Raw genomic sequence first — 121,896 nt, 5'->3', positions numbered from 1 at the left:
GATACTATTGCTTTCACCTACGCCGGCTACAACACAATAGATAAAAAAGTTTTTTTCTAAATTCAACTCTTTATTGTATTTTCACAAGTCCATACAGTGTACGTTTGGACTAGGTTCGGCTAGAACACAATGTCTCCATCCTTATGGTACCTTTTAACAAAAGCAACCAACCACAGTTAGATATGCGAAAACCGCCCAATAAACCTGGCTCGAACCTGGTTTTTCTGGCATATTTAACCTTATCTAACTCGTCGCTATAGAACTCCATACTCCCAGCAGTCGAACTGTTCGAGAATTAAAAGTAATTTTCGTCGTCCATAACGATGAGGACACCCGGCGCAGCTTTCGATACTTCCCCGGGATTTCCTGCAGCTGCTTCTCCTTGTACTTTGGTCTGGATGCTCGCTTGAGTCGTTTCACGCCGTCCGCTTCTTGGATTCTGACCACCGTGTTCTGCGACATGTCGATCTTTTTCGCCAGCTTCCTGGTGCAGGCGGCAGCTTTCGATTTAGTCCGCTTGGAGGTGCTTATTTCGCTCGATCGAACCGGTTTTTTGTTGTTGGCCATAGGCTTTCCAGCATAGAATCGAGTGATCATGTTATAAATCGTGGATTTTTTTTGTGGCCCTTCGTCAAAAAGTGCCTCGCCACCTCCGATTTCGGATGCTGTCCAAGCACGAACAACGCCCACAAAGAGAACTAAAACCACACACAGCTATTTGTCTCTTACTCTGTCTAGCGCGTGTGGTAGAAAACGCGACATGAATTTAGCCCCTCTACTTGTGACTCACCGGTTATAGTGCTCCTAATCATTGATATAATTGACAATTGACTCGTCCGATATTCAAGGCTGTGATATAGTCAAGAAAACGTGTTCAGAGCATCTAACTGATATAATATCACTTTTGTTTTGGTGCGATCAAGTTTTTATAACAAGTTTATCATGTGCAAATGTTTCAACGATGTATGTGCTTATCTCAAAAATATACATATTTTATACACAGTGGTCGCAGAAGTAATTATGTTTGTTATTAGTAGTTTATAGTACAGTTTATTTTTTGGAGCTGCGAGAATGTGTATATTATTACGGTATGCTTATTTCATCTAAGTTTGCTTCATAAAATGTCAGCTCTCTAGTTGAATGTATCTACCCAATCAATAAAATTCACTGTTGTACAGAGTGTACATTTCTGGATAAATCTATCATATATAAGACTTTTGGTTTTCAGTGTTAAACTTCACTTATTTCCTCATAATTTTTGTCTGACGAAGTTTGTCGCAAAAAATTGAATCAAATGAACGCAAAAATAAATAATGGAAAAAAGTGATATGTCACTAAAACGCATTTCTTGTTTCATCCGTTTATTTTTTTATAGCAATTCCAAAATTTTAAATTCCTGACAAAAATAAATCCGCTCTATCGACAGATTGTAATACTCAAAACTACGAATCAGTTTCATGACAAAAATTAGAAAAGATATTTTTGAAAAATAAGAAAAAAATGATGTGTAAGGGAACTTAACGGTACACTTCGCTTGTTTCGAACCGACACAACGCGTTCGAAAAGTGCTTACCCATGATTAATGATTGTGGTTAGGACTGTGGAATAAAGTACTTGCATTTTAGATACATTCAAAAATGTTGAAGGTTGATTTAAAAAAAAATTAAAATGACTGACTGTATTCTTTCTCTATCGAGCCATCATATGTCTCTGATCGGTTTTGTTTAATATCATTTTTGCACCTTCAGATTTGGAAAGTTTCTACCACCCTCAGTCAGCTCCACACTGTGCACCTCGAATAAAGCCATAGGGTGATACACAGAGATGAAGCCTCAAACCATCGGCACCATATTTTCGCATGTGTCCCAATTTATTCCTTCAATTGTTCGACATAACTACTGTTTCAATTATGCTACTTTTCTAACAATAAACATTTGAAACATACATTTTGCATCAGCTTTGCTTATGCAAATGAAAAAGCAATTTCACCTTATCGTGATAAATTCTTTGTCAAATAGGTCTATAAATAAATACTATTTTTCTTCTACTTGGGTTCAAATATACCGTTTGCTTTTACCTTTTCACTGCATAATGAATAAATACCTAGATCTAAGCAGAGTTTCAGTAGCACTGTGTATCTTTTCAATTGAGTGATATTATTCTCTTGTTACGACGTATAGTTTGTAGCATTAAAACTTAAATTTGTGTTGTGTATGTGTTGGTTGGTTGGATAGGGAAATGTCGCCCGTTTAGAGGGCCATCGCGTTGTCCAGCAGGTTCTTCAGCTCCTTCGTGTGTTGTGCCTTGGAACCGGTGGCGGTCGATGCTGCACAATGGCGGCCAACGTAGCTGTTTGTTGCGTAAGAGTAGTCGAAAATAGATAAAAAGACGTAAGATGAAGACAGGCATTTGTGTGAGTTTATTTGTGTGATATATATATATATATATATATATATATATATATATATATATATATATATATATATATATATATATATATATATATATATATATATATATATATATATATATATATATATATATATATATATATATATATATATATATATATATATATATATATATATATATATATATATATATATATATATATATATATATATATATATATATATATATATATATATATATATATATATATATATATATATATATATATATATATATATATATATATATATATATATATATATATATATATATATATTCGTTCAAAACATTCTAAAGTTTCAACGAAATATGGTAAACATGCAAATGAAAAGTGTAGCTATCTACACTTTTTAATGGTCACATGATGAACAATCGTACATGGTACATGGTGGCATGAGCGAAAACAAGTGAAATTTATGGTATAATTATGCGAAGCACAGCAATTGTTAGTTAACAAACGGGCGAATAGGAATTGACAACAAAAATGCACACAAACTATTTGTATATTATAAGTATAATACTGATTCAGCTGTTGTCTAACCAGGCAAAACAACGAAATAACAAAAAATCTGAACTGGAATGAGATGAGTAATTGATGGGGAGCGGTAAAATAAACTAGCGAGTTATGAAGCCAAACATATTTTGAAATGAAATAATCAACGTTGATGCGTGTAGCGTCGGTAGTCCAGTGGGTACCACCAAACAAGTCCTAGTTTTTTGTTGATCTATTATAACTTGATATATCTAAAATTCGAATGCAACATGTCAAGGAGGCTGTTCAAGAGGATTGACCCTGGAGGAGTCTCCAGTCCAGATCGATCTAAAATGTTTCTACCTTACGCTGACATCTAGATCATATGATAAAAAAACCTTCGGTCAGGCGTAAGCTATACGTACTTTGGATTGAAGTTCCTAACCCTTACTCGAAAAAGCGTGATTGTTGCTTGAATATCAGCATTATCAACACTCACATTGCGCTGATATTGCACCAAGAATCGGAAGGTTCAGCGCGCATCTGTGAACCAACTAAAATGATATAAGATCTAAGTCCACGGGAAAGCTTTATATGTTGTCTGACAATGGACGATATTTGAAGCAGATCCTCCGTAAGTACTGTGAGTATCAAATTCCTAAACACTCCGTATTCGTAAACTTCAACGTAGCGGAGAATTATGCCCGAGAGTACTGCTTGCTCGATAGCTTACCAGACTTGTCCAAGGAATGATGTGCGATGTGCGAACCGCAGGCAGGTATCGGAATGTTTGATATTCTTAGAGAACTTCAATCAAGCTTCGAATATTCCTGTTTGATATTTAACAAGACGACCGACCGTGAGGGATTACTTCAAACCAATCCGAATGGTTGTGCAGCAATGCATCGTATTTGACGACGAGACCAACGGCGTAATAATAAGGGTATACAACGTCTCCAGCAAACTACGAAAATGGCGCCCCAAAAATACCACTTTATTCGATTTTTTCACTAGTTTTGAGATTGATATATTTTGAGAAAACTACTCACTTTTACCAATGTTCACACTGAGGAGTTTATTCGAATTTGGGAGGATAGAAATATCATTACCAGCTTCGCTTATTCTCTAGCCAAATCTTTGCTTTGTGTGCTTTAGCTGAAGCAAAATTATCCACAATTGCATCTAAATCAAGGTTTGCTAGCGATTCTTTCTCGATCGAAAGAATTGCCAAGACATTGAGTCGGTCTTGTTTCATCTTAGAACGCAGATAATTTTTAATCAATTCAAGCTTTCTGGGGAGGGGAGAAAGGTCTTCGTGGTCACACTGGTTGCACGTTTGCTACTGTGTAACTTATAATTTATAGAAACCAAAAACATGCTAAAACTGCGTTGGCACGATACCACTGGAAGGTAACTGGAAGCGTCAGAAAAATTCGTACCGCCGTCTCGATGTAGAATAAACTGTTTCGAGAGAATATATGAGAATAATGTCTCAAGGCGTCAGGTCAGGGAATAGGTCCTTTATCTGCGTTTGAACACTTCCGCCTCTGATACAAGTTCCTCTGTATCAACGTCTGAAGAAAACTTCCCTCCAAATTTTGACGCAGCATGCATCAGTTGTTCCATGCTTAAAGATCTAAGTCCGTCTCCCGTAATAAACGAAAAATCTGATGCTATATCCGCTATAGCTTCTTCACGCTGTTTCAACTGCAATTTTTTTTTCGTTCTTCGTGGTCGAGTAGCTTTAAAATTGTCAGGGATACCAAGTTTAATACACTTTTCTTTGGCGTACTGAATGTTATGATTAGATACATCCTTCTTCATCTCCTCGAATGATGCACGCGAGGCTTTAAGGAGTTTACTAGCTACGTCTAAGATCATGCCTTTTAATCGTAACGATTCATTCACTTTGTCCACTCCTGGGCCATGCGGACTCAATTAAACCTTTTTTGCAAGTGCACTTTGATTGAAAAAAAAAGTTTTCTTGCTACTTTTTTCCCCTCACACCATCTGCCGAATGTTTCTTCGATCAAAGGAACAAACGTTTTCGTGACTCTGGCTTTTTTTATTCACTTTTTTGGCCCAACCAGAATCGTCTGTTCGTAGAGCATCAACCAAAGCATTCTCAACGTCCACCGAAAAGCAATGGGATATTTTTGCTGGTGTCCTGGTGGAATGACTTCCGGTGATAACCAAAGAATTGACTCCACTTAAAGCCAAGTGTAAGGTATCCAATTGAATGTATTTATATCATTCATTCATTTTTCTATGAACGCAGTCAATGCTGGGCTGGCAATCAAGTTCGAAAACATCCTCAAATCAAATAATGAAATTCATAAAGAAACGGAGAAATGGCAGGTAAAACTACTGAAAGCCGGAAAGCTTGATTTGGACTCGGAAGCATTGAAGCAAATCGCTCATGATTTGGAGGATGCATACAACAATGAGTTTAGCAAGTTCAATTCAGTTCCGCGCATTACTGAGGCCGACAAAAAGGAAACACTAAATCATTGAATCAAAAGCTAGGGGAAACACTGTTCTTACTAACAGAACACAATTTGGTTGATAGAAGTTATATATAGTATCTCTGGGCAAATATATAGCAGGTGAATCATTAAAAAAACAGCAAAACGAGCTAGTGGTGAAACACTGTCTGTTTCGTTTTCTGGAAACGCTCCTGTAGAGTTTCACAAATATAAATATCTGTCGATTGCACACCAGGAAGCAGTTCAGGAAGAGCTGAAGTATTGTTTTCCCGGTGCGTGCTGAAACCTCAGACGGCAAACATAACAGGAATGAACGTCAAATAACAATGGTTGGATCAATCTCAGTTGTTGAAAACTTCGAATGAATCTTATTATCAGAATGTATCACAATTTTTGTTGCAATGATCTTAGCGTATAAATAAAACCCGCCTTTGCCGGTCGAGAACATCGTGTACATTTACATCAATTGCTTCAAAGGTTAACGTCTTCTTTATGCCAGATTCGTTCTGGTGTCTTATGTGTAGGCTTCAAAAATTATACTAAACTACTACGATTTGATACGTTTTTTGGTTTTTTTGGTCGTCGTTGACACAGTAGGGAAGGTGGAGGTAAAACGAACGTGTTAAGAAGAACTTTAGTTATATCTTTGGAAACCCATGTTTGCCAAAACTTTGATTCAGCTTCTTGCAATTCAATATACTGTTTTACTACCTAATTGGTCAAATATTTTACAAAAAAGTGTTTTTCAATGTTTTTTACTGAAATTAAAACAGTACAACTTTTTTTTCGATGCGGGTAATATGGACAGGTCGCGAGAGGAATAATTTTATTCAACCAAGGTTTGAACTCATCCGATGAAAAAATCGAATTAATCCACCTAGAAGTAATATCGTGCTTTTCAGCAGTATAGACGTGCAGACCCTCAATTATTTTGCTTTTGGTTCCCGTCAGCTTCTAAACAGTCCAAATTTGGCGATTCGATTTCCATTTATAGACGCAGGGCATTCCTTAGGAATAGATTAAACAGACTTTTCACAGTCCATCTCACTCCCACTGGCAACTGTCCGTTTTACCCCACCAGTAAAATTATTTCAACAATTTAAATTTTCCACTTAAAAATGAATTAACTTTTCCGTACATATCTAATATCGCTTCTCTGTTAACTCACAAACCGAAGTATAACCTTCAGCGAATTGAATTTTGATTTAAAACCACTCAAAATGCTTAATATCGAAGCAGCTAAAATTACATCCACACGCGGAATCATGTATGATTTTCGGTTTTTGTTTCCCTTTTCCACTTTTGATCAGAATTCATTGCCATAGGGTGGCTTAAATATTATAGAATAACATGTAGAAGATGTTCTTATAACAGTTCTTATACATTTTGAATCTGAAATTCAAAATGTAACTATGTATATAAATCAACCACTTGTCCACCTTACGCCAGCATCAATTGATGAAGAAATTAGGCTCATTAATTTTTGTGAATTCTATTATTTTTGCATTTAAAAACAATACTTTCTCTATGTAGTGGATTATTGTAAGAAAAGTAACAGTTTTTCCCCTTCTGATTATTGGATCTCTTTTGACATTTCTATTGGATACTTTTTGACAATCAATTTGATTCTATCCGCATGACCCAGGTCCATACTATTTAGAGTTCATTCCCAATGTTCCGGAAGACAAAGAAATTTAAAATCTATTTGATTCAGTAGCACTGTTGTATTTGGTCGAATCTGTTAAATCAGTGAGATCAAAAAAGCAGACAAATGCCTTGCCGTTTTGACGATCATCTTTTATCGAATGCCCTTTCAATGACACTCCCGAAGACACAATAACTACATTCCAACGTGTAGTTGAACTGTTGAAATATTTGAACATTTCTTGTACAGTACCAAAGAAAGTTATCATTGTAGGTGAAAAGCTGCTGAAATTCTACTTTGTGTTGATGTGATGCCGAGTGTTTCAATTTTGCGAAAATCAAAGAGAGGTTATTGGTTTCATGTACGGACAGAAGCAACTACTTATGATGAATGTTTTTTTTATTCAATTGAAAGATGAAATATAATACGGGGAAGAAATTGCTATTGAAAATTCTAGTATGTTGGTGCCCCAAAGGGTCAGTGGCTCCTGCAAATGCCGGGTTTGCCACCCGCACACTACGCTGCTGGACGAGACATACATTAACCCTTTGCAGTCGCTAGTCTGCTCTCAACCACCACAGCGAGGAACTATACTAATCTGAACGGAACCAAAATTGTGCATGTGAGGGTTTTTGGGTACGAGACATGTTTCTATGATGGTATGACACCCCTCCCTTCTCCGGAATGGATAGGGGGTCCCATAAAAATAATACACATTTCAACCAAACATATTCTAACCAGTGCCGAAGATATTCACGTTTACAACATTCAAATACGGCGAATTTCAACCTACCTTGTATTGACAACCTACTGCTCAAGCGATTATCATTAAATATGAAACAATACCATCAATGAAAACGAGTGGAATGAACATCAACGGGAACATTCTATGAAGTTCATTTTACATTGCCTCTTCATTTTCGCCATGATATTTAAATCATCAGAATTGAATATCAATGCGTGTTAGTGTGAATCAAAATATAAAAATTCATGATTTTTGATGAAAAATATCGTTTTAAGCATATGTTCGAATTTCAACTATGACAGAGTAATAGAACTTTTTTTTGTTTCGGACTCTGTTGCCTCAAACTAGCTCTACATTGCAAAGTACACTACGGAAGACGATTATGTTGCCTTTATTTGAAAGATGAGAAAATTTAGTACAGGATATAGTAGTGAAACACCTAAATTAATGGATATTAATGACCTTTTGGATGTGAAAAACTTAAAAGTTTTTTATTTTTAATGTGTTATTATTGATGTCATCCTAATTCTTTTTATTGATTGTACATTTTTTTATTGATTGTTTCTATCAATTGAATTGAAGCTCTCTAACCGCTCTACAATTTGTTCTTTGACACCCAACTACTATCTTTCTTAATTTGGCTGCAATATCGATATAAAAAATTTCTGGTGAGAATTCGAGCAAAATCTCCAAAAATCGCGATTTTCACCCCACTGCACAATGGTTCAGGAGATGCATTCAAGTGGAAATTAGCATTTAGAGCTCGACAGTTATTCTCTAGACAAAAACTGTCTTAGACAAAGTTGTTACTCATGATAGAGCGCTCGTTTTTATGTTGTCAAAAATAGGGTGACCAAAATTGTCGATGAAATAAAAAATCTATCTTTATAGATAGAGGTAAACATAGTTCGACAACGTTGTAGTCCCAATTATTTGAGTCATCTTTGTAGAACAAAGTTTTTCTCTATCTCTTGAAATAACCGATATAGCGCCTTTTTCTAAGTTACGTTAGGGTCACCATGAAAAAACTGTTTTTTTGCTCTAACTTTTATATTTCAAATTTTTCATGCAAACTGTCTTCGAAAGACTTTTAGAGCTTACTAATACAAACATTTTTCGATACTTTTCGATACTTTCGATACTTGTCAGAACTTGTCAATATCTCCACTTCACTCAAAGTTATTGATATTTCTTCCCAAAAAACATGCTCTTTTCATTTGTTTGTCATTCTTTCTGGGGCAAACGTTTATAAAGTTTATTAGCGGCATTTGAAAGATCATATTTCACTCTACATGATATGTGATTTTCAAAACTATGTTATTTTTTGTGTTTGAGTAAATTAAAATTGAAAATCATGAGTTTTTGGGTAAAGAACCATCAATAACTTTGAGTAGGATTAAGATATAGACAAGTTCTATGAAAAAAACGGTTTTATTACTCTAACTTTTATATTTAAGATTCTACATCAAAATGGTCTTCGCACGACTTTTAGAGCTTATCAATACCAACATTTTGCCATGCAGAACATGTCAATATCTTAATCCTGCTCAAAGTTATCGATGGGTTTTCATCCAAAAACTCGTGATTTCAATTTTAATTTACTCAAACACAAAAAATAACATAGTTTTGAAAATCACATATTATATAGAGTGAAATCTGTTCATTCAAGTTCCGTCAACAAACATTTTTTATGTTTGCCCCAGAAAAATTGACAAACAAATGAAAAGAGCGTGTTTTTTGGGAAGAAATATAAATAACTTTGAGTAAAGTTGAGATATTGACAAGTTCTGCATTGAAAAATGTTTGTACTAATAAGCTCTAAAAGTCTTTCGAAGACAGTTTGTATGTAGAATTTGAAATATGAAAATTAGAGCAAGAAAACAGTTTTTTTTCATGATTATTTAGACAGACAAATAGAGACAAACTTTGTTCTACAAAGATGTCTCAAATATTTGGGGCTACAACATTGTCGAACTATGTTTACCTCTATCTATAAAGATAGATTTTTTATTTCATCGACAATTTTGGTCACCCTATTTTTGACAACATAAAAACGAGCGCTCTATCATGAGTAACAACTTTGTCTAAGACAGTTTTTGTCTAGAGAATAACTGTCAAGCTCGAAATGATAATTTCCACTTAAATGCATCTCCTGGACCATTGTGCACTGTACATGAATAAGCTTCTTAAATTACACCTTAACGTTGAAAGGTTACATTTCTTCTTGAAATAAGCCATATTTGTCGAGTCCGACCTGTATGTGATTCGATTGTATACAATTTTAGACTCGATTATATACAGTTTGAAAAAAAAGGTTTTTTTATATTTCAAATATATTAACATATTACCATTCAACGTTAAGGTCAAATTTAAGTGGCTTTTAAATGTATACTGGGGTCAAAATCGTAATTTTTGAAGATTTTTCTTGAATTTTCACCAGGAATTGTTTATATCGATATTGCAGCGAAATTAAGATAGATAGAAGTGGGTGTCAAAGAACAAATTGTAGAGTGGTTAGAAAGCTTTAATTTTATTGATAGAGACAATCAAGTTCAATATGAATTTTTAGGATAAAATTAATAATTCAACATTAAAAAATACTGACTTTTAAGTTTTTCACTTCTAAAATGTTATTTAAATCCACTGGTTTAGAGGTTTCACAACTATATCCTGTACTAAATTTTCTCATCTTTTTAATGGAAGCAACAAAATCGTTTTCTGTAGCGTACATTTTAAAAAAGCGCCAGTTTGAGGCAACATAGTCCGAAACAAACAAAAAGTTCTATAACTCTGTCATTGTTGAAATTCAAACATATGTGTAGAAGGATTTTTTTCATCATATATGATCCACTATCATCTCCCGAATGAATCCTGATTTTTTTCATATGAAAAAGATATTCTATGACTTTATGGGGATGAATCAAAAACAAAATTTATCTCTTATATTCAAAAAACGAAAAATATATGCATAAAAACGATTAAAAATAAAAAAATCGACTCGATTATACACAGTGAAAATAGATCCGAAACTGTATATGATCGAGGCCGCCCTATACTAGGAATTTTATAGTAAAAGATAAATTTAAATGGTAGATTAGAAGATCAATCAATGAGCAGTTCTGCGATTGGACCCACGAACGTGCGCTTAGTAAGAAAACGTGGATGTGATAACGAAAAATAAATTTTGGGCGGGACGAAGTTTGCCGGGTCAGCTAGTATGCTATAATTGTTATGTGATATCTTCCGAAACTGTCTCCAAAATGCAATCCTGGGTTCCACATGTATCACAAAAATAATCAATTTGCCAATTGGTAATACATGTAGTTTTTCATATCAGCCTTTCATCAAGCATGGTTGACAATTTTTGTTTATACTGAATACCGAGTATATTTCATAACATCATCGTTTCTATTCGTGAACAAATTCACTAGACATCAAAGTTCGTTTATAAAAAGTGTGAACTGATATATTGTTGCGTAAAGTATAAGATTAGATGCCTCCTTGCTGTTGTGGCTGAGAGCAGACAAACGATCGCAAAGGGTTAAACATACCTTTTTTCAGTACAGACAACACCCTCTTTCCGTGCGAAATATTTCACTCATGGCTGAAATATTCCAAAAGTTAGAGAAATCCTCCATGTCTAGGGTCCAACACACACCGACCCCGTCCAAAATATGCCAGGTGCATGTACAAATTATTATGAAATTCTTGTTGTAGAAGGAGGGTGAACCACCGACTTGCGGCTTATCCAACATCCATAAATTGGCGAAATCAAGAAGATCTAATCTCATAATAGAATTATATATTATAGTAAATAAATAAAATGACAGGAACTTAATGTTCCTGTCATTTTATTTGGGAACGCGAGGGAACATTAACGGGCGGATATTCGACCCATGTTGAAGATAAGTATCTCACTTTGCAACCTTACAACATACTGAGCACGAATAGAGCTGAGTGAGATAAATCTAATTATTATCGGAAAATCTTCCAGAGGTATTTTTTAAAGACGTTGAAGGCGTCGTCTGTACGTATCTAGCGAAAAAGTTATCTAAAGTTGTAAAAATGTTCAACTACTTCTCAAATATACATATTTTTCTGCTCGTAATTATGGAAATCAAATAATATTATCGCCAATCGATGAGAATATATAAAGAACCAAATAATGAAATAATGAGAATCATCTGTATAAGTTTCCGACTTCAATGTTAGAGCTCGTCAAATTTATATGTTATTGGCTAAATATGCAAAAAATATTGTTAAGCAATCACTACATCCAAAGTTAGTCACAAATATCAGATGTGGGTTGGTGACACGCTTATGTACTGGGTTATATAATATAATTTGTTTATCTTGTGTCTTAAATGTGAACAGGAATATGAAACAAATATTTACATCGAATGGTCGAATCAACAATTAGATGAAATTGGCAGCATAACGTACTCTCAGTATATAATCTTTAAAGTTTTATTTCGTTTATATATAGTGTGAACGGAAGAAATTGTGTTCGTGTATTTCGTGTGCGCAGGAGTCAGCGTTTTATTGTGGATAGAGGAAAAAATCATAAAAAATCTCACAATTTTCAGTAAATTCTATTTTTGAAGAAACAAAAACAAAACATCTGGTGTATCGGCCAATTCAATCAAATCCAATCAGAACAAAACAAGGATCAAGAATGAAACAAAAGCGATTAGGTAGTAGAGCAACGGAACAATTACGGAACTCATGAAAGCATAGACGAATAAGAAAATGCGTTTTTCGAACGACCCGGTTTCCACGAAAACCATTGGAATATTCAACGCATAGAAGAGAAAAAAAATTAAGTAAGTATGGAAAAGTAACAACGAAAGTGAACTCTCTAATTTTAGTATTTGATTTATACATATAGCTGGCTCTGTCAGCTAACCGAGTTTTGCCGACACAGCGACACGACAGCGCCTGCCAGTGAAGGCAATGGCAGATCGTTCTCTCACCTAAGCGGTCTCGCTGAAATCTTCACTTTGTGGCCTTTCGGGATACCTTCGGATGGCGCATTGAAGCTACCCTGCTGGATTTCGAATCCCTGGCTGGATTTCTGCTGCACAAGCTTTTCTTGCACACTGTCAATACGTTTATCATTACGATCATGATGATTATTATTACTTGCGATAACTGTGTTGTTAGTAATGTTGGAGGAAGGGACTAAAGAAGTGTTTGGTGAGCCAGAAATTTCGCTTTGGGAAGTAGGAAGGGAGGAAACTTGAGTCGTCTTCTGCGAACCGAAAAGACGCCCGAGCCAAGAAGAGAATGTAGAGGGAAATTCTTTTGATTTTGACGATGATGACGCTGCTGTTGGGGATGTTGCTGATGTGCTTCGGGTTCCAGTAGCAGCTGTGGTGGCGGTACTTTGTAATTTTGCAACATTAGCCTGAGCGCGTGCTACTCGATCGTCATCATCATCACTGCAAAAGGAGGGAGAAAGGATGTGCCTAGGTTTGTCCTCTATTAATATATCTCAGGTAATATTTTTCTATTTGACGCATTAGTTTCTGGGGGCAAAGGGAATTGTTTTTTTTTTGTTCTGTATGGTACTGAGTTGAAATTTGTTTGATGTGGCTGGTAGTTACTACAGCGGGTTCCACAATCGGAATGACAATGAGAATGGAAAATCAGGGATAACGGAAATCATAACCACTTCAGAACAAATATCAAACAAACATTGGAAAATATACAAAGAGAAAAGCGGCGGAACGATTTTGGTGATCATTTGGAAATGCTCGGATAACAAGATGAGAAAAACTTATTTTATTTATAATGAAAATATGTTTTTGTAATGAGTCTCCAAAACCGATCAGCGCAGGGTAGAAAAGGGAACAAGTTCAGAGCGCGCGCGGCAGAGCAGAAAAGCAAACTACTGTGATAAAAAAATAACTCAATACAACAACGATCACCAAAAATAATTCAAAAAAAAAGCTGCTCAAAGTGTCAAAATATGTATAAAAATATACGAATGATGCATATTATAAGTGGCTGCGAATTATTCCGATAAGTGCGGACTGAGATTGAATAATTGACTGTAAACACTAATAGAAGATGTGGCAGAAGAGAAAAACGTAGTGAAAGAAGGTGCGAGAAGTAGTAGTATTTTGTGGTGCTAGAGAGATGTCAGATTGAGGGACGTGATTTTTTTTTCTCTAAGACATAGAAACAAGTATCGGTCCCTGTTCTAGAGGATGCCAATTTTTGTGATGAATACTATACAAAATATAGCGAAATTTTGTCGAACATGGTACCGGTCCGAAGGATAGGAATAATAGGGGTTGTAGGGAATGGTATTGAATGATTAAGAGTGAGTGCAACTAAGCGCTGAAGCTTACCTTAGCTCGCGGGTTGAGTTAACCGCGGTGTCGAAGCGAGGTTCAATATATGTCCAGTAGCCCTGGTTCTTGTGCTCTTCCTGAGCCCAGACTAGCTCGGCGTTCGGATATTTGGCACATTCAGCCTTAATCAGATCGTAGGGGAATGGAGAAATCTAAAAAAGGCAATCGTGAACAGTTGGAAGCTATGAAATAAGATTTTTCCCGCGAAGAGCGAACAATACCTGTTCCAATCGACTGATGGCAATCTCCGAGTCAAGTTTACGTTCACGACGAGCCTTAAGAATGTCGTAGTACACGCGTCCAGAGCAGAATATTAATTTCTTTACCTTGGATGGATTTTCCGAGGCAGCGGAAGCGTCCGGAATAATTCTGTGAATAAATATTTAATCAGATTTAATATGGTGAGTTATACTTTCAGCCATTCCATGCCAAACCGATGTAGTGGTTCTCAGATTTTCGTGAAAAGTGGTAGTTTTGTACTTTATCACAAAATATTATACAGGTTTTTTTTTATTAAGGTGCTTATTTTCAGTTGAGGGTAGTTCAAAAAATCAATTGTTTCTCTCTTTTTTCCAGTGATGACTTTTTTCAATAATTTATAACTTTTGAATTACTATATCGATTTAGATGATCGACATATCAAACTAAAAAACCTATTCAAACAAGTCTTCTTTGAAAAGATAATACATCTGCAAAAAATTGAATTTCGTTTTTGAGATTGTGAATTGTATGGATTGTTCATTGCTCACTGTCTGGAGCGATACTAAAACACTGAAATTGCTGAATCACCAAGTAGTTTTTCCGTATCTCTTAACAAAATTACATTTCCAACGCTCTCGAAAACAATGTGCCACATTTTGATGCCTTTTTTTTTTATCTCGGAGACAATATTGAATGAATGTTCGAGAAAAATGGTATCGGGATGACTTATTGTGAACGACGACCAGAAGGCGGGAGCAAAGCTTTCGAAATGGCTTTTTTGAAGGCCGAGTGTTTAGAATCGTTTTCTAGGCTTAAGAGTAGCAGCGAATGAACTAAAAAGTCCGCGGAAGCCTCTATATCATCACTCTTTTTTTAAGTCTCTTTATCATCACTTTTCCAGGAAAAAAAATATAAAAACCAATCCGCTTTTGAATCCTTATTATCCTTATTATATTATTTTAGAATGCATCAAAATCTTTAGTACAAAGTTTTTGTGCCCTGAGTTTGCGTGGTTTTGTAGAAGATGGGGGATTCATATTTTTTTTATCTGTATTATAGTGATTTTCAACTCATTTGGCTGATTCGTCACTTTTACTTCCTTTTTTGGAAGAATGTCGGGAGTGAGAATTGAACTCGTGACTTTCAGCGTGAGAGGCATGGATGTTACCACTACGCCAGATCGGTATGGTAGTAAAATAAAAACTGAGGTTAGCCAGGACGAGCAAGTTTTTCTAGTGCTTTGACGGCCATTCCATGGCATGTATCAACCGCTGATCAATTTCGACTTCGATTGACTATGAAGCATATTGTTCCAAAAAAAAAGACTAAATGAGGAGAGATGATTAATTTGTATAGCTGTATTTTGCTGCAAATAGTATTTGTTTTTGCAAACCGGCTTTAGTTTGATATGTCGATCATATGAACCGGTTCAGTAGTTCAAAAATAAAAAAAAATAAATAAAAAAAAAGTTCCCAAATAAAAAAAAGTCATTTTTGGGAAAAAGGGTAAAATTTGATCTTCCAAACCATCGGCTAACTTTTAAAAATCATAAAATAATAGCAAAAAAACACTTTTCTGATTTTTTGTATAGTTATGTGAAAACACATCAGCCTCCAAGAAAAAAAAAGAGTGATTAAGTCAAAAACCAACTAAGCAATAAAAAAACAAATACAATTAATAATTGCGAAAATAAAATTCTTTTTTTTTCTCGAAAATATGTATAATTTTTTTCTCAAAAATGGCTTTAATGTTTGAATAAAAAGTTGTTTTTGGAAAAAAGGGGAAAACCGATTTCTTGGACCAAAATGGAACTAGGCACCCTAATGACAAAATTTAAAAAAAATACGATCTAATATTTTGTGATAAGAAACAAAACTACCACTCTTCACGATTCCACGATGGCATGCAATAGCTGCTTCAAGATACTCTTGGGAATTACCTCTGGAACTCGGTTCCATCCGTCATCTCACTGAAGGGGCTCTTGGCTTCTGGATGACGCAGTAGCGATTTGGGCGTTAACAGGACCAATGGTTTGCGGAACGGCAAAGCAATCTGCCGACGCATGATGTGGAAATAGTTTGCTGGTGTCGAACAGTTGGCAACAATCCAGTTGATGTCGTGCAGTTGGCGAATTGCGAATTCTTCCGATTCCGGGGGGAAATAGTCCGGATCGTCTGAGCACATTTGCAGGAAACGTTCTACACGTGCGGATGAGTGCTCTGGTCCCATGCCTTCCATACCGTGAGGCAACAACATGACAAGGGCACTTTGGCGAACCCATTTGGCTTGGCCAGACGAGATAAACTGATCAATGATGCACTGAGCAGTGTTGTTGAAGTCACCAAATTGGGCCTCCCAGATGACGAGGGCATTCGGATTAGTCATTGAGTAGCCAAGCTCGAATCCAAGAACACCGAACTCAGACAGTGAACTATTGCACACTGTGTATGGTGCCTGGTCGGGGTACAAATGACATAGCGGCCGGTATGTGGCCTTGTCGACGGTCTGATGATGCAGTACATGATGACGATGAGAGAAGGTACCACGCTCAACGTCTTGACCTGACAGTCGAACATGAATACCTTCCTTCAAAAGGGATCCGAAAGCCATGGCTTCAGCCAATGCCCAATCAACCGTCTTGTTATCAACCATTTCCTTTCGGGCAGCCAGGACACGCATCAGACCTTTGTGTATGGCGAATTCAGCGGCATTGGGGGGCGGTGAAGAGAACCGATTACCAATGTGAACCAGGGTTTCCTCGATAACACCGGTAGGAGCAACTTTCAGCGGATCTTTGCCCTCGAAGAATCCAGACCATGGTGAATCAATCCAATCCTTGTACTTAATGTGGGTCTCATTTTTAGCCTGTTCGAAAGCTTCCTCGCAAATCTTGTCATATTTATCCCTGACGCTCTTAACTTCCTCAGCGGTAACCACGCCTTCAGAAATGAGTTGATTTGCGTAGATATCCAAAACAGGCTTAGTACCGCGAACTTTCTTGTACATAAGTGGTTGTGTAAACATGGGCTCATCAATTTCATTGTGTCCATTGCGGCGATAACTAACGATGTCGATAACGACGTCTTTGTGGAAGGTAGCACGCCACTCAGCAGCTACTTTACACACATGCATAACGGCCTCTGGATCATCCGAGTTGACGTGGAAGATAGGAGCGTTCACGACGCGCGCAACATCAGTACAGTATGGCGAAGAACGCGAATGTCGAGGATCGGTAGTGAAGCCAATCTGGTTGTTCACTACTATATGGATCGTACCATGGGTGGTGTAATCCGGCAAATCGGACAAATGCATTGTCTCGTATACGACTCCTTGCCCACAGAAAGCAGCATCACCATGCAACAGAATGGACATAACCTTCTTACCCTCACCGTCACCACGATAGAATTGTTCCGCCCGGGTTTTGCCCTGTACAACAGGATCAACAGCCTCCAAATGTGATGGATTAGCGACAACGGCCAGTCTGATATTCTTGTTTGTAACACGATTCAAACGCTCGATGTACGTACCTAAATGATACTTCACATCACCGGAACCCTAAAAACAAACATTTCGTCACAGTTCAGTCACCGCAATCACCATAATACTCACATCATCAGCGGCTTCCAGTCCTGCGAATTGGGTGAAAATCTGATTCAACGGCTTGCGGCACACATTAGCCAACACGTTCAGCCGTCCACGATGCGGCATCCCCATGATGATCGATTCCACCCCGAGTCTGGTTGAAACGTCAATCACCTCCTTCATCGCGGGAATCATAATCTCGCAGCCCTCCAGACCGAAACGTTTCTCCGAGGAGAATTTCTTCGCGAGGAACGCCTCGAATCCGGTGGCCCGGGTCACACGCGCCAGAATCAGTCGTTTCTCTTCGTTCGAGTAGTTCATGATGTTGGGTGTTTCGAACCGTTCGCGAATCCAGTTGCACTGTTCCAGTGAGTTGATGAACATGAACTCGACTCCGATTTTGTTGCAGTAAGCTTTCTCCAATCGGCTGAGGATATCCCGCAGGGGAAGAAACTTATCCTTGCCGCCGATGAAGGTGGTGCTCGGAAGTTTGAACACGCGATCCATGTCCGATTCCTCTGCAGATAGTGTGAGTAAGTTGCAATAGAGGATTGGCCGGAAAGTGTAGGTATTATAATTAGTATTGTTGTGGTATACATTGTTTTTTTGTATTAAAGAGATTTCAATTGAAATTCGGAGTGCAAAACGTTCTTTGTAAACGTATCTTCATTCGATTGGGTGTACTTCTCGCAGAACTAGCATTGCATAAACAGTACCATTCGTATGTGCATGTGATTTCAAGCGTTAGACAAATGCCTATTTTTTTAACATCTTCTGTATAGGGATGTTTTGGGACGCAGCAAACGGTCGATCTATCTTACTCGCAGCAAGAGTTTTGAAAAAGTACGACAAAATTAGTAGAATAAACATAGGCGAACAGATTAGAAGAGAAAAAAGCGGTAACGAATAAGGAAAGCAAATATTTACACAAGTAAAGTAAGGATCAGTAGGAAGAAGCTGTTAATATATTATGCACATAGATAAGACCTATATGCGTATATACAGAGGAGAACTAGAGTAGAAGCTGGTGTTTAGGCAAACTTAATAATAGATAATAACAAACAAAAATTAATTAATCAAAAGCATTCTTACTCTGGGTGAACATCAACTCAGTGTTGGTATGGTCTCACCTATACTGTTGAACTCTTGAGAATCCGCTAGTCTCGAAAATAATACATTAAAGAAACAATTTGTCGAGGGAGCTTGGGAAACCTAGAGCAGAATCGAGAGCTTACTTAAGGTGAAGGTGGAAGGAAGCCACAAATGGCTGCCACAATTGCGCTCATTTCTTTCATCTCCCTCCCTTACCCCTCGCCCGAAAATCAATACTTTTGCGGAACAGTGTGAAGAAAATGATCGTTTTCGCACACATCCCATCAAGTAATATCAACCAAACTCTAATCGATTACTCACAAAATATTAAATTTTCATCTGCTGTCGCACTGTATAGTGAAAAACGTCGGAAAACTCGAGCTAGTGTTCTGAAAGTTAAATTTTCCTTTGACAATTTTCCACAATGGTTTTGATTGTATTTGTGAAAGCATCGTTATTTTTTCGACACTGATGCCAGACAACATCATCGAAACAGCTAGAAAAACCATTCAATGAAATGTTATCCCTGAGTCATAGCGTTTCATGTCATGAAATTCAATAAAATAAAACTGTGTTGATATCAATACAATTATTATTTTTACGTTGAATGGGTCTATAATGTAAGTTTTAACAACTTCAACATTGATTAATAAAATTGTATTGCAGAGCTCGGAACACTGCCACGGTTATCTATGCTTTCAAAAATAGTAAACGGAAAAGTATTACATTCAATCAAAATTAATCGGCCAACGAAGAGAAGGGTTAAGGCTCTCTAACGTGAATATGTAAAAAACAATACGATCAACGAAGGAAAATATTAAGGAATTATCAACATCAGGTTACTGTGCGGAAGAACTTGTTAATACCAAAAGAGCCCCAATTCGCATGTGTTATAAATTTGTTCATGTTACGCTCGCGAATAATCAGCATTTTACACTTATGCGATCATTCAAACAACATGAGACATTTATGCAAACAGTAGTTCTGAACAATATGAACAAACTTTTTTCCATCACACCAAAGTGTTAAAATAGCTAAATTCTGCTGTTATGATTTTTGTGCCACATCCCTACGCATTCAACGCACTGTGCGTTGTCTTGTGTGTGACTCCTTTGTTTGATACTGAGTACCGTTATCTATTACTCATAGGAGAACCGTATTGATTCGTAAACAGGTTCACAGACATCAAGTTTCGTTTAAGAAAAGCTTAAACTGATACTAAGTTGAGTAACATATAAGATTGGCACGGTTTCTTGCTGTGGTGGCTGAGAGCAGACAAACGACCACAAAGAGTTAAGTGACTGTGGATAGAGGAATCAGCATAGTAACGCAGCGTTGCGATAATCTCCGACTGACCGACACTGTGAATACGTAATACTTGCTCTTGCCTAAGGAGTTGCGACCACAGTTTGATCAGCCGCTCACTATAGAAAAACAGTGACCCTTTCTGTTCCAAACTCTTTTATATTCGTGAGTGGGATGAGAAGTATTCGGCCCGACCAAGAGATTTTAAAAGTACTATATATGACTGATCTATATAGAATTTCTCAGATACAGGAAAACCTTTTTTGTGCGATTTTTTATGCGTTTTTTTTTTCGTGCGGTCCCTATCCTCCGCACAAAAAAGGATTGTCTGTAAATTGCTAAACAGTATACATTTTAGAGTCTGAAACTGGACTCAGAATGCTACGTTGTGCGTCATGTCGCGTTGGTAGTTTTTGTGACCATGTTTGTTTCCATATAGATGCTTACAATGACGCGTCGCGGCTCTGCAAATTCTCCATGAAATGTCCCAAGAGTCCCAAACTTACCCCAACCACACCCAGATTCAGAACATAGGTTAGAAATCTCAAGAAGATCCAGTGTTACACGCCAACCGATGCTGTCAATTTGCAGGCGAAAGAGAGCTTTTACAGTCTGTTGAAGAGTGTGATGAAGATTCTGAAAGGTGACATCCAAATTCAACTAGGCGACTTCAACGCAAAGATTGGTTCCAACAACGAGGACCTTGAGTGCGTCGAAAGCGTGGAGCTGTTTCTAGAGTTTTGTGGCAGTAACGGCATGGATCGCTCTGTCCCTATCGATCAGTGCTTAAGGCCACTTGGGTTTCCCGAAATGGCGGAACAGAAAACCAAATTGACCACATCTGTATCATCCGAAATTGAAGAAGGAGCCCTCTCGATGCCTGCAGTGCCTACATATGATCACCATTTCGTTAACGGTGAGGTACGTTTGTACATCGTGCGTGTTCAACGAAACCCTAAGGATCATCGACGAACGGTGAGAAGCGAAAGCCGAAGGAATTGAGAAGACGCGAACCAGATCGGTTAAAGCAGCTGTTCGTCAATGATACACCAAACTGGAGAAGGCGTTCAAGCAATCTTGTAAACGGTACAAGAGAGCCTGGCAAATTTTCTAGCTAAGGGAGAAGGAGCTGTCGCTAATGGAAATATCCGCCTGTTGTACGACTTTTCTTACTGCCTTAGTGGTGTCAGGACGAATGACAGAATGCCGCTAAAAAACCAAGCAGATCAACTATTCACAGAATGCATAGATTGTGCTCCCGTGGCCGAGTGGTTAGCGTCATAACTAACATGCCGGGTGTTCGGGTTCGATTCCCGTTCTGGTCGGGGGAATTTTTCGTCAAAGAAATTTCCTCCGACTTGCACTGTGATCACGCGTATTCTAGAGCTTGCCACTCAGAATGCATTTAAGGCGTGTTATTTGGCATAGAAATCTCAACTAAGTACTAATAAAAATGACGCAAGTAATACTACGTTGAGACGGCGAAGTTCCTCTAGGAACGTTAGTGCCATTGAAGAAGAAGAATAGATCATCTCAAGCGTTGGGTTGAACACTTCGATCAGCTTTTACGAGTCTCGAATATGACCAATAGTGTATCGCACCATCCGCCTCAACTCTGAGACCTCGTCATTATCGGAAATCAGCCGGCTATCAAAAGCATGAATTCCAGCTGAGATGCTCAAAGCTGATCCAACTCTATCCGTACAGATGGTGCATCAACTCTTCAGTGATATCTGAGAAATTGCGACTTTTCCGGCCGACTCTGCCTTCAATTTGACATCTCAGTGGATGTTCCCAAGAATCATACTATAGCAAGTCAATGAGTAGCAGAACTCTCTTCTATTGATATTGGATGATTTTGAAGAATCGTTTCATTAAAATGTCTGGGTCGCACTCAAGTGTAGAGGCGGAGAGAAGCTCGTTCAACTCATCGAAGCCCAGTACGAGGCGTTCTCGTGTAAAGTTCTGCACAACGATGTCTTATCAGACCCTAAACATATTACTGTTGGAGTGAGACAAGGATGCATATTATCACCGTTAATCTTTTTTATCGTGATGAATGATATCATAACTGGAGCTGTTGACACTAGACCGAACCGAGGATTAATAGGGAATTTATTATCCATAGAGAAACTGAACGATCTCGACCTGACCGACGTCGTTGTCTTGCTCGTCCAGCGAGGAGCTGATATGCAAAGCAAACTTGACATCCGAAAGCTCCAAGACAGTAGATCCCAAAGTCAACGCCGCATAAACCAATTCGATGTAGGTAATATGAACAATCTCTCCAATTCATGGAAACGGGACAACAAATAAGGACCGAGTCAGTAAAACATCAACGGCGATAACGATCGGTTGTTTTTTTGCTCTTACTGCATGCAACCGGCGATCGCGCTCCCCACCGCGCCTTTCCTTATTCGTAGGACCATACAAGACTGCGGGGGAAATCGCGGCACCTCCCCAGATTGTAGCAGTTTTGCGTGCGTGCTGAATGCTGGCCATTAAAGGCAAGTGGAGCGTCTTTTGACGCTTACTCGCCAGACGGATGGAACACGGGTTCTGGTGTCCCATCAACAGTACTAAGTGCGTGGTAAGTTGTGGACAAATTGTCACCCTGTCGGAGCAAGAGGTCGTCGAGTGTCTCCAGCACCAAAAGGTCATCAGCGCTAGAAAGATCAAGCGGAAAACGAGTCTAAATACTTTTGAAAACACTCCGACACCGTGGATGGTACATACACTCCGGAATTCGTAAATTTCGGATACCTGCGCGTGCGAAACGAGGCCCCATTACCCGTCGCCCAGTGCAGTGCTTCAAGTGCTGGGCCTTCTGGAATACAAGAAGAAAATGTTCGAAGATTGCCATGTGTGGTACTTGCTCCGGAAACATCGAACCTCCATCGGAAGAAAGTAGATGTTAACTGCCGGAATACTGCAAAGAGAACGCAATACAGAAGATCAAGTTGAACCGCGAAGTAGACTATCACATCGCACGCTCCATCTTCGATGCAGAAAATGGCCAACCGATAACCTATGCAAACGCTGTTAGGGAGAAGGACCACGTCATATAATGCTAGGTTATGCAATGCTAAAGAAAATCATCGTCGCCAGATCCCAGTTGACTCTAAACAGCAGTGTTGAAACATCCGGCACAGCGCAACCCTTCAGACCAATTCTTGCATCTTCAAAAACCGCACAGATCTCCACTCCGCAACTGTTCGAGATCTGGAACCCATTGCAGCAGAAAAGTAGAATTCAACTTCTCAAGACTCCAGCCTGGACATCTCTTCCGATGCCGACAGCGATGCTGTCGAACAGAACCCCTTCCTACGCCCTTGCCATGCTATCGATCAAACGGAAAATAGATCCACCACCCACCGAACAACCTGAGGACACCCGACATAAACTGACATACAGCCTGCCCTACCGTCAACCATCCCCCGGATATGCAACCCCGGTGCACGAACTGCGAGAACAACGAAATGATGTGCATGCAGTGGACCCGATTTCTGCGACAGAACAACGAAGAGTAGACCCATAAGCTGCTGGTGACTAAGCTTGGTTAGCTGCAAGGAAGCACTTGATTGGAATCCACAAGGACAACGAAGGGGAGTAGATCCAGAACCAGCAGTTTGGTCGCGGATATACAGAGTGTTGACGAGGCCCTATCGTGGTGACCAGTCGATAGCGGGAAATCATCAGCAGTGAAGATCTTTTCGTACAGACCAGACTAGGATTGGGCGATCTTGCATCGCTATTTAGAAGATCGATCTTTTCCTCTTCAAATTCCGATTTTATGGATTGATTCTTTGTACTCCAAGAAATCGCGTAAATCGATCTTTTCCTTTCGATCTTTCCGATCATTTCCGATCATAGCAGAAAAAAAGCAGTGAACATTGGTTATAATTTCATCAAAAACTAACTGACCATTTTCATAAACATTTGCTCCCTTTCAAGGTTGTCAAAATAGTGTTCGTAGATTTAGCAGAAGCGGTTTTGAAAGTTTGTTCATTACAAAACAAGGGGTCACAGGTTATCTTTACACCATTACTTTTACTAGGCTGACGCCAGGCCCAGTTGGAGCGTTTGACGTTTTGACTAAATGCCAGGCGTATGACACGGTTGGATTTTATGGAACTATTGTTCGCGGAGTTCGGGATGAAGTTGTTAAAATTCTAACAATAATTTTCAATTAATTTATTAAAATAAATAATTCCATGACGGTACAAGGTGAATACCCTGCAAAATATATTTTTTCTGGGCTTTTGAGTTTTTTTGTGATCTCCAAAAAAAAAATGCTTCAAAATACAATGCTTCTTAGGTTTGAATAGAAATGTGAAAAGTGCATCCCATGTTTGAAGAAGCGACATCACAAGCAAATAAATTGGAAAAAAGCATTCGATTTTTCAAAGATCGATCAGTTTTACATGTTTTACAATTTACAAATTTGACGAATGGAACGTAAAAATGGAATCTCTGCCCTCTTATACCTTCATTAAAAATGTATCGCTCCCGATAGAGATTATGTAGTTATAATAGTTTTTCTTTGTCTGGCCGAAAGCTTCCACCCCACCTTGATATGCATGAAAATCAGTCACTCTTATCTATTATATTGTTGGGTTTAGTTTGATAGATAGAGGTAACATGTGACTTAATTTGCCTCTCGATTCCCAAAACGCATTCTATATTAGGACTGGTATAGTATTTAGAAAGTGTATGAAATCAAGCAGTGTATTTATACTAGAAATCTAGTCTACGAAAATAGTTGATTCTCTACATGCACGCTTGAAAAAGTAAAAATTAATCTACTCGTGAGTAGGTATGATTTATTTTGTTTTCAATATGTGAAAGAAGTTATTCCATAGAGAAAAAATTACGAACCAATAAGAGGAGATCAGAAATTTTCTTCCAAATGATGAGGATTGATGGGTTTGTATTTTACTACATTCTACACCTATAAACACATGTATTCGATCGATATACTCACCAAAACGGTATGACGAGTACAGTAATTCCGTTGGAATTTTATCGTCTAAGTCCACGTTACTGATTCCGATCGGATCTAGTTTAGCAATGTTATGTCCTCGGATCTGTGACGATTAATTTGCAAGGGTTGAAGGTGTTGGGTTGATTCGTATTTTGGTTCAATTTAGGAATTGATCACAACACCAGGGCATGAACAAGATTTATGGCACATTTGATTACGACGTAAAAAATCATGAGTAGTATGTGACATGTTAATCAATCCATATGGTTCCCAGTTCGTCACAAACGTAGAATAAAAGTGAAGAAGAAATATAACGATTATATAGTTTTGAATAGTTAGTTGAATCTCTATATATCGATGAGGAAATAAATCCGGATGTTAGAAATATACAAATATACCACACGAAGAGTATAACAGACAAGCTACACAACTATCTACATAACAAACACAAAAGATTACAAAAAGCAATATGAAGAGAAAATGTTGGGACGAAAACATTGTGTTAACGGAGCCTTCAAATGTTCGCTGTATACGTTGGACCTGCGCTGGACACCCATCACATCACACCGGTAAAAAGCTTCCTCACAGCAAAAAGCACACCCTGTCTTCGTAGACTATGATCATTGGCATTCATAATTGGGATCGTGCGGACTTAAACTCTATTTCTTCCGAATCTCAATTTGATTTTATTAGTTGGCTTAGGAGTGGAAAATAAATTACCGAAATTCATATAAGTTCGAGTGACTTTTTCGTTCGCCCGCAGATTATTGTCCGTATCTCTCTGGATTTCGGCATTGATAATTCCCAGCGGATCGATATCCGCTACCAGATGGCCACGAGACTGTTGGATGAAGGTGTAGTGTTCAATAGATGTTGTGGGTTGAGAGAGATTTCAACAGACGACGCAGTTTTTATTATGAGAATCGTTCTACTGCCGCTTATGGGTTTGTGGATTTAGCGAGCGAAATCATCGATCGTATGATTCGCTACTAGGGCGGCTCGATTCACATTAGAATTAAATGCTAAAGCTGCAGATTACAGCTGACGATTCTAACGATAATGAGCGAAACCTCGGACGTAACACATTTTTCATGCAGTACATTTTACCAAACACGAAACAAAATTCGACTATATTATTTTTGTATCAACCTATGAAATTCATTATGAATGATCTGATGTTTCGGTGCATATACACATTCGAACATATGATATTCGAATTTGTATATGAACGACGTAATGATTGCTAGAGTGAGCACTAGAGTGTTTTGTCATTGGTTTCTAATTTTCTAACTACCATGAACATTTCAAAATGGAACAAAATTGACTGATTCCTGACAAATGAATCTGAGACACGGTTCAAATAAAACTATCCTATAAAACTTGTATGAAAGCTTTTGGGGATTCGCAAATTTCGAACAATTACCTGGTAACTTCTAATAATGGCTTGCACAGCCAAATGATCATCGATCAGCTTGTCGTCGATGCGACCGCCGACAGCGGCACTGGCGCCGGAAACAGCAGGCAGAGATCCACCAAGGTACTGAGATACAGGAATGTGGTTTCTTGGGGCGGGAGCCAAAGACGGAGGGGCATCGTACGAATTGTTACGAAAATAGGCATCCCAGGACTAGAAAAAGGTATCAAAATGGTTTATTGCAACTGGAGCTGTAGTTTCCTTCGGGTTTATACTCACGGCGTGAACGGAAGCAGGATCCCTCAGCCAGGCGTTGTACATATCATCGATATAATTGGACGACGATCCATTGAGGAAAGGTTCCGCTGCTGCAGAGTTGTAAAGTTTTACAGAGGAAGCAGCTACCAGTTCGTTGGTAAGCTGGATAGAATTGCAACATGATGAAATAAATGAACTTACTGTTTGAAAACAAAACTTGAAGTATTTATCTCACCTTCGATGACGGGTTCCGGATTAGCCATGAGCCGAAATTCTGCTGCCCAATCGGGTGATTGATGATCTGAAGAGCCGTCCTTGCACGATGCATTTCGATTTCTTTTTGCTGAAAGTCTTTCCTGAAATCCTAGCCCGAAAAATACAGTGGGCTTATTGTGGAGATTTACAGAATAACAATTTTGAATTTGATTCCTGTTCGCTTTCTCTCGGTACTGGATCTGAAATCGAAACAGTTACGAGAAAGCACGTTAATATAAATAAATATGACGTCCAAATAATACGTTTGCTTGCTATGATGCGTTTCGGCACAGCTTTGTTCTGATTCACAATACATAAGGGAAATCAGGGTAAAACCGACATCCCCTGATTTTTACATTTTTTTGGAGTTTGCCGATGTCTCCTTAACACACTTATCATGTCTTATGTTTTGAGTCATCCTAGTTCATTTTTCAGTTTATTTTGAGAGACGGTAAGTGGTTTTATTGCTTATCGATGCTCAAAAACTTTGTTTTGATATTTTGAGTTCATTCGGGGTAAAGCCGACATTTTCAGTCAGGGTAAAACAGACACTGGGATCGTGTTTCTCTGACTTATTCGGCGTCCGGCCTTCGAATTAAAATAACATGAAATATCCTATCAATTGGAAAAAGATAATTGCTGGTCAACCTGGGATTACATCAGCAGCGAGAGCTATGAGGTTCAATGAGCTAACAGTGAACATTTTTGTTTGCAGTCGAAATACATGAATTTGTTTGTTTTTTATCATTCAAAATCTTTGCGATCCAATTATCTATCAGTTCCCCTCCCCATTTCCGCATAGTATATATATTAGAGTGCCAATGAATGTTTGGAAAAAAATCGATAATAAAATTTCGAAAAGTTACCCTATACAAAATATTCACCACCTCGAAAAAACACCGTATGCCAAATTTCAGCTTAATCGAACTTAAGGGAGAGTGGCGCAAAGCGGTCAAAGTTTGAGTTTTTTGAAAAACCGAAAAATCACTTTTAATTAAGGTTTTCAAAAAAAAAATGATGCCAAATGTCTTATAACTGCACGAAACGTCGATATTAACTGTTATCTCGAAGAAAAAAATTGGTTTGGCACTTGGTCGATTCTCCATCTGAAAAGTCGATTTTTGACAAAATTTTTATTTTAAGATAACTGTAAATCTCGACGTGTGATGCAATTTTAAGATTTTTTTTGGCGCCAAATTTTTTTTGAAACCCAGATTTCCGGTGATTTCTGGGTTTTAAAAAAACTAATTTCAACGTCTGCGATACTAGTAAATGGAGTCCGATTGAACTAATATTTTGCATTGGATATATTATCGTGCAAATCAACATTTCGCAGCAAATTCCGAATGATAAATCGAGAAAACTATTGTTATTGGCACCCAAAACCATACGTTTTGCTTCGTATTCTGAAAGAAAAAACTAGGTCCCAGAGTGTCGATTTTTGACATTTTTTTTAAATCACAGTAGATCTCGACGTTTCATGCAATTTTAAGACATTTTGGCATCATTTTTTTTTTCTGAAAACCTAGATTTCCTTTTCCCCCCTTGGGTGATTTTTAGATTTTCAAATAACTCAAACTTTGACCCCTATCGTCATTCTTCCTTAAGTCCGATTGATTTGATATTTTGCATATGGTGTTTTTTCGAGGTGGTGAACACTTTTTATGGTGTAGCATTTTGAAATTCGAGATGACCATCTTCATTGGCACCCTAATATAGGTATTCTCTATTCCTCGACTATTCCATATGATGTACGGATAGCCTCTTAACTCTTTAACAGGCCGTGAGAACTAGGCATGTAATACACGCAAACTACAATACAACGACATGTTTATATGCTAAAATGCATAAAACTTTTTTTTTCAATACGCAGAACAATTAAAAACATTAAAACAAATTGGTGGCAATATAGTTGCCACTGCCCGGCTAGCGTAAAATGATGGTGGCAATATAGCTGCTACCTGCCCATCTAGCGGTAAACACTTGATGGTGAAAATGATTTTTTTAAATGTCAGTTTTAACAAAAAAAAAACAACTAATAAAACTTGTGATAAGACTCAGCAGGTCCTAGACAGATCATATGTATTGAAAGCTTCAACAAATTGACTGTTTTTCAATGACTTTTCTGAAAACTAGTTATCACATAAGGCTAGAAGTGATAATTTATTTTAAAAGAAGAGAAAAAAATAAAATGGTAGGTGGCAATATAGTTGTCACTATTAGTAAAAGGGTTAAATTCAAATTTGTGCGATTAATTGAAAAATGTATGACGGCGCCAGTGGTTGTATGGTTAGCGTAACAGCCTCACAATCCGATCGGCCTGGGTTCAATCCCAGCTGGCGTCGTTGGGATTTTCTGAGGCGAAAAATCTCTGGTTACGTCTTCCTTCGGAGCGGAAGTAAAAGAAGTTGGCCCGGCTCATGAGTTGTTGAGTCTGATAGGTAGGAACAGGTGGAGTCGCCTCCCTGATGTCGGTGATTGGCACTAAAGTGGCGGAAATAGGCCGACGAAAAATAAGCGAAGATAAAAAAAAAAAAAAAATTGAAAAATGTAAAGTACGGGTTTACTATGTACCGTCTAGACTAGAACAACTCAACGTTGCGGGAAATATGCCACACAACACTGTAGACGTAAACAAAAACGAATGTATATATAACAATTCGATTCGTTATCAAGTTCTATGAATAATTGCTTTTTATTAGTAAACAAAAATCAATCATGCCCCTTATCGTAATCCATGTCTACATCTATAAATAGTTTCGCCATCTGCTGAATACCGTAATTTCCAAAACGTGCGGCGTTCGTTGGAGTGAAATGAAACCTGGATCGCAATCAATATCTGACCTTTCTCAATGTATATGTTATGTATCTGTTATTCAGCATAACTTTATAATAAATGCTGTTTCAAAAAATAACACACAACATAATGAATTCGTAGCACAGTTTCTCAATCTCGTTTGTTGAATATACAATGTTATGTACAATGTGAAATTCTACGAAAATGCTCGAAATAGTTGCAAAAACATTTCATTAACATAGATATTCAAAAAACTATTTCCGCTGCGTTTCAATAAAGTCTCGGACTCACGAATTGCTCACATTACAAAACCACCGATTACCAGGGAGATGAGGACGCAATAAAGATAACAAAGACGAATCAAGCATTAACGAGACACTGTTTATCTTCTCCTACCCATTATGACCACAATTTTGTTTTGCATATATTTTCGATGTTTTGTTCACACACTGGATCAAACCAGATATTAATGAATCATGCCTGTTAGTGTGGCGTGTGTAGCTTTAAACTGGATATATCAAGCAATAAAAAAAAGCCACTCGCGTCTCGATTGTAAGCAACACCGAAAAGCCAATAAACGGAGATCAAAACACATAGAAAAAAAGTTGTTTCTCATCATTGTGAAGCTGGATATTTTGGATATTGTGAAGGATGATATTTTATGAATTAGGACAAGGTGGAAAAGTCAACAAAACTATAATAGTTTAAACATAATTATGCAATAGAAATATGAAACAAATGAACAATGCATATGATAAAAATCATGTACATAATTTAGCATTGCGATTTAACATTTTGACGGCCATGGTGTTTTGGCCAAAAAGTTCGTAATAACCTGGAGGGTCCAATGGTTGATTCCAATACTAGATGGTGACAGGAACCAATCTAGCATAAAATTCCATCCCCATCTGCCACATAAGGGTAAAAACTACCCGTGTGTAGTACTGCACACGCGGCCCCAATTCTAGGTAAACGAGTAAAATATGGATAAAAATCATTATAAAACAATAATTTTTTTCGAAATTACATTTTTTATAACATTATTCAAACTCGTAAAATGTCTTCAATTTAAACGATCCAGACATAAAAACTTTTCGGCGCATTTCGGGCAGTGATAAATTGTAATTGGTAGAATAATACAAGCAGTGATGCCAAACTATGATATCGATGTGTCCCATTATGTATTAAGGCCAATATAAAACGAAAAACACATAAGTTTTAACGTAAAACATATGATGTGGTGCACACGTTTGAAACTTTGGAAGATTTCGCGTGTGCAGTGCTGTACTCATGGCCCCAGCGGGATGATTTTTGAGTGCAGTACGGCACTCATGGCCTTCTAAGTGTTAAAGATGGAGAACTTGAAATGTATTAAAATGTGAACAAAATTAAGGAATTAAAAAAAATTAAGTCGACAACACTACAGATCGAAGTCACACAACTCAATACACTAAACCCTATTTGACTAGCAGTTAAAACTGCATTGTAGAACATAGTTTCCCAGTTTTTTTTTACTTCCGCTATCCTTTTTTTTATTTGACAAGACGTATAGAAGTACAGATTGAACAATTAATTACGTTCGTTGTGACTAATTTCACATCTAAAATTATATGGTGCGGAATGCTCATTTTCCGATGTTCCCACTGAATGCTCTAGCGACTATGAACACCATGCGCTCAAACCGTGCAGAAAAACCTTGACATTAATATCATCATGTGCGAAGCAAACTCATTCAAACCGCATCGTCACGTGATACATTTTTTGAACGGGAATGTATGCAAGTGAAATCAGAAATGGCTGGAGCAAGGTCGTAGTATTTTTTAAATTTATACTAAAAGTAATTATTTAGCAACATGGGAATTTTAATGAATAAAAGCTATAACCTCAAATGATGCGTAAATTCGGTAACTGCTCCAATCATAACAAACAGGCCGGCGGTATCAAATTCCACTTCGCACTGGTACGCTAATGATACGAGCAATTTTCGGTCACGTTCTCGACCACTCTTTTTTCTCAGAAAAAATATCTTCACATGACCGACTGTTCCGTTTCCACCGTCGCAATTATCCGATTATCACATTGCTTTATTGATTCGCGTAGACGATCTCACCAGTTGATATCGGTTATCGTCTTCTGCGTTGTACGAATTCTATACAATGGTGGGTGTTTTTTTCAACCAGCATCACTCGTTTGAACTTTGAAGAGCTACTAATACGTGAGCGCGTGCCGTGAATTTGTTTCACTTGTAATAAAATGATGAATGGCCTCGTTTGTTCGGATCCAAGCAATGAGATGGTGTGAGAGTCTACATTACTTATACTTCGGGGGCGGTCATAATAACATGGCTGAGCGATCTTGTATGGTGAAGCACGTGAGATGTCGACGTAAGTCGTCATCAGTAGGTAGGCTCCATCAACAATCATTTGTTCTCATTCAGCTCTCTTTTTCCTACAATCAATAAGCATAAGTCATTACCTATGAACATTATAAAGGGTGTGTCACATCAAATTGCATCACGGAAAAAACGCTGTAAAAATTTAATTTTTAGGAATTATATCTTCAGCTTTCGCTTATAATCAGATAAGAGTGTATAGATCTCGTTGGCCATGCTTCACCGTCAATTTTTCGTAAATTTGGAAAAATGTCGTCGAACGAAAAAGAGCGTCGTGAATTAATCCTGCGCACTCATTTCGAGAATCCGGAGTTGTCACATCGGGACATCGGTAAGATGCTGGGAATTGTCCAATCCACGGTCAGCAGAGTACTAAAACGATACTTCGAGAACCTAACCATCGACCGGAAGGTGAAGAACGGCAAAAATGGATGCTCCGTCAGTGAAAAAGATCACAAGCGAGTAGTTAAGCAGTTTAGACGTGATCCGAGAAGTTCGGTCCGGGATGTCGCCAATAAGCTGAATTTGTCAAGTTCATTCGTCCAGCGGACCAAGCAGCGGGAGGTCCTGCGTACATACAAGGTTCAGAAGGCTCCTAACCGCGACGAAAGGCAAAACATGGTGGGGAAGACGCGAGCCCGGAAGCTGTATACCGAAATGCTGACGAAGCCGCATTGCCTGGTAATGGACGACGAAACCTAATTCAAAGCGGACTTTCGTCAGCTGCCGGGCCTGTTGTTCTTCTCCGCAGAGGACAAATTCAGCGATCCGGAGGAGATTCGCAAGCAGAAACTATCCAAGTTTGCCAAAAAGTACATGGTGTGGCAAGCGATCTGCTCTTGCGGAAAGCGGAGCGCCCCCTTCGTGATGACCGGCACGGTAAACGGGCAGGTTTACCTTAAGGAGTGCCTACAGAAGCGCTTACTACCACTATTGAAGCAGCACGAGAACCCGACCATCTTCTGGCCGGATCTCGCTTCGTGCCACTATTCAAAGGACGTGTTGGAGTGGTACGAAGCCAACGGGGTCACCTTCGTGCCAAAGGAAAGGAACCCGCCCAACGCGCCGTAGCTTCGCCCAATAGAGGAATATTGGGCGATTATGAAGCAGGCCCTCCGGAAGAACCCAAAAGTTGTCAAATCGGAGGCGGACTTCAAGAGAAAATGGATTTCTGTTCAAAAAAACTACAACCTGACGTTGTACAGAACCTTATGGACGGGGTAAAGAGGAAGGTGCGAGCATACGGGCTTGGGCTCGAAGTATGAATAAAAAGAAAATGCCAAAAGTTGTTTAATAGTTTTTATTTTAACAAAAAAAAAATGTCTAAAATTTTGAAAAGGATCGGTCTACTGGGCGAATTTCTACAGCGTTTTTTTCCGTGATGCAATTTGATGTGACACACCCTTTACTTCAATTGCGTTATCGACTAATATTACACCAGCTCTATTATGTTTGTGATGATGCATATTTTAGAGGATATTACTTTGAGGTCCATTATGAAAAATGGTACACTAGTAGAGAATAATGTACAGATCCTAATCAGCATGCTGAAAGTTCGAAGGTTTCTTAATGTTTTCTGATATGTACTAATAAATATTCGTGATTGAGATTAACAAGAAAAATTAAAGCTCAGTAGTTTATTACTTTTGAACAGACGAATTGCAATTATCGTACTGACCAATTCAATTTCGTGCAGTAGAATCAATTGATTGATTAGCATTAGCATTGACCAAAGTGCACAATATCGTAGGTAGTACAAATTCAAAACTGTTAAGTTAAAAGCCAGCCTCCATCTGTCGTGCAGTGGAATCAATTGATTGATAATTGAAGTTGATCTGTACAATACAAATTGAAAAAAATCGATTTGCGATACCAATTATTCACACAAAACTATAGCTGTAAACAAACATAAATGTATACTAGGATTGGGCGATCTTTTTTTTTATTTTATTTATTCATCGTCTTCGAGAGTATCGTACAGACTGGTTATACTTATGATATATTCTTAATCCTAGCTTTAAAATAATCTTTGGTCATGTTGAAATCAAAAATTTGGCAGACATTGTTGAAGGCTCGAAGGCAGGAACTGAATGGATTATTGTAGCCATAGCATGTTCTATGTCCGGGAACAGCAATTAATGCGGAGAAACGCAGCTGACGTTGAGGAACGTTTATTGGAATATGCAGAAGAAGATCGGCACACTCGATGTTTTCACTGAGAATGTCGAATACAATCAGTCGTTGCATCTTCAGTCGCCTTGCCGTGAGCAATTCCAAGTCGATTAGACGACAACGTTCCGAATAATGGGGAAGATGGACGGGATCATTCCACGGGAGATGTCGCAATGCAAATCGAATGAAACATTTCTGTACACGCTCGATACGTACAATCTCGGAAACGTGGTATGGGGCCCAGACCGGTGCAGCGTACTCTAAGTTGCTCCTCACTAAACTACAGTACAAAGCTTTTAGTGCATATACGTCGGTGAACTGTGACGCATTCCGACGTATAAATCCCAGGATAGAGAATGCTTTGGAGGTGATAGCTGAGATGTGATCGTGGAAACGTAGCTTTGAGTCCATGATAACACCCAAGTCACGGATAGAATGTACACGATCCAAGAAAAGAGTGTCGATCTTGTATCGGTAGTCTATCGGCTCGTAGCAACGACTAAAGGTGATCACCTTGCACTTACTTGTGTTCACACGCATGCCGTTGTCTTTGCACCACTGCGCTAGAGAATCGATATCGGCCTGCAAGCTGCAGCAGTCCGCAGCTGATTTGATGACTCGGAAAATTTTAAGGTCGTCGGCAAACAATAGTTTTCCAGAAGATATTCGTAGGCACAAGTCATTAATGAAGATTACAAATATCAATGGCCCTAGTACACTTCCTTGGGGGACTCCGGACGCTATATCGAATGTTGTGGATCGTGCTGAGTTCACCTCAACAAAAGCTTTCCTACCGGTCAGGTAAGACATCAACCAATCGGATATCCAATCAGGAAAACCCATGTGCTTCATTTTTCTCACTGTAAGAATATGCGGAACAGTATCGAAAGCCTTCGAGAAATCAATATAAACAGAGTCCACTTAATTTCTGTGTTCAACTTCACGAAAGAGCACGTTGGTGTAGCATAATAAATTGGACGTTGTGGAACGATGGGGTACAAATCCATGCTGGAACTCAGATATCATCGATTTCGCTGCAGACAGTAGCACTGTGTGGATCAGTGATTCGAGTAGCTTCCCTAGGCAACAAAGGATGGATATTCCACGGTAATTTTCAACGCGCCGCAAGCTGCCTGATTTGTAGATAGGAATCATCTTCGCAGTTTTCCATAGGCTAGGGAATGTTCTTTCCTCGAGCGACTTGTTAAAGAGTATTGTCAGAGGAAAGGCCAATGATGGAGCGCAGTTCTTCAACAGGATAGGTGCTAAGTCGTCCACTCCAGTTCCTTTCGTCGCGTCTAGTTTTTGCAAGGATCTTAAAACTTCCTCGTGGGTAAAATTGAAGAATGGTAGGTGGATATGATGCGACGGTAGGTTGCGAAAACATCCAGATCCTGGTTGAGGCAGCTCAGTCTTGAACACGCTTTGGAAGAATCGTCGAAAAAGATCAGCAACTTCATCAGGTAGGTTTGCTGTTGTGTTACCGTATTCGACAACTTGTGGTACTCGATTACTCGCTCTTTGCTCTCTAACGAATTTCCAGAACGCCGTAGGGTTCCGTTTCATATCAGATTGAAGTCTCTGCTGGTAGGCCCTGTAGCTGTTCTCTACAAGATCCTTATAGCATGTTTCCACGATGCGAAGAGATTCACGGTTTTCGTTTGATTTATCGATGAAGAATCGTTTGCGTGCTTTACGCAGTTTGTTTCGCAGCCTTCGCAACTCTGCAGTCCACCAAGGCTTCCTGGTGTTCCTATTAATAGAACGGTGGCGTCGGGGTACTTTCGAATGTATGATCTCAAACAGGGTATCATAAAACATATGGGTGGCGGAATCAACTGTACGATCTTGAAGAAGTACCTCCCATTCGACCAATGAAAATACGCTATTTAAAGAGTTGAAATCACATCGTCTAAAATCCAGGTCAAAGGAATCAGTTGTGGCTGAAATATGCACACAGCTCTGCATGTCTATTTGTAGTTCGAATGGTGGGTGGTGCGGATCAACGGGTAGAAGTGGTGATATCGGCGGCTGGCCTTCAAAATTATCGGGAGCGTTTGTAAAAACCAAATCAAGTAGTCTGCCATTGATGTTTGGAATAGAGTTGATTTGTACGAGGCCATAGGATGAGATGGATTCAATTAGCACGAGTTCTGGATCGCTAGAAGCATTCACAGGCAAGTATCCGTTGACATCCTCATCAAAACCCCATTGCAGATGCGGAAGATTATAATCGCCGAGCAATAAAACGATATCGTTAGCCGAAGATCGGTCCGCCAAGGACTGAACAGCGAAAGTGTGGTTGGAATACAACGCCGTCTCAGAGTTTGGTCGAAAGTAAATGCCGAGGAGGTACAAATATCGGTTGGATAGTTTCACACAAACTACCATTTGCTCAAGCGTACTACAATGAGGTATCGAAACCTCGGTACAGTGCAGTGTGGCTTTCACTGCGACAAGCACTCCGCCACCTCTTGTGAGGCTACTGGTTGCTTCACTACGGTCACAACGAAAAAGTGAATAATCGGATGATAATTCAGCGTCGCATATATCGGACCGGAGCCATGTTTCAGTAAGAATGACAACATCATAATGACTGCTCGACAATCCTAGCTGTAAGCGTGAAGTTTTAGTGCGAAGGCCTCTGACATTTTGGTAGTAAATGGAGAGAAAGTGTTGCTTTGGCGAGAGACTATCACAATCACCACAGTCAGTAACCGGAAGCACAGGATGATGAGCTACAGGATCGTTCCGCTGTGTCGATGCGTTTGTCGGACGCTGGTGGCCCGAAGATGGCGATGAGCTAGAAGTGTTTCGCATTTCAGGCAGCGCATTGTTCGGAATGAAGGTGTACTTGCCTGCATTTATGGGTTGGATGCCAGCTGCCCCGCACTCGAGCACAGGACCGGGACGACTGGGTGTCGCTGACATCAATGGCTCGACTGTGACGAGGGAGTCAGAGGCATCCATAGAGCTTGCAGGTGTGCGTCCCGGTTGACTGGTTTGTGATGCATACGTGGGTAGTAGACTAGGAATAACATATGTTACCGAGATGGAATTGCTCGAATCACAGCTGTACTTGCCTGAGTGAGAGGCTTGGAGAACCCCCAATCTTGGATCGATATTTAGAAGATCGATCTTTTCCATTCCGATTTTCGATTTTTTGAATCGATTCTCTTAATTCGAAAGAGTCACGAAAATCGATCCTACGTTTTTGTCGATCTTAGACAAACTGTTTGAAGATTTGTTTTTCAATGTACATCGATTTTATTCTCACCAAGGACCACCTAACAAATTACAGCATTAACGATACACGGTTTATCTTTGACTACCAAAAACTACGGAATGACCGCACTTTTATTTTGCATATTTTTTTGATGTTTTGTTCACACACCAGATCACATGAACCAGATTTTAACGAATTATTCCTGGTAGCGTGGCGCGCCTAGCTTCAAACTGGATATATTAAGCATCGCATCATTAAGCTTGCTGACAAAGTCAGTCTGATTCTTCTATGATTTACTTCCGTACAAGTGCTGACAGGATCACAACCAGCAGTAGCTTCTGAGGGGCGCGACATATTGCAACCAGTGGCACATATGATTACTGAACTGGATGGTGAGAACAGTTCCAGTCGAAAGGTTGTTTTATAGAACTGGTGCTAAAACCAAGATTTGCATTTCAATAAAATAATAAATTGAAAAAAGGGTTTCGATTTTCCAAAAATCGATTCTGGTTAGCTTTTTAGACAGTGAATTGCTCCCTATGCTGTTTTGAAACAACGTAAGATTCCTCGCAGATATTAGTGAGAATGATCAAATAAAAATCCTTCAGCTCTTCATATAGCATGGTGAATTCAGGTCTTTCAGCCTGGAACAAACGATTCAATATGTTGATCTGGACGATACGTCGCACCGTCCGACGCGAATCCTTCCCGACGATCCTTGTAAGGAATTTCGTCCATATGAATCTGATCAATCATTGTATTGTAAATGATTTTAAGATCAGCAGAACCGCGCGATACTGCAGCGTAAAAGTCGTCATGTTGCTTTGTTCAAATGCATGAAATTTCACAAATGGAAAAAACATGTACCAATCAGCACTTTTTTAAGAAAATCTGTACTCTGTACCGTACAGAATCTGTACCAAAAATAAGGGAAAAATCTGTACCATTCCAGATAAATCTGTACGTGTGGCAACACTGGTCCAAACGTTCTTCTTTTCGATGATAGTTTTTTTAGCATATCGCACAAACCCAAAGTATGACAAAACTCGACGAATTTTTGTGTTGTTATTATGCAGACTCGATCAATGGATCCATTAGTGGTTTGATAAGGTTTGTCAGTTCGGAGAAAAGGAAAGGTGACATTAGGCTCGCCACAAGCTTTGCGCAATGGCGATATCGTAACCAATGAGGTACATCCGAGGTGCGATTATTGCTAGTTGAAAAATTAGGCTCGCCACTCGTCAGCTCGACAAAAATGGTTGAACTGCTGCGGCTGATATTAAGAAAAAGGTTACTAACCCCCAATCCTCAGCAATTTATCCTCAAAAGCCTCTGCAACTACTTTAAAGGTACTGGCTGTGAAAACAGCCGCAAAGTATAAGGATATCTGTCCTGATTTTGAGATACTTTTAGGACGTCCTGATTTATTCTCCACATTCTAGCGTTTGTCCTGATTTTCATGAGAAATTCAATTTTGCTACAGAATTATGATTTCTTTCTGTGTATTTTGTTTTTTATTGAAGACTAAAATTTTGTGAGCGTATAAAGAGTAGTATTTGCTTCTTCCACGAGATCTTTCAGTTTTCGTTTTACCCACCACGGTGTTGTTTCTCGATATTCCAAGTTGATTTTGTCTTAACCAAAATGTCATTTCACCGAAGAATTGCGCAGGAAGTCCCTTTTTCACAGATCGACCTAAGGATTATGAGGCCAACGCTGCATATGTGATTCATACGTGTCGGTAGAACTCTGATTAGGGAAAGCAAATCCAAACATTGAAACATTGCCAGAATATTCGATTGACATCCACTTCCAAATCCATGCTGAACTATGTGGTACAGAGATCAAATTCAGCCGGTAAGAAAATTTAGGCTGTAGAGGGAACTCTTGCGTTTCAGTTCCATGGCTTGTACACTATTGCACTTTATGTTCGATGATTCTAAAACCGCCAAAAATGTCCTTTACTAGTAAAAAGACAGTAGCCATCATCTCCGGACTACCTTCACCGCATGGATCGTCCAAGAAATATTTGAAATACATAAATTTAACCTTTGAATAAATTGTGCACAACATGTAAACCTCAGCTATCTATATTCGTGGGCTCATAGTTTTGGCTGCCGCGGATTTTGCGGATTTCTTCATTCAACTGCTTCCTTACTCTTTAATAAACATGGGAGCCATCCATGCTGAATCGACACGCTTCAAACTAGGTTTAGCTTCAAAACATTTCTTCAATCCATCGATCACGTCCAGTGAAAACGTTGAGCTTAGAAAAGCTGAGCCAATCTACCTTTATCTCACCGTTCCCTTCGCTACATTCCAGTAACGGACTCTAACATCCATCTGTTGCTTCTGAGAAATCTCATTCAAAGTTTCGTCGACTCCGATCACGATATCCTTGCAATTTTCATGTAAACAAAGGGTACCATTCAAAAAGTATGGCGCAATACGGTATATGATCAGGTAGCTCATTTTAGTTCTGCTGAGCTGCATTTTTGGTGCTATTGCACTGTCCGGAAACATATGCGGAAAGAGACCACTAGAGTTTCATGGGTTCAGGTCTACCGCTTGCTGAGGAAGATTGCACAAAATAGCTCATGATCTGACTCGCGTCTGTATTCCGCGTTTCAGTGGGAATGTTGTTACAGTTGTTTTTCAGCTGTACCCACGACTGCGATTTTCGTTGAATCTTCTTTGGCAGCTACTATTTTCATTTTAATTATTTTTATTGTTTTCAGTTATTGATTTCTTAATCACGTTTTCAACAACCTGAATTATAAATTAACCAAAAGAAATTGTGTAATTTTTATGGTTGTGTTCGTCAGATGAAAAATCAAACTTGCGTCGACTAGAGACTCTGACTCTAGACGGGACTTAAGTGTCGACGAAAACTCAATTGACTTTCTGATTGAAGATCAATGTGTATAAAACATACAAATGTACTATATTTAAATAATAATTTAAAATATTAATCCATTTGATTTTTCCTGGTTTTGAATGGAAATTCCTGGTTATTTCCTGGTGAAAAAAAATTCTTGGCTATTTCCTGGTTTTCCCGGTTTTCCTAGTTGAGTTGCCACGTTGTCAACGACTTCATCTCGACAACTCGTGCAACACATATTTTTGTTAAGTCCTTCTCCTGGTCCAACCACAACCACCGCAACCAGCGTAAAATGTTGGTGGCAATATAGTTGTCAATGCCCGGTTAGCGTAAAATGTTGGTGGCAATATAGATGCCACCTGCCCGGCTAGCGTAAAATGTTGGTGGCAATATAGATGCCACCTGCTCGGTTAGCGTAAAATGTTGGTGGCAATATAGCTGCCACATGCCCGTAAAGGAGCTAGTGTTAGATGTTGATGGCAATATAGCTGCCACTTTCCCAGCTAGCGTAAAATGTTAGTGGTAATATAGATGCCACCTGCCCGTCTAGCGGAAAACGCTTGATGGTAAAAATGTTGTTTTTGTATTTTAAATTTTGATGTTAGTTTCAACAAAAACAACTGATAAAATTCATGATCAGACTCAACAGGCCCTAAACAGTTCATATGTACTGAAAACATTAACAAAATGACTGTTTTTCAATAACTTAACGGAAAATTTGCTCTAGTTGCTCTAAATTGGGATTTGTTAACACAAAAATGGCTCCAAAAATGAATAGTTCTTGTTTTTTTTGCGCTCATAAAAATCAGGCATGTTGCTAGACATTAGAACAAGTTACCACATAAGCTGATCCTGACTAACGCTTGCATTAAAAAATGGACAAATTTTACCAATTTTTCATGCGTTCATCTTAACACCTGGTGATGAGATCTTTTGTGCTTGCGACTCATAATAACTCATAAATTTTCTAACAAAATTCGACAGCGCTATCATTTGAATTGCAGAATTTATGGCGAAAACAGTAAAGCAACTGCGCTCCATGGTTTGTGCGTACTGGGAGCTCCATCCCGTTGCGAAGAAAGCGGAAATGGTCAAGTTTTTTGAATCCGCTGGATGCACCCGTTCCGATATCTAAAAAATCCTTACACTTCTGGAGAAGAATGAGAGCAATGAACCACAACCTGGTTCCGGTCGTCCGACAGTGCTATAGTCGACAATACCGCTGAAGCTAAAGCAGAAGACGGAAAGAAAGATGGATATATCGTTCCGAGCTTTGGGCCGGATAGTCGCAGCAACAGGACATACAGTGGAGAATGCCTAGCGGAGATGGACATCATCATGCGGAACCGTTAGTCAAGACCGGTCGTGTCGTAACAGTAAGTTGTGACACAAAAAAAAAGGCTGAAGGTGAGGGAGAATAATCTATTTCCAGCGAAGGGTAACGTCGCGATCGCGACAACAACTGGCAGAGAACCAGCTATTTTGCTTTCCCCACCAAGGGGGTAAGTTTCGACATGAAATACGTTTTCCACACCAAGTTCCCAAAGAAGGATCTTCTGTGGCTAATCATCAGCGAAAAGGGGATGACTTGCGGTGAAATTGGGAGATTCATAACACAAAGTGCCTTCCAGAAGTTCTCTTCTCCATCCAAAAATATCATCCGAAGGAAGATCTGGTGTTTTGGCTGGACCTGACCTCCGCCCATTATGCGAAGGAGTCGCTGGAGGAGATGAACCGCTTGAAGATAGATGTTGTTTTGAAGTCCGACAAGCCTCCGAACGTTCCGCATCTGCGTCCCATTTCTGGCCAAACCTGATGAAAACGGAGGAGGAACTAATAAATAAAGCTCATAGCTGAAAAACATGCTAACAAGTATGTTTTCGACAGCAATGACGAAAGTTCCGGTTAACTGCTGGAAGGCAATGGCCAATAAAATTATGTTTTATGGGTAATCTGTCCCATTAAACTATCTTTTTTAGTTTTTTTATCGTTATCCGGAAAATATCCTTTTTTAATGCAAGCGCTATCAACCAGTGAAAACAATTTAGTTTTTCAAGACCTTAAAAGGCATATGCATATGCATAGGCATAGGCATATGCGAGGCCATCTTTACCAGCTGCTTTAGTTCTTTAGCTGAATAATGACCTCTTTAACTTGACCTTCGTAGTGGGAGATACGTCGTCGCTGTTCACTGCACCGGCGTAGTCCTTTTCAACGCCGTCTTGGTCTCCTATCTACGCGCCCTGTTAATCGCAGTGCTGCCTCCACCTTTCGATCACTTCGGGTTCGTTCATCAAGATGATTCGTCGTTCCTGCACATTTCGGCTCACATCCCAATACATTTGTGTGAGGCGTTTAGTTTCTTGAAAAAGTTCCGCGATTCTCGTAAACGATAAAGCATCTCACTTTTTGCCGCATTTTTTCCCAAAAAATATGCTTGCTACCTTCACTTCAGTCGATATCGTTCCACGTTTTTTCAAGTCACTCGTTGCAGCATGCGTGTTGCATCCTTTTTGCTCGGAAACACTCGGCACTTGTCAAATCATTCGTTCCGTTGTCCACGTAGTTAATACCCGATGACGGCTTCTGCTGTGCTGCTAATTGCTGCACAGCAACATTCACCGCAATGCGAGTAACATCTCTGACCAGCACAATCAATAAAAGAATGATTGCTCAGAGTTTATGTATTGAAATAAAAATACCAAATACGATAAAATGCTAAAGAACGATGTGCTGCATAAAAATCGTGACAATTTATTCAACGAAATAATTTAGATATTGAGTTTTAGGATATAATTTTTAAAGTTGAACAGAAATTTTGGACGGAGCGCGCTAGTGAATGATTTTAAAAGAATGCAGTTATTAAAATTGATCTATACCCGACACCCTTAAGATTATCTATCAGCATCCGTTTGAAAATCGAAACAAATATTGCGGCCCTGAGATTGAACTCGCGATCATTCACTTTCGAGCGGGCGAAATACTCGTCGTTTTGTCTATAAATAATACTACATTTGTTAAATTTAGTTCAATAATATTGATACTTCTTCATTAGACCACTTCATAACAAGTTTTGAAATGCTTCTAAGATGCGGTCTTCCCAGTAGTCGACCATATACTAGATCTTTTTGGACAAAATCCAAACACATAGTTGTACAATTTTTCAACCCAACCGTGACTGAACATCATGATTGCATGACGTAAGGCTCCCCAGAATATCAACAATGAGAAAAATGTTGGCCTTATCGTACCAACGGAAATGATAAAGTAATTGCGAGCCGAACACGATAATATGCTGACGTATGAGCTTGTGATGATACACGACGTCATAAGTCACCGTATCTTTTTCTGGTAGTTTGATAAATCCACCGACCCACCTTCATATTTTGTGTGTATAAATAACTTCGCTAGGACATAGGAACAGCCACTAAGGCTTTCAAACATGACAAACTATATTATGCAGCCGAAACGAACCGCAAAAATAAGCTATTTTTAGAACACAGATGTTGACGTTGCTTTGTATGAAGTATTTTTGTGGTCTATTTGCGACTCGCTAGTGTACAGCCTACAATTACAGTGTCAAACACACATCCCAAGTTTACGATTTGAATAGATGTAGGTCGTCACAAGAGCGAACAATTTATGTTGGCAGCAGCAGCAATGGCAACAGCATCTCGCGTGACCTTCAGCTGATGATCAAGTTTGGCTCGAGAATCCTCTAAAAGTCATGGGTCTAGCCTTGAACGAGACACTCCGCAGAATGACGTAGTAGGAGCTTCGGATAAAAGTGAAAACCATCGAGAAGCATTCCTTGCTGACGTCAGTTGAAGGAAAATTCGAAACAGTTTCAGCTGCGCGGCGAAGAAAATCTCATTATGTAACACGCGCAGATTGGTAACTTTGTGCTAAGACGTAATTTGCAGTTTCAAATTCCTCGATGCTCACAATTCCGCGATTTGTCAATAGTATTTCAATATCATTATCACCGACAGTATCAATGCCAAACGCACGCACCTTATCTCACGGTCGCCTCTCCTATGGAAAATTGTACCGTTTACTGTTCCGTGTATTCGCGCGACGACAGCTCGAGAGCGACTAAGAAACTGCGTCGGAGTGGAAGTCGCTTTAGACTGACACAGACTGCACAGACCCGAGCGCCGCTCACCACCCAATTTTCACCCGATCCGATGATAATTTCCTAACAGTTCTGGTAGATGAACGATGCCGAAGCTGTGAGACGGCCAATGTGTGGAGTACACACAATGTAACAGATGATTGGAAATGTTGAGCAACAGGTGAAAAGAAAATTAATCGGAGGTAAATAAATAAAAGTGGTTTGGAAATGATCAACCTCTGTTACGATAGTCTCGATCGACTGAAAAAGTATTTCGAAATGTATTAATTGTGTGTAAACCCACACAAATCGACCGGGTGAATCGAGATCATGAAATATCTAATATTTGTGTTTGGCGACTTCAGCATTGGATTGTACCGTAAGACTCGAGACCAAATCTCGTTAGGCATAAGAATGGAATGAATCCGCAGTCTTCGCTGAATTAGGGCCTGATTCTCGAATACACTGGAAACGAAATAAACGGCACGCCATTGAACTACGTTTTACGAGTTAGTGAAGTGTCCAAGATAATAATGAGTTTTCAGGCAGAATGAGCACTTTTCAAATAAAAAATCATTAATGAAAATTAAATTCTTCGTATCAAACTGATATTCAATGTGAGTGTAAAACTTTGTTTTCTTCATGTGATATAATAATCTCATACAAAAATTTCATCTGAAGATAATTTGAAATTAAAATGATAAGTTTAGTGGGAAACTAATCCCGTATCCAAATGTCGACACCGTACCGTTGTCATCGCGTTTTTATTTTTTACGTTTTTTACTCTCCGAGTTTTTAGTCGGATACGTCCAACGATGATGGAATATTTAAAAACAAACCAATTTTCATTCTTTCATTCAAAAACACACATTGAAAAATTTCATAAAATACGCAGAAGACACGCCGCAGGCACGGTGCAATGTGAATGAATTAAAATATCGTGGCGAGAAGTGAACACGCCACGTTGACGCCCCGCTGCAGTGAGAACATGGCCTAAATGTTCCGCAGTTTCAGCAAATAATAGAAACGACAATTACCATCTGTCAGTTTTCCGATTTTTCTAAGGTGATACCTGCTCGGACAGTGTCCCGTCATTATGCCAGTCAACATGGCTTAGGCCCGACGAATTTAGTTGAAGATCCAAATCTTGCTAAGAGATCGGCTTTTTCATTATCTTCTGCAACGCGATGACCAGGCACTCAGTATAGATTAACACTGTTAGTAGCAGCCGGTTGTTTTAAGGATAGAATACATTCCCAAACTAGCTCTGACTGATATGTGTATGATTTTAATGCATTAAGAGCTGCTTAGTTATCCGAGAAGATACAGATATTGACATACCTGTATTTTCTAGTCAAACAAGTATTTGTGCATGTTAAAGTAGTATATATTTCTGTTTGAAAAAATTCTGGCCACTGTCCCATTGGAATTTACATGTCGATTTCTGTCCCAGTAATCCCAGCTGCTGTAGATTTTCCAATTTTAGACCCATCGGTATAAAATACGAGAGTTCCTGGTAGGATTGGGCGATCTCGGATCGATTCTTCGAAGATCGATCTTTTACATTCCGATTTCCGATTTTTTGGATCGATCTTTTGTACTCGAGAATATCGATTCTTTTGCTTTCGATCTCTTTGATCTTAGAAAAACTAGAAAATTAGAAAACCAAAGGCCACCTAACATATTTTTTGAATATAATGTCAACATTTGGATCGCTTCTTCTACGATTTACTTCTATACAAATGCTGACAGAGACAGAACTAACACGAGCTACCGAGGGATGAACTGTAACCAGTTGCACATAGGATCACTGAACCTGATGTTGATATCAATTACAGGCGAAAGGTTGAACTGGCACCAAAATTCGACTAAATGACAGATGTATGGGACGATTGGCTTTTATGGGAGTTCTGAGCGGGATCATTTTGGGCGGTTATTGAATTTCTAATGATACTTTTTTCAATTACCGTTCTGAATCATATTTCGGACGCATAAGGCATATGATGCAGAAAACAGATCTAAACTTTATGCACAAATATTTAGTTGATATTTTTAATAAATTAGTTCAATATACTTCTAAGCTTTCTACTTTGGTACCTATTTGATTGAAAACAAAAAAAAATCATCGAATAAAACGCTTTTCAAATGAAGCGAATAAGAATCAAACTTCGGACACTATTTATAAAAAAAAAATCAAATTTCGAACACTTTATTTTGTATTTTTTTGAACGAAAATAACATTACACTCGATTATATTTTATAGTCAACTGTGAAACACTTATCAAGCAATCACAGTAAACTATAAACGATGATGAGAACTGATGAAACACGATAGAAATTTAAATATTGATGAACGAATAAATTCTATGTGCTCACGTTGTGGAGGCGATCTGGCGTAATGGTAACATCCATGCCTCTCACGCTAAAGGTCACGAGTTCAACTCTCACTCCCGACATTCTTCCAAAAAATGGAAGTAAAAAGTGACGAACCAGCCAAATGAGTTGAAAGTCACTATAATACAGATAAAAAAATAAAAAAAAAGTGCTCACGCTAAGGAAACGTCAAACACAAACGATATTGAGAAGTGTTGTCAGATTTTTGCCGATTATGTTATAATTTAAATATAGTTCTTATATGAAATGATAGTGAAACCAAGGGATTACTCTAAAGACGCAATTGTGATATTTATTTTATATTTGTATCATCAGTGAATTAAGCATTTCAAGATATTAGAACAAAGTGTTTTGATGTTGTCCGAAATATGATTCAGAACGGTAATTTATTTAATTAAACACTGTCTGACGGCACAAGATAAATGCCTTGTGGCTGTGGCCTTCATGCTGAGGAACAAAACAAAATGCTTTTGATGTTTGAATAAAAGAAAATACGTCATTCATACAGAATTTTTTTTATTATTATAAAAAAAAAGGTTTTAATTTTTCTAAGATCGATTCTTTGGTATCGATTTAATCAGTGGATTGATCCTTACGCTGTTTGGAAAATCTATTCGACACGATCGATCTTTTTATAAAGATCGCCCAATCCTAGTTTCTGGGCGAGTTTTACGACCACCTTCTTGCTCCGATTGAATTCTATTACTTTGAAGGAACCATGGTTCGTTTTGAAAGCTCCAATTGCACATCTCCTAATCTAAGATACTTTCGTTTTTTGTTGAATGGAATTGTTAAGTTCTGAAGGATTAACATTAAGTCCTTCCATGTTACACCATTTGAGGGTGTAGTTAAGGGTTGTTGCATCTTATTCCTAATTTCACAGTTATCAGTCGGTTGGTTAACATAGCATATATTCAGATGGAGATGCATATGTCAAAACCACTTTTTTCATAGCTTTATTCAAAGAATTGTCAAATTGCTCACTCAATATCAAGGAAAGCTGTAAGTGAGATTTCTTTAGCGTCGAAACTTCTCTATTCTTGAAATTAACGTGTGAAGCGATATTTCAGTTGATTTATTTGCTTGGTTCTTCTTCTTCTTGGGTGGCACTAACGTTCCCAGTAGAACTTTCATCTTCTCAACGTAGGTATTACTTGCGTCATTTTTATTAGTACAGGTCGGACTCGATTATATACAATTTTAGACTCGATTAAATACAGTATATTTCAAATATGATTTATTTTAAGAGAAAATAAAATGGGTCAGTGTTAAAGTGGAAGTTTATTGGCTATTACGAGTACGGTGAAGTAAAAAACGTGATTTTGGTAGATTTAAGTTGGAGATCCACCGAAGTTGATTAAAATTATATGGCGCCGAAATTAAAGATCAGAACGAGAATCGAACTCGAACCCTCGGCATGATAATATGGGACGCTCAATTTGTTCAATGGTCTCTTGTTCAAATATGATGATTTGATATGGAGATAAATGATCTTTTTCATCATTTTCAAGATGACAGATGTTAGAGTTATTGGTCTATACGCTTTGGGAGCCGTCTTGTCACGTTTACCAGCCTTGGGAATAAATATAACCCGGACTACTCGCAATTTATTAGGGATGCAGCCTAGTACCATGCTAGCCCTGAACATCTCTGTCAGAAGAGTGACAGTGACATCCTTGCTTTTTTGTAACAACATTGGATAAAACCTATCTGATCCTGGAGATTTAAAGAGCTTAGAGGAATCCACTGCCCCATCAACCCTTCTTCGTAAATACCGCTCTGGTCATTTCTTTAACTCGTCTATGATTGGACAGGATTGAGCTGTATTGAAGACCAGTGCCTGTTCAGAAGTCATTTGGATTGAGCCTGGGAAGTATAAATCCATCTCAGTATCAGTATCATGAGTGTTTCATGGGACTAGATTGTATTATTGACCTTTTCTTTTTTCAGACTTCCAAGTCCATTGGTATGATCCTTCGACAGGACTTGCTGAAACTTTCTTCCAATTCACAGGTAAACTTCCAATCACTTTTCTCAGGTTTAGGGATTTCTTTGTTTTATTCTGTTAGGCAATTTTTGTAATCTGTGCAATCAGAAGTAATTTTTGCTTTGATGATGAGTTTTCTAGACATTTTTCTAAGCTTTTCAAGTTTTTTGTTCCACCCAGATGCATCCTTATTTGAAGATTCCCGCTTCAGTGGACAGTTTTATTCAAAGGCATATTCAATACTGGTTCGAATTTTGATGAAACTATTCCAAGCTATTCACTGGAAGACATTCTTTCCACTGATATCAAAATTTTCTTCTGAAGCTTGGAGCGATAACTATCTCAATTTGTTTTTCTTCAATCTCTGAATTATTCACTTAAAAGCTCTCCAGAATTATAATTGAACATTATATGTGTATGATGAGATAGTTTCTTCATTAGACAAATACCAATTATTTATCATATAATTTAGAACTGATGAATATAAATCAAATGAACAAAAAGAATAAAACATAATATTCACCTTAGACAAAATATGAATTGAGCTTTACTTCAATGGGAGAAATTCTGGATATAACTGTTAATTTGTTTTTTATTGAAGAGACTTCCAGCCAGATGCGTTTCCGACTGTACAATCATGAAAAGTAAAACTGTGAAAAACTGTTTCCAGTAAAACTAAGATAACCTATCATTACTGGAAAGTATATTTTGTTGTTTGCATTCAACTGGGTATCTTAAATACTAAGCCACAGGTATATTTTGATAAGAGCTAAAATACAAATTTCAAATTTTAATTACGAAATGTTCATAGAAAGGAAATTAATCCTCAAGAAAAAATCCTTAACTCGTAATTTCGAGCCGACGAACTGGAGAGCGCATTGCAATTAATTTAGGTTGAATTGGAACCGATTTCTCTATTTTCGATATTCCCTAAAAATGATACACAATACGAGTTCATTAGTTTCTCACACACTGGAACATCTATCGTTTTGATTCGCAATGCAAAAAAAATATAACAAGTAGCAGGTGCACCATTAAAAACTTTCAATTGATAACCAGACACTCGCCTTCCAATTTTCTTCTTGGAATGCATGGGAACAGGAACAGAAGAAAAGTTATATCGGTACGTGAAAACTAATTTAACCTCATTTCTATTTCAGCGCTCATATCCGACCAGGGGTTTTCCGGACTACGCATATTTATGCGTGACTCACATTGTGATGCCATAAACTAGCTGGCTGTGATCAACAGTGACGAATATCTCAAGCCGAGGCAAGCATGCAATCGAGTCATTGACACATGTACAAAACACATTCATTTCACTTCTCCGCTATACTGACCAGTTGGCCCTCGAAAAACTTAGATTTTACTAATACTAGTGATACTTCAAACCAATCTGCAAAGCATGCACTGCCCAGCCGATATACGGTGGAAAGATTCTAGAGAAATCCTTTCGTCTCTCACGTGTGAAAATCAATACTGCATGCAATCCCCTCTACGTCACCACCACTGCATTGCACACAGCTACTCCATCGCGAGCCGCTACACTGTTCCGCTAACCGTTATATAATTTCACGAGAAAAACGGCACAATTTTTCCCCTAAATTCACAAGGTCAGGTTTAATTGAACAGCTACACATCGAATTCACGTCGTTAACTGATAGAGAACCGAAAAAAAACACAGCAAATTTTCACATCCAAAGCTGCAGCCGCTACGAGGGCCCTGCGTGCAGCTATTGTTTTCTAAGAAAATCACTAAAGATATAGATTTACCTCCGACTTTGCGTAAACACCTCTATTCAATGCCGATCGACTAATGAATGATGAAGTTCCAGACGGACTCGAGTGCTGTCAAAACCGGTGTGATAGAATGTGCAAAACGTTGGAATCGAACAAAATGTGGGAGAACAAAACAAACAGAAACAGAAAAGAAACGTCAAAATGATCGATGTCGATATTTATAGACCGAGGGGTTTGTAATGCTGAAAACACACTGTATTGTCGGGATGAATTTTCAGGGGTTAGACATCAATTGAATATAGGCTACCAAAAATCAAAATCAATATGGCGTCATTTGTTTACCAACATATCATTTGCGAGGATTGAAATCGTTGAAATCACGGAGAAATGCGCTGCTTTATTTCTAACTGCATGAGCCATTTCCATATTTCGGTTTCACATGGAGGTGTTCACATTTAACATGGAGTTAGCCACTACTCGACTATTAACCGGACCGAGTTGTAAACAACAGTAATTGACATAACCAAAATGTCAGTGAACCGCAGCAATATTGGGTACACTGGCAATATGTGGGATTTGACGTTTGAGTCATACCCCTGTGAATTTTGTGATTCTCGGTCGGTTTGAATTTTTTTTTGAAGCTAGTGAATTTACATCAAATATTGTACTTTTCGCAATACAAATCAAAACCTCAAAATAAACTGACAATGTGATGTTGAGAGAGTGGATGAAAGCGTTTTAGGAGTTTTCCCTTTTGTTCTGTACTCGGTCATAATTTTTTTGCGCTAGCAAAGGGGCAGCCACTTCAGGCGGCGGTGACACTGGGTGCAGAAAAGTGGTCGTACGAATTGTATGCAATAGGGAAAGTAAACAACCACATTGGGCCTGATTCTCGAATACACTTCACGGTGGAAACGGAATGCATGGCACGCCATTGAACTACTTTTCAACAGTTAGTGAAGCGTCATAGATAATAATGAGTTTTCAGGCAGAATGAGCACTTTTCAAACAAAAATTATCAATGAAAATTAACATCTCCGTTTCAAATTAGTGTTCAATGTGAATGGAAAACTTTGTTTTCTTCATGTGGTGAAATAATCTCATACAAACATTTAATCTGAAGATAATTTGTTCTTATAATGATAAGTTTTAGTTCTTATAATGATAAGTCATCGTATCTAGATGTCGACACCGTACCTTTGCCATCGCGGATACATTTCATTTCGCTTTCACCGTGAAGTGTATTCCAGAATCAGGCCCATTGAGTTGTATTAATAGGGTTACATTGCTTCCCCATTGCTTCGTACGAATTCGTCAGCTTCTATCGAACAAAATCGTTTGTTTCTCTTCGTACAATCGAATTTTCGTGCGTACTCCTATCCAAAGTAACCTTAGCCTTAGTCTAAGTTGTGTGTTTCTTCATATTACGCTACGAATTTCGGAGAATGGGAAGATCTGGGAAAATCACAGGCGGAGAAAACGTCCGTTAATTCAAGGTATTGAATATGATCTATAAATTATATATGAGGTGGAAAAAAGGAAAGGAGTACACTCTGATCGACTTGATCGATTTTCCACCATCAACTTTTTCTTTCGTGAATCAGCTTCAAAAACGTTCCAATTCGAGTTTGCTACAGAACCGATAGTTGAGGATCTGACCTATCTTCACATTGTCAAATAAGCTCGAAATATTTTTGCAGCTAAGTCATGACGAAAAGTGAGAGTCGTTGAAGAGAAACTCGAACATGTCACTTACGGCTCTTTCCTTCTCAGCCCCTCATATAATCTTATTCATAGAATAAACATATTTACTTGCAGACAATATAACTTGCATATATTTTCGCAAAAAAAACTGGCATCTCTGAAACTAAAAAGGAACAGCCTGTATTTATGAAACGAGTATAATGATGTGTTTTTGAGAAGGAAAAACGAATTTTGAAGTGTAAATTATGAACGACAATTAACTTTTCCGAATGAAATTAGTATTCTAAGGGAATGCAAATCACTTTTTTTCTACAAGTAATGAGAAAATCCCATACAAAAAATATGTCTGAAATTGGCGTTATATTATAATAGTAAGATTTAGTAGAAATATCGGAAAATTCAGAGCAAATAGGTTAAGTTAGGGTTAGGACTACGTGATACAAGTAATGAAATAATACCAAGTAGATATTTTCATTAAAATTTTACCAGTTGAAAATTGCCTTTCAGCCTTCTAATCTAATGGAGAATAGTTTAGATCCCAAACTCGAATAGCCACTAGTCATCGCGGATACTTTCGTTGTCTCGGGTTGAGGGCGTTATCGACCTACACGGTGGCAAAATATTGATTGAGGTTAGATCGGATGTCGAAAGCCTAGCTGGCACGATATTGAAGACCCTTATTGTCAATAATTTTGATCGTGTAAGGTACCCATTAGATGAGATTTTGAGTCGTGCCTCATATTTTATCGACTGGGGTATCAAATAGGAGAACTAGGGGTGAGTTATATCTATGATACAACCGCAAGATTGACGTAGAACTACCGAGACTTAGTGATCATTTATTTGAAGTAGCATCTGAATCAATTCTCAATGAATGGATATTTTCAAAGATTTCTGAAAAATGCAAGCTTCTTTCGTGCATATTCTACGAATGCATTCTAGGGTGAAAAAGTTTTCACGTTCCATCAACGTGGTAGCAACATAGAAAGGGAATTTCAAGCGTGTGTTCATATATTAGGTTGGAGAAAAAAAACCATTTTTTTTACAAATTGTTCACACACGACAATATTTTGAGAAAATGACCGTAGTCGAAGCGTGGCGGAGCAGCCCAAAGTATTTTTTATGGAAACGTTACTGCTTGTTTGCTACATGTACTTTTCGTACGATCACTCCTCATATGTTCTTTATAGAGGTTTGATCTGGTAAAGAAGCTGATCAGTTCAGAAACTGAAGCCCTATTCATTAAACCATGCCATGATATTATGGATTTCATGAATTGATGCCAAAATACCCAATTAATAGGGTGTTTTTGATACAAAAACAGAAGTAAAAGATTCTGAAGTTCTTCATTGCACTTCTGACTGTGCATTCGTGTTTTTTTTCCAATATATATTGGGTAATTTGGCATCCATTCATAAAATCCGGATGGAAATGGCATGGTTAAATGAAAGGGGCTTCAGATTCTTAACTGGTCAGCTTGTTTACCAGATCAAACCCCTATCAAGAACTTATGAGGAGTGATCATACGAATTGTCAAATTTTGGATTGAACAGTTCCATATATTAACTATTCGTCGATATATTCGTCGTTAGATTCATAAGTTCAGAAGCAAAATATTAATGTTTGACTTTCCTATAGTTCATCGCTAAATATAATGGTATATGTATGACACTTGTCACACTTGTGAAAGAATTTCACTTGTGGAAGAATTGTAAACAGTAAACTATAAACTAATCGGTGGCTTATGGTAATTTCTAACAATTGCAGTTTCGAGGATATTTTTTAATAATGAACAATATCGACAAGAAAACAAGAGAAAGAGGAAGTTACTAGAAATCCTTTTATGTCATCTTTTTATGCCCCATCTTAAAAAAGGTATTTATTCTTAGTTTACCAAGAATACAGAGACAAACAATATTAGAATTATGCAAACTTTATATTCCAGAAGGTCGTTATACATTGTTCTCTTCGATAAAAGACCCGAAAACACGCAACAACTGCATGAGATGTAAAAAAATATTTGTTTCGAGCATGCAGTTATGCCATGTTCTGATTCTTACTCCAATGAAACCACACTCGATTAATACGTTTTTATTTTATTTTATACTTCCATGAATTATATTCAGTTGATTACTTTTAATTAATAACAGTGAAAAATTAGAATTTCGATATTTGTGTTGGAGTATCAAAAATCTGTTTTGAGGAGGCTGAATTAGATGACTATTAAAACATAATAAAGACGAAGAAAACATATTTTTTGGAGTTTTGCCATTCAATCATATCCTCTTCTTCAAATAAATACAAATAAAGCCTGAAAATACACAATGGCAACATTACAGAGAAGTTCAATTTTCGGTCTGTGACACCATGCGCGAGTATACGTGTTATGATTTTGCACGCGAGTACAGGAGGGTTGAACGAGCAGTATCCTCTGCGTAGAACGAGATACACACTACAACATGGCGCAGCTTGGTCGAAACCACCCCGAATGGGTTATTTGAACGGATTGAGAACTAAAGATGACCTACGAAATAGAAACTTATTGTATTTTTTTTTTATCCAAAATATATATTTTTATTAAGGCTCATATGGCGTCAGCCTAACGGGGCCGGGAGTTCAATATTTCGACAATGTTTGCTTACAACTATGTTAGTAATATGTAACCGATTACTCGCGGTTGGCTCGAGGTTAGTATTACAAGTGTTCTCATAATTGGTATGTTGCAGTCTTCGATGCTCTGTACGTGTGCCCGACACGGGATACCTCCTATTGGGATGCAGCTGACCATTAATCAGCAACGCCCCCCTAGTCTGTACCCCATATCTAGCGTGGTGCGTCTTTCTCGACTCGAGGAATCCAGGATAGAATGGTCACTAGCCGGCGCAATCATCAGCTCGTGTAGAGTTGTCATAAGCGGTACAACCTTTGGCTCTTGTTGAATGATCAGTGGACTGCACAACCTTTGGCCCGTGCATCTATAAAGAGTGTGTGTATGTATTGCCGCGAATAAGTAAAAGTTTATCGTTTGGATAGGTGGGATATGAAACGGGGACACAACGAAGGAAACATCATTAAACGTTGACATCGGCGTTTCTGAGGAACAGGTATAGATGAAGCAGAAGATCAGGATCACGGCTACCTAAGATATCCCGGACGGGGATATCCGATTGTCTGCCTTGTGCTCTCAGTGCTCTAGAGAACTGAGAGCGAGCAGCATGGAACCGGATACACGACCAGACAACATGCTCGATGTCGCCACAATCACAAAGATTGTTTGCTGCGAGCCCAATGCGATAGAGATGCGCGTTTAGGTTGTAGTGATTGGACATAAGCCGAGATATCACGCGAATGAAATCACGACCTACATTCAATCCCTTGAACCATGCACTCGTCGAGACCTTAGGGATAATCGTGTGTAACCAACGACCGAACTCATATTCACTCCACATGCGCTGCCAACTTACGAGCGTATACTGACGAGGAATGTGGAAAAATTCATTATAAGCAATTTGCCTTTCAAAAAGTGTGCCTTCTAAAGCGCCCACCTTAGCTAGCGAGTCCGCTTTCTCATTCCCCGGAATCGAGCAATGAGAGGGAACCCATGCTAAGGTAATCTTGAATAATTTTTCGACCAAAACACTCAATAGTTGTCTTATTCTTGTTAGGAAATAAGATGAGCATTTATCAACTTTCATTGAGCGGATTGCCTCTATTGAGCTGAGACTGTCTGAAAAAATAAAATAGTGGTCGATGAGCAATGTTTCAATGATCCCTAATGCGTAATATATCGCACCCAGTTCAGCGACATACACGGAACAAGGATCTTTGAGTTTGAAAGAGGCACTGGAATTTTCATTGAAGATGCCGAAGCCAGTGGACCCGTTTATGAATGAACCGTCAGTAAAGAACATTTTATCAGATCTAACTTTCCCATATTCTGCCGAAAATATCGGCGGAATAGAATCGGAGCGTAGGTGATCTGGGATTCCATGGATTTTTTGTCGCATGGACAGATCAAAAATGACAGAGGAATTGCAGAAGTATGGGAAGCAAACTTGGTTGGAGATGCCTGGTGAAGGGTGCACGTCGTGGGTAAGGTACTCATGGTATAAAGACATAAAACTTGACTGAGGAATCAGTTGGAGTAGATTTTCGAAGTTATCAATCACCAATGGATTCATGATCTTGCAACGGATGAGAAATCTGTAGGATAATTCTGTGAACCGAAGAGTAAGCGGGGGTACTCCTGCCAAAACTTCGAGACTCATCGTATGTGTCGAATGCAAACACCCCATTGCTATACGCAAGCAACGATATTGTATTCTCTCCAGCTTGAGAATATGAATCCTGGCAGCTGATCGGAAGCAAAAACTGCCATATTCTAACACTGATAATATCGTTGTTTTGTATAACTGAATGAGGTCTCCTGGATGGGCTCCCCACCATGTTCCGGTTATTGTTTGGAGAAAATTGATTCTTTGCTAGCATTTCTGTTTCAAATACGCAATGTGTATTCCCCAGGTACATTTAGAGTCAAAATATACTCCAAGGTATTTGAAAAACATCGAGTGCTTGATCGTTTTGCCGGATAGGTGAAGCTGGAATTGGGCGGGTTCGTGCATCCTAGAAAAAACGACCATTTCGGTTTTCTCCGTAGAGAATTCGATACCCAGCTTGAGAGCCCACGTGAACAGATTGTTCAGGGTATCTTGCAAGGATTTTTGCAGAACGGCGGGATTAGAACCCGTGATGGAAATAACTCCATCGTCTGCAAGTTGTCTCAGCGTGCAGTCTCTAGTTAGACAATCATCTATATCATTGACGTAAAAACTGTACAAGAGGGGGCTTAGGCAGGAGCCTTGTGGTAGGCCCATAAAACTGTATCGAGAAGATTTCAAGCTGCCATTATTGAAAAACATGTGCTTTTCTGACAGTAAATTGTACAGGAAATTATTCAGAATTGGTGAAAGTCCACGATTATGAAGTTTCTCTGAGAGAATTTCCATGGAAACTGAATCAAATGCCCCTTTGATATCGAGAAAAACGGAAGCCATTTGTTCTTTGCGAGCAAATGCGATTTGGATTTCAGAAGATAGCAACGCGAGACAATCATTTGTCCCATTACCTCGGCGGAAGCCAAACTGCGTATTTGACAGCAAATTGTTCGTTTCAACCCACTTGTCCAAACGAAGTAGAATCATTTTCTCTAACAATTTACGAATACAGGATAACATTGCAATCGGCCTATACGAGTTGTGATCGCAAGCCGGCTTGTTGGGTTTCCGTATGGCTATCACTCTCACTTGTCTCCAGTCATGCGGGACAATATTCAGCTCCAGAAACTTGTTGAACAAGTTCAGCAAACGCTGTTTTACCAAGTCGGGAAGATTCTTCAACAAGTTGAATTTAATCTTGTCCGACCCCGGAGCTGAATTGTTACATGAAAGGAGGGCAATTGAGAATTCCACCATCGAAAAATTCTCATAGTCGCATTGGAGCGGAATGTCGCGTACGACGCTTTGTGCAGGAACGGAATCGGGACAAACCTTTCTTGCAAATTTGAAAATCCAACGGTCAGAGTATTCCTCACTTTCATTTGTATGGTTCCAGCCACGCATTCTCCTAGCCGTATTCCAAAGAGTGCTCATAGCGGTCTCCCTTGACCAACCATTGACGAACTTTCGCCAATATCCACGCTTTTTTGCTTTAATCAGACCTTTTAGTTTGGCTTCTGGAGCTTGGTGCTTTCGAAACCATTCCACTAGTCCAGTTTTCCGGAATTTTTTGAAAGCGGATGATTTTTCAAGGTAGACCTTTGAACACTCCTTGTCCCACCAAAGTGATGGAGGACGACGTCGTAAAGTGGTAGCAGGAACACGTTTCTTTTGAGCTTGAAGTGCGCTTTCGTAAATCAAACTCGATATAAAATTATACTCTTCGAGTGGAGGAAGTTCATGCATTGAAACAAGTGCTTCAGATATTATTTCTGCATATTTTCTCCAGTCAATATTTTTCGTGAGGTCATACGCAATATCGACTGACTCACGAGAACCTGATTCATTGGCGATCGATACAATTATTGGCAGGTGGTCACTACCGTGGGGATCTTACCTTCCACGTGCAATCCAGGGATAACGAAGAAGAGCAAAGTGATATGTCTAGCATGCTTGCCCGTGCAGGAGGGTTGGCTATTCTAGTTGCTTCCCCAGTATTCAAAACTGTCAATTTGAAGTTGTCACACAGATCATAAATCAAAGTGGCACGGTTGTCATCGTAGAGTGAACCCCATGCTGTTCCATGGGAGTTGAGGTCACCTAAGATTAGCCGCGGCTCCGGCAGTGCCTCGATGATATCAAAAAACTGATGGCGGCCAACCATAGTTCTTGGAGGAATATATATATCGAAGCAATGCAGAGGTCTTTGCCATTGATTTGTGTCTGGCAAGCGACAACTTCAATGCCTGTCATCGATGGGAGAGTGACTCTATAGAAGGAGTGGCATTTTTTGATCCCCAATAGTACGCCACCAAACGAGTCATTTCGATCGAGGTGAATAATGTTGAAATCGTGGAAATTCAGTTCGTCGGCTGAAGAAAGCCATGACATCACAGTTAGAACTATGAATTAAAAATTTAAATTGATCTAGTTTAGAGATGATGCTTCTGCAATTCCACTGTATTACAGTGGTCAAATCCTTGACCTCTTGCACTGAATCAGGCATCGAGGGAAATGAACGCTGCTAAAAAACCACATTTTTCTTTCAAAAATGTTCTCACAATCGGAAGCAAACATAATACTATGCTTTTAAGAGGGTCATTTATATTTAAAGCATTCAAAATATTGTCCACCAGGTCAGAAAGCGCAAGCAAGCCAGATTGTGGCTGTTGCCTCGACCGTGAAAAAGGAGCAGACGTGTTGGGTGATGCTCCGGGAAGTGCTGAGGACCCCTGGTGCGTAGAAGAACCGCTTAAACCAGGAGGTACTTGCTTCGGTCTATTCTCAGCACGTTCGATTCGAGTTTTCATTTCAACTTGGGAAGTTTCGGTTTTCTTTCTGGGGAGTGATGGAAAAGAAGTAATTTTTCTTTTCCTGATGGCACCCTGCGATGTACCGGAACTTCCTGCATTGGGAGCGTCAGCAACAGGCTCGTCGTTCTGCAGAATGGAGTAGGGATTGTCCTGAGTCGTTGGAACGGGACTCTTAAGCATTTCTGCATAAGTCCGCTTGGAACGTTCTTTTAAGGAACGCTTGATTTTTTCCCCTCGTTGTATGTACACCGGGCATTGAGTAAGATCATGAGGAGTCCCGCCGCAATGAAGACAATTGCGCTCTTTCGGGCAAGGATTCTCATCATGGCTCTCTCCACAATCTGCGCAACGTTTTTTGTTGCAACAATAGGCGGCCGTGTGACCGAGTTGCATACATTTGTTGCATTTCATTACTCGGGGTACAAACGACCGAACAGGTAAACGAAGTGCACCTATTGCAACGTAGTTTGGAAGAGCCCCATCCGAGTAATCTCGGTAACTTCGGAAAATTTCTGTGTCAACTCTTTTGAGATGCGAATGACGTTAAGAGGTTTGGATTTTCGTCTAAAGTATACGATAAATGGGCCTTTGGCGCCATCAGGGTATTCTTTTAGACGAAAATCCTGCTCCTCGTCTTTTTCCTCATCTTCAGAGCTTTCTATTTCGTATACAGAATTTTCCTCCTCATCTTCTGTTTCATCCTCCTGCTCTTCAGGAGGAGGTTCATTATCTGATATATTCTTTGGCGTGGGTGGGGGATCCTCCCCGCCCTCTGCCACATTAATAAAAACGAAGAAGTAGACAACTGTTCGATATGAACAGAATATAATAATTTGGAAAATATAAATTAGTAAAAGAAATTATATTTCTATATAAGTTATTGTTGAAAATTTTATTTATTTCAATTTTTGTTATTATGTGTAATTTGAAAATGAAAAAAGTTCCAATAAAAGTTCAACGGTGATGTAAGAAATGAACACCCCTAATGCCAACGCTTGCCGATATGATAAACACAATGATAAACACAATGATAAACAATGGTATAAATCGAGCACAGAAGCTATACAGAATGATGGAAGAGGTAAGCGGAAAATAAACTTCTACTTGCCCCGCTGCTGTGTAGCGTGTGTGATGATGTGACTTGCTGCCGGATTGTCTCGATAGCGCACCACTTTTTATGAGCTTTACTCGCTCGCAGCGCACCAGATGAAAAAATACACACTAGAAACGGATGGGGAAAAAACACCTGTATCGAATCAAATATAGGTTCGACCGATCTGCTTGCGAGTTGTCGAAGCAATGATTGTAATTCATGTGAAATTGACCTTAATTTTGTAAAAGAGCGAGAGTTTTTCCATCTGGTTATATAGTTATGAAACACTGAAATTTTAGTTTTTTGAATGTCAGTCTTATAAATGAAGATAGTTATTGTATTCTACACTATATACATCAATTCAACCGACATATCTCTGGAAACTCCGAGGAATCGGGAGATTCTATAGTTTGAAACGCAGTGTATATAGATTTTTGTAATTTTAACCGTTTATTTTCGAAGAATTTTTTGAGCTGTTGAAACACATGTTTGAATACGTATGTAACAAACATTATCTTTTGTCAGACCTTTTATCTTTCGAATGAATTGTTTGTCATACCACATTGCTCAGCAGACAAGGAGATGTTAACGTTCAAAAAAGTCTCTTTATAAAATCACCGCAATGCGTTGGTTTAAAAAATATTAAAAATTATATCAATAAAATAAGGGTACAATGAAAAAAGACAATGTTTTAGAAATTCCAAAACTCATAAAAACTTCCACACGAATCCACTCGGAGTGTTCGGTAACGTTGGTTTACAAATCAAGACGATCCTTTTTGGTTTGAACCAGGAAAATAATTTGGTCTGTTTGATATGATTAAATATTAAATATTAAATATCCCTTTTCCGTGAACAAACATTCCCTATTGTCCGCTACTTAACCGATCGCCAATGGCACAATTCGCTCGTCAATCCACCTCAAATTAGGTATTATCCATTCGTCTCTGTTCGCTAGAGGCTTCACTCAGACCGATGGGCGTGTAATGTTTGATGTTGAGTGTATTTTCAACCAGACGATTACAACAATTTGGGTCGGTTTCGGGTCGGGTCGGTTTCTCAGTGGCTCTATCAGAGCCTTTTCTGTCGTTTGGTCTTAAAACTAGTGCTTGAAACTAGTGTACCTACACCGACAGTTACTGTTGGGGTACCACCCAACGACGGTGCGCTTACGGTAGTACGCACACTTCCATCATACAACAGTTATTGCACCTTCCATTCATTGGCCTTGCAGCCGGCCATGACACAGCTGTCACGAGCGACCCCATGTTCGTTCTCTATTCCTCAGTAACCACGCTCGAGTGCTGACCAAGTTATTTATTTTAAACATTAGAATAGTTAATAAAGTTATTATTGTTACGTAAATATAATTGTCGTTCATACATTAGCCAAGACGTAACAGTTACAAACTTAAAGACTGTTTCGATCCGATATTCCTGTTGTTCCCAAATCTGATACATGTGGTATGTAGCTTACGTGCTCCCTTGGCCGAGTGGTTAGCGTCACAACTAACATGCCGGGTGTTCGGGTTCGATTCCCGTTCTGGTCGGGGGAATTTTTCGTTAAAGAAATTTCCTCCGACTTGCACTGTGATCACGCGTATTCTAGAGCTTGCCATTCAGAATGCATTCAAGGCGTGTTATTTGGCATAGAAATCTCAACTAAGTACTAATAAAAAATGACGCAAGTAATACTACGCTGAGACGGCGAAGTTCCTCTAGGAACGTTAGTGCCATTGAAGAAGAAGAAGAAGATGTAGCTTACAAAATACCTTACGTAATGCAATCAATAACTCGAAGTTTTCAATTTAGCCCCTTGGTCCCCTATGACATAAAACCGTCAAACGATGAACGTCAAATCCAGTAATGTATTCCCAATACTTTGGAAAATTAGAAAAAAATGTCCGTATTTTTTCTAACACCCATCGGTAGTATTAACACGTTGAGGCCCATGAGATTTTCGTTAGAAAAACGTTGATCACTCGGACTGACAGTTACAAAATAAGGAAATATATAAAAAATATTGTTTTCGGATGTTTTACGACAAGTGACTACTTTCCTTTGTGCAAATGCTATTGATGCGGGCGTAGGGCGTTCCATGCGTAGTAAGAAAAAATTTAATTTAACGTGCTCCCGTGGCCGAGTGGTTAGCGGCCGGGAGTTCGGGTTCGATTCCCGTTCTGGCCGGGGGATTTATCGTCAAAGAAAATTCTTCCGGATCACGCGTATTCTAGAGCTTGCCACTCCAGAGTAAATTCAAGACGTGTTATTCGGCATAGAAATCTCAACCAAGTACTACTACTAATAAAAATGACGCAAGTAATGTTACGTTGAGAAGGCAAAAGTTCCACTGGAACGTTAGTGCCATCCAAGAAGAAGTAAGAACAATTCGGGGCTCAAAGTATTAAGTAAATGATTCGGACTAAGTTAAATTGGTTGATAATGCTCAGATTTACTCAAACAACGATACGGAGAAAACGCTTTACCTAAATTTAAATTTTGATCGAACGGAAACCGCAGCCGGCAAGTCTATCTTGCTCATCAACAAAACGAGGATTGGAGGAGTACAAATCCGAGAATATTATTTCTCTATGTATCTCAATAGTGTCATGATAGATTGCATGTATAATGAATTCGCTTTTCAAGGACCCTTTTATTTGACTTCAGCAGATCGCTTCCCATTCGTGTTATTGATGATACTATGTGAACGGTTGACAGTCTACGGTAACCTCCAGTATACTGTCCATAAAATGAATGTCAAGGAAGCACACGAAACGTATGATCGTTGAATAAGCACCCCACCAAGATTAAAATACATCTAACTCACAACACGCCGAAAAAATTAAATATTATAACTAATTCTTGATCGATTTAGAACCAAAAAGACAAAAATTGGCCAAAGTAGCAATCAATTTAAGAAGACGACAAGTGTGAAAAATTGTATCACCGTTTTCACTAACGAAACATCCACTGTGATGTGCAAAATTTACGCGTGTGTGATTCATAAGTTACGTATGACTCTTTCGGACTCTAATTTGTCATTTCTCTCATTGCACCATCTCCAGCCCGAATCGAAATTCAAACGAAATAGTGTGGGCAACAAATAGCTGCGTGAATGAACTGCAGCCGCGCTCAAGTGGCTCATAAGTGATCGTGTTGCGTTGAGAGAAGGGTGTACTTTTCTGTGCCGAACGCTATTAGTCCGTGTGTTTGCTTTTGGTAACCTTTATCCACCCGCTTACCACCCCCACAAAAGTGTACGGACTGTCTTGCGGAAAGGAGTTTAAGTTCAACTAAGTGATTGATGATAAAAGACGATTCTGCAAGGGTGTAGAGTGTATACGTAGTGTTTGCATTGTGTGGTGGTAGTAAACCGCGATCGTTTCAATGGCGCGGATACTGATTGTTCTGTGCGTGTCGTTCGTACTTTCAGGATTACCAGCGCAGGCACAGGTGACCAAAGTGAGTTAGGAGAAACGCATCAGCTTTTTGTTTATCAATAAATGTATCGTAAGGCGTACGGTGCATTCGTATAAGCGATGAGCGTAGAGAAATAGAGAAGTCAGAAACTACTTTACATACAGTGACTCAAATCCGTAATCGTACTCCACCATGCAGGTCTCTTTTCCTTATTTTGAAAGTCGAAAACAAGCATTCGGAACATTCTATTTAGATAAATTTATAGTGTCATGTGAGAGTTAAAATGTTTGCTATCTGTTTTCAGATTAATGGTTTTTATATTTCTAAAAATGACGAATGTATGAAAATTGACTCAAACTCATAATCGTACTCTGTAGCCCTACTCGATTTCGAAGGCGTTGGCCAATTTCCGAATATTATCATTAGTATGGTATTCCTTGTTCATTGCAACTATCTTTAGCTGTCTTTGGCCTTATCTACGAGTTTTTTGGTGTACTCGAAAGGAGTATTTATCAGTTTTCTCATCAAGTGATTTTCAAAATCGTTATTTTAAGAAATTTAATGGTTTCTAAATTTCCTACACAGATAACTTCCTTAGTTTTTACTAGGATTGATGTCAGGAGATTGTGGAGGAATATCAATAACTTTTGAGTAATTGTAATGTAACCATGTGCGAACTTTATATGTCTTGAACTCTGGGTCACTGTTTTGGAAAAAAAATGAATTCTCGATTCCATCACATTTTGTTGACACTTTGCTTCATATTCCCCTTCAGGATGGTCAAGAAATCATTCTGATCCAATACACCATCGATAAAAAACAAATTGGACAAACAAAAAGTTTGTAATGTGCCTAGGAAGGGCAACTTGAATGCACGAGCATAGAGGGACAAACAGTATCTCAGCAAAAAAAAAATCAGTAACTCCAATTTGATTATTCCAAACAGCATGAAACACATCAATATCTTACAGGTAAGATGTTATTTCCGTAGATGAGTCCTAATTTGTTATTTTTGGCTCCGATGGTTATCGTTTCGTATGGAGGAAGCCAACGATGAATTAAACGTAAAAAAAATAATCTGAAAGCAACGTTTAAACATGAGGGTGGTGGAGGGATGGTATGAGGGTGCATGTATGAGCAATTTGGTGTTCATCGATGGTGTATTGGATCAGAATGTTTACTTGAACATCCTGAAAGAAAATATGTAGCAAAGTGTCAACAAAATGTGATGGAATCGAGGATACCAGTTTTGCCAAGACAGTGACCCAGAGCTCAAGACATATAAAGTTCCCACATGGTTACATTACAATTACTCAAAAGTTAATGATATTCCTCCACAATCTTCCGACATCAATCCCAGTAAAAAACTGAGGAAGTTATCTGTTTAGGAAATTAAGAAACCATGAAATTTCTTAAAATAATGATTTCAAAAACCACTTGTTGAAAAAATTGATAAATATCCCTTTCAAATACACCAAAAAAACTCGTAGATAAGGCCAAAGACAGCTAAAGATAATTGCAATAAACAAGGGATACAATACTAATGATGGAATTCGGAAATTGGCCAACGCCTTCGAAATCGAGTAGGGATTTCAACCAGCGTACGATTATGAGTTTGAGTCAATTTTCACACATTAGAACATACATTCGTCATTTTCAGAAATATAAAAACAATTATTCTGAAAATAGATATCAAACCTTTAAACTCTCGTATGACACTATTACTTTATCTAAATAGAATGTTCCGAAAGCTTGTTTTCTACTTTCGAAAGAAAGGAAAAGAGATCTGCATGGTGAAGTACGATTACGGATTTGAGTCACTGTATGTGTTTCCAGAAGCTTCACATGAGGAGCGAACAATAAGCAATGAAACAATGGAGAGTTTCTTGATACAATTTTCCATTCCACTACATTCGATTTTCAAGTTGAACGGATTTATCGAAACAATGTTTTAACAAAGTCCCATATAAATCAGATTGTGTGTAGTTTTTGGTTTCCGTTAGCGAGTGCTTCGCCTCACGTATATCAGGCCAGATAATTCGGATTTGACACGTTTTTTGCTAGGTCAAAGAATATGCAGTGATACAAGAGAGTTTTCGAGTTTGTGACTCTGAATACTTTCGAGGAGTGATATTCTGTATAAAAATCTCAATTCAGTACTAATTAAGAATGATCATTACAGGTAAACTTCGATATAACGTACATTTCACTTTCAAAATTGTACGTTGTATCGAATTGTACGTTATATCGAAGCATAATAAAGTACTCACAAACGTAGTCTATAATACATTATTGTGTTGCTGTTTTAGTAAAGTTAATGAATAACTTCAATCAGAAGACGAAGCCAGCCTTTCTCATGATGTTTCCCTTCGTACTGTTGATTAAAACTTGATTCATTTAGAATCCGGAATCACAAAACCAGCTGTATTTCGGGATTGATTGAATGTACGAAACTTGTTTTAGCATCACAATACAGATAATTCATTGTTCTATCAGAAAAAAAATATTGAAAAAAAATTCCTTTATACTTTGGAAATGTGTACGTTATATAGAGGTAAAATGTACGTTATATCGAGTGACGTTATATCGAGGGTACGTTATAACGAGGGTACGTTATATCGAAGTTTCCCTGTATCTGCTAAGATAGTCTAAAATCCAAAGTACGAAGCACAACAACTCACACAATTTTTGTCGTGAAGTGTGAAACGTTCATGACATTGTGATTTACACTTTATTTTGAATTTATTCAGAATACTGGTTGATGTAGGGAAAATGTAGGTATAATGAACAGGGGTGGTAGAATGAACCAGTGCTGAAATTTCAACAATTTAACTAAAAATCAATTGATAGTTCTTGACTATCCTATTCTTAGAACATATGAAGCAATTCGAGGCACCCTGTTATGAATCTGTCAAATGTTGAAAATAATAAACAAAAACAGAAATTGCTCTCTCGGTAGCAATTCGGATATCATTTTGCGCGCATCGTGTTTAGGCAATTTCCCTTGAAATTTATTTTATCCAAACTGATATCTTCGACAAATCATCAGTTTGAACGACTGTTCACATATTCTGAAAGAGGTAAACATATTTAGTTTGATTTCAATAACGTATTAGAAATTTTCAATTACGACTCTAGGTGAATAGGCCCAGCTTATTTCATACATGTACCTACCATTCCAATAATGATTAAAACTAATTTAGCATGAATGCGCATAAATCTGTCCCATTTAACATGATAATGTAATGTTCATTTTACCACCAGCATGTGATCATTTTAACCGCCCACTAAGAATATGTTCGATCAGACTATTTTTTTGCCTTTAAATGAAAATGTACTATTTTTAATTTTATAGTAAAAATAGTTCGATATCTTAAACAACACTTAAACAACAACTAGAATATTCTTCGAAAAACGAGGATTGTAGCTAATGTTAAAAACACAAATATTGAATTGTTGTTTTTATCGTCGATCAAAATATGTACCGCCGTTCGGGGTAAATCATTATGAAAACTTAAGTACATTGTTCTTATGATAATATGCTTGTTTGTACGAGCTGAATGCTACTTTCGATACTATTAGAAATTAATTTTCGACAGTTTTTGATGGTTTGTCCAAAATTAGAATTTGTCTGAGTAAATTCGTGCATCATAAACCTATAAACATCATGTTATATCAGACAACAAACAAAACGAGTTCATCCATCTTCACAATACGGTTCCTTCCTCGTTTAGCGGGGGTCTGCGATGTGGGTTTCCAATCGCGTTTGGAATTTCATTACGAAGTTTTTCTAGGAATTCATTTTACGATTTTGCAATCAAATATTTCCATACTTTCAAATGGCAGTTGGCTAACGACCTCACAAGAGTTTCTTTGCCCGAAGCTAGCATACTGGTTCTAAACGGTGCTAGTGGCCTCAAAAGATCACTGATAAGGAGAGTCGTCTTTTTGAATCGTTTCATTCCAAAAATTTCCACTATAGGTACGCCACAAGTTTCTCCGTTTGTTGGTTTTATCGAGAATAATTAGCCTTCTGATAGGTCTGCATTACTTTGTGCATGGAAAAAAGTAAACCGACATGATCTTGTAATATTGTGATGCTTTCAGAATATAAAATAAATGCAACTGCTGCTAAATTATGACATTTCATTTTGACACTTTCATTTACGAATAGTGATAATCAAGTTAATTAAGTAAATGTTTACTAGTTTTCTTTACTTGATTCAGAAGGTGTTCTCGTGTCGAAAGAAACCGTGCGCGATGGTAATTTGAAATAAATATAAACTACGGTAAACGGTAAATTAATTTTATTAATTGAATGATTCTACGACGGCACAAGATGAATGCCCTGAAAAACTAATGGCCTTAATTGACTTTAATTTGATGTATCGATCAACTGAATCGTCATTCCATTTCAAGTCATTTTTGGGAAAAGCGCGAAAAAATGGATTTTTCGGACCACCCTTAAATGGAAATGGGCACCCTGATAAAAAAATAAAAAATACTGGTCTAATATTTTGCGATAAAGAACAAATGTACTACTTTTCACGAAAATCTGAGAACCACTATATCGGTTTGGTATGGAATGGCTGTGTATATGATGTTAATTGTTATGAATTTGACCTTATTTGGAGGAAAATTCTTTGTCATTTTTCTTTAATATGATTTACGGATGTCGGTTGACTCGAATTTTTTATCTCTTTTCGCAGCAATAGAGTTTTTTCGTCGATGATAAAGTGAGGTAAATTCTCTTTCAGGGTGTTAGTGGAAAGGTGGTAAAGACGGACACCTTAAGTAAAAGTAGTTTTTTCCGTAAATTTCATAAAACAAATGTAGCTATCTCCCCACGAATCGATTGCCTAAGTTTTTTTTTATAATGAAAATTGTGTTTGAGGTGGAAATTTTGCAGTGTTAGTATTTTCGATATCTTTGAAAAAAAAGAGTCGGGAAAGATGGACACTAACTGAAAAGTTATATTTTGAAATTTAAGTTACAAGCAAATGGTTGATTGAACATGAAAAATCAACTAGAAGGGCCTTGTACTTTGTCTTATTTTTATCCTGTCTTAAATAGTTTGCCATCCGGCACCGGCATCTGAATCCGAAAATTGATCGGTGCACGTCATACGTCACGTGTCGACTTTGGATGATGGTTTTTCCTTAGTTTTTGGCATTAGAGTCTTACGCTCCTTCTTAATAAGCTGAATGTAATTGGAAGCTTTAAGTTTAATTACTACAGTGAGGTGGTAAGATCAGACCAGTGTCAAAGTTACCGCTAGCTTTCTCCATATATTCTATATTTTTCGTGTGGAAGGAATGTTCATCGATGATGAAATGTTCATGATGATAAGACTGGGTTCTTTTCGGATGGAAGCACATTTTCTACAAAATGGTCAAATCAGTCATTGTAGATATCAAGGGCCATATATACCGATGCATTGTTCGAGAATTTGGTCCCATACGGAACACCTTTCTTCAAAACTTCGTGCATTTTCAAACGCAAGTAAGTGAGAAACGGTGGAGGATGCTGACCAAATGTTGGCATGCATATCAATGCGGCTTTTGTTTGTCCATGCAGACGTGATCCATCCTACCAGCTTTCTATTCTAACTTTTAGAACTGCAGCCTTTCGTTTCTTTGGAGGGACCTAATTTTGAAATAATACTAGAGGGTGACCGGAATAAATCGCCACAGTAAACAACTGCAACAGAAACAACCGCTTAGAAAAAGTGTAGTAGGCTAGAAATATTTGGCGCGGGAAAAACATCATGTGCCTCACATTTCTATTATAAATTTATTCTCTTGTTCTCGTTTTTCGAAATTTATTCTGAGGACAATGTAATGGGGACGAAGTCCCCATTTGGCGAGGATAAGGAATCGAGGCGGCCCATGCCGCCAAGATGACGCAATCCGAGTCCACCGCCGACCCGCCGTCGGAAGCGGCGGTGTCTCGCACGCAAACCTGGGATCCACTGATTGCCCGGTTAGTTTGAAACATAGGATACGATCCTTTAGCAATGTCCGACCGAGCTCTAGCGAGCGTCGGACGGTATACGTCTGCCCGGGGCGTTACGTTTGCCTGGGGCGATACGTTTGCCCGGTTAATTCTTGTTTTGAAATACAATACCGCGCCACAATATTTATAGCCTACTACACATTTTATAAGCGGTGGTTTCTGTTGCAGTCGTTTTCTGTGGCGATTTATTCCGGGAACCATACTAGAGAGACAGCCTCTTCTTCTTCTTCTTCTTCAATGGCACTAACGTTCCTAGAGGAACTTCGCCGTCTCAGCGTAGTATTACTTGCGTCATTTTTTATTAGTACTTAGTTGAGATTTCTATGCCAAATAACACGCCTTGAATGCATTCTGAATGGCAAGCTCTAGAATACGCGTGATCACAGTGCAAGTCGGAGGAAATTTCTTTGACGAAAAATTCCCCTGACCAGAACGGGAATCGAACCCGAACACCCGGCATGTTAGTTATGACGCTAACCACTCGGCCACGGGAGCACACAAACCTCGAACCGAGTTAATTGGAGAAAAATTGTGTCTCAGGCCATGTTGTAAAGACGTTAAGTTGATTCATTGAACGAATGCTTCAGTCCGTTTTTTTTCGCCAGCTCAAAACTCAATTTTCTGACTTTTTACCTCTTGCATCCACTATTCGTCCATGACTTCCGGTTGCTCTCGCAAGCATAGTTAGTGCGCATCCGTTGATAAAAGAACTAGGATATAATCGAATTGTTCTCAAAACAAAGTGCTCGTCTTTCTCTTCGGTGGAAAAAGCTGCTAACATTAAGTGCCAAATGTATTGAGACACTGTGTTTCAAGCTTGTACATCATTCAAATAAAAAAAAATGTAATTTATCCATCATATGTAAGTTTTCATCTTTCCCGCCCAGTCTGTCTTTCCCCACTTTCCTCTACTCAGCGGCGTAGACCAACTCAAACAACTCAATAAATAACCCCACAAGAATAGTCCACACCCAATAGTCACATAATTTTCCAGTCCAGTTTACCGCACATAATTATTCGTTCGTCGATCTTTCTCTCAAAAAATCCATTGTGGAATGCGCAGTGTGGCAGATTGTACAGTCTTGTTGAAACAGGAGATCTGAACTCAGAAGCTATGAGATCTAAAAAAGTTTTGTCAAAGAATGAAATGTAGGGAATTGCTTATGTTTTCATTAAAAAATATCAAACTTTTTTTTAATTTTGTACTGATTTTTTTTCAAAATTAAAATTTATTTCTCTCAAAAACTTATTTTTTTAAAACTCAGAAAAACATATGAATAGCTCATACAATAATCAACAAGTCATCCATACAACGAAAGAAGGGCATTTCTACAGAAAAAGATTTTTCCTAACAACAACAAACAAATTTCCTAACAAATGTTTTCTTTGAAAAATTACTACTAATATCAAACTCGTAACATTTTTGTGTGTAAATTCTTGCGATTGACATTTTCTGCAAAGAATTTATATACAGGGTTTTCCATTACGGGCTTCCGAAAGTATACAGCCCGGCGCTGACAACCGTTTGACATAGCTGTCAACCAAAGCGTCATATCGTTAGTTGAATATCTGTCATTTTACAATATGGATCGTTTTAGAATCGCACAACGTGTTAATTTTGTTAAATTATACTATAAAACTGATGAAAAACCGGCAAATGTTTTTCGACCATTACGGACGGATTTTGGTCGTCATGGACGGCCTACATAGCACACAATCGCTAATGTAGTGCGTAAATTCGAACAAACTGGATCTGTAGCGGATATTGTGAAACCTGTGCATCATCGTAATGTGCGTTCGGCCGAAAACATTGCGGCTGTTGCTGTCAGTGTGGAGGATGACCCGAATGTTTCGATTCCACGGCGTGCTCAGCAATTGGGCTTATCAAACACATCATTGTGGCGAATTTTGCATTTGGACTTGCACCTACATCCATATAAAGTCCAACTGGTACAAAAATTAGAGCGTGGTGACCATGGAATGCGTCGGGCATACGTCGATTGAGTGAACGAACAACAGCAGCAAAATGCTGAATTTTCGCATCAAATTTTCTTCAGTGATGAGGCACATTTCGAGCTCGGTGGCTATGTGAACACCCAAAATTTCCGTATATGGGGCTCAGAAAATCCACAAGTGATTGTTGAGAGGCCATTGCATCCGCCAAAAGTCACTGTTTGGTGCGCATTATGGTCTGGTGGAGTCATCGGGCCGTATTTCTTTGAAAATGAGGACGGCGAGACGGTAACTGTGAATGGTGAGCGCTATGACCGCATGTTAACCGATTTTTTTTGCCACAAATTGAATATATGGATACGGATGACATGTGGTTTCAGCAGGACGGCGCCACGTGCCACACAACACGACCGAACATGGCCATATTGCGAACGAAATTTGAGGGACGCATAATTTCGCGTTTTGGTGATGCAAATTGGCCGTCCAGATCATGTAATTTGAACCCGCTGGCCTTTTTTTTTGTGGGGTTATGCGAAAGACCGTGTCTATGTCAACTCATCAACTCATCCATTGTCTACCAATAGTATTATTTCGAAAGAAAAAAGAAACCAAAAATGCTTTCTTATTTTTTTTATGTTAGTTGGGAAAAGAGACACAAAAAAGAAAATACAAAAATATAGTAAAACATTGGATATTGATTTGATTTGTTACATTCTCTAAACACCGATCTTGACTTCCAACACTATCACTCTCTATCGAAACTACCTAGGAAAAAGCTTTTTAGGCCCCAATTACTTCAGTTACATTTACTTCTGTTAATGACCTTAAGCTTACATAATATGATTAAGCAAACGTTCAGAAAATATAACTCCAAAGTTACCTGCATAGGGCACGTAACGGATCGATGAGCAAAACAAAAAAAAACCTTGATCATCACCGAACATCACCTTGATGAGACCAGAAGTGTTCCAAATAACGTTGCAACGAATGCACCCTTGCGTACCAAGATCACTAGCGTAAAAATGTGCTTCGCTGAATGTTTTTATTTCATTTCCAGCACCTATCAAAACACCTTGATACGATCCTGGCACATATATTAGAAAATATTCCAAATTCAATAAGCTTTGTGTTGCTGACACTTTTTTTGTGAAACCATCGTTTATGAATGAACGCGCTATTATTATTTATCTCCGCTAGTGACATAGGCGTGACGGGAGAGCGCGATCCAAATGTTGACCTTGCGTTTCTTTTGTCGTTCGAAGCCATGCAAATACCGCGACCGGCGTAGCGTGTCATTATTGTCGCAAAAATGTTGGCAATGATGCTTTGCTTCACGAAAGAGATATAAAAGGTGAAAGCGATTAAATCGAATAAAAATAGTCAGCGCTACAGATTTTAATTTGATTAATTGGAATAGAATAACAATAATTATTATCTTGTACAGCTGAATGCAGTATAAATAATGGGTATCATAAAATTGTTGAAGACCACTTATTTTTTTCGTGATTTTCTGGAAGCTCCCTTCAACTACGGCTACAATGCTGAGTTGCACTTGAATAATAATCCTAATCATCCATATCTTACCATCTATTATGCTTCTATAATATACCAAATACGTTCCAAAGTAACCTTTTTCCTAACACTGACGATATCTATTGGAAATCTGACGATATCGGTTGGAAATCCCTTTCCATTACGTTTTCTTGGAAATTTGATGTATAATCGATTTTTAGAAGTACAAGTCGGACTCGATTATATGTGATTCGATTATATATAATTATAATATAAGATTATATACAGTTTGAAAAAAAAAATTGTATATATATTTTTTTTCTTTTATTGATCATAACTTAACTTATTTAATATAATTCTTAATACTATAACAGAGGTATGGGTTTCCTTGCAGTGTGGCTTAACATATTCTTTTGTTTCGGGCAATTATGTACAGAGAATGATTGACGAGGGAAACAGGAAAAATTTAAAAAAACCTGTTGCACGAACTGGACAGAAGGGGGATAGCATGAGGGGATAGCAAATTTCTATATTACAGTTGGACCTGCACTAGATTTGATATGAGAGTGTTTTCAGACATCGAGCATCCTGTCCAAAATTTATGCAACAGTCTCAACGTCCATTCGGATACTGGTTCGATATGTGCCAGTTTATGTAGATCGTCAGTGGGGTAGTTGAATTCAAGATTTAGCATCATCTTGAGTATCTTGTTTTGTCGATATTGAAGGTTTTTCTTTCGACTGCGCGCACAGCTGTGCCAGGCTGGAAATCCGTACGTTATCGTTGGACGAAGTATGAGTTTATACAGTAAAAGTTAGTTCGTAATGCTTAGTCTTGAACGTCGACTAATTAGTGGGTAGAGCATTTTCATTAGTTTGTCACATTTGATAAGGGAAGTGGCTATGTGCTTGTCAAACTTTAGCTTTTGGTCTAGTATCAACCCAAGATATTTAGCTTGATCAGACCAAGGAACAGGATGTCCAAATACAGTCACTTCCGATTGTGGCAAATATATTGGACTGCGTCATCGTGTAAAAAATATCGCTTGTGTTTTAGATGGATTGACCTTCATTTTCCAACGTCGTTGAAACTCCTCAAGTGCATCCTGAGCATTTTGTAGCTGGTCTATAACCTTTTGTGGGGTCAATTTATGCAATATCGCATCGTGCCAGACGGAGTCATAGGCTATCTCGATGTCTAGAAGAATCATCCCCGCTGATTGTCCTTGATTATATAGCTGCTTAACGTTTTGAGTGAACCTGACAAGTTGGTGGTTCGTCGAGTGACCGCGCTTGAAACCAAACTGTTCACTTGGAATTATGTTGTGATTTTCCAAATGGCGTTCAATGCGGGTGAGTATGACACGTTCCAATACTTTACTCATTGAAGGTAGAAGACTAATGGGCCGATAGTTGTTTGGTAGTGAGATGTCTTTTCCTGGTTTAGGGATTGCAGTTACGATTGCGTGCTTCCATTGGTTCGGAAAATATGACAGACGTAGACAAGCGTTTATGATCCTGGTGAACATTATCAAACCTTTCCTTGTAATATTTTTCAGCAATATATTTCGAATATTATCTTTCCCAGGAGCCTTTCTTACTCTCGTTTGCTTGATGATTTGTTTTAACTCATTGGGTTGAATAACTGGAGTTTCATTGTCAGGGACTAATGTTCTAGTGATTAGGCGTACGGATTCTGTTACTACACTCGACGTCGCCAGATCACTAAGTTGTGTGTTACAGTGAGCAGCAGCAAAGTTATTGGCAAGAAAATTTGATTTCTCCAAGGGAGCTGCCACGAGGGTATTACCTTGTCGTAGTGGTGGGTTATATTTGATGCTCTTCCGCAAAGCATCTTTTGCATCACTTTCTAGATGGCTAACTGTGTTGGCAATTTTTTTATTTCTGACAGTGTTGCATTCAATACGAATTCTATTATTGAGAGACTCCACGACGATCCACAGGAACGGATCACGTGTACGGTACCATTGCCGGCGACGTTGATTTCGTAAACGAATCAACAGCAGGGTCGATTCAGGTAGCATTAATTCGTCGTGTGGTCGCACCGGTTTTCTAGGGACAGCTTCATATTCGGCCTCGATGAGGAATGTAGTGAAAGAGTTTAAGCATCTGTCAATTCCACCAGAGTTTTCTATATTCGCCAGTGGTGCAGATAATGAATCGATTTTGTTATTTAAGACTATATGACTTGTTTCAAGAAAAAATGTGACCTTCCAATGTTAAGGTAAAATTCAAGTGGCTATTATATGTACACCAGGAATTGTTTATATCCAAGCAGCCAAATTAAGAAGTATAGAAGTTAGGTGTCATAGAACAAATTGTAGAGCGGTTAAAGAGCTTCAATTCAATTGATAGAGACAATCAAGTTTAATATAAAGTTTTAGGGGGTCTCCGTAGCCACATTGGTTGCGCGTTCGCTTAGTAAGCTATCGATCGTGAGTTCAAAACTCAGGGCCCTCATTGACCATCTTTGTGTTGTTACAGAATAACTACGTCCACGCAACAATCATCAGCAATGGAGCAATCTACGGTCGAAATAAGATCGATTCATCCATACAACTGCTGTGCTCTGCATGACAACATCGGGCTGCTGTTCTATAAATAACTTAACAATGAACAATCAACTGTCTCCACTGTTCGAACTTACTGGATAATGGAAGAACAGAAGGAAAAACTCTTGCGCCTAAATGGCTACTGTGTAAATGTGTACCATATGTAATGTGGGTGGTATAGAAGGGAATACTCTAACGCCGAAAAATGGCAACTGTGTAATGTGCCAATTATAGATATGATAAACATGTGACATGTACACAATTAAAATTCGGCTCTGTTACAGCTAAAATGCTAATGAGCCTACAATAAACAAAAGGGATAAAAAAGAAATATAAAGTTTTAGGATTAAAATAATAATAACACATTAAATATTATCAACTTTTAAGTTTTTCACTTCCAAAATATTATTAAAATCCACTAATTTAGATGTTCCAGTACTATATCCTGTACTAAGTTTTCTCATCTTCCAACTGAAAGCAACAGAATCTTCTTCCGTAGCATACTTTTTAATGTGAAGCCAGTTTGATGCTACAGGGTCCGAAACAAAAAAAAAGTTCTATAACTCTGTCATTGTTGGAATTCGAACATATGCGTAGAAGGATTTTTTCATCAAATATGATCGTCTATCACCTCCATAGAGAAGCTGGATAAATTATTTTTTGTCATGTAAGAAAAGTGTTTTCTGACTTTAAGGGAATGAATCAAAATTTTTTTTTTATATTCAAAAAACGAAAAATATATGCATAAAAAACAAATAAGAAAAAAAATTCTTTGACTCGATTTTATACAGTGAAAAAAAATCAGAGACTGCATATAATCGAGTTCGCCCTGTATTGTGAAATTTTTGAAGGGTAATTTCTCAAGCATTTTGTGTTTGATTTACAAAAATACAGGAGAATTGTAAAAAAAATAGAAAATATGCAAATATGAAAATACGAAAATAAAATTATTTCATGTAAATGTTGACCACGATACGTTTGTGAAGTTCAATTTTGAATTTCTTTATTAAGCATATCGGCAGGTATCTCATCGGTAAGATTTGTGATGTTGTCTTCTAGTGCTTGAATTAATGCTGGTTTTTCGGCTTAAATCAAGGGATTTGATATACCTCCGCAAAAAATGTCCAACGGCGTCAAATCGTACGATCAAGGCTAGTTCACTGGTTCAACACGAGAGATGCATTGCCTAATAGGTCCATCGTTTTGTGTGCTTTATGGCATGTGGTACCGTTGAAAATACATGTCAACCAAATTTCGGGCAATAAAAAAATGAAAATCATTGCACTGTAGTGATCACCATTAACAATAGCGTTGTTGTTATTTTTATCTTTAAATAGGTATATAACTTAGCTTTAAACATCCCCTTAATTTAAAGACTCGAAACGACATTTTTTCGAAAAAAAACAGAAAAAAACACATTTTTGATAGAGATTTTGTCAATAATGTTCAATGATTTGTGAGAGTTGTTCGTTTGTAATTCTCTCCATAACGAAATGGCAATGAAAACTACGCAACTTCAATTTTTAAACGAGCCTCAGAGCCTTTTTTCGCAATGAATACAGGCAAATCTTTTTTTGTGCAAGCGATAGGGAACGCACAAAAAATCCGCATAAAAAATACTTAACTTCAACAGTAGCTTCAAAAAATAGTGTTTGCTACACAATTTGAAAACAACTTTTCTTGTTGGAATGGGAATGGGAATGGGAATGGGAATGGGAATGGGAATGGGAATGGGAATGGGAATGGGAATGGGAATGGGAATGGGAATGGGAATGGGAATGGGAATGGGAATGGGAATGGGAATGGGAATGGGAATGGGAATGGGAATGGGAATGGGAATGGGAATGGGAATGGGAATGGGAATGGGAATGGGAATGGGAATGGGAATGGGAATGGGAATGGGAATGGGAATGGGAATGGGAATGGGAATGGGAATGGGAATGGGAATGGGAATGGGAATGGGAATGGGAATGGGAATGGGATGGGAATGGGATGGGAATGGGATGGGAATGGGATGGGAATGGGATGGGAATGGGATGGGAATGGGATGGGAATGGGATGGGAATGGGATGGGAATGGGATGGGAATGGGATGGGAATGGGATGGGAATGGGATGGGAATGGGATGGGAATGGGATGGGAATGGGATGGGAATGGGATGGGAATGGGATGGGAATGGGATGGGAATGGGATGGGAATGGGATGGGAATGGGATGGGAATGGGATGGGAATGGGATGGGAATGGGATGGGAATGGGATGGGAATGGGATGGGAATGGGATGGGAATGGGATGGGAATGGGATGGGAATGGGATGGGAATGGGATGGGAATGGGATGGGAATGGGATGGGAATGGGATGGGAATGGGATGGGAATGGGATGGGAATGGGATGGGAATGGGATGGGAATGGGATGGGAATGGGATGGGAATGGGATGGGAATGGGATGGGAATGGGATGGGAATGGGATGGGAATGGGATGGGAATGGGATGGTAGTGGAAAATTTTGATGCAAACTTGCTGTTTTCACACTGTCAGTTGCTAACAAACTCCATATTACGGTTTAAAATAAATCTTTTTGTAATGATACAGGATCGTGAAAGCGTGGAACGTGGGCTTCAATTGTTATAGGGCTAAAAATAAAAACACACGAAACGATTTTTTCAAATGAGTGGCCTACTCACTTGCGCGGATCATAAAATCAACTCTTTGCCTCCTTCAATAACCTTCTACTGACACCTTTAAACAAATAAAACAAAACACGGTAATGGCAATTAACTGGCACAGTCCCTTTGTAGAGCGATAAAAACATATCAAAGATAGAAAAAACTAAATGACCGATAACTACATCTAATATGATGTTTTTCGAATACCGAAAATAAATCGCACAAAAAAATCGCACATAAAAAAGCGCACAAAAACAGGTTTTACTGTACAATAAAATTGATTTACAAATACATATTCATAGTAAAAAAATGGAAGCATGTTCAATTACATAAAACCGAACACTATTTAAACTACGAGTTTGCGTCGCTTCCCGTCTATTATAGGTAGGAATCGCGTTACGTAAGGGAGGGAGTGTACAAATCAGATTTTTATCGTTACGTAATTTGTGCACCAAGCCTTCATAACCTGTCGATTAGTGGCGGGAGTTAATTTGTAGTGACTCTTATAAATTGCTAACCAATTCGATTCGTTCCAAACCAAATCATAACTGTCTACGCCGACTCGGTTGCACTGTTCAAACGCAGTATTATCTTATTTGTTTCTGTTCTCTGTAGAAACTAGCTTTAGTCTTCAGTGTTTTCAATGCGAGTCTCACTTGTACGATTCATGATCTTCCTTTTCCCGTAATTCTAACATTTTGTAACATGTACACTGCCGTAATCTCCCAACGTAACGCAAGCGCCAAAATTGACATTTTCCTTTTTTTGTTATAGATCGATAAAGAATTCCAAATGCTTCCAAACAACTGCGAAGTTTTACAGAAATGTGAAAAAATGACCCCGTAAAAACCATTTTCCCTATTTTGTGACGTAATTTGATTGTGATGCGAAGTGATTTTTTATCTGATCTGATAGCATAGAATGGATTAGTAGGGACAACTTATTTCACATAACAACATCTTCCTCAATGAACGTTTGATAATGAAAATCACTTTTCCGAAAGGCTCGTCATGCCAAATATTTTAATCCAAAACAGTCCATCCCCATGCAGTGCTACATTTATAATAGCAATTTGTTCCAGAGCTACAAATCATGTACTTTGCTCTTTTATAAATCTCGTCAAATATTTAAATTCATAAAATCAAACTCATCTCAAAGAAAAAAAAAATCCTTCATCACATATTGCACATAAAAATTATAACTAATTAGTTTAAACTCTTCAATTTAATTGTTGATTACCAGAATTGATGTCTTTTAGTGGCAATGATGTCTTCTATCCTCAGGTATCAAGCGATAAAGCTTCTTGACGCTTTCGGATGGATTGAAGCTGAGTGTTGATTGAAGGGTAAATGTCGGATTTGGTGAAAAGCTGCACTTTTCTAAATCCTCCGTCGAAACGCATTTTGTAACAAAACTTAAAACATCCTCACATAAACTGTATCTGCTTTACACCGGATGATTCTGGACGGCATTATCCTATGTTTTCAATTGCATTTTGGATTGGAAAACATGGTACTGTCTGTAATTGTTACAATCGGGTTCTCAACTATGTTAGCCTGTTCAACGCATGTTACAAAGTCGGAAAATGTGTAGAACTCTTCTTCCTGATGCTTTCTCATGCTCCGCTCAACGGCAACATTTTGGAGAAAATAATTGGAAACAGATCCTCTCATACTTTTATGGATGAACGCCAATCAGTTGTGGAAACAGCGATTAAAATTTGCTGTTTCCACAAAAAACTGGCGTTGGTTACATAGCTTAAATAAAACGGCATTTTTTCAAAAATCAAGCCGATGACAATGTTTTTGTACACAATTTGAACAGATCAGATTTTCGTAATGTACGCGTAAGCTGATTATACATGCAATTTTACGAAAAGTTCGTACTGAAAATTCTTCCCTCTGGCGCTTGCGTCACTTTGCAAGATTGCGTCAGTACACGATTAAAACCCGGCTCTGTTACAGCTAAAATGCTAATGAGCCTAAATAAAAATAAACAAATGGGATAAAAAAAGCCTGTTAGTATAAGGCAAAAAATATTTTAATAACGAAAAATGAGTTTATTAAACATTTTATCTCTCGATTATTGTATTTGTCTTTTTTTGAGAAGTCGATTAACCGAAGGTAATAATATTTTTCTTCACAAATCAGCGAGAATTTCTATAATTAACATTAGCTAGTTTTTGGAAAACCAGTGATTTGTGATTTCATTGAGAAGTACAGATTTACCATTCTATATACAGTGTAAACACAAAAATTCAAATGGTAATTGCGCAATATGTAATGTAGTCTATGATATCTAGATTGCACAATTTGAGTTTTAATAAATTATTGCACGTTTGATTTACCTTCAATTGTTCATTTTGTTTCAATATGCATGGTGTTCAACAAGTAGTTGAATCAATTATTGATGGATTCGGATTTTTAATACCTACACAGGTCAGATCGTACGTTACGGATATTGTGCTAAAGAAACAGTGTCCTTAACGAGCAATTCCATGAAAAAAGGATATACGGAACATTTGCTCCGATTCGGGCAAGTAGAAATCAAAACTCTTGTATTTCTATCTGAACTCTTTTTCTGGTGTGGTACTAGTACTAGTTCTCAGAGAAACTTTCATCGTTTTAACGTAAGTAATGAATGTATAATTGCATGCATTTTTTATCAGCAGTACTTAGCTAAGATTTCTTATGCCAAATAAAACGTATTAAATGTATTCTGAGTGGCAATCTCTAGAATACGCTCAAAGTGCAGGTCGGAAGAAATATCATTGATGGAAAATCCCCCATCCCGGACGGGAATTGAACTTTGTAATGTGTGACGCTAACCACTCGGCCACGGGAGCACGGTCTTAGCTCATACGAGGAATAAAGAATATTACTTGAGAATTAATGGAGCTTCAAGAAAGATAACAAGAGAAAACCCTTGAAAAAGACAAATCTATGGAATAATGGAGAATTTCGCACTATTGCACAGTTTCATAATATCGAACAGTCTCACCTAATAAAAGTGTTGACTACACTTTGAGCTTCGACTTCGTGTGGCTTTTCCCTGTCCCCAAAACATGAATTGCCTCTAAAATGAAAACTCATTCCAACATGATTGAGATTAGTTGTCATCACCTCAGCAGTGTTTCCTATGTCAACCAAGAAAAAGCAGATATCTGAACAACTAAAACAAGCTGTAATTACTTTCGCCCATACATACCAAGGTGCCCAAAACGGGCGCTATTGCAGGGGACCGTCATAAACAGGCACTCTACGATACCTACTACCACTCTGGAGCGCTCTTTTCCTATTCGAAGTTGTTTTCCCCCGCAGAGAGTGGCCCAAAGGTCAATAACATAATAATTTTTCGCCCCAAGTGCCGTTGACATGTGCTTTCCCGCTATTTGCTGCGTGGCTAGGGGCACCGTTTTCACCGAGGATTACTTAAGTGTTTGGTATAGCAGCAAGATAGCGCTACATACTCGGGTACAACCCGGTACCATCTGCATTATTGCATAATGGAACCAGCTCTGAAGTCTCATTCCATCTGCTGGCTGATTATGTCTATTTGTTTTTTTTTCCTTTTCCGGTACATGATCATCTAGAAACGCTGCGTGAGCCAACCGAACGTATCGAAAAAAGTCAACAGAGTTATCCATGAGTGCCAGGAGGAGATTAAAATGAATTTAGTCGAAGGTAATGCTATCACGCTCTATTCATGCCGGATGAATTTATTTTTTGTTTGTTTGATGGGGTCCTTCATTTCAGACACTATAAGAGCATATAAAGAGAACTGGCACGATCGTAAAAAGCGCGACGCTAGCGAATTAGGATTTCCACACCCCACCGTGGTGTCCAGCGAAGACAAGTGGATTGCGGGGGTACGTCAATGACAATCTGCATTTAAAAAGTTAAAATCGTAGATTAAAATTATGTTTTTACTTCTTCAGTGTTTGATGCAATGTGTGTACCGCAAAAATGATGCCATAGACAAGAACGGGTGGCCAACGTTGGACGGGTTGGTGAATCTGTATACAGATGGAGTTAATGAGCAAGGATACTTCATGGCCACTTTGCGGGGAGTTGATCGGTGTCTGAAGGGAACTTCACTGAAGTACAAAGTCAAACGGAATGATGTAGGAGGTAAATATCTAGTCATGTCTATCAATTTGGTCCAATGTCTACAATTTTTAATTTTTCATGTTCTAGGTCATTTCGAGCAGTGCGGTGTGTCGTTTGACGTATTTGATTGCATTTCCGATATGATCACAGACTATTGTAGCGATCAGCCGAAACACGTATTCACCTAATCGATCGATATTGATCATTCTTCAATCATTATTGTAACTAAATTATTCAAACAGAGAAGTGATGTTATTTATACGTTAAAATGTACTGTTTCTTCCATCAAAGTTCACATGTTACACAGTTCATCCATTGTATATAAGATAAAATCATAAAGACATATTGTACATCATCAAATTCTTTCTATTGATTTTTCCCAAATAAATGGTAAAATAGTTTTAAAATAGTTTCAATGCATATTTGATTGATCAGTAAATTCCTTCCATTTAATTAAGTGCTGATAGTTAAAGATTAGAAGATTAGAGAATTAGAAGAATTCACGGAATGAATTACTGAAAATACAACAAATGAAAGCAATTAGAAAGAAAAAGTTAGAACTATAGAGTTCGTGAAGTGGTACATTGAAAATGTATGTAATAGTATACATATAAGAAATGTATGTATGTATAAGCAGGTTGAGGCTTTCGAGTATTTAATTTTTGTTCGTTTTTGTCGGAGATATCTGCTTTTGTATAATATCATTTTAAGCGAATGCATAATGAATAGAAATGAATCATTAAAATGCTTGTTTTCTGAAATGAAATAAAAACGAGATGTATTTTTATCGGCGATGGACAAGATGGTTCGTTGAACATCCTGAAACGTAACCTTCAGTGTCCCGCTTTACAATGCCAACAAAAAAAAATCCGGAAATCGATTGGCACCCACTATGTATCGACTTAAGGAGGAGCTTCAAGGATGAAATTGATGAAAAGTTCGAAGGCAAAGTTCAACAAAACTATGTATAAAAATCATACAATTCAGAGGATTATGAGAAAACCTTTTAAAGATTGATTTTGTTGGATTGATACGACTTTAACTCTTCTTTGCATGTTTTTTTTTCTTTATTGGTAAAATAAATCGAGGTCCAGGCATGATCAACTTAAAGTGAACTTATCTATATTTATAAAAATCTCGTGTCATGGTGTTTGTTACCGAACTCCTCCGAAATTGCTCGACCGATTTTGATGATATTATGCACAAAAAACCTGGTAAGCATGAGAATAGGTTGTAAACTATATATGATACCGTTAGGATACCGATTACCCTATATTTAATACCGAATAGAGTGGCCTGTGGAGAATTTTTATTTTATGAATATTTTTTTGCGTTTTTTTCTTAAATTCGGCTTCTGAAATACAAAAAAAAATACATATATTATTATTCGCGACTTTAATACTTTTGTATAGAAAATATCCAAAGAATTAAACCGTCGTTCGTTTTTCAAATAGAACCAATTCATTCACATTGTTAAATGACAGATGGCCGTACGTTTGCTTCATCGAACTTGCACAAGTAACCACAATTCGTCTAGACCCAGGCACATCGCGGGCGAGCTTTTTGAATGTGCGCAATGAATTATTTAAATTTTTCAAATCACACATGTTCGGATTGCAAAATGAAAATCACGCTATTATCATCAATCCTGATAAATCACCAGCTGAAGAGCACGTGTGTATATCCAATGCGAATGTTTTTGAATACATTGCCGGGGACTGCACAGCGACGCAAGAAATTGTGATTCGTAGATGAAACAATAATATGGAGTTCATAATCGACGCACATCGTTCATACGATACTTTCTATCTTCTTCTTTAATGGTACTAACGTTCCTAACGTTTGCCATTTCAACGTAGTGACAAGCTGTACAATACGTGTGACCACAGTGCAAGCCACAAGTAATCTCTTTGACGAAAATCCACAGGCCGTTCTGAATGGGACAACATGGATATTGCACAAACTTCAAAGACAAGATCCCGTCACATACTTCCTTAATTATGGACATCATTACTCATTTTGAATTAATATTTTTGAACATATGGTTGAAGGATACGAAAGAAACAATGTGTGGATTTTTATATGTATTGTATTCGACGTGATCAAGACAATGTCAACGTCAACGCCATTCTACGGTTCTACGATATCTGTTAAAATTTCTGAAATGATTTCAATTTTCTTTTCAAGAAAAACTTGAACTGTACACTCAATTTTGCAATGTCTGCATTGATGATTTTTTGTTGGTTTTTTAAACATGAAGTAGAAATGTGACCATTTAATTTTTTTCTTATCACTACATGAGAGTGAAAAGGATCAATTTTACGATGAATATGAGCCGCTTTTAATTATTTATTTTTTAACCCGAAAAACTCAAAAATAACAAACCAACACGAGGTGTATACTTAATTTTGTGATTGACTGTACCTTGGCTGGGGCAAGCTGGGAAGAAAATCATTAGCGGTCAGTGGAGTTTCATCTCCTTTACTCTGTCTAGAGAACTGAAACTCATGGAGGAAGTTGGTAATATCAACCTTCTTACATCCTGGCCAAGTTCCGTTCATTGAGAAGGGGACTACATACCCAGCCCAGCCCGATTGGAGACACACTACACAGACATACACTCATTAGGACCATTCCATTCCATTCTTTGTTTTTAAGAGTCTTTAACTTTGCAGTTCATTCGCCTCTTACGCGTATTCTAGAGCTTGCCTCTACAGAATACATTCAAAGCGTGTTATTCGGCAAAGAAATCTCAGCTGAGTACTACTAATAAAAATGATGCATACGTTAAGGCAAAAGTTCCACTGGTGCCATCCAAGAAGACATGAATTACAAATAAATATTGTAGGTACATTATAAATATTTTTTTATCATATTTGTTTATTTATTTAGGATTTTTTATTTATTTGGGCCGGATTTTAATCGTGTACATGTCAAATTTTTTTTTTTTCTGTATTATAGTGACTTTCAACGCTTCTGGCTGGTTCGTTACTTTTACCTTCCATTTTGGAAGAATGTCGGGAGTGAGAATTGAACTCGTGATCTTGAGCGTGAGAAGTATGGATGTTACCTCCACGCCAGATCGGCTCCGTGTACATGTCAAATGTTTTTGTCGTATCTATAAATAGCACATTACACAATTGCCATTTTGAGGCGTAAGAGTAATCCTTTTGTTCTTCCACTATTTAGTTCGACTCCCGGACAGCGGAGACAGTTGACATGATCATTGTTGTGTTATTAATAGAACAACAGCCCGATGTTTCTTGCAGAGCAGAGCAGTTGTATTGATGATTCGATCTTATTTTGACCGTGGATCGATGTTCATCGCTGATAATTGAATATTTGTCTACATCTCATGCACTTCCCGGCAAGGAGCTGAGCTCGCGAGAACAAGAGTTAATCCATTGGAGCTATTCAAGGTCCGAACCTTCCACTAATAAGTTCAATACAATATCATGATTCATCAAAGTATGTTCTAGTTCACTTTTGAAACCGCACCTAATCCAAAACCGATTCACGCGATTCGTTGAGCTGGAATGACTACAACGCACCGGAAGCAGCCATTCTCAAGAAATAATCTCCCAGACGCATCTTTTCCTCGTCGCTTTGCAACGCAAATAAAAGCCCAAATTTTCATTGTTTGGAGGAGGCGTAACGGCGTCTAATTACCGCAGAGACCCTCTTTGTTGTGCTGCACCGAAATAGTAGCAACTCCAATTAAGAGTTTGGAGCCGCCATAAACTGCGGTCCGGTAGGGCAGGTTCAAGGACATCCAAGTCGTGAACAATGGAATTGAATAATAAAAATAATGCCACTAGTGGTAACTGGATTATTTTTTTCGGCCGGTCTATAGTAAGAATAACCATAAGACACCAATTCTGATGCTACTGATACACCAACATTCACTCTGTATGCATGATACTTGGTAAGTGACTATCAAAACGTCAGGCAAACGACTGAAGTTTTTAAGACTGCTTGTCAACCATCGATACTCTGAAATAAAAATTCTATTAGAGCCCCCGACTAGTTACAACAAGGAGATAAATGCAACAAACACCACAGACAGTGCGCGACACGGTTGGCAGAGGCTCTTTTTTAAGATCCAAGATAACCGATCCTGGGCAAATTGTGCCAGTGAGGAAAAACTAAACATTGAAACTGTTCATAAAACACACAAATTAAACACATTACACATTAACATTGATAAAAAATGTCGGCTTCATATATTGACGGTTATTCTACCTGACAAAATATTTAAGTTGTGAATGAAAATCAAATGCAACCAGAAGTGTGAACTTGTAAGACATTGTACACTATTCTCAGCAACAGTCTAATTTGTGAACAAGGCTATTAACACAACGCTACCTTTATCGAGCTTGAGCTCCATTCATAAAATCAGCAAAAAGCATTTCAGTCTCAATGCAACTCTCGAATGCATCTCGTCTGTTACTGCGGTGCTTCATTTATTTTTTGCTCCGCTCGCCACAATATTACACCCACCACTAACGCTAAAATTATGACAGAAGATGATGCGAATTATTTGAAGATGAACTACGATCGATAACCGACCGGGCAGGAGGGCAATGGGCGGATGTATTTTGCACCTATGGTTGGGCATCTTTTCTCGCCATAAACAAACACATCTTGGTTGCACCGAACCGGTCGACCGATGTAACGTTGGCGGAGAGTGGTACCCCTGGCCATAACATATTGTGTCATAATCTATGGGATCATCTGCAAGCGTACTGTTTAATGAATGAATTTTTACGTTGTGTGACGGGGGGCCAGTTGGTTACCTCCCTTGGTGTGTTTGCATTTTCGGGAAACAAGTCAAGGATGGATCCATCATAATCTCTCAATTGTTCCGTTCAGGTGTCTGTGTGACTATCGGCTGCGGAATGATGGAATGTGGGGTTTGTGTGGAGATGCTTGAACTGGCACACGGCGAGACCTGGGGTTACTGGCGTTAAGTTCAGGTGGTATAGATGATGCGCGAAGATTGAAGATCGAGATTGTTGTCTGTTTTTTTCAATGGCGTGGGAGGATTTGCCCCTCTGTGTATGTACGATGCATTTTAGTGAAAATTTTTGATAGCACCTCAACAACCAGCATCGGTGTTGGGTTTGAGAAGAATTGCTTAAAACCGGAAATCTACCGTTAGTGAACTGCTGAAAGGGAAACGGATTTCTCAAATTATCTAGTAATATTGAAGCTAATTAATGAGACATTGAAAAGGAAATCCGTTTTGCTACGCGAGGCGTATTATAAGAACAGAAGCTTTAACTGAACTCCAGACTAACACAGCTGATTCTTTTCAGATGTAATGCATAGAATGAGGAAGAATAAAAGAATAATCTTCTAATATTCAAATATTTTTAGCATTGTAGCGTTGGCTGTTTATCGATCTTCTTCAGCTAGCATAGATGGATGACATAACACCTCTAGCATTAAACTCAGAAACTAAATAGCCCAGTTGTTGATAGTAGAGATCTGAATTTAGTGTTTTGCATTAAAACAATAATAAATAATTAAAAATTAAAAAATTATAATATAGTTTCCTCAGTAGGCCGCCCAAGAGAAACGGTCATGGCTATAGAATAAGGTGACGGTGCCCACTAAGAAGTGATCCATACCTTTTACATAAACGATCTCAAGGTCTACGCTGATTCATGTCAGCGTATAGGTGTAGCAATCCGGGTTGTCGCAGATATAAGCAGAGACATATGAGGGCAGTCCGATAAGTATTAGCCTACAAAAAAAACATTTTTTTTGGAAAAGTAGCGATTTATTTCTCAACATAGTCTCCTTTTAGCTCGATACACTTGACCCAGCGATGCTCCAACTTCTTTAATCCATTTGAAAATACGTTTTCTCGAGGTCTGCAAAAGAGGCCTCCGTGGCGGCGATGATCTCCTCATTCGACTCAAATTTCTGCTCGGCGAGTGACTTTTTCAAGTTTGGAAACAAAAAAAAAGTCGCACGGTGCCAAATCTGGAGAGTACGGTGGATGGGGCAGTAGTTCGTAGTGCAATTCGACCAATTTCCATTTTTCTTTTTTTCTTAAATCCACGGACACGCTCGCTTCCATATACGGTCAAAAAAAACTACGAGTCCGATTCGGATCAAATTTTGACAGTAGCCGCTTACGAGAATGTACTACACTCTTCTTGCGATACTGACACCGTCGGGCGATGAGACTAAGTAATTATCGGACCGCCCTCGTATGCATGGAGTTCGGCCTCGACAAATGCCGCTGTGTCCATCTGCTGAAAGGACAACTCACCGAATCCGGACGCTATGAGGTCTTTGATGACGAATTGATAGAAGACATGGTTTGTGGCGAATCTTACAAATACCTTGTTACCGTTTAGAAATTAGTTATTCAATTAATTAAGTTAGATATAAAATTAAATAAATTAGAGTATAGAAAATTTAAAATAAGCTATAAAAAAAAATTACACACACATACACATACACCTAACACACAAACCTGTTGTCGGGCGAAAACGCCATAAAAGTCGTGGATTGAGCAATAGGCGGTTTAATAAGCGACATTCGAAAAAGGGAACGATGGGAAAAGGAAAGCACTACTGGGTCCACAATAAAGCTCTTTATCGAAGGCACAACAAAAGCTTATTGAACGATTCAATTCTATAAATTTCAAATAGAACCATTGAAAACGGCATTCGATCTGAAAGGACGGAAGGATCAGGTATGAATTCCGATAAATAGCAAGACCCAGTAGTAACTTGGAACTTTCCATTTTTCCCATCAGGACCCAATAGTTTTATCCTGGAATTGATTTCCGCTGATCACGCCCATCCAGAGGGATACTGCTGTCGTCCACAAAGTACCCAATCGACGAGCAATTGGAGTCGCCAACGCAACAGGGACTCTGAGCCACGACGATATTCCGCCCGACAACATCCGGCCGGCCACATCACACTATACACACATATGTAAGTTAATGAAAGGAAAAGAAAATATCTATCTGTGTTTCTACTTGAACACTGAATCCTTGATTTGCGTCCACATAGAGAGTGAGCCGACCTTGAGCCTCCGAGGATCAAGCTCGAGCTAGCCAAGTGAAAAAAGGCAATTGAAAACCCACCCTCAATGGTCCCAGTGGCTTAGACCAGGGATCGAGGGCTTTTGGGATTAGCCCTTCTGGCTACCCAGCAAACATTAAATCGTATAATTTTGCACGTGCCAAGTCTTACAAGGAATCAGAATAAATCATAATCGCATATAATATCAATCAAAGTATGTATCGTGTATATTTGAAATCGTATAAAATGTAAAAACTCGATTTTATATACCATTATCAAATTAGGTCGCAATTCGGTATAATAAACATCAATTTTATGATGTACATTGTCGTAAAATATATTTAATCCGCATCATATGCGTATATTACGCTGATGCAGTTTGTGTGTCGTATAAGCGTATAATTTAAATCGATTCAGTACTGTAGTAAATCGTGTTGCATGCTGAGGAAAATTATGAAACAGTAAAGCATATTAGATCCTAATAAAGAACATATTACATCATATTGAAATGTCAATCAAATGCTGATGCACTCGAAAGTTTTAACTGCTGTTGAATTGAATTTCAGATAGCTGGTGGATGATAATCCAGACGACCGAAGTTCGAACTCACATCGTAGCAGTTTTCATCAAACATCGATCTGTGTCATTTTAAACATTCATATTCCACTCCCAACACGAGTCAATCAAGCAATTGTTATTTCTACAAACATAAATACTCATATAAAAAAATGGCGATTCGTAAGGTTATAATAAATATTTCACGAAAATATTTTGTGGGTTTTTTTTCTATGTCTGTAAAAAATCGTATATGAGTATGGCAAAAGTCGTATTTGGTACTTTGACAATTCATGATTATATTCATATTAGATCGCAATTCTATTCAAAATAATGGCTATTATAGCCGGTCAAAGTTGCATATTCATCCAAACGAATTCGGTAAGCATTTGCCATGTATATGGCCTCCACTTTTGCATGCATATGCCAGTTAGGCGCATTATATGCCAACCAAATTTTAGAGCATATGATGTTATATATACGCTTGTTATGCGATTCAATGTTTGCTGGGTAGTCTAACATAACTAAGAAAGAGTAACAACCTAAGATTCGGACAGTTCACCGGGAATCGCCACTTCAACATGAAGACGGAGCTGCGAGACAAGTTCTTGAGTCGATTGAACGTACTTTGCAGAACGCGCTAACCAAAACGCGCTATACCGGGCTGTCTGCGCCGCTGACAGAGAATACAGTACTTTAGCATTGGCGCAAGCGGAGTTCGAACACAACTGCAATTTGCAGACAATGGCGAAGAAGATTGTAGCATGGAAGCAGAAGGCAGTGCATGGTGCCCACCCCCATCAACCAGGACCATCCAGGACAGGATAATGCCGACGAGAAACTGCAGGCGGTACGTCGAGACGTTGATGACATTTGCCGGATGTGCCATCAACCAGGTGAAAACATAGAGCACATTATGGGAGGCTGTTCCGTTTTGGCCAACGCAGTCTACACCGAGCGCCACAACAACGTGGCTTGCATTGTTCATCGTACCCAACTACCGGTACCTGCCTGCATATGTCCTGAAAAATGTTACCGTTACTGCTGTACTGGGATCGCACTGTTCTGACCAACCTCTCGATCCACCACAACCGTCCAGATATTATGGCGTATGACAAGAGCGACCGACGACGGCGCCAGTGGTTGTATGGTTAGCGTAACAGCCTCACAATCCGATCGGCCTGGGTTCAATCCCAGCTGGCGTCGTTGGGATTTTCTGAGGCGAAAAATCTCTGGTTACGTCTTCCTTCGGAGCGGAAGTAAAAGAAGTTGGCCCGGCTCATGAGTTGTTGAGTCTGATAGGTAGGAACAGGTGGAGTCGCCTCCCTGATGTCGGTGATTGGCACTAAAGTGGCGGAAATAGGCCGACGAAAAATAAGCGAAGATAAAAAAAAAAAAAAAGAGCGACCGACATGTCATCATCATCGTTGTCGCTATTCCACTTACAGTTTCGACCATTGGCCGTGGAGCTCATGGAACTGTAGGGGTTAAGGGAGGTCCCAAGAATTGTTCCAGTCGTTCTCTCTGGAATTGGAATTGGAATTGTCCCGAAAACACTTCTGGAAGCGCAGAATGTGTTGAACATGGAGAAGGAATTGGCCGGCATCCAAAAATCGGTCATCCTTAGCACCTGCGCGATTGTCCGACAATTCCTCGGTCGGTCAGCACGAGCATGCAGATACGTGCATTCCCCCTTTGGCATTCAGAAGCCCGGGGGCAGGTGAATAATCTGGCTAGGTTCGCCTAGTTAAGTGAGATAAGTCTGTAATAAAAAATTAAATAGCACGATTTATTTTGTTACAAAATCGACGCCATAAACACCATTCATTATTTCAACGGTCTGGCTTGCATTTTCTCCTTTATCAAAGAAAAAGTGTAAAATGTACCGAATTTTATTATTGTTGACTTCCGTTGTTAACACCCTGTAACTCACATCTGGATGGAACAATCAATAAACAGTAAAACATTTTGTTGCTGTAAATGTCACCTTTACAACGAGCATAAACTTGAAATGTATGATCGATATTACTCGAAATGTCGATCATTAAAACGTTACCGAGAAATCAATGGATTACTTTTTCCCCAACCTAATAATATAATATTACTAGCATCCGGCAAACGTTGTTTTGCCATAAAAATTATTTCTAGTGAATATCTTGGTTGTTAAAAAAAATAATAACCGAATATTAACCAATGTATTGTAAGTGTATTTGAACGTTTTAATGATCTACATATACGTGAAACGTTCGTTACTCTTGTGTTTGACATACCGAGGAATAGAGCGTCAAGTCGATGACGATTTAAAAAAAACACAAACCATTCTTTGTACTCCATTCCCGATGTATTTCATTAACGAATCTGAACTGTATATATATTGTTGTCGTAAAGTAGACAAATTAATTGAAGAATATCAATATAAATTTCATAGTTGTAAATGTATTTGTTGCTCTTCATCGAATTACAGGACTCAACATTAATATAAACATTGAATGTTTTGCTCAGCTGAGGCGAATCTAGCACTGCCGAACGATTTTCCATGTCAATGTCTGCGTTGTTAATTTTCATGAATGATTGTCTGTCTTTATCAGTTTTTACTCGTTGATATATTGGACATCCATCTAAGGTTGCGGTCGTGTCGTTGGTGAAATCTTCAAGAAAATGCATTATACATTTTCCATCTGCCATGCAAGGCTATAAAAGTTTTAGATTACCGCACGGTCATGAACCATGTTTGGGGTAACATTATCAAACAATCACCTGACCTGACCTGGAAGCAATCTCAAGTTGTTGAAATTTGAATGAAAATTGTTATTCGATGTTGTTTCAATACTTAGTAGACATAGTCCTGACCCTAACTCAACTATTTATTTATTGATCTTCTTGCATTTCAACCAAAATATCATTCAGAATATGAAATAATTATCAGAGACTATTCTCGTTCAAGATACCTGCAGATAATGTATTATTCTGCTACACAGAACACACAATAGAGCCTTAGTTCATTTAATTTTCATTGTTTTAGAAGCGTGTTTATTTCACTCGAAAATTAATAACAATTTACGCTTCACATTAATGGAACACGAAGCTCAATGACTGGAATTTATGAGTAAATTACACTATCGATTTCCTCAGGGCGTATTTTGTCGATTATCCGAATTAAAAATGTGCATATGAAGTAATCCTTTTTTTTGTAATTTTGCCATCCAGCCGAATAAATTCAGCAAGGTGTGGAACCGAATACATGTAACGTTGTAATGAATCTCATTCCACATTTCATTCATTTTTTTTTTGTTTGAACACACGTTTTGTAATACAATACATTTTAGACCTGGTAATATCAAAGGCTGCGTCGGCGTTCCTCATGATAGCGTCTGGCAAGTGAGTGTATTTTTCCTCACACCGCTTCTGATTGTTTAGTTTAATTTAGTTTAGTTATTCTACGTGGAGATGGTGAACGTTAGGAACATTAGAAACATTAGTACCATTGAAGAAAATGGAGAGTGTCGTTTGAACGGTGGGTGTCAACGATGAACTCCAGATTGTTGTTTCTTCTTCGAATCACAGTTTCTCGCGTCACTGAGCAGTCACCTACCATGACTCCAGCAATGTATTCAACGACATACGCATTGAATGTATACATGTGTTCTCCAGTCGGTGTTATATTAGAATTGATGAAAATAACGTGATCGTCACTTTGCAAACCGAGCATGTATGATATGAAGAATTTCAATAACTCATTATGTTTATTCAAAAAGTTTTCCAGCTCGCTGGCAATATGCATGGCTTTAGCCGAATAAAGGTTATTGACGCATGTGAGGATGAATGCGTTCTATGAAGTGAACTTAGCGCTATCTGTCATTTAACAACGTAAATAAATTCGCTCTCTTTGAAAAACAAACTACGGGTCGATTATTTGAATATTATTTATACCAAAATACTAAAATCGCGAATAAAAATAGGAGATGGGGATCTAGTTCTACGCAGAGGATACTGCTCGTTGAGGCTCTTTAAATCACTCATACTGCTTGCAAGTTGCATCTATTATTCGTACAATCACTCCTCATAAGATAGGGTTTGATAGAGTTTGATCTGGTAAACAAGCTTACCAGTCCAGAATTTGAAGCCCCTATTCATTAAACATGCCAGAACTTTGCGGATTTTGAGAATTGATGCCAAATTACCCGGTGTTAAAAATGCAAAAACAAAAGTAAATGATTCTGAAGTACTTCATTGTACTTCTGGCTGTGCATTCGTGTTCATTAAAAGCTATGTGAACCAGGCCTTTTTGAAAATATTTTAGCTTAAAATAAAATTAGTACAACTAAAAGAAAAATAGTTGTAAAATCGAACATATTTTTAGTGTGCAGTTAATATGATCACCTGGTGGAGGTAAAATGAAAACCTGTACAAATCATGCCAAATGGGTTAGATTTATACGTTGTTTAATGCCTAAATTTGTTTGTATCATTAATGAAATAGTACGTATAATGTATGAAATAATCTGAGCCTATTCACATAGAGTGGTAATGATAATATTCGCATAAGTACAAATATAGTAGTAAGAAACATACGCTTTACATATTGAGGTTTGATTTTGTTTAGGGTGGAATATGTTTCCATGGTTAAAACCTCAATAGGAACCCCTTGAAGAGCATCATGTGATATGGCAAATCAGCTTTAGAAAACATAACATAGTAAATCGTTATCCGGTGCAGTGGCGTCGACTGGGGAGTGCGGGGGATGCGGACCGTCCTCGGGTACACGATTTTAGGGGTGTCAAAAAACCCCTACATTCACAAATACTTCATCATTCGGCATTTATCATATACAAATAGAAAACAAAAATATCTGTTTACCTCTCTTTGAATATGTGAAAAGTCGTCGAAACTGACGATTTGTCGAAGATATCAGCTCAGATAAAATAAATTTCACGGAAATTCCTTAAATACGATGCGCGCAAAATTACAAAATAATTACGAGGGAAAGGGCCTGGCCGGGTAATCGAATAAAAAGTGCCCCAAATCAAATCACTAGCTGTATGGCAAATATTGTATAGGATGTTAAATAAGAAATTTTGACGGTTTATTTGAACCCCTATGTGGTTTAACATAGGATCTATAGTGAAAAATGTACTTTTTCGTTTATTTAACGCCATCCTCAAAAGCTTCGAGATAAAAATTTGAAAAAAAAATACTGAATATGCATCTTACTATGGTGTATCAAGAAAAAATATCAAAAAAAAAATCATCATAAAATTTAGTACTAAAAATATTGAAATTTAGAAAAAAATCGGGGACATAACCGGAGTGACGTAGGACTATACAAAGGGGACAGCTTTTGTTAAATATATATTTTAAATATATTGTTTCATTTTCATCTCCTACGTGAATATCTACCTATCTACCTGAAAAATGGATTAGTTCACTGTTTACTCTTTATGAATATGTTGATGGTTCTGAAAAGAACCTTTGGTGTTGTGTTTTTGTTATCACTCGATATTCCCATCTTGTTCGATTAAACCTTCCTGTTTAGCTATTGCGTTTGCCACTCGCCACAGCTTTCACAGTTGGAAATTTTCTTCCCATCCAGCTTGTGACATATTTTTCAGTAAATTACATTCAATGGCACGTCGCATTACCACCACTCAGTGCCGGATTGGAGGTAATTTTAACCTGTAATTGAACATTTGCGATGACAGTGGTACAGTGTCGACTTTCAATGTGGGGTCATAATTTGGATCTCTATGTTTACAAAAATGTCCAACTAAATAAGTCGCATTACATGTCCGTCCAATTAGCTAAATGTCGAACTAATTGTAGATTACTGTACTTTAAATCTGGAAACAATTTAAGAATTGGTGAAAATTGAATAATCAGGAAAGTCCCCAACTATCAATAAGCTCAGAACAACTGCCAAATTCACATACTCATCAAACAAATTATGAAAACATCAATTTGTGTTTTATTATTATTTTGGATAATGTTTTAGAAAGCATTGAACTTTATTTCCTAAACTCTTTTTTGGAAGGTTTAATGGCCCTGAAAAGCACCTTGTTTTATGGAATGGTTCCAATTTAGAAAACTTAGTACTCGTGGTTTTGAAAAAAACCATTTCGAACGCCCTCGAAGCCGCCTTGTTCTGAATTTGCCACCAAAGCAGTTTGTATAAAGAACAAACTTTTTTCTTCTGCTACCTGATGCCGTTTTGCGATTGCGTTTGCCACTCGCCACTCGCTGCAACTGCCTGTTGTCTTGATGTCCACCGAACCGAATGTGTTCTGTTCCGAATGCAGGTTTTCTTATCGTCGCGAGCAGCTTTGCCAGCTAACTCGATCACTTCGGCGGCTGAAGCTATATAACGCCGGCTAGGTGGACTGGTGCACTGGTACTAACGCGCTCGGCCTAGCTACCCTTGCGGGGAACTCCAGATCAACACGAGCGGGAACTCCAGATCAAGGTTCGAGCGGGATTTTGCCTTTCCCTTCACTTTTCCTCCTTTGCCATATCCAACCATGGCTGCTTGTGTTGGTTTGTTGATGTGAGGTGATGCGAAACGATGTGGTGTACGGTTCGGATGAGAATGATCGTTACGGCAGCGGAGAGGGGATTTTTAAGCTGACTGGCTGGCTCGAGAATTACGCATGTGTGAGACTGCGACCAATGTTTCCCTCATTTCTTTTTCCTTTCCAATCGTGTTTCATTCTATTTCGCTGCTGCTCTGGTTGCCCGTTTTGGTCGGTACGATTTGAGGAGCACAAAATGGACCAATCAAAAATGGGCACATAGTGTATTTGGACAATGCTTGATATTTCACAATTATTCAATTATTTATCTCAAGAAAAATGAAATGTTATTCGTTATGATAGATGCGTAGATATATTTCCTATCAATTGATGCAAAAACCTTTGCGATCTATTGAGAAATGCTCGAGTTATAAGCGTTCCAAATCTTGCATTTTTTCCTACTTGTTCAGTGCCTAGATTTCCATTTCACCCCCTATATCTTCCGGTTAGACGTAGTCCTACGTCAAAAATTCGGAATTTAGGGATTCAGTACTACTCTAATTCATATTTAAATGTGTTTCTACGGCTTTTCTAGATATGTGTGATTTTTTTTCAGTGTTGCGCGGTATAAAAAAAAATACTCCCGATCTGCATAAATTTGCAATCCCAATTTCTCTAGACACCTTGGTTCTGAAGCCTGTGTTGAGGAAACATATTTTAGTCGGAACAAAAATGCCCCCGACTTGCATATATTTGCAAAGTCAATTTCCCCTCGCTCCATGGATTTGAAGTCTGTGTTAGGGAAATACATTTCAGTCGGAACAAAAATGACCCCGACTTGCATGAATTTGCAATGCCAACTTCCCCACGCTCCTTGGATTTGAAATCTGTGTTAGGGAAACACATTTCGGTGGAAACAAAAGCTCCCACTACTTTCATGTATTTGCAATTCCGATTTCCCCAAGGCAGCTTGATTTCGAAGTATGTGATGGGGAAACCGTAATGCGGACCAATCAAAACGAGGTAGTTGGGGCGTTGAGATAGCTCTTAACATTTTACAGTTATTCAATTATTTATCTAATGAAACATAACATTTCATTAATTGCGACAGATGCGTAGAAATATTCCCTATCAATTGATGCAAACATCTTTCCAATCCAGTAGAAAATTTTCGAGTTATAAGCATTCGAAATCTTGCATTTTTTCCTGCATGTTCAGTGTTTATGTTTTCATTTTACCCCCCATATATTCCGGTTAGACGTAGTCCCACGTCAAAATATTTTTTTATATTTCAAAAGAGTCTGGCTGGGTAAGGGAGTAAAAAGTCCCCCAAACCAAATCACCAGCAGTATGGAAAATATTGTATAGGATACTAAATAAAACATTTTGGCAGTAGTACCATATATTTGAGTCCTTATATGGTACACTATAGGACCTATGGTGAAAAATGCACCTTTTCTTTTGACGTAGGACTACGTCTAACCGGAAGATATAGGGGGTGAAATGAAAATCTAGGCACTGAACAAGTAGGAAAAAAATGCAAGATTTGGAACGCTTATAACTCGAGCATTTCTCAATAGATCGCAAAGGTTTTTGCATCAATTGATAGGAAATAAAACTACACATCTATCATAACGAATAACATTTCATTTTTCTTGAGATAAATAATTGAATAATTGTGAAATGCCAAGCATTGTCCAAATGCACTATGTGCTCATTTTTTATTGGTCCATTTTGTGCTCCTCAAATCGTATCGACCAAAACGGGCAACCAGAGCAGCAGCGAAATACAATGAAGAACGATTGGAAAGGGAAAAGAAAAAAAAATTAACGAAACATTGGTCGCAGTCTCACACGTTATTCTCGAGCGAGCCAGACGATCATTCTCATCCAAACCGTACACCACATCGTTTCGCATCACATCACATCAACAATCCAACACAAGCAGCCATGTCTAGACATGACAAAGGAGGAAAAGTGAAGGGAAAGGCAAAATCCCGCTCGAACCGTGTTGGTCTGCAATTTCCCGTAGGTGTATTCGCCAATTGCTCCGCAAGGGTAGCTAGGTCGAGCGCGTTAGTACCAGTGCACCAGTCCACTTAGTCGGCGTTATATAGTTTCGGCCGTCGAAGTGATCGAGTTAGCTGGCAAAGCTGCTCGCGACGATAAGAAAACCCGCATTCAGAACAGACCACATTCGGTTCGGTGGACATCAAGACAACAACAGGCAGTTGCAGCAAGTGGTAAACGCAACCGCAAAACGGCAGCATGTAGCAGAAGAAAAAAAGTTTGTTCTTTATAGAAACTGCTTTGGTGACAAATCCAGAACAAGGCGGCATCGAGGGTGTTCGAAATGGTTTTTTTTTTCAAAACCACGAGTACTAAGTTTTCTAAATTGGAACCATTCCATAAAACACGGCGCTTTTCAGGGCCATTAAACCTTCTAAAAAAGAGTTTACGAAATACAGTTCAATGCTTTCTAAAATAATATCCAAATTAATAATAAAACACAAATTGATTTTTTCATAATTTGTTTGCCAGGATATGATGAACATGAGAATTTGGCAGTTGTTCTGAGCTTATTGATGGTTGGGGACTTTCCCGATTATTCAATTTTCACCAATTCTTAAATTGCTTCTAGATTGAAAGTACAGTAATTTTTTTTTATCTCGACATTTAGCTTATTGGACGGACCTGTAATGCGACATATTTAGTTGGACCTTTTAGTAAACATATATAGTTCGGGGTCCAAATTATGACCCCACATTGAAAGTCGACACTGTACCACTGTCATCGCAAACGTCCACTTACAGGTTAAAATCGCCTCCAATGCGACACTGAGCGGTGCTTCGGCACGTCGCATGAAATATAATTTACTGTACAACATGTCACAAGCTAGATGGGAAGAAATTTTCCAACTGTGAAAGCTGTGGCGAGTGGCAAACGCAATCGTTAAACAGGAAGGTTTAGCCGAACAAGATAGGGATATCGAGTGATAACAAAACAATAAACTCTTTAAATTAAAGATAATTTTGTGATCCTGAAAAGGACCCTTTTTAGCCTGCATGTGAATCCAACGAGCAAACAAATCGTAATGAATGTATTTTTTTGCCATCGCTGCCTTTTAACGCTCATTTGTTCGTCTCGTTGGACTCGCCCCTTTGGCTGAGTCTGCCGATTTGTCTCTATCCTGTGAGCGTGTACCGCTAAAGTACAAAACGCGCAAAATCCGCTGAAAAATATACCATTCTCTTTCAAACCGTAAATCAGTGTGGTTGTATGGCATCGTTTCACATCACATCGCATCAACGGATTGGTGGCGGAGCACCAGCATACCTAATAGCGGTTATAGAATTTCGGCCACCGGAGTGCTCGAGTTGGCTTGCAAAGCTGCTCACGACAATAAGAAAACCCACCTACAGAACAGAGCACATTCGGTTCGGTGGCAACAACTAGTTTCAGCGAGTGACAAACGCAATCGCAAAACGGCAGCAGGTAGAAGAAGGAAAAAGTTTGTTTATGCAAACTGCTTTGGTGGCAAAACCAGCCATCGTAAAACACGGCACTTTTTAGGGCCATTAAACCTTTCAAAGAAGAATTATTAAAAGTTTTTCACAATACCAATGCATTCTAAATGCATTACATAATATGACATATAATATAAACTGATTTATTTTGTTTATGCTTGTTTTTGATCTTATTGGTGGTTGGGGTCTTTTAAGTTGATCATTCGGTTTTCACAAACCCATGCATGGTTTCCGAATTAAAAGTGGCTTCAAATTACAACATATTGTATGCAGGATGGCATTAACGAATTTTCTCAGTAGCAAGAACTGCTTTCTTTGGTTGATAACTGATGTTGAAAATTGACTGACGTTACATCTGCATTGTATAGAAAAATAACTAAGGAGCAACATGATGAGCTATGTATTTCCTGCTGCTCTGTTCTTATTTTAAAGAACTTTAATCCGAAGGTCATCCATCCCTGTATTTACTTTTGGTTTTTCAGAACGCTTATAGATCGTTTATTTCTCGACAGATCGTAGAGTTCGTCTCCAAAACCTCAGTTCGTTTTCATTTTTATTTACTTTGTTTGCGGAGACTACAAATCTTACAATTCATTCGTCTCCGAAACCATAGTTTAAGGTACGGTAATGTGCTCAATAGTGAAATATATGATAGTGAATGAGCTGATGACCACCTATGCATTCCCTATCACAGCCATCATTTTGATTGTACGATATGTGCATACGCCGAAAGATACCCGGCGTTGAACATATAATAAATACAAAGCCTTCAGAAAAAAATCAAGAATCAAGTTTGTAAAAAAAACGCAAAAACACAACACCAAAGGTTCTTTTCAGAACCCCCAACATGTTCATAAAGAGTAAACAGTAAACTAATCCATTTTTCAGGTAGATAGGTAGGTATTCACGTAGGAGAAGAAAATAAAACAATATATTTAAAATATATAATTAGGCAAAGTTGTCCCCTTTGTATAGTCCTACGTCACTTCGGTTATGTCCCCGACATTACCCACCCGTCTTTTTTTTCACGCCATTCTCAATAGCTTTGAGACAAAAATATGAAATAAAAATACTGAAAGTACATCTTACTTAGGTGTATCGATCAATATTTTCAAACAATATTTTCATTAGAAAATCAAACACTGAAACAAATTTTAAAATAATTTTTATTTTTGTTTTAAATTAAATTTTATTTTTTTTTATTCTGAGATTCGGTACTACTCTAGTTTGTATTCAAATTTATTCCTACGTCTTTTCTTGGTATATGTGATTTTTTCAGAATTTTTAGAGTGTTTTTCGCGGTACAAAAAAAAATATATATATTTTCAGACATTTCGAAATTTTGAAAAAAATATCACTCTGAGACCCAATTTTATTCTAATTTTTATTTTTATTTGAAATGCGCTAGTATGTGTTGTTTTTTTCCACATGTAGCGTAAATTTTTCTTGAATTTTTAAGAAGATTGCGCGAAAAAAATGGTTTTTTTTAGCCATTGGGCATTTTCAATTTATTTTGAATTTAGAGACCCAATACTGCTCTAATATTTTTTTAATTTTGTTTTTCACATGTCTAAATTTTGTCGGTATATTCAGAGCATTGCACTGTACAATTTTTTTTCTCGTATATTAAAATATATGAGATTATCTTTACATTGGATTTAGATGGTTTACCAAATTCATAGGAGTCAGCAGTACGATAGAGCTCTGTGAGAAAAAATAAAAGTCCTTGTGGAAAGGTCATTCGGATTAATGAGAAGAACACTTAAAAAAATCGTATTGTTTTTATTTTTTATTTTAATGTTACAATTGAAAACAATGAATACAATAAAATAATCGATTACGAGAAAATAAAAATAATAATGCAGACGATGAAGAAAATTATTTTTGCGTCTCGAAAAAAATCTTGAAAATTCAGGAAAAATTACACCACATGTAGAAAAAAAGACACATACGATCGCATTTAAATAAAAATTAGAGCAGAAATGGGTCTCAAACTTATTTTTTTTTTTTCAAAATTTCGAAATGCTAGAAAATATATAAAAAATTTTTGTACTGCGTATTTAATTTTTTTTATTATTAGATTTTTTGATGAAAAAATAGTTTGAAGATATTTATCGATACACCTTAGCAAGATGTACTTTCGGTATTTTTTCATATTTTTGTCTCAAAACTATTGAGAATGGCGTGAAAAAAACGAAAAGGTGCATTTTTCACCATAGGTCCTATGGTGTACCATATAAGGACTCAAATGTATGGTACTACTGCAAAAATGTTCTATTTAGTACCCTATGCAATATTTTCCATACAGCTGGTGATTTGGTTTGGGGGAGTTTTTACTCCCTTACCCAGCCAGACTCTTTGGAAATATAATGTTTTTTTATTATTTTCTAGATTTGACAGATTCATGCACCACAGGGTATCTCAAATAGCTTCATATATTTTAAGAAAAAGAAAATCAAGAAGTATCAACTGGTTTTCAGTTAAATTATCGAAATTTGAGCACCGGTTCATTTAACAAACCCTGTTCATTTTAACCGCATTTCCCCTACTACTTTACTCAGTACATACAGTTTCAGTTTCTTAACATATTAAAGACCGCAAAAAAATCTGTAAGATATACGCCTGGGACCGCACGTTTTGGAGCAAACTTGTAAGCTTAATTTGTTCGGATTCCACGAATGAGTTCGATTTGTTCAGTGTGAATGAGACGAAGGCGAGCCATCGGTAGGCTTTGTTAGATTCTTGGCAGACCAAGGATTTAACCATCAAGTGTAGAAAACACGGGTTATTTCGTGATCCTTCCGTAACAGACGGAACGCGAAACACGACAAAACTCGTGAGCAGTCCACAACAGATGGGACGCGAAACATGAGAAAACTCGTGAGCGGTCCTTAATATGTTAATAAAATCGACGATACTTTTCATCGTTACAATAAAAAGGATCAAGAACTTATACAATCCCATACTACTTTTCTTTCTCCGTGGATTTTTTTTAATTGAAGTTAACCAGCCAGCGAACACTTATTTCCGAAGAGCACCTTGCGCACTTAAAGAGATTAACGCATACTCTTCGGAAATAAGTGTTCGCTGGCTTAATCTACATTTTCCTATTCTAAATAATTGGAAGTTGAACACATTCATGAATGCGAAGCTCCACAAAAAACTTTAATGACCGATGATTCGGAAAATTATATGATTATTTGCCACCTCCTCCCATTGTCTACACAGTCTGAATTGGCGGCAGCTAAGCGACACGCAAAGTATTTACCAGTATCTTTACCCACACACTCTCGTCATGGGTTTCATAGGATGGCCCCAGTGGAAACACCCAATTGGCGGCACGGGACCCTCACTCTCTTCTACACCCATTCTTAGTCCGGTCCCATCTGCCGCCTCAGGTCGACTAATAGCGAGCGGTGTGCAGGCGTTCTGTTTTAATCTAAAATCTTCGAAAATATAATAGCCTCAACTTTAACGCATCTGGTGATTGTTGTGCGCGGCGCGAAATAGAAGCAACTTCGGCGGTGGCCCACAATGAGGTCTTTCGGGGGCGCTGTGAAAATATAAGCAAGGAAATTAGCATTAGTGGGAAAATGTATATAAAGAAGTTTGTGGGCACAGGTTCGGATCAGTATTGAGTAGAATTTTGTCCGGTTGAAAGGTGCATAAGGTGATTTCTGGTCGTAGAATTCGCGACAAAGTTCCTAGTTCTGGCCGGGATTCGTGTACACTCATTGAGACGTCACAACCAATCAATGGAAGGATTAAAGTGATTCCGATTTGTTTAGTTTAAGTGCGTGTGCGTAAGGAAGTTCATTTAAGGATAATGAAGCTCATATTGGCCGCTTGTGTAGTTCTAACGAGCATCTTGTCCGCTCATTCAGACCAATCGGATTTCAATCATATCAACTCTGATGGTTCATTCAGTTTTGGGTAATAGTGTATTCCGTTCGAATGAGGCAAACGATTTGAATGTTATTGTTTCTGTTGCAGTTTGAAAAACTCTGATGTTGGAGGCCACTATCACACTGCTAGTGGTAATCCAAAAACCATAGTGAGGGGAAGATATGGTAGTCGCCAGCCGGACACAGGTCGTGTCGAAGAAACTGTTTATACAGCCGGGCCGCGTGGGTAAGTTGCTCGGTTTTTGGCGATCAAACCGCGATAAGTGATAACGAACTATGCGTAAAATTCTAAACAAAAGTGAAAGGTTTGTTTTGAATTCTACTGATGAACTTGAAAGACCTAACAAAAGGTCATACAATCAGAATAGACCATAATGTTCGGGGGTGCAATGAAAAATCATAAATGGTAACCATTGTTATGACTAAGATTTTCCCAAAGAAAATTTATGTGGGAATTCAATGTCGTGTTTTGGCCATCTATATAAGACAGTTAGTACTCAACAGTGAATAAATTGCTACGAACATAGACATTCCGTAGCGAGGAAAAAGGAAAACCTTGACTTAGAACTTGTATCAGATTTAAAGAATTCAACATTTCATTTCATTAGTCATACGAAATAGCGAAATGAAGCGTGAAACATATATGAAATGATGCACCGCGCTGATTTTGTGAAAATATTTGTATATTGTGTGTGCCGACACTTGTATGAGGTAGGTGGTTTGTCCAGACGAAAATATGATCATGATTTATCCACTTTTTGAATGCTCTAGTTCAATGCAGCTGTATCAAAACAGGTATTCAAATGTATCAAAACATATGAATAAAATTGTCTTTTTCATGATATACAGTAGATTTATTGAATATTTTTACGGATTCACATGTTTTAAAGGTTTATAAAATCCATCTTTAATTGGTGTCAATGCGCCCCTAATTTGAGCTAACTTTCAATCAAATTTATTTTGTTTAGTTTCCTACGAGCGAAGCAGAAATGAAGTTTTTCTGTGTTAAGTGTTGTTCACCTCTAAAATGCTCAAGAAAAGGCAATATTCTGAAGGAAACCTAAATTATGAATGGATTAATATGATGACAGTAAACTCAAGCAATGAGAAATGCAACATCTACTTTTCATTCAAAACTGGTGATTTCTAAAACTGGACAAACCATGATCATTTTTCGGACAAACCATGACCCGAGGTGAAAAAACCATGTTAATAGAGGGTCCTGCATATTGAGCTCTTGACCGTTCACCTAGTAGCGGACACGCAACCAATTAGGCTACGACGAGCTCCTAGGAACAGAGATGAGATGTATGAATCTTAACTGCATTAATGGGACGTGAAAAGTATTGGGATGGCAACCACTGGTCGGTTTGCCCCGACTGTTGAGCTACGACACTGCCAAAGACTACTGTCATCAGTATCTTAATTTATAAACCATACGAGAAAATATAACACGTGTTTTTCCTTTACATTAAAAGTTTGTTCTCTGTTTTTCTTATTCGGTCTTCCTCTTGACCCATCCGAAACCTTATAAGTTTATGGACCCAGGATGGAAGAAGCGCAAAGTGATCGTTTCCATGTTGCCCTATTTGATAGAAGAAATGGATTCACTTCGACGTGGAATTTAACAGAGCTACCGGCAGGCAGAAAACCTGTTACCTGTAAGTGGGTGTTCCGCATCAAGCGAGGAGATGGGAATGTTCCGGATCGGTATAAGGCGAGGCTGGTTGCTAGTGGGTTCTGCCAAAAGCGAGGCTTCGATTATACTGAAACCTACTCGCCAGTGGTAAAGCTGGACACGTTACGCGCGGTAGTAGCCTTGGCAAATCGAGATAGTTTACTCGTTCATCAGATGGATGTACGGACAGCATTTTTGTACGGTAAACTTAATGAAGAGATTTACATGACACAGCCTGATGGATTTCTGTAGGGGAAGAATCTGGTTTGCCATTTGAATCGTTCCATGTATGGACTCAAACAAGCATCGCCTGCATGGAATCAAAGATTTCACCAGTTTGTCAAGAAGCTAGGGTTCAAATAGATTGAAAATGACCGCTATCTATACATCAAAGGAAATATAAGAGAAAGAATCATCACCTCAAACGGGTTCTTCGATACTGGATTATGGACTAATATACAAGGTGTAGATAGAAGCAAAATTGTTGGAGGCTTACTCAGTTGCAGACTGGGCAAACGACCTCATTGATCGCCGATCTGTAACGGGTTGTGTATACAAAGTTTAACGGGTTGTACAGTCAATTGGACTACACGGAAGCAGAGCACGGTTTTCATTGTCGCCTACCGAGGCAGAACTTGCAGCATTAGTTACAGTTGCATGTCATACACTCTGGATGAAACGCTTTCTTCTAGATATAGGGCTAGAATCTGATGACCATATTATAATTTTTGAAGATAATCAGTCAACGATCAGGATAATGGAAAATGAACGAGATCATGGACGCTTGAAACTCGTCGACACGTTGAGAAGACTGTGAAGTGTGCAGAATTGATCGAATCAAAAGATTGGCGACCGGTCAAGCGGGACAAGATCCAATCAACATACAGGATCGGCACGGTTTCGAACGCTTCCGAAATCGACGTTGATGAAGTCGACATACCGACAGACTTCGACTTGGCGATACAGTGTATTTGTGTAGTAGAGTAGATTCGTTGTGGTGGAACGATGCTGGACGAAACCATGCTGGAACTCCGATATAAGTGGATGCATCACATTGTACAAATTGTTATGGACTATAGTTTCGAAAACATTGCTAACGCAGCAGAGAAGCGATTACCCGATTCTACGGTAGCTCCGATTACCCGATTTGTGAATTGAGACTGTTATAGTTTGTTTTTCCTAAAGATGGGAAAAGTTCTCTTCCCCTCAATGAATGGTTGAACAGACAAGAAATAGAAAAAGCGAGTGAATGACCACAGTGCACAGAGAATTTCATACAATTTGTCGTAGAAACGTTCAGCTGTTGCTTCAACCGACCCTTCGTCCAAATTTGAAGCCAATCAATAGACGACAGTATATTTTTAGTGAGACAAATTTGCAGAGCCTAAAATTAAACACAGGTGGAAGAGACACAAAGTCAGAGATGTGGGCAGTACTGTAGAGGGCGTTCAGGTTTAAGACGTAGGGCTTGTTCTGATCATCAACTGCCAATAACGGGACCGGTGACTCAAGATTGGCAATGTCCGGATAACTGATGATGAACTCCAAATCGAAAAGTATGTCATTCGAATATGAAAGCGAATTCAATTGTGTGAATCCCAAAGTCAGCATCCATTCGATGAGAGTCAGTTCCTATTCCGTAGATGCCTTTGATGATAAATAACAATTAATCTCCTCGTCGAAGATCCATAACTTCCAGGGGGAAGTTATAGTCATCGAGTGCTAAGATTATATCGGTACGCGAAGATCCCCCCACGATCTTTTGTAGTACGTTGGTGTGAGACGTGCAGAGAGCCGGACTGGAGAGGGGATGCAAATAAATAGCTGCAATATATAGTGACCTGGGCAGCAGACTCATTCGCACAGCCTGTTGCTCAAGATGGACTCGTTTCTACAGCACACGAATAATAGCATTTTATCGCAATAAGTACACCACCTTCTCTAGAAAAGTTTCAGTCTCAGTGAGAAGTAGAGCGTTGTACACACAAGTGGAGAGCATCAATCGTAGTTTAGACGTAATCCCCATACGTTTTGGTAGTAGATGGCAAATACAGGATCAACTGGAGGTGAAAAACTATGGGGGACAGACATTCCGTTATTTTTCTGAAAGCTATTCAAATTTTGGAATTATGGATTGGTATTGTGTTTCCGTCATGTTCAAGATTTTTCATTTATGTACATAAATTGTTATAAATAATTGCTATATCTAGCAGTTCTTATTTTATTTGTTTGTTCCATATTTCAATAGAGACAGTATAAATTTTGCAGCAAAATTAATATCCCTATATTTCATACACTTCAGATTTCGCGCACGTGGACCTAAAATTCATCGAAAGCAAAGTCTATCCCAAGTGCCAAGGGGTCCCATCGGAACCCCCGATGATCCTCAGGCCGATCCTTATGATGATCCTAGTTATGATTTCCAATTCAAAACACGTAACTACCAGCGTCGAGAAGGAGCGGACAGCAACGGACGAGTCAATGGGCTGTACTCGTACGTGGATGACGTTGGTGAGAAGCATTCAGTACGCTACTCGGCTGGTGCAGGAACTGGCTTCGAGGTAGCAAATCCTGTACCCGATGCACCAAATACGATTGCGTACGAGAGTCCGCTGTATAAGACGCACAAACAAGTTCGCGGAAAGGTGGCGTTTGAAAGTGGCCCCAGTGGGTCCGGGCAGTATAAGTAGCGTATTTTCAAATCTTATAATTACAGGAACCACTGATCTTGAAATGTTTTGCAGATTATTATCGGTTGGTCCAGATCAGCGACGGTCGGAAGCTACCGGACCAGATGGTATAACTAGAGGTTCGTACTCCTATTTGGATGACAAGGGACTTCAACGAACTGTACAATACGTCGCTGGAGCTGGCATTGGATACAAAGTTGTTCAAAGTACAGTTGGAGCAGGAAGCCATTTGCTGGCACAACCCACCACTAACTTCGGTATTAATCATGTTGAGCAGAGCGAGATAGCTGACAACAACAATCCGAGTTACATCACGGGTCCTTCTGGCCCAGGAGTATTTCCTACTGCGAGCGAACATCCAGGAGGTGGATCAAGACCTACAGGAGCTGGATACGATGGTAGTCATCCCACCGGTCCGGGGTACGACAGCTCAAGACCCACTGGAAGTGGTTATGATGGTTCAAAACCAGAAAATGATGGTTATGACAGTGGGCGACCGACAGGATCATCCTATGATGATGATTTTGACAGAAAGCGACCAACAACTCCGTCAAGTAGGACTCCTTCAAGTACTGATCGACCCGATTCTGGTGAGAGTAAGGTACGTTTTCCCGATGAAGACAATGAATATGGAGGAAAGGCACCCGATGAAAGCATAATTGGTCTTATTCCTCCAAAATTTGAATTTGAGATTACAGAAGAATCCCCGCCGTCTGGGCCATTTGAAATTGGAATTTCCAGCGCTCCATCTGGTCCATCAGGATCGAGCGGTCCTTCAGGTCCTGGATTTCCGAGCTTTGACGAATCGGCTCCGGGCGCATATAACTCCAACGATTTCGCCAACTATCCCGAGGTGACTTACGATCGGAAGAAACTAGAAGAGGATAGAAAAAAGGATTGGCGTGAATTTGTAAAGGATTCAACCATAATCAAGAATGTCGGGGATTGGTACGTTGGACTTGCACCAGGTGCATCAGTGAGGGCACACATTCAGAATATTGATTTACTGCCATACGGAGGACGCGCCCCATCACCCAGCGAGGCACTGAGGAGGGATACTCAATCGAAAAAGAAAAGGAACGATGAAAAGGAGCGATAACGTACCACACAAACATTACAGTGCATGTTTCCCCTGTAGAGAGACACGCAATTATCCTGTGCAAATACCAAATATGAAAACTAGTACTGTAAATAAATTATTTGAATTATTTAACAGAGAGTAGATTGTTTCGATACAACGATGACACCTCGCTTCGGAATTGATTTATTCATAAAACAAAACATTGATGTTATATTGTATTACAGACAAACCGGTTTTTGTGCGAGAAATAGGGACCGCACAAAAAATCGCAAATTAGTTTTTTTCAAATTGTGTACCGAACACGATTTTTTAAAGCTACTGTTGAAGTTTTGTACGATTTTTAGTACAAAACTTCAACAGTAGCTTTAAAAAATCGTGTTCGGTACACAATTTGAAGAAAACATTTTTTTGTAGATAGGGACCGCATAAAAAAAATGTTCCCCCATAAAAATAACTCAAATCCACGCTGTCGAAACTTGTTGCTATTAGAAATCATGTCATGCGCAACTTAGAGCATTTGATGGAAGGATGGCAATGATTTGAGAAGTGGATAATTTAAACGCAAATATGCTTTTTTCGCACTGAAATGCATATAAACCTTCGAGAAAAAAATTCATAAACCGCTAAAAAGACGCACAAAAACCGCACAAGAAAAGAGAATTCGGATTTTTCGCGTCACGTAATTTGTGCACGACGCCTACTACATTGGAAAACAGCCATGAAGGAGAAATAATCGGAATAAGAGAATAGAAAAAATAATTTTACAGCATGACAATGCTCGACAACATGTTACAGGATCTGTCAAGATTTATCTAGGAAAAGTTAACAGGGAGAATCCACCTCCTCCGTCATTTATTCTCCAGACATTGCTTCCTTAAGCCGGGTTAAGACATTGTCAGTTACTCGGCTGCGAATAATCGTCAAATGATCCGAAGAATTGCGAACGCACTCATACCACGAAATCTGACATTCAATTTGCATGTATGGGGCTACTCGCAGCCAGCTACAAAGTGTTTTGCTTTTAAACGGGCAAGTAGCCTCATACATACAAATCAAATGTTAAATTTCGTTATATGGGTGCGTTCGTAATTCTTCGGATCGTTTGACGTTTACTCGCAACCGAGTAACTGACAACGTCTGACAACGTCTAAAACCTTTAGATTACTATTCCTTCCGGTCCATGGCCAGAAGAATAATTTTAATTGTTCCGATCTCAAAAAAAATAGAAAAAATGACTGGATAATTTCAAAACAACCAGAATTCTACCATTGCGGGATTCTTGCATTGACTGGTGTAAAAATTATGTACCATGTACCTTTCCAGTTATTCAGCCCCCATACAGCAATCAAAACTTAATTTTCACTTGTCTGGAAAGTCGAAAAAATCGAATTTTTGTCTTTTGCATTTTTGGGAAGCTTATTTGATATTCGATTCCGTTGGAAAGTTACAGCCAAAAGTATGAAGTCAGCTCAAGATATATAGTATTGCTGTACGAATTGTTTTTTCAACTGGTGGTATCGATATCTCAGGATCTACTCGACCGATTTGGCTGAAAATTTTTAACAGCATGTAAAAATGAATTATTTAAAGCGTTACATAGCCGTTTTTTGATATCTAATTTTATCGATTTTTTATGAGCTTCTGAATAGCGTTTTTTCACGAAAAATAACTCATTTTAAACAAAAATGGCCGCTATTGTGGCAATTTTTCGAATTTTAAAAAAGATTTATGTAACGCTTTAGGTACTGTCCTGAAGTTTCAAAATATTAATTGGAATTCGTTCTGAGACACCCCGTTGCTTCCGAACTGATACCACCAGTAGGGTACCGATTCTCAGACCGCATCTACACATCCATCTGTCAACAGCGTAATAATCATAAATCGTGCACTCAAAAAAATACATCTTCGAATATACCTCAAACACTAACCAAAATACCCGAACACTTCACTCTATCCCTAACATTCGAAAAAAATCACCAAAATTCATTATTTTTCGGCCTTCCAGACAGGGGTCCCCCTCAAAGAATATAAAGTAAAAAGCGTCTGCTGTTACGGAATTAGCCGACTTCGTTTAAAGCTTACATCCAGTGCCGAAAATATTCACGTTCACGACATTCAAATTCGGCGAATTTCTGTCTTCCTTGTATTGATAACCTACTGCTCAAGCGAGAGTCGATAAATATGAAACAACACTATCAATGAACCCCAGTGGAATGAACATCAACATCAGCTTGCCATGAAGTTCATTTTTCATTTGCGACTTCCTTTTCGTCATGGTATTCGTTAGGTCGAAAATGAAGATCATTGCGTGTTAGTGAAAATCAAAGCATAAAATTCAGCGTCACCAATTGAGAGTGAAATCGAAAAATGGTAAAGGATGGCAATTCATCACACAAAATTCATGTTTTTGACGACTTCGGCAATGGAATGCCGAATGGAATAACTCTGGCTACGTTTTATGAATCTACTCACGATTGCCCGGAAATGGCATACACCACCATTTATATGTGCAATGGGTGACAAGTTTTCAATAAAAAAAAACTCACTGCAAGCGATGAAGATCAACTTAACGTTCGTGATAATCTCGTGAAGATCTCGACGTTTCATGCAATTTTAAGACATTTGGCATCAATAATTTTTTTTCGAAAACCCCGATTTCTTTTACTCTCCCCTTGGGTGATTTTTCGATTTTCGAAAAAAAAAACTCAAAATGTGACCGTGTTGCGCCACTCTCGCTTAAGTCCGATTGAGCTGAAATTTTACATAGGGTGTTTTTTCGAGGTGGTAAACATTTGGTTTGGGATAACTTTTTGAAATTTTAAAGTCGATTTTCCCATACATTCCTAATAGACATGATTGTAGCAGCAAGATTTAAGATGTTTCTTAGAAACAGATAAATAAACACGGAAAGATTCTTCTTTCTCGAATTGTGATGGTGAACAGCTGCTCGTTCTTCAAGGTGTGATTCTTTGAATATTCGGGAATAGAATAAATCTGGTATTGGTTCCTACAATTGATGTGTCATTGAAGCATGTCCTTGATGGGATGACAACTAGCTAGATCTGGCAAAATCTTAACTGGACCATTATGGGACTTAATTAAGGGTAAAATCAGTTTGTTGGGGTACTTCCTTTTATATATTTCCGAATTCATACAATTCTTATCCGTCACATGTTGGTTATCTTGGCAAAGGAACAGTTCTCTATTGGTGTCAATGAGCCTCTCATTTGAGCTAACTTCAAATCAACCACCAGATGATTATTTTGTACGTATTCAGACCTTTTCTGGATTATAATACTTATAAATATTATAAACATCATGCTTGCACACCATTTGTATCAGATTTATATATAGAAATCATGTAGTTAATGCATCTCGATGACCTCAATTCTGATCATGGTTTTTCCAATGCACTAAAGTGGGTTTGTGCACATGGTTAATATGGCAGCCGCGTGGCGCACTGCAGTTTGTTTGTTTTGTTTTGTTGTCCTTCGCGCGAAGCAGAAATAAAGTTTCTCTGTGTTGAGTGCTATTCACCTTTAAAACACCCAAGAAAAGGCAATATTCTGGAGAAAACCTCAATTATGAATGGATCAATACGATGAAAGTAAACTCAGAACAATGAGAAATGGAACATCTACTTGAGAATTCGAACATCTTCGTTCAAAAATAGTGATTTTTCAAACCGGACAAACCGTCCGGTTTTTTCGTCTCGATAAAAATCGTTAGAAAATATAAGAATTTGAATATTTTGAACGCCTTATGGTAATATTAGCAACTAGAGATATGGGGCTTTTCAACAATCCCAAACTCAACTTGATTACATGTGATTTTCATGAAGAAAAATCGATTTTCATTTACTAGTTGCGTGAACACACCCAAAATCGGACAAACTAACATCATTTACCCTTCCATTTCTAGAAACCTGCAACAGAATCGCATCGAATTCTTGTCGAAGCTTACAGTGAACATTATCTTGAAAAATCACAGTGCTTTAAGTGGTTCAAAATATGAAAATGATTATTTTGACGAGAGATACAAAGAGCGTGAAAGACTTCCGAAAAAAAATCGAGGACAATGAACTGCAACCAGAATTAGACGAATCTGACACTCGAACGCAACAACAACTCGCGGCACAATTGAATGTAATTCAAGAAGCCACAAGGTCATGGGAAGGATCCAGAAGATTTGAAAATATGTCAAATAAAGTCATTTCTACATTGGATTGAGACTAGTGATAAATAGTGGATTTATTTCGAGAATCATAAGTCCACGGGAATCATCATCATCGGTTGCACTGCCAAATCGTCATGGACGGATATAATAAATGCCCCCTTACATACTGCAAAGCTGGGACATATTTGCATCGATGAGATACGCACTTGCTGAAAAGTGCTTTAATTCTTACGAAAATGTGGAAAATTGTAATGGATGGATTGCCTCTAAAGGGATTTTTTTTGGTGTAGCATCCACCCGAGAAAGGAAATATATATCACTATCGATGGAAAATACTTCGAATAATATAGAGTTTTTTTTATTCTGATGCAAAAAGTGTTTCTTTAATCATAAAAAAATCCGGCTTCATACTTGTACTTTTGGTATATCAGGTGTCCGAGTTGAAATTGTACAGTTTTTTTCGACGGAAAAACACATAATTTTCTGGATAAAATATTTTTTTTCGAAGTAATCTCAGTTTGATTCTTTCGACGTTTGATTTTGACATTTCGCCCATCTATCAAGTATTTCTTTCCAATGAAATTTTGTTGGACTCGAAATCGCGTCTTCATTCTTGATTATTCACCGTATTCATCTGATTTGGCACCCTTTGGATTTTCCCCTCTATCAAAAATAAAGAAAAAAAATTAAAGGACATGTTTGACGGCATTCGTTCGACAAACGAACGACAAACGTTGAATTTCTTAAAATAAGTTAGACCACTAATTTGAATCTCTATTAAATCGATGTAAAAAGAGTACTGAAGCCGTGGGTAACTAGTGCAAATAGAATCAACATATATTAAAACAACTTGTTTAAAGATTCATTTTCACATATATACCTGAAGCTTAATCGACATACTGTGTATAGCGCTGTTGATACATAGTTCGAATGATGTATATAATACCTAAGCATAGAGTGAGAGCTGAAATTGCTTTGCTATAATTTGGATAATAACCGTTGTTGAAAACATTGTCCATTTTCACTTTCATATATTTGGATTCCCAAACGAGCTTTGCAGACATGTTCACATGGTTTTTTTTTGCAGCACACAGTTTTTCTTGAACTTTTTATTTAACTTAGGGTTAGATTGGATATTTGAACAGATATTTTAATTCCTCCCTTATCCCGGAAGCCTTGAGGCAATCTCACTAGATTGATTGTTTTTTGGTTGCATCTAAAACTGCTGCCGGCCATTATCAATGATATATTACAATGGATTCCGATCGATACTGATACATCTCCAACGCATCGATCAAAACGATCGTGCTGCATGTTGAATGATGTAATTTATAATTTCCATTTATGATGATTGCCGAAACACAGTTATTAAGAGGCGATCGATTGATTCTACTGCGATCGTGTTCCATAGATTTGCTTTAATTTGCATTTGTCCTAAAGGCTAAAGAATAGTCTCCTCCTCTGTTTAATCTCGATGCATGCAATTTGCCATTATGACAGATTAGCGCAGAACTAGTATGCATAGGATTTGTTAAGTTATATCAGATGAGTGTTTCATCTGTACTTTATTTATCAGATATTATTAGCGGTTCTACGATTAGTAGGGATATTTATCACTGGGTAATAGACTGGTGCGTTTGATTATAAAAGCATTTGTTCCTTGCATTTGTAACTGCATTTAGTTCCGATACGTTGCGCCAAAACCAATTGTGAGTGAGAAGTGACACATTTTAATCATAGTATAATCTGGGTTGACAGATTTGGATAAGAGCTAAGCGTCTATCCAGGTAAAAAAAATGATGGTGTACTTGTGCCAGTTTTTCGTGCTAGTTCTGATTGGGGCCGTTTCCGGCTTAGAAGTTGCACCTGCATCCTATCATCCACAAACTTACATCCGACCTTATGGATACAATGCATATCGTGATCTAAGCTATCCATCTCACAGCGGATATGCCGACAGTTCAAGGAAACGTCAATCTTCACAACTATTGCCTGATCAAAATGTGAGATATGGGTCGGGAGTACCAGAATTAAGACCACAAGCATTCACAGGTATGGATAATTTTTTATATCTGAGACAGGTGATGGCTACAGGTGTTGCGAGATTAGTGGGGTCGATAAGCATTTTATCTGTCGATCTCTAAAATTATGCGAATAACATTATCGTATATTTACAGTACCTATTGGCATCGCCCAACGCAGTCTACCTTCTGGTTCAAGCTTGCCACCAAACTTCTCACGAAACGATCGTGATTATCGGAATGGGATAATTTTCAATACTTACCCGTATCCCAGACAAACCATCGGCAGTGCTGTTCCGCTATATGTAGCTACCAGTGGTGGCCGTATAGTTCCGAACAGGATTGAAGAGAATTATCCAACATCACCACTATATAGAACCAATAATCCATCTAGGTCTGAATATCCACCCAATATTCAGAACACAGAATCTCAACCACGTGATTCGCAAAGATTTTTGAACAACAATGATGACTCGTATAATTTGGGAAGGGATAGTGTTAGTGGAAACCCTTCTTCCAACTCGGGCCAACCGCAGAATCCAACATCCGGCAACAGACTAACCACACCGAATGGATTGGATGGTAGAGATGGCGACGTACCAAATTCATCTGGCTCACTTAGATCACCAAACAACAACGGTGCTCAAACAAGACCTTATAGTAATAGTAACAGCTTAAATCAGCAAATTCCAAATTTTGAACAACCAGATTATAATTCTCGTGGGAATGCAGCAAGACCAAATTCGTTCCGGGATTATGGTGATATCCAAAATTATCCGTTTGGTGCCCCGAATACCGGACAAATACCACTGAATGTTAGACTTTACGCACCGAATGATTTTGGGCAACGAAGGTTGGGCGATACTTCCAGACTCAATGTTAAAAGCACAAATCCAAGTTATGATCAATCGAATCGATTCCCGCAACAGCCACAGTCCGATAATCGAAACTATCAGTACTCACAGGATGGCTTAGGACAACAAAGATCGAATAATCCTTCGAGATCTCTCGACGAAGGTCGTCATCAGCAGTTGCCATTTGGTACACAACCCAATCAGGGAAAATCCAATGCCACACCAAATAATTCAATTCAACGAGGAACACCAACTTCATTTGGATCTGGTCGAGCAGATTTCAATAATCTTCAAAGTGGAGTTCCAATTTATGACCAATCAAATCGATTCCCGCAACAAACAAAGCCAGATAACCGAAATTTTCAACAAACACAAGATGTCTCAGCACAACAAAAAACGAATAGTCCTCCGTATGCTGGTTTCGTAGAGCCTATTAGGTATGGATCATCAGACGAAAATCAACCACGCCAGTTGCCATTTGGTACAGGACATCCCAATCAGGGAAAAACCAATGCCACACCGAATGATTCAATTCAACGAGGAACACCAACTTCATTCGGATCTAGTCGATCAGATTTGAACAATCCTCAAAGTGGAGTTCCAAGTTATGACCAGTCAAATGGATTTCTGCAACAAACAAACCCTGCTAACCGGAATTACGGCTTAGGGCAACCAATAACGAATAATCCTTTGAGATCTGCTCAGGTAGAGCCTGGTACGTATGGGTCTACAGGCGAGGGTCGCCCACAGCAGCTGCCATTTGGTACAGGAAATTCTAATCAGGGAGAATCTAATTTCACACCGAATGATTCTATTCAACGAAGAAAACCAACTTCATTCGGATATAGTCCAGCAGATTCTAACAGTCCTCAAAGTGGAACATCTTCTCGTGATTTAGCTCAACTCTCAAATGTTCCAGGATATCAACGATTGAATAACCCACTCAATTTGCGAGCTAATGGTTTAAATGATAATCAGAATACAAATTTCAATCAGGATCGTGCTCGTCCCTTTCCGTTTCATTCACTAAATTCCGGTAATCCAAGTAGTAATTCCGCAACAGGAGAGGCGCAGGGCACCAGAAATCAATTCGCATCTGGCTCCGAAGATTCGAATAATTTTAGAATTGGAAATTTAAACCCTAAAAATGTTGGTTCTCCAACCGATGGGCCTGTCAATTCAACAAGTGTTCAAAACACTAATTCAAATAGGTTCGGATCACCCACGTCATCAAATCAAAATCCACATCGACATGAACTTAAAGCGTTACCGAGTGGTTTAACACAACGAAATACAATTACCGGGACTTCCAAGTCAACAGATGCTGATTCAAACGCTTACCAAGGAAGGATAGATCAAGCTCAAAATCAAGTTCCTAATAGTCAAAAATCCAGCAGCGAACCAAGATCTACAGACAAATATTCAATACCCGCAGTTGGTGAGAATCAACTGAGTTCGAATTCGGGAACTGGTCAAATAACGAATCCGCTAAACATTCCTGCTCAAAATCAGGTAATTTCCGATCACACGAATAAAAATTCCAACGATAATCCATCAAATAATGCGAATAAACAAAACCAATTTCCGTATAGTAACCAATCGCCCCAGCATGCTTTTACGAACAAGTCAGTTTCCGATCCACTCGGTACTGGAAGTAAATTACCTGGATTTAGCAATAGTGGACAAAGTGTCAATAGCCGACATGGAGAGACAGACCGTGGCTACGGTGTCGGTAATGTTTACGGAAATGCCTCGCGATTCACCAATTCAAATGCGGGTATTAATCGAGTCGGGTACAGAAACCAAGCCGGTAGACAAGCGGTAATTTCTTCCGGAGAAACAGCCAAAGCTTCGAGTGGTCTACCTGCAGGAACAGCACAAGGTTCATCTGTTTCGCCGTATTTGTCTGCACAGAGGACTGATGGATCAACGAATTCCTATGTCAACGAAAAACTGAAAGGTGGATACACTAACAACCAAGAGCAACTAGCAACATCTCTCCGCGCAGAACTAAATACGCCCTCAGGAAATCATCAGACAAAAGGGATTTAGTTTTTTTAACTGCAGTGTATTCATAAATACTTTGAACTTTATAAATATTGAACAAAAATGATATTCTGTAATATGAAAACATATATTTTTAGTTTAATTTCTAGTATATATATATTTAATTGATTATATGATTGTTTTACATAATGTTTTTTCAGAATTATAAAACGTCATAAAATTATATAGTATTTCCTATGTGATACTAAAATTAAATTATTAGGGACGGTACAGTTCATTTGTGTTGTAAATTCTATCGATTTTTCCTCAGTAAATTATTTGTGCTAGGTTTCATGCTTATGTTCTTAGAAGAATATAAGACTGCGGTTACATTAAATCCGAGTTCATAAGAATACTGGATTGTACGACAACTGACGAAGAAAGAGACTATTTTGTTGGCTCGATTCATGCGTTTTGCTATGGACGAGTTCGAAGGAAGGGAGGGTAAGCAATGTAAGCACACCAATATAATTATGTGTAGTTGCTTACTCCTGACGATTGCGTATGATTGGTAAGTCCACATTTTCGTACAAAGTAGTATCTGATGTAACAGCAGCCTAATTGAGATTATAAAACAAAAAAAAGAAATTGTTTTTTTTCTAATATGTATCACCTTCCCCTGCAATTATATCTTCTACGCGTCGAGATGATTACTTAGGCTTCGTGTACAAATTACGTAACACGAGAAGGAGAGGGGGAAAGAGAGGATCGATGTTGCGTTACTTAACGTGACATAGATGTGAGTGAAGGTAGCCGTGATCGTTACGTATCAAAATTCCATAACCTAGCGAACTATGGATATCCCGTCAAAGCAGAATATTGAATTTTGAGTCGCTGTTGCAACAGGGGGTCCGTCGTAACATTCCCCCGCCCGTAAACCTTGGTCTTCTGGAACTCCGGATGTCTTTGAACCAGGTTTACCATTGTCCACGACGTCCAAAACGGCAAGTTTTACTGCTGGTCGTCGAAGAACTCCCGTTGCAGTGCGTACGAGCGCCTGACGTACTCTCCCGTCCTTGCCGAGAAACACCTGCTCGATGCGTCCTCTTGACCACTGGCTCCTCGTGGATCCACTGACCACCAACACTAAGTCGCCAACGGCCAGATCCCTTCTTCACTTTTTCACTTCTTCAAACCATTTACACCTGCGGGTGATTACAGGCAAGTACTCCTTGAGCCAACGCCGCCAAAATCCTTCAGTGATGAATTGCGGTAGCTTCCAGCTACTCCTCAATACAGTGCGACTGTCCACGGGAGCCGTAGGGTGAATTTTCACTCCAGTAGAACCGCCCAGCAAAAAGTGGTTAGGAGTCCAAGCCTCCTGATCAGCTGTCTCCAGTGGCACGAAGGTGAGCGGTCTACTATTGATCATAGCCTCAGCTTCTAGGATGACTGTCTCCAAGGTTTCATCATCGGGTTTGCGGGTCGCATCCAGTACAGCCCCTGTTGCCACCTTGACTGACCGCACTAATCTCTCCCAAACACCCCCATATGGGGGCAGCAGGAGGGATGAATATCCAGCTTGTTTCGGCGCTCGTGAATGTTGATGCGAGGGCGTCATTTCGTTTTTCAATTTCTTCCTTGAGCTCCTTGCTGGCTCCCTGAAAACATGTCCCGTTGTCCGAGTAGAATTCTCGTGGGGGACCCGGCGAGCTACAAAACGACGAACGTCCATGATACAGGATACCGTACTGAGAGAATGCACCACTTCCATGTGCACTGCTCTAACTGCCAGGCATGTGAACAGTGCAATCCACCGTTCCGCGAGACTTCGACCAACTATTACGAAAACCGGTCCGAAGTAATCGAGCCCAACGAATGAAAAAGGACGGACGAAGGATGTAAGACGCACCGCTGGTAGAGAAGCCATTGGTGGAGGATTCGGAGCAGCTTTGAAGATACGACACGGAACACAATTCTTTGCAATCTTCTCCACTATCGATCTAAGCTTCGGAATCTCAAATCGTTGACGGATCTCGTTCACGACTGTTTCCCGATTTGCATGGTTAAAGCGACGATATCAGTCAATTATCAGAAATGTTAGAAATGTTATAGCTTCTCTTGGTATGTAAGGAGCCATACCGATTCTGCCGAGCATCCTCAAGATCCCACGATCGTCCATGAATGGCCATGTCTTGTAAATAGAACTGGATCTGGACACTGTACAGTGTCGTTTCTCTGGAGGTCCCTGTGGCTTAGCGAGAATTGACAGTTCTTCCGCGAATACCTCCTTTTGAGCGACCTTCCACAGTAGTTCTTCAGCTCGCTTCAGTTCGTCCTGAGTGAGAACTCCCAGTTGCAGACTCTCGTGTCTTTTCCTTCGACGACAGTTATCCACGTAGCGGAACACGAATGCTACCGTTCGTTGAATCCTAGTACACGAATTGAACCGGGATACATCGATTGGGATATCCAACCGCGGTGTGTGGTGGCACAAAATGATGGCATCTGAGCGGAGCTCTTCTGTAGTCGGAGCAACTGAACGCTGTATTGGCCATGAGCCTTCTTCTTCGTACAGAAAATTCGGTCCTCGAAACCAAGGATTCTCTGTCGAAAGCCGTGGTCCACTATTCCACTTTGTTGCTTGATCGGCGATGTTAAGCTTCGTGGGGATCCATCTCCACTCTATTTGATCTGTGCTTGATAAGATTTCACCGACGCGGACGGCAATAAACTTATTGTACCGGCGATGCTCAGAACAAATCCACGAGAGGACGGTAAGCAAGGTAAAGCAAGCAGCACATGAGAACGCCCCTTCGCTGGCATCACAAAAAATATGAATATGTAGGTTGTTT

At 38.6% G+C, this 121,896-nt stretch overlaps 5 protein-coding genes and 1 pseudogene across 7 annotated transcripts in view; 3 read left to right on the top strand and 3 right to left on the bottom strand.

Annotated features, from left to right (window-relative positions):
* Nucleotides 1-873: 873 nt before the first annotated feature.
* LOC129770732 (2-oxoglutarate dehydrogenase complex component E1) lies at nt 874-44,879 on the bottom strand. Of its 3 annotated transcripts, XM_055773758.1 has the most exons (11): nt 44,732-44,879; nt 27,230-27,449; nt 27,016-27,156; nt 26,746-26,949; nt 26,043-26,163; nt 17,969-18,459; nt 16,299-17,914; nt 14,380-14,527; nt 14,156-14,310; nt 12,773-12,898; nt 874-2,349 (listed from the first exon to the last, which is right to left on the bottom strand). In XM_055773758.1, exons 2-11 carry the CDS (start codon nt 27,320-27,322, stop codon nt 2,250-2,252), a joined length of 3,195 nt encoding a protein of 1,064 aa, XP_055629733.1. In that variant the 5' UTR covers nt 27,323-27,449; nt 44,732-44,879; the 3' UTR covers nt 874-2,249. The 3 variants fall into 3 exon arrangements, with proteins under 3 accessions (XP_055629733.1, XP_055629734.1, XP_055629735.1); XM_055773759.1 differs by lacking the exon at nt 12,773-12,898 and having other exon boundaries at nt 44,732-44,878; XM_055773760.1 differs by lacking the exons at nt 12,773-12,898; nt 26,043-26,163 and adding an exon at nt 25,323-25,425 and having other exon boundaries at nt 44,732-44,878.
* LOC129766903 (uncharacterized) lies at nt 35,532-37,580 on the bottom strand. The gene has a single exon (XM_055767501.1). It carries the CDS (start codon nt 37,578-37,580, stop codon nt 35,532-35,534), a length of 2,049 nt encoding a protein of 682 aa, XP_055623476.1.
* On the top strand, nt 38,993-39,124 carry LOC129772078 (U4 spliceosomal RNA; annotated as a pseudogene).
* An 18,958-nt stretch (nt 44,880-63,837) lies between the features above and the next one.
* LOC129767344 (general odorant-binding protein 70) lies at nt 63,838-84,107 on the top strand. The gene is made up of 5 exons (XM_055768096.1): nt 63,838-64,236; nt 82,502-82,592; nt 82,665-82,777; nt 82,847-83,039; nt 83,106-84,107. The coding sequence occupies exons 1-5, from the start codon at nt 64,162-64,164 to the stop codon at nt 83,204-83,206; spliced, it is 573 nt and encodes a 190-aa protein (XP_055624071.1). The 5' UTR covers nt 63,838-64,161; the 3' UTR covers nt 83,207-84,107.
* A 20,165-nt stretch (nt 84,108-104,272) lies between these two features.
* Nucleotides 104,273-120,422, top strand: LOC129766902 (uncharacterized). Its single transcript, XM_055767500.1, has 7 exons — nt 104,273-104,583; nt 104,644-104,781; nt 108,536-108,919; nt 108,978-110,015; nt 110,062-110,110; nt 115,968-116,232; nt 116,358-120,422. The coding sequence occupies exons 1-7, from the start codon at nt 104,477-104,479 to the stop codon at nt 119,105-119,107; spliced, it is 4,731 nt and encodes a 1,576-aa protein (XP_055623475.1). The 5' UTR covers nt 104,273-104,476; the 3' UTR covers nt 119,108-120,422.
* The window catches only part of LOC129766901 (uncharacterized), a 7,320-nt gene continuing 5,639 nt past the window's right edge, over nt 120,216-121,896 (bottom strand). Inside the window, exons 2-3 of the mRNA XM_055767499.1 lie at nt 121,184-121,860; nt 120,216-121,087 (exon numbers count right to left, since the gene is read on the bottom strand). Of these exons, the coding sequence (XP_055623474.1) occupies nt 120,216-121,087; nt 121,184-121,860 (1,549 nt within the window). The remainder of the gene's footprint in view (nt 121,088-121,183; nt 121,861-121,896) is intronic.

This window comes from Toxorhynchites rutilus, chromosome 2 (assembly GCF_029784135.1).
Source record: "Toxorhynchites rutilus septentrionalis strain SRP chromosome 2, ASM2978413v1, whole genome shotgun sequence".
In the NCBI taxonomy this organism is placed as follows: domain Eukaryota; kingdom Metazoa; phylum Arthropoda; class Insecta; order Diptera; family Culicidae; genus Toxorhynchites; species Toxorhynchites rutilus.
The sequence above is the reverse complement of the archived record's forward strand: the minus strand, read 5'-3'. Positions and strand labels throughout refer to the sequence as shown.

Bases quoted from the DNA above. Each gene is read 5' to 3' on its own strand.
- LOC129767344 (XM_055768096.1), top strand. From the start codon at position 64,162: ATGGCGCGGATACTGATTGTTCTGTGCGTGTCGTTCGTACTTTCAGGA. The intron at 64,237-82,501 runs GTGAGTTAGGAG...ATGATCATCTAG, and splicing joins CGCAGGCACAGGTGACCAAA to AAACGCTGCGTGAGCCAACC. The intron at 82,593-82,664 runs GTAATGCTATCA...CCTTCATTTCAG, and splicing joins TAAAATGAATTTAGTCGAAG to ACACTATAAGAGCATATAAA.
- LOC129770732 (XM_055773758.1), bottom strand. From the start codon at position 27,322: ATGCATCGTGCAAGGACGGCTCTTCAGATCATCAATCACCCGATTGGG. The intron at 27,157-27,229 runs GTGAGATAAATA...AATTCTATCCAG, and splicing joins TCCGGAACCCGTCATCGAAG to CTTACCAACGAACTGGTAGC. The intron at 2,350-12,772 runs GTGAGAGAACGA...CGCAACAAACAG, and splicing joins ATTTCAGCGAGACCGCTTAG to CTACGTTGGCCGCCATTGTG.
- LOC129766902 (XM_055767500.1), top strand. From the start codon at position 104,477: ATGAAGCTCATATTGGCCGCTTGTGTAGTTCTAACGAGCATCTTGTCC. The intron at 108,920-108,977 runs GTAGCGTATTTT...AATGTTTTGCAG, and splicing joins AGTGGGTCCGGGCAGTATAA to ATTATTATCGGTTGGTCCAG. The intron at 110,111-115,967 runs GTAAATAAATTA...GCGTCTATCCAG, and splicing joins CAAATATGAAAACTAGTACT to GTAAAAAAAATGATGGTGTA.
- LOC129766903 (XM_055767501.1), bottom strand. From the start codon at position 37,580: ATGGATGCCTCTGACTCCCTCGTCACAGTCGAGCCATTGATGTCAGCG.